General features: G+C 41.3%; 4 protein-coding genes across 5 annotated transcripts; 1 reads left to right on the forward strand and 3 right to left on the reverse strand.

Annotated features, from left to right (window-relative positions):
• The first annotated feature begins 16,413 nt into the window (after positions 1–16,413).
• On the forward strand, positions 16,414–42,153 carry LOC138596789 (solute carrier organic anion transporter family member 1C1-like). Its single transcript, XM_069668146.1, has 14 exons — positions 16,414–16,503; positions 24,656–24,797; positions 27,820–27,952; positions 28,401–28,522; positions 28,595–28,741; positions 30,263–30,361; positions 31,051–31,299; positions 32,937–33,101; positions 33,797–33,992; positions 34,829–34,994; positions 37,551–37,723; positions 39,487–39,551; positions 39,667–39,784; positions 40,261–42,153. Exons 1-14 carry the CDS (start codon positions 16,414–16,416, stop codon positions 40,496–40,498), a joined length of 2,103 nt encoding a protein of 700 aa, XP_069524247.1. The 3' UTR covers positions 40,499–42,153.
• A 76-nt stretch (positions 42,154–42,229) lies between these two features.
• On the reverse strand, positions 42,230–49,142 carry LOC138597489 (tRNA-dihydrouridine(20a/20b) synthase [NAD(P)+]-like). 2 transcript variants are annotated; one of them, XM_069669093.1, is made up of 13 exons: positions 48,830–49,142; positions 48,514–48,635; positions 48,193–48,310; positions 47,918–48,040; positions 47,271–47,497; positions 46,312–46,323; positions 45,262–45,355; positions 44,962–45,062; positions 44,621–44,768; positions 44,103–44,238; positions 43,839–43,941; positions 43,587–43,687; positions 42,230–43,395 (listed from the first exon to the last, which is right to left on the reverse strand). In XM_069669093.1, exons 1-13 carry the CDS (start codon positions 48,919–48,921, stop codon positions 43,360–43,362), a joined length of 1,413 nt encoding a protein of 470 aa, XP_069525194.1. In that variant the 5' UTR covers positions 48,922–49,142; the 3' UTR covers positions 42,230–43,359. The 2 variants fall into 2 exon arrangements, with proteins under 2 accessions (XP_069525194.1, XP_069525193.1); XM_069669092.1 differs by lacking the exons at positions 42,230–43,395; positions 43,587–43,687; positions 43,839–43,941; ... (3 more) ...; positions 45,262–45,355; positions 46,312–46,323 and adding an exon at positions 46,868–47,181.
• A 988-nt stretch (positions 49,143–50,130) lies between these two features.
• rflnb (refilin B) lies at positions 50,131–53,395 on the reverse strand. Its single transcript, XM_069668662.1, has 3 exons — positions 52,840–53,395; positions 52,292–52,386; positions 50,131–52,121 (listed from the first exon to the last, which is right to left on the reverse strand). The coding sequence occupies exons 1-3, from the start codon at positions 53,035–53,037 to the stop codon at positions 51,803–51,805; spliced, it is 612 nt and encodes a 203-aa protein (XP_069524763.1). The 5' UTR covers positions 53,038–53,395; the 3' UTR covers positions 50,131–51,802.
• Positions 53,396–53,652: 257 nt separating this feature from the next.
• Positions 53,653–82,362, reverse strand: vps53 (VPS53 subunit of GARP complex). Its single transcript, XM_069668471.1, has 22 exons — positions 82,248–82,362; positions 81,619–81,699; positions 80,738–80,787; positions 80,583–80,649; positions 74,013–74,099; positions 73,457–73,572; positions 72,902–73,021; positions 69,513–69,591; positions 69,229–69,372; positions 69,008–69,150; positions 68,381–68,522; positions 67,706–67,804; positions 66,132–66,226; positions 64,951–65,193; positions 61,801–61,948; positions 61,417–61,499; positions 61,250–61,328; positions 60,952–61,100; positions 60,791–60,860; positions 60,556–60,693; positions 55,916–56,020; positions 53,653–54,880 (listed from the first exon to the last, which is right to left on the reverse strand). The coding sequence occupies exons 1-22, from the start codon at positions 82,332–82,334 to the stop codon at positions 54,710–54,712; spliced, it is 2,496 nt and encodes an 831-aa protein (XP_069524572.1). The 5' UTR covers positions 82,335–82,362; the 3' UTR covers positions 53,653–54,709.
• Between the last annotated feature and the right edge of the window lie 61,817 nt (positions 82,363–144,179).

Genomic DNA, 144,179 nt, shown 5'->3' on the forward strand with positions numbered 1-144,179 from the left:
TAACAAAGAACCCTGTTGCTCTAAAAGCTTTATTCTCGCTCAAGGAAAAACATACAAAACAAGGTTTTGTTCGAGTCAAACAATGTCCGTCTTTAGTCGCAGATTCTCTCCCTGTCTTTTGTTACTCAAAGCCGGTGCAGCACAACTACACGTTTCCAGGCCACGTTACTCAGGAAGGTAGAAAACTGTAGAAAAAAAAAGGGACTTACAGTGTCCTTGTTCTTTCACTAAGCACTTGATTTTCTGTCTGTGCTGATTGAGACGCTGTGGCTCCCTTTGTGAAGGGAACCGCAAGGGAAACGAGTTTTTGATGACACTATACTGTATATCATACTTCTCTATCATTTCACCTGCTTTCCCATTGGTCCGCCTGCTATAACCCAGTACATTTTAGTGCTAATCACATGAAAACTAACTTACAGGACACAAAACTAGGTAATAAGGTCATGTGTTTTGTTAACTAAATACTTATTTCACTTACAGTATCTCCACCTTTTATCTTCCCAACTTGTTTGCTTAACAGTAATGAAGTTGCTTCTTTGCATCTCAACTATGGCCTGGTATGTAGGCCACATGTTTTAGAAAGTGAAATAATCCAGTAAGCCATAGTGAACCGGGCCAGTGCTGATTCACAGCTCCCAATCACACAAGAGGATTTACATCAATAAGACATTTTAAAAATTTACCCTTTGGAGCCTGTCACCGTCCAGGAAGTCCAAATCAGATCCAAATTGTGCAAATATTTTCATACTTTTTTCACCAAAAAGGCAGAAAAAGTAATCTGGACAAAATCATACCAACCATATGTGAGCCATGGAACCCAAAGACAAACAGTCTGCATACATGTATTTAGGGGGGAATTCATTAAGAATGAATTGCGGCCGCCAATAAATTGCACATAATTTGCACCCGATATCTGCTCCGTCCGCAAGTTCCGCAGATCTGTGTAGTTTGCTCTTGTTTTGTGTCTGATTGTGAAGAGAAGCTGTCTGCACCTCCACTCTCTGCTGCGCGCAACAGTAGCTCAGCCATATAATAATTCCCGTCATGCGTAACAGCTCCACACGTGGACAAAGTGTGCCTGTCAGCCGGGGTTGAGCCTCGCGCAGCCCCAGACTGATTGGTTGCCCAATTATAATAATAACGACAATATATTATTAACAGACTGTATTAACAATTAAAGTTTTTGGTCACACAAAAGGTGGAATTGTCGTCATGATCACTGTAAACTCTGAGCATGACAGCCCTTAGTTTGTAATACTGCGCCCCAGTTACCACCAACTCTCTGCAGGCGGTATATTTTCACTGTAGCTGCGCGGTGCTGTTAGCGCTGGTGTTTGTGAATTAGGTGCTTTTTGCCACGGGGCTCATTTGCATAGAAAGGGGCCAAATTTGCCTCGAATGTCTGCATGACTCATTTAAATATGAGCAAACGGCACCAGAGCACAGAAGTGGGTGCGTTTAACCCTCGTGTGCTTCGAGAATGAGGCGGAGTCTTTTTGCACAGGGTTTGCCGGGCCGATAAAGCTGCGCAATACTTTAGTGAATTTCCCCCATAGTGTATTATTTTAAGTACTAATAACTTAAGTGTAAAGTTAAACTGAAAACTGATCATAATCTCCTCGACTTTATCTTTTTTTGTCCATTTGTAGTCTTTACTGATGACTTAGCTTTCAGCTAACAGGTTGTGTCGTCGCTCTCCTTTGACGTCCTCCTGGATTCAGATTGGTGGTGATGAAGGAGAGCTTGGACAAGGAGAACAAGAAGTAGGAGGAGAGGAAGGAGGAGAGCAAAAAGCCTTTTTGCTTGACTTGCAGCTGCTGATGAAGGGTCAGAGGGATCTTTTTCATTCATTTCAGCAGATTCCTCTAGATGTAGCTCTTTGAAGATGAGCCAGTTTGGTCGGGTTCAGAATCATGTGATGGTTTCTGAGTATTACAGGGATATGCAGCACAGTGTAGTGGATCTGACGTCGGAACAGCAACAGGGGCGCTCTGGGGATTGAACGATGCTTTGTGTCTTTACTTACTGATCTGTAGCAGGTACTTTGTGTCCAAAGTGAACATTGGCACATTTTACAATTGAAAGACTTTCTTGGTTTCGTCAGCCCTTTTAGCCGCAGCTGTGACTTAAGCCCGTCTGAGAGGCGGGGGAGGCTGTGATAGGGAAATCAGAGGACAAATGTGTGTGGTAATATCTGCAGGTGCACTACTTATTCACAGGCATTGCTCCAGGACTGTGGAGGAAAAAACAAATTAAGGAGAGACGCTGCTTTGTAGCATGAAGTGTAAAATATAAATACAAACATCCACTAAGGATCCGAAACACATTTTGCAACTGTTCCATTTGGCAGTATTCACAAACGCAGGATGAAAACCGACTAAGCAATCTGTTTAACAGGTTTGTTTGCAGACACAAAGTTTTTTCTGGCAGAACTTGCCCTACAGTGACCCAATTTTCTTAACTCAATTAGAGTTTTGATAAGCCCTTACGCTGTCTAAATCCCCAACTGTATCCATTGCACTGTTATCAAAATGCCCATTGTGCAAAGGAGGGCTAAACCTTACAGCACTGACTGCTTATTCCCCCGTGCTTACAAAGGGTGCAGTGGTTGTTTTTACTGCCATGAATAAGAAAGTCTGTGCTAACCAAACCCTGAGCTTATTGTTCGTGTTCAGTTCAAGTTGAGAGCTTTTAATAGGTGTTCAAAGTCTGATTCTTTTTAACGGAATTGGATTTTGTTTTACCGTTATACAGCGTAATGTTTAAATAACAGGAGGCCCTGTAAAAAAAAGGAAAAAAAAAGTCCAATATAAAAGAGCTGATGTTGCTTGGCAGCAGTGAAAAAGAAACGGCAAAGTGATATCTGACCCCTGAAACAATGTGTGTTTTACTTTCCAGTGTATTTGTAGCATATGTTGCAAGACGCAGTCACCTCCGGGACCAAATGTCTTCCAATAGCATCTCCTTCCACTGGCTTATCATGGCTTTGTCTGTGGGTCATGTAAGGTATCGACTGGGGTCTTTATGTTGAGCATTTTGAAGCTCTGTACAAAAATGTAACTTTCAAACTGCAGTTATTCTAAAAATAACCACCACTGTAATTAACTCTGCAAGCCTCCTGTACACAACAGTTATTTGAGCACACATGAATGAGCTTGAACTCCATGCACTGTAAATACCCAATGCAAGTACAGTATAACCCTGCCTCATGACATGAAATCTAATGTGCATACAAATGCAATGGAAGATTTCCTTAAATCTCATGCTTGTAGCTTCTCCTCTATGTTAAAAAATCTCTCACTATCCTCACTGATTTGCTTGAGTTGAAGTTGAACCGAGCGCTCAAAGCTCACAGGGGATCACGTTAGTCAAAAGAGATGCTTCCCTCCTCTAATCTCCCCGGCCTCACTAACTGTGTGCTCAACAGTGCAGCAATCAAAGAGACTTAATCAAAGCTGTGATAGAATTTGGGGGTCGCTATTTTTGTCGCAAACAATCCAAATCTTTAGAGCGTCTGTGTGTTTGTTCAGCTATTTAGGAGGGTTTGAGTGAGACAAAAGGGAGCGGCTAGCTGGTCAGGTTTCCTTTAGTCTTTGAAGAACCAGGTTTCAGTTCTTTTTGCAATGAAATCAAAGGACAACACCAGGGTTTTTTGCTTCTTTACTACAAATCATGTATAATGTAATGGATAATGTAGGCTTTTCAGTTTTTAAGATCTTTTCCCCTGGCTAAGCCATCGGTTGTCTTCATTTCTCTTAATTATATCGGCACAGTTAATCACAGGGAACAGTTACCTGCATGAATTTGTGCTGTTATACAAATTTAGTTTATATTAATTTGAAAAATCTGAAGTACTTCACAACAACACTAGGAGTACACTAGTACGTCATTCACCATATTCACATGGCGGCCATTTTCCTCTGATGTCACGCTCAGGGTAGGAAGATCAATAGCTCTTATTATGTAGAACTACTGTGTGATAAATAATAGTCCTTTCACTGGTTCTTAATCGATGAGCCACTGAAAAGTCATGATAGTGAACATTTGGAGGGACATCAGGCAGTGTGTCAAAGTTAAAGAAGATATATGATAAGCAGTTAGCTACCGGTAAACAACAGCTAACATTAGCATGCAACCACATCCTAGCTAACAACACGTGTAGCAGGAGGTAAATTCCTAGCTAACACTACCAAACGGTAGGCTAATATTAGCTTTCAGCCACGTCCTAGCTTACGGTTATATTAGCTAGTAAGTGGCTGAATGCTAACATTAGCTTTTGTCTGAGCACAACATTTTAACTTGGCCAGATTGACTTCAGGATGTTAATTGTTTTTTTTTCAGTAATGATCACTTTAGATGTAGCTTAATGATATTGATTCATCAGATTCCCTAAATGTACTCGTATTAGCGCCAGGAACACAGCAGTACGCCATGCCTTAGCATTTGAGCTTCCCATTCTCAGTATTGCATCAGAGGAAAATGGCTGTTGTGTGAATGTGGTCAATTGCTGAAGGTTGAGAAGTCAAACCAACGAAAGTCAGCAAAAAACTACATTTAGGAGGGTGTGAAGTTGCTCCTACAGTTCATAAATGTCCACTTTTTGGTCCTATAAGTACTAACTATCAGCTGGCTCTTGATGACAGAAATGTTTGTGACAAAATAAATTAAATTAAATCCTACAAATATAAGGTAGTGATTCCTGGACACCTTAGCATAAAGGTTCAAGTCTTTTGTTTTGTTTCCAGTTAGCATTGCAGCGCAGGTCAGTGCTGTGTACCGGGAAATCATATGGCATTAATAAATCTTGTTTTCTAAGATTTTTGTGAATAAAATACAGGCAAGGAAACAATATAGAGTACAGGGTCAACAACTAAAACATGGTGATTTATTAAAGCCAGAATAAGCGGTTTCTTTTAAGCGATTAGAAGAAGGGGATCATGTTGCACACTGGTTTCACTTGTGCAAACCAAAGAAACTTTTTGAACTCTGTGTTTTTGTGATTTGCACAAAATAAACCCTAAAATGAGCATGTTTCTTACATTTTCTTATTTGTCAGTGTTATCCAGAACATGTGAAGGATGTCTGGATATGCATATACTTTGTAGCAGTTCTCATGTGAAGACAGAGCAGATTAAAGCAGCATAAAATCTGTTAGCATTCATGTACCAGACGGGAGTTTCTCACGTCTTTAGTGTCTGTTTTTATTTCAATGCCTTGTCAATAGGCCGCAGTAGCACTACAATGGATCTGACTAACTGTTCTGTTCTCAGACTGAAGCCCTTGTACTTTCTTTTGATGGTTTAAACCAAAAACATTCCTTTTTTGTATTGTTTGTTGTTTCAGCCATTTTTAAAAGGCAGGCTATGCTCCTGTGCCATACCATGTTCACATGTATGTATGTATACCGTACATTGTTCGAACGTTATATTCATCAGCTTTCCTTGTTCTCTACAAAAGAAACCAAAACAAACTTTTTTTCACCACCTTGAAAGCAAGCGAAACAAAGCTGGTATGTTTTTATCGACTATAGCAGACACAACACAGACTCTATTCTTTTCTTCTCTCCAGTATCTTGCACTTAACACATGTAGCAATACCTACAGGATGGGGAAATCGTGTGATTCACCAGTATTTGTTTAAGTGGAATATGACATTTTATTTCTAAATATTGTTTGACTTTGTATAAAAAAAATATATACTGTACAGATTCAAAAAGTATATTATGACAAAAAACTTTTAGAAAAATATTTATTTTTACTGTTTTGTAATTTAGACACAATACTGTAGCTCCTCTATTGCCAGACTTACTGGAAGTGCCTCTCGATAATGTATTACAAAGTAACTATACAATATATGGGATTATTAGAACATGTCACTAGCAGAGCAGTGTTGATGTTGTAATGTGAATATTGTTGAATAATAAGATTTATAAATGCTGTACACGTGTCTGCCTTGTTCTTTAGCTATTTCTCCAACTCACCTTCAGAGGATTTTCAATTATTTTTCTGAGGAATTATAAAATAACTAATTAGAAATTTTAATTAAACGCCACAGATTTTGATGTTTATATGAGTTATAGTTGTTTCAAAAACATTGAACATATGAACCATGTACACATATTCTTTAAACTTACTTTAATGACGCATCTTTTCCAGTTATAGACCAATAATATGTCACCATGATACACAATGTGGCCGAGCCTATCTAACATAAAGCATAGCTCTTTGCCTTTACGCTCATTAATCGCGGCTCTGAACGTATGTTCGGATCACTTGGGAATAACAAATGCTGTTAGATGTTCATGTATTTTCTGCTTTGCTGAATCTTGTGTTTACAATTAATCTTTTCACAGTATGTGTAATGGAAGTGCAACAAAGTGCAATACAGTAACACTATTCTAAATTAGGAAAGCTGTGAGTCAACTAAAACACATCCACCTGGCTAAGTCAGGGGACGGGGTACTGTCTGGGATGGGCTGTTTATCATATGATATCTACCTGACTTGCATGTGAGAGGGAAACCACAGCACAGAAAGATCATGTAAACTTCTCAAAGGAAGCAGCGGCAGCCTTTGTTGCTGTGTGAAAACCCTTGTTTTCACAGGTTCAGTCTGGAGGAGAACGGCAGACAGGGTGACACAAAGGATCTTTACCCTATAGACCTGATATCATGTGATATTTACAGTAAATGAAATTATTACAGTAAGATATTATTAAGACCTATGCTCTGATGGTTCAGCATCCAAAATATGCTACTTTCCGCCATTTTTCTCTACCCTGACTCCTATAGTTGAGTTATGAGCGTATAATCAGTATAAATATTAGCTAGTTAAAACAGTTCAATAAAATTAGTACACTTCACCAATTTAGCACAAAATCCCTAAAACATTGTTAGACCCACACTGGACAGTTAATAATAAAGATAAATTTATAATGCATGTTCTTTCTTAAAAATATGAGCGATTCGGGTGTGTTATGCTAATAGCGGCTAACGTAGCTCTAAACAGCTAGCCACAAGCACGGATCAGGGGGAGACTTCAGAGGCCAGGTAAGCTTACTTCTTCCTAACTCCACGCCTCAGATTTGAACACATTATTCATCAGTACTAACTTTTGGTAACTCAAACTTTAAGATATTTAAAAAGCTTCATTAAGCTCTCTCTGGATTCACAAAAGGGTTTATACAACTTTTTTGACACAACACAAACGCAGAAGTACTCAAAGTGATTTTGATGTGGAAAATCAGCAAAGTTCCTCTTTTATGTAACCATTCAATGGAGACTTAAACTGAAAACAAGAATCAACAGTGTGTTCTTTGGCTGTCCAAAAGATAATTTTATTAGGTCTCTATTTGACCATGTCAATATTGGCCTTCTCAAGAACAACTGCTATTTCTTCAGAAACTTGTGATCTTCTGTTTAATATCATGACATAATAGTAAAGGGGAACATTTACTGCTTCATCAAGAAAATTACTGTTATGGTGGAACCAAATCTGTTAGCTGTGGGCTAAATTAGGTTTATGAATCATTACCAAAAGTTACCCAAAGAAACTGGCATTAAATTATACTTCTTCACAGCTGCTTTAACATTTAAGATGTGACAATTGTAACACTTCAGTGGGTTCACTATACTTCATCGTGCTCATCCTGAGCAGGTTTTGTGTTTTATTGTAAGACCTCTTTTTAATAATTGATAAAAATGTATACTTACAATGACAATATTGTCAAATTAATAGTTTGAGATATTGAAGGTTAATTGTCTTTGGCCTTTCTGGTGTAGAAGATTTGATTAATTGATGCACGTTCTGTCTAGAACAGATCAAAGGTAATTCCTTTGGTAATCATGTCGTCATTGAAGCTGCATTCCACGATTTTACCTCAGCCATTGGAATTAACCAATGTGGGCGTGAAATAGCAAGAGACATCCTTTTGTGCCGTCCATGGTGTTGACTAAGAAAATAGATAGAGTCAGTGCTGGTTTTGTTCTTTGGTATTGACAATGTATGCTATGATATGTTCAGTCAAGTTTATACGTGATGTCTACAAATGTTTACATTTTATTACTGACTTGAACATGGTTCTATATTTGTTGGATAACGTGTCATACCAATTATTTGCCATGTGAAAGCTTTACCCTCCAGGCTTGCATCATAACATGACCTCAGACTGTAAATACACTTGAACCATTCAGTGCGTAGAGCAACTGAAAACTGCAGTGTACAGTGAGGTCATTCTGCCCCGGCACAAGACAATGATTATTTACATGAATATAAACTGGCAGTCTGTTCGTCATATGATATTAACAATGAGCAGTGGTCCATATCTAATTGTACGACTTTGTTATTTATATATAGACCAAATCCTCGGTCACACCATTAAATTCCACATCAGTTTTTTTATGTTGTACTGTTTTGCCCTGCATTATCCGAGCCCATGTCACCATGCAGAGAAACGTGATCTGTCTTGTATGTTTTCTTTTTCTGACATGGGAACTCAAATATTTTTGAAAATCGTAATCTATTGTTTGGCTTTCAACAGAAAAATTGAGCAAGAATACAGATTATGAAGATCCTTCAAATCTGCTTTTTTCAAGCCAAAACAATCACAGTGTGCACAGAAAATGTACATGGCATTATTACTGTATACATGTGTTTAATGGTTACCATGTGACTGTTGGGCCTGCCAATTCCTCAGATTCAGATAATACAAGAACATGGTGGAAATATGCCTTCACTTATTTTTCCACATGCCTCGCTAATATTGAGGTGTCCTTCGCCAGGTATCACATCTGGAGGAGGAGGTTAAGGTAAACATTGTTGTTAAGCAGAAAATTCTGTCGACTTCACAGAGGACAATCACAACACAAAGCTAAGTAACACAATGTAAAGGAGAACATGCATACAGGAGCTTTAAGCCCCCTCTTCCAATGAAAGGATTCAGGACTTAAATGAACTTTAAAGACAGGAAAAGCAATTTTTATGAAAGGGAACTTATCATCTGCTGAAGTCACAGCTTCTCTTGTTCAATATTCTACTATTCATAGAATACCCATCATCTAAGAATATGTCCTATATCCATCCATAACAATTTGGGAAAATGCTCTGGGAAAAACCACAACAGTAAGATCATAATCAGGACTAGCATCCACCACTTAGTCACGAAACAACAACAGGTATGCAGCATGTTACACCAGAAACGCCGTATCTGAGTTTCCCTGATGGCTGCCCTGCATGCCCTGCGGCTGTTTGGAGCGTCAGCTGTACACTACATCAAAAATAAAAGCTATTCAAGCACAAGATGCAGTATGCACATGAACAGTAGGGGCAGTGCAGAGGCAGAGGGGCTTTAACGGGGTCAACACAGCAGCAGAGACAACAATGGCAGAAAGTTTTGAAGACAACCAGAGAGACCAAGTCTAATATCCACATCTGTACGATTGCCTATGCACACCAACAAACATGCCTGTCAAAATAGCTAGCGACAGATATTTTCCACTTCCAAGTCCACATGGAAACCTGCAAAACTGAATTGAAACAAGTCTGGGACCGTTTCGTGTGCACGGAGGAAAATGTTGGAGAAACAGAGTAGGGACAGTGCCAACGTCGTCTTCTGTCCACCGAACACACAAAAACTGTTGCTTTTTCTGCTGTGTCTCAGAATAAACATAATAGTAACCTCCTCGAGTGTCACCATGTCTGTTGCTAACATCCTGCACATACAGTAGTTGCATACGGCCTGAGTTCTCTGGTATGCCCTCTAGAGGTATCCTCAAGTAACATGTGGTGGCAATGCCAAGTATGTGAATAATTAGCAAGGTTAAAAAGCAAGTCATTTGTTGGCGTGAACTGAAGGAGTAATTTCAATCAAACCAACATCCCACAAGGTTTATTTACTAAATAGTATCACTGTTTTCTTTCAATACATGACTATGACAAAATGAGGGAGAAAAGCTGCTAAAAAGTGGTGCCGCTTGCGTGGTGCACGTCGCTTGGTATCCCAGCATGCATTGAGCAGCCAATCAGCCTCTTGCAATACACAATGAAAGGGGGTGATGGGGGTTAGCCGCGTCAGTTTGCGTCCTGTGGACCTCTGTTACTACCTCTGCTGCTGGTTCAGCGGCAAATGACTTTTACACAGACGGCAAAGTGTAAATTATATGTGTTAAAAGTAAGCTATATGTACAGTGTATGGTTGGTAGGCTACTAATGTTATAACAATGTAAGAAGGTTGATTTTCTCATAAACTCACATACTGTAGAATTACATTCCTTTTTACATCCAGTGAGTAGCCCCATGCTGACCATTACTCCCATTGTCCCTGAAGGCAACTCGGATAATAACTTCAGTCATCGAAAAACACAGCATGTGCCTGGAAAGTCACTTTTGTGAACAAGGAAACAGCCTATCATTTCCAAATGAACCAAATCAGGAAATACAACTCATTAAGGTAGAATGAGTGACCATGACTCAGTGATTAAGAAGAGGCTCAGTGATGAAATTACGTAAAACCGAATCAAAGATGGGATCAGAAAAACATTTTAAAGAGTTTAGATTTTAAAAAAATCTCGTTTTCTGCTCCTGAAAGCGTGATGCTTTCAAATGACACCTGTTTATAGCTGACGAAGCTGAAGCTCAGTTTAATTGCACAGAAATAAGAGAGAGTGGAGGGAGGGAGAGAGAGAGAGGGACAGAGAGGGAGGAAAGAAAGGAGGCCGGGAGACAGAGGGGCGGGAGACAGAAAGAAAGAGAGAAGAAAGCGAGAGAGAGAGAGAGAGAGAGAGAGAGAGAGCGCTTCAGATTAAGACATACGTTTTCTGTGTGAGTTAATTGTGTTGAAGCTTATCTCTCTGCAGGGTCTGTTCTAGAATAGAGGCACCAGCAGGGTCACTTAAACGCACCACACCTCCAAGCGGCGTCTCTCTGATGTCCACCAACCGTTGAAGACATGTTTCAGGAGGTACAAATCCTGTCTTGATTTGGATTAGTCGGCCCCGGGAGTCACCGTGAAGTCGGCTGGAAATGAACTCTGAAGGTACACGTCGGTCTCGGAGCATTCAGGATAAGAGTCGGCGCTTCTCCTCCTTTCCCATCCACGTGAGAAGTTTGACCGGAGAAGGCTGAAAGGAGGCTACCTGTGTTTCCGATTGGCTGTTTAATCTTTGGAGCTCGAGCTATCGACGACTGTTTCACGAGACACGCAGGTAAGTGGTGAGTTATGTTTTTTTAACCGAATATGCTGATGCTTTGCTGAAGAACCGAGCTTTAATTATTGAGGATATCAAATTACTATGTGTGTTTTTAAAGGATGAAAGTCAACAAGCTTATTTTACGGTGTTTAAGAAGTGTTACGTCGTTAAAGAGCCTTTACACAAAATAGCCTATTACTTCTGGAATGTCTCAGCTGAACAACTAAATATCGCATTAAAGGCAATTTGAATTAGTTATTTTTCTTTGAACACATATGCTTGCTAAAATATACTCTATTATGAACTGTTAAACTCCATAAATCCGTTTAGTGAACAGAAATTCATGTAATAACTTAACGGAATAGTCATTCAGTAAGTCGCTTTTTGTGGCGGGTAGAGATCAGGTTGAATAAAAAGCTTAAAACGCTTGATGCAGCAATGTTACTTTCAAAATAAAAGCTCATGCTATTTCAATGTTAAAGGAAGGGTAAAGTAATGTGTATGAGTTGGATGCTCAACAGTTGATGTCGGGTCAGTAGACTTGATTTTAAATAAGTTACATTTACTGTTATTATAGAACATTTGATTAAGACAAATTAAAGATGCTCAGATGTATTATTTATATTAAAAAAATACACAATCTTTAACATTAATGCATAATGCTTGTTCTATTCCAGCGTAGGTATATTAATATCTTTAGGGATTACAAGAAGCCTTTAAAGGGCTAAAAAAACTAACCAATGTTTCTCATGTGATAAATTAGTTGTTTGACAGTTACACTAATTGAGAACCCAAATACAGACATAACAAGACGGCGACTTAGACTTTATTGTCTCCAGTGGGGACATTCTTTTTCACGGCCAAACATCATCAGCATCAGACAGCTACATCAAAAATAGCACATACAACCAAGCATCACACAACTGTTGTGTGCAATACCCAACAAACAGTGCCCACTCAGGGAGAGTTCGTTCTTCCATGCTAATGAACTGTTTAGTGTCTTCACCTGTCATAGTGTGTGCAGATGATGTTGCTGGTATTCTCTCTCTCTCTCTCTCTATCTCTGTCTCTACATGACATCAATCTACACACAGCCTTTCATCATCCTTAGATACAGTAACTATGTGGCTATTTTTAACATCAATTTGTCCGTCTCCATTCTTCAAAAGGTAATTCTATAGTAAGAAATTATGATGTCGCACCAGGACGGAACAGGTCCATTAAAGCGTGAAAATTGTTTCTTGACCTTTAAGAACATTAGATTGTTAAGATAAAAAGAGTACAACGGTTGTTTCAGAGCTTTGTGTGAAGTTCAAAGTTCAACTTTATTTGGATATTTTATTATCTATACTGAGTAAATAAGGCCATCTTTTTAACCTGATGTTCTAATGGCTGTAATAGCCACTTCCACTCTGCTGTGACAGTGTTCATTACCTGCTTTTACAGAACACTGACAGTTTAAATGGTATTTGATACAGAACAGTGACAGAAAGATGTTCTAATGAGTGGTCTTGGGCTTTTTTTTTCTTTGCAAAAGCTGCTGCTTTCATGGACCACTGCTCCATATCAGCCACTTAAAGCTGCCGTTGGTCTGATTCCCTAAAAGTAGGTCAAACCTGTTGCGATTAACCAGCTCCTTTGCTCTGCTCTACTCTTCAAAACAGAAAAAAAAAAAACATTCAGGGAGAAATGCGAACTTGTTACATGTGAGCCTAGCAGCAGTGTCAGTGACAGAAATGGTGATGATGTTGGTGTTTTTTTTCACTCCATAGCAATCGCTAAACCCAGCCCCCCCTGGAGCAATTACAGTCACTGTTTCACATGACTGCTGGAAATGAACCAAGGGGGGGAGGAGAGGGAAATATGTGAAATAAGCAAATCTAATGTGAGGGGCTAGGAAGAAAGAATCCTTAGAAAGGCACAGAAAGAGGTCAGGAAGATTGTAATGAAGTGAAAGGAGATGGTGTTGTTGTTGTTTGCCTTATGAGCATCATTTCACTCCTGTACAATGCTTTGTAAGGTGGTTAAATTGATCCGTCACAAGCAATTTCAAAATTGACCTCAACTTCTATTGGGGGCCGACCTCAGTGAGAAAGCTAACACGCTCTACAGCTGCTTCTCAGTATAAAAAACGATCCTGTTTTTAATGGGTATCATCAATTCTTTTGCCAGAACCCTTTTTTAAAGACCAGCTCCAGTCATGTTTTAAGACATATAAAATGCTCTGCTTGAAATGATAAATTGTGTCTGATATGTTTTTTTCTGCAAAATACATTTAATTACCTTGTAAAAATTCTCCCAAGGCATCTCCTCCGTCTCCCTCATTAAAAGTTCCTGAATCTGCATAGATCCCGCCCACTATGCAAACTTCCGACCAACCCCTCTGTCGCGAAAACAAAACACATCTCTGCCATCATTTAGTGGCAACTTGTTGAAACGTAGCGAGCTTGAAATGTAGAAAAAAATGTATGTAAAATTGATGATGGCGGTTACAGCTGGCTCACGCAACGTGGAAGTGGTTGCCATAGGTTGCACATAATGATATGCATAGCGTCACCCCGTCCATTAACAGGACTGGCTCCTTAGGTTTGTGACATCACAAACCCTGCCAGTCTGAAAACGTGTTGTTCAGCCTGTCCTTGGTGCACTGCAGTTTAAAAGCAGACAGGCCCAGCCATGGAGATGACTGCTGATGTTGTGCCTGATATGTCTTGTAGCACATGAGAAACACCACATGGAGATGTTCACAAGGTTAAACACTTGATTTTCACTGGAGGGGGTCTTTAAGACCACAGTGATTTACATTCACAGATTTGAATGAATGAAACAAACCAAAATACTATGTATATGGAGGGAAGCAAACTTACAACGGTAGGAGATAATTCGATGAAAACACCACTTTTAGGACTTTACAGTGAAGCAGCTGCTACCAAGAAGTGTCAGTTGTGCATCTGTAGAACATGTGATAACTAAACAATAAAGGGGATCAGGTTAAAAAAAACAGGGAGACTTCTCTCCTGGATTGAGTTCCACATAAGAATAAAACCAATTCAAGCAACAGTAACACCTTTTTTCTTTACACAGGAGCTATATGTACGTACTGAATGGTTAGCATATGTGAAGGTTTTATGTAATGCCTTTTTCCTTTTATTTCGAGCCACTCTGTCGACCATGATGTCAATATAGCACAGCTGAGGGAGGCTAAATCGTGCTTTACAACTGCATGGATACTGCATAGGTTGGCTCAGGAATGTCCTGCTACACATGCATGATGGAAGAGACTAGAAACACCTTAAGTTGATTTAAATAAAGTATGAGTTGAAAGGCCCAGAGGGCCTGCACACCATCCAACTGTTGTTACATTTTTCCAAACTTCTGCCCACAGTATGTGGCGAACAGTATCATTTTTTCCTTATGTATATATGGCTTTATATAATACCTTAATATTTATATCCCTCACACATGCTTGAGAGACAAAAATAGATGCAGAAAGTTAATGTAGTAAAGTTCTGTGCGCTTAGAGCATAGTTTTCTTGTAACATTGGTGGGGACAACAGTTTTTTAAAATGTAAAAAATTTCCAGCAAGATTTGAAAAATAATTATCATGTCATTGTGTCTCCTTGTAGTCTCAGAGTAGTTTAGTTGACACTCTCCCTGCCTTACGAAGGAATTATGAATTCACAAACAAATTATTGTTTCATCATTCCCTGAAACTGAAGAAGAAATTACTTAAGTATATGAACTCCAATCTCTGGGTCTTTATGTCCACTACAGTAACTGGTATTTGTAGCAGTAAATAGGTTTTATCCTTTATTTTATCAATTACTTATAATGGATAAACGCAATTTTTGATACCACATGCTTTGATGCTGTTTTCATTTCAAATGTCCCACTGTAACCAAAGACATTCAGGCAGCAATATTAATATTAGCACGTATAATATTTAAATGAACTGCACTCCCTCAGGGAGGGAGAGAGAGAGAGAGATAGCATATGGACAGCACGGACGCGGCGCAAAAAGTGGTCATTTGAGCATGAGCCGCGTTGTTCTGCTGTATAAAGTTCAGTTTAGTGAAGTGTATGAACTGAACTGTAGACTGGAGTCCTTGTTTACAGTGACAGACAGAGGCTCGACTCCTCCACAGGCTGAAACAGTTACGCGTATCATATATTAATTTTTGGACAAAATTATTGGTAGGGACAATTCAGTCATTTCTGTATATTGGTAGGCACATGTCCCTACCATCCCTACCCAATTCTACGCCCTTGCACTGATGGCAGAGGCTGCTATGCGAAGCACCAATCTCCAATCAGGAACTAACTACATTCATACACCAAAGGCTAGGCCTTCAAAATGTGTATTGGAACAGTCAGGGATCAAACCACCAACCTTCCAATTGGGAGATGGCCAACTCTACCATTGAGCCACAGCCAATCAATCAATCAATTTTAGCCGCCCCATGACAAGCCCCGCTGAGTTATACAGGACTGTGTTGGAACTTCTTTTGACCAACCTCAGCAGCGATCTAACTTCTTGCCTAACAAGCAGGTGTTAGAAAAGAGTGAAAAGTGGCTAAGTTCCAATATGTAAATTAAGAGAAACACCCACTTCCCTTTGAGGGTGTCTAAGAGCAGCACTTCTGTCAGAGTTGGTCACATTCACAAAACATTTTCACTCTGTATGCAACAACTTTTACACTGTTTCTGGTCTCAAAAGTAACTGAATTCAAGAAAGTAAATTTCCTCTGAAGTGGTTTAATATGTTCTTAGTGCATTGAGGCCTTTAAGCTGAAGATTATCCACTCACCACATTTCAAAACAGGGGTTTATCCTTCATTGTATTTGGTCACATGATATCAGTTACTGGCCTGAACTTAACAGTAAAGCATATAGCTGTTGTATGTAGGAATGTTTAGCTCAGAGATTTTAACACTGTGGCTTAAAATCATTATTTTTGTGTTATGAAAAAGTCCCTACATCACCTGCGCTTTTGGAATGTTGACTCCTGAAGTCTTAAGATCTCTTAAATAAATACAGTGTTTCTGTGTTTGTGTGTCAGTCCCCCCCTCTGCCGGCTGCTGCAGACATGTTTCGGTGTTTGCGCCGACGACGAGAAGTGGGTCACATGCTTAAATTATCCATTTGCAGGGTTGCATGCATCAGTGCCAAGAAATTGCATTACGTGGGAGACTTCTGCTAAGGAGACACAGAGACAATCCTGGAGGATGGGAGCTGAGCAAGGACGCACGCAGGGGAACGGACGCAGTGATGCCGCGGCCAGAGAACCACGCTCTAATGCCTGCACCAGCCTGAAGGTACAGAACTAACATGTCTGGGATGAAGATAAAGAAGAAGTGTGTGTGTATGTTTTGGAGTGGGGTCACATGCTCTCTTAATTTGTATGCTTGAACGCATTTGTGTGAGTAGCCTGCTAACTTGATAACCAAATTAAAGCTACAGTCCCACAAGTCTACAAGGAGGAAGATGATGTCAGTGAGGGATACTGCTCTATATTATTATCTTCAAAACTTTTTTTTAGTTGAAGGCCAACCATGCTTTCACTAGTGGTTGGGTGTCAGAGGTTGATTACATCCATATCTCAACATAAAAAGAGGTAGCCAGCTAACAAACACCGATTAATGTCACTGATCACATCGTCTTATAGAGGAGTTTCAGTAAAATGTACACAAATCGCAAAATTAAATGTTCAATATCCATAGAAGGAAACCATCCTGTGAGCTCAGATTGAAGAATAAGCGTATCTTGTCCAGTCATCTCGTCAGAGCTCTGGCAGCAGATGGTTTTTACACGTAAAGTACAGGAACAAAGGTCTGTGTTAAAGCTATGACTAATTATTTCAAATTGCTGACATTTCTGAGGCTCAATGATCAATGCCTCGGTGGTCAATTTGAGCTGAAAAATGTGTACACTGATTGCGGTGGATAGAAATGCATCACGTTTTAATTGTAGGAAAAGGGCAAACAAGTATGCTGAACCTTTTCATTACCCTGTGAGGCTGATTAATCCTGTTTTTACATGGTACTTACTGGACTAATCTGCCCTAATCGAACACACCTGCAATATACCGTACATCTTGTAGTCGATGGTCTACATTTTTAGTCACGTGCTGATGTTGTAATATGCAGAATGAGGGATTGTCTGTGGCTTTAGAACATATAAAAAAATCGACAGGGTTTCTCAGTAATTGCAACATCTGTCTTTATGTTGTGTGGATAAGCATTATTTTTACTACCATACCCTCCATTTCTCACCGGAATATTTGACACAATGGCGAGCCAAAGAAAACAGTCCGCTCTTCTTTATGGTTCTTTAGTAAAGATATAAAAAGTAGTTGCTTCTCCCAATCCTCCAACATGATTCATGACCTCAACACTTCGAGGACTTCTTATACACATTGGGTTAAACGTTAAGTTTCATGCAGCATTCTAGAACGTGGAAAATATAAAGGTTGATCTTCATTATTAGATTAGAGTCAATAAAATCCATTATTCCTGACAAAGACCTCCATCTTTCTTTTGATCAGTAGGTTCTTTCACATGAAACAGAACGTAGATTTTATGTAAAACACACGCAGGAAGTGGCGAGTAAGTATGAACAGTACATTTTATGCCTTAACAGTAGGCTACTGCAGCAAATGAACAGAGCTGAAAGGAAAATTACAGGGCTACTGCTGTGACATCGCCTTTTGAAGAATGATGAATAGTGATGAGCTGCTTTGAGTGAATGAACGTAGTGGAAACACTTGACTGACTCCTAAGAGCTTACATCTTCCCTTATCGGTTCTTTTTGTTATTTTTTAAGAGAAAAAAACGAAAAATTAAGATCAGAATTAAAATGTCTTTATTGTGTAAAATAAACAATTATTCACAGCAAAAGAAACAGCAATGTTTCCAACAGATCTTTATAGTTGTGATGATGGAAATAATCGCTCGTGTTTCCGCCCTTACAAGCAAAAGTGTTGTTGCACTTTTTTAGACACAGGTTGTCTTGTGTGTTCACACGTGACATGTGCATGTGTGTGTGCTGTAGCGTGTGTGAGAGAGCTGCCCCCTCGCACACAGGCTCCGCTAGAGAGATCTCTCTCCTGGATTGGAATATGCATCATAGACGAATGTCTTAATCTTTAAATCTATTTGGAAATTAGAAACGGTTGCTGAGATTAAATGTGCAAGAAAACGTTTTTGTATTTTCTTTATTTCTCCAGTACCGAAAGCAGAACCAATAACGTCGGAAGTTTATCAACACTGTGGTATTTCATAATTCAGCCCCTGGCCCGTTTAATACCAGGTACCCATCCCTAATCCCTGTTAGTGCTTGACAATTTTTGTTGGGCTTGGTTTCCCAACAAGAAATGTTTTGTTCTAAGAACGTTTTGATAACGTTACGTGCAATGTTCTGGTAATGTTTTGAGCGGGAAGTTTTTATTTGGTTCCCAGAATGTTCCTTTTAATAGTATGGAGAACTTTCTCTGAAAACATTTTCAGGAAGTCGCAGTGAGAATGTTCAAATCACATTTCAGGAACATTTCATAAATCACGTTCTGATAGTTCAGGCTGTACTAACATCCTGAAAAAATCCTCAGAATGTTGCAGTTAAAATGTTTTGTCTTAGTTTAAGTTTTAACGTTACAAGAACTTAATTTGAAATGAAAAACATCCTTAAAATGTTCTTTGAGTATTAGATCAAAACGTTTTCTTTTAAACCTAATTAGAACTTGGTTAAGGTAATGTTGGCCAGTGTTATGGGAACATTCCCTGCTAGCTGGGTTGATGTCAAAAGCAAGGCAATAAAGCTGACACTAGAGATAGAAAGCACAAGAAGGGGGCATATGTTACTTTTCCATACGTTACAGTATTCGCTCTACTTACGAGTATGTGTACTTTCACTTCTTTGTTATATAAAGCAGATAGTGGAGACAGGGTTCTTACCTGGCTGCCATAGCATTGCCTCATGTCTCAGGATGTGTACCCTGTGTTTGTGTCTTCAAAGTGCCACAAACACAAGAAGTTTTGTTAGGCCCAGAGGCAAGTAAACCTATAACACAGGTCATTCCATAGAGCAGTGGTTCTCAAAGTGGGGTCAGCGGCACCCCGCAAAATAATTATAATAAATTATGAAATTTTGCTGTATCATTAAAAGCTGCATGTCTACAGATGAAGACCATTTAGGACCACAATATTAATGCTGTCAAGTTAAATCCACAAGAATAAAATGACCCCTGTTTGTCGTTGATTTGTATAACGTGCGTCGATGCGTCGCAAAAACATGAGGGCTGAGTTTAGAGCTGGAACACAGTAAAGTTATGCGCGCAGAAATTGATCTAGTCGCTCATTGCTTTCGGTCTCACAGGGCGTCACGTTCTGGAGAGCGCTGGCTTGAGCCTCAAACGTCTGAATGAAGCCCCGGAACGATGTTCAATATCAGCCTAACTGTCTCTCTGCCGCTCTCTCGAGTACTTGCTTGACAAATGCGCACTCCAAGACACAAGTTACAACGAGAGGAGAGATGCGTTCAAGTCCAGTTGGAAAAAACTCAAACTCCATCTTTTAGGAGAGGGGAGGGTAAGAAGTAGACCTCTGAAGTAGCTTCTCAATAACAGTTGATTTATGTTTTAAGTAAGTAGCCTAGTACGTTCTGTTGTTTAATTAGCTCACCCTGCTCGTCTTAAGTAAGTACTTAGGTAAAAATACTGATTCTTCTGAAAATGAAAAAGAAAACTGATAGGCCTAGGCCCATAAGGCTTGCATTATACTGGCGGAAGGATTTCCTCATAATGTAGAACATCTATTTTCCGATTTCAACCTTATTTGTACAACTTGCAACGCCTCAAGGTTATTTATTTTGAAAAAAAAAAAAATATCAAGGACTTTTTGTTCTTGAAGGGTAGCAGTTTTTTAAAGACTGAGACCCTTGAATCAAGCACACTTGCAAGGAGGAAGATGATGTCAAGGCAAATGAAAAGTGTTACTCATGTTCTCTTGTTGCCACGGTGAAAATGTCATAATAATTATTGTCTCTGAGGAAAGATATATATAAGATATTGTAATGAATAGACAATCTCAGTCTTTTCTTCCAGCTCAAACAACCTTTAAAAAAAAAGCCCAATCGGCTGAAAGCATGTCTTCTACGAACAACATGAAAGTTGTTAAAGCCTTGAATGAGATCAGACACACTTGTTTCTTTTTTCCACATGAAAGTGATGCGAGACAATGGTGTTCAAGCAGCTTATCATAATACTGATCGCGATGGCAGGGCTGAATTTTGTGTTTTCTCAGAATTGTTTGGTTCCTCTACGGGCTGGGTGGGACATGGCACAGCCAGGTCGCCTCTAATCCTGTGCTCAATGTTATTCTCTGATTTTTGTTAATTCCACCAATAAGAGGAGAACATTGCTGCCACGATGTCCCCGTGTCTAATGTATTGCTTATCTCAGTACCATCTTAGAACTCCTTGAACACTTTCTAAACAGGTTGTGCATTGTAAGATCAGTTAGTTTCTGCTTTTCGACATTTCTCTCACAAATAATATAAAACAGTGTCTGTGTGTGGCTCCAGCCCAAGCGTATTAGGTCAGTGACATCAATGAGCTGAGAAACAAAAGCGGGTCACAGGTCAGAAAGAGGCTTTGTCAAATTTTCACACAGTCTAGATGCAAATCGCTTTTAGTGATCTTTAATCACAATGAGGCCACAGCTTATTTGGCACTTGTAAAAAAAAAAAAACAATTGAAAGTACAGAATGAAAATGTCAATGCAAGCCATTGTTACAAATCCCAAAATAAGCAGGACGTTATTCAGATAAAGTAATCCATTACTAAGCGAATTTATTGGGCCCCAGTCACCGACTGTTCTTAGAAAGAAATTATGTCTTGAAATCTACTTATAAAGTTTTGAAGAAAATCTAAACATTCACCAACTTTCGCTAGGATTATCTTCCTTTGATCTTTCTTTGTTAAAGTGATTTGCATGTACATGTACTAACATTGGTAGGCACATGTATGATGTTAAGACCTTCAAAAAAGTCTATTATATTCATAATGTTAACCCAACAGGAAGTCGGCCATTTTCTATTTATTTTGACATTTTGGGAAATTTTCTGTAATTTACAAGGTCAATACTTGAACAAAGTCCTAGAATAGATTAGATGTTTCATCCTATCCAGCTCAAAGTTGGTCATTGAAGAATCTTGAATTTCCACGACTGGCCATAAAAAGGAAGTTGTAGTAACTATTATAAACAATAATTAATTTGCTTCAGATTTCATGTTTGATACTAGTTCATGCCAGAACACATCTACATGCCAATATTCAGCTACAGAAATAGCGCCACCTGAAGGGAACTGGAAATGACATGTTTTAGACTGTGATGTACTCTTCTTAGCCTGTCAAACATAAAATGTGAACAAGGAGAAAAAGGTAAAGAACCAGAGTGGTTTATGTGGTTTTACTAGCAATGGTAGTATAGTCAGCTGCTTTCAATTAGCCTTCACTAAATTTTCAATACGTCAAACTGTATTTCTCCTCCTGGTCGTGGTTTTTAATAGACAGTGGTATGCCATTTGTGTGCTATGACTGCTGCTTATCTCATACCAGAACTGAATAGCCAGTAAGGGGATGGGATGCAGTACAAGAACCATGACCGAGGCTTAGAAACCAACCACTAATTTACAAGAAAATCTGAAGGACAGTACAGACACTTAGTGTATGGAGAACACAAAGGTTTTATTCTCCTTTGCTCAAAGAAGGGATCCCTCTTGTTGATTGTTTCACAAAGCCACTTTGAAAGAAAGGAGCATAAAGCACAAACGTACTTAGCCTAATATAATAATCGGGATTAGCTTGTTCAAGGTCTTGGGATGATGGTGTTATGTCAGGGTTGTTCCCATCCTTTTGAAAGCACTATGTCAGCAACGCCCTTGAGGGAATTTTGAGGATGAACTTTTCAGAATAGATCGGCCAAAGGTCATTGACACGTTATCTCTTAACATATATTTTGTCATAATGCTAGTTATGACACAATTTCATACAAATGTCTACCAGGATAAAATGAAGACATTTTTAACAAAAACGTTAAAGGACTACTTTGGTGTGATGTCAATGTCCCATTCTTGTGATCACAATGTCTAAGGAATTCCTGCAGGGCCAATCTTCAAATTAGACACAATCAGCCTCCTGGATTCAAGGATGGTGGTAAAAGGTCAAGGGCCCAGATGAAGCATTGCCATGCTTACAGTCATGTGCTTACAGTTTTGCAGACTGTATGCATTGCTTTGCTATTTTCCGCTGTTGGCTGCAAGCAAAACAAAACAACTAAGTACATCAAAAAAATATATAAAGATCCGCACACCAGGAAGCTCCCATAGAGGGTTTTATTCAGCACAACGTGACATTTCGAGCCAATAGCTCTTCCTCAGACTTATATCATGTATAAGTCTGAAATACTTGCTTGTGCTATGTTGCTTGTTTCCTGGATCATGTGTTTTCTTCTTTGTATTAATCTAATATTAACATAACCTTTTCCATGTTTGTGAAGTACTTGTGGCTAGATTGTAAAACCCTGCATAGGTTGACAGGGAGCAGCTTGTGTGGACTGGATTATTGTGGACACTGTACCGAAGGCATGGCCTGTCCCATGTTAGTCCAAAAATAGTGATGAAAAGAATATTTCTCAATACGTTTATTAGGCTACATATAATCTGTTTTTCTCATTTTTTCTCGTTTCATTTCAGATAAGGACATGACATATCCTACTCAGTGGAATAATAATAATAATAAATGTGGAAAATGTTGGTACTTCTCTGATGTCAATAATGAGATAACTGAATTTCTCTGGCATGATGGACCTCTATCATCAATTAATCTGTTTATTTAATATCTGTTGGCCATAAATCATTTTAACCTCATTATTGCACAAATACAAGATGAAATAAATATCCATGGGGATTCCTTGATGCGTGGTTTGACCAATTTTTTCCTCAGAGAAATTTGATAACTTTCTCTCTTTAATCATTAAATTCCCCCATTTGTTAACCTGTCTGTCTTCACTCAAAGGTAAGGCTGTTATTGCCTCATTGTTGTTAATATTTCATGCTATCTGACCTATACTTCAGCTCCATCCCTCTCCCTCCACTGTAAAACCTTTTCTGTAATCTTGCCTGTTATACCCGTGATGCTGGCCCTTGTTAATTAGTGAAGATCCTGAGTGAAAGCCGGTTAATGAAAAGGGTTTATGTATCTTAGCAACCACGGTGGTATCATGGTGCTTTTTTGTCCATTCTCAGTACTCAAAACACAAGTGTGAACATGACAAATCAATTAGATTACTATTCTTCATAACTAGGTTAAAAACTGTTTTTGTTCACATGTCAAAAGCTTTTGATACATTGCTTGTAAATTGTTTTATAATTACATGTCTGAGAGATGTCAGTGTGTCACAGCTTGAAATATCAAATCAGATTTTTTACCACTAACAAAAGGTGTTCCACAAGGATCAGTTACGGGCCCAGTTGTATTTACAACTTAGAGTGATAGATATCTCTTTGATAACTGACTAAAATATCAATTTTTATGTATCTACTATTCATTGTTTTGCTGACTCTGTACACTGTGGAGGAAATACAGCTTTCCATAAACCAAATTCATACTTTGTTCCAAAGTAAGATATTAATCAGAACATCCTACACCAATCCACACTAAATAGTGAATAGTAGCAAGATCGAAAGAGTTGTATGGTATATATTTCTTGGTATTTAACTTGATTAATTATTTGAAATTAAAAAATTAAACATAGTTATTGTTTGTTTTTGTTTTTGTACAGAAACAGATCCAGCTTCCCATTAAATTGTAGGAGAATATTTTGGCTTTCAGTTCTAGATGATGGTGATAGAATCTACAGACATGATGCTGCATCCATTCTCAAATCCCTAAACCCAGTTTATCAGTCTGCCCTCAGATTCATTACCACAGATCCTTATGACACTCACCATTGCAATCTGTATGACAAAGTTGGTTGATAAACACTTATCTTTCGTATCGTATCTTAATCCCTTAACGGATGCTAACAAGCCAATATAACATCCTACCTTACCAAAATTGGCCTTTAGTTTTTGTGCTGTGAACATGTGGAGTTATTTACAACACACTCTCGAGATCAACGCTCCGCTGGACAATTCTTTTGGACAAATCAAGGCAATGATCTAAAACCACTACACCTCAGTGTGCAGTTGTTTTCACTCAGTGTTGGGGTTATTGATTTGTTTATGTAGAATTTTCTGTGTCTCGACATCTTTGTCAATAAGGAAAACCTCAATGATTTTCTGAGCTTAAATAGGAGTATGAATGAATGAATATATAAATGAATGATTTTTTTTTTGCTTGTATTTTCATTTTCCTCTGCATATTAATGTGTTTCTTCCTCTCTCCTTCTCTCACCTCACGATCTTCTGCCAGATGTTTCTGGTGGCTTTGTCCTTTGCCTATTTTGCAAAGGCTCTGTCGGGGAGCTACATGAAGAGCACAATAACTCAGCTGGAGAGGCGCTTTGACATCCCCAGTTACCTAATAGGTGTCATTGACGGAAGCTTTGAGATAGGTGAGTAGGCTTGCAAGTCTCTGCTGTTATTTTGTTGTTCTGTTTGCAGCCTCTGTGTCATGGACTCCCCACCCTTCTCTCTTTCTGTCGGAAATATGAATGGGTCACAGAGGTATTCAAGCTGCAGATAAAGGATTCATCAGGTTTCTAAGAAGAGGACAGAGGGGTTTGTGTGTGTACATGTGTGAGTGTGGTGAATCATAGTGTCGAGTAGGGACATAACAGGCTTCAACCTGGTTTTTGCTGTGGACAGCCCGACTCTAGAATTTGTAAGGTTTTAGTTATGCAATAGCTTCTCTATACTATTAATTTAATATAAAGCCCTCCCCAGTTCTATATGGTAAATGGTAAATGGACTGTACTTATATAGCGCTTTTCTAGTCTTTGCAACCACTCAAACATGTCACATTCACCCATTCATACACTGATGGCAGAGGCTGCTACCTAAAAATAATTGTTGTCTCAAAAGAGCAACGCAAACTGCCTCGCTCTGTGCAGACATCTATCATATCTCATTTACCCTTATCTTGCCCAGTAGATCCAACTCATTTTTTTCACAGGGGGAGCGCAGGTTATCTTGAGGACACATTTTATTTTCAATACAAAACGAATAAGATGAGGACAAAAAGACTAAAATACACTTAAAACAGATAAAGGGACATTTTTTTCATAGGGCCCTTTTGATATTTTAGCATTGCCACTACTTTTAGTCAATTTTGACTTATAGAACTATAGTAACTTATTTTGTTTCTGGGCGTATGTTGGCCCATTGGTAACTTTAAAATGCTGCTTGAAAATGCCCAAAAGATATATGATTTTGTAGCAAGGTGAAAGGCCTCGACTCGACTGTACTTGAACGTTTGAAATGGGAACTCCACTGGATAAAACATGCTTGAAAAACTCCTGTACACAAGTACTGTACATCCTGTCTGTTGTTCCTCCTAACACTGAGGAGTTATTGTCCGCTGACCAGTTTGGAGGCCGGTTATGTAAGGCCAGTCCATTCAGCTGAAGTATCTATTGTAGGTTATAAAACATACATTAGCAGCAGAGCCAGATGAGACTCAAAAAAACATGATTCCTTCAAAATAAAAGTCCTGATTCAATATCAGCCGTACTACTTCTGTTTTTTTTGCTGTCAAGTAGCCAGTTAGGGATGACTCAAAATTACACAACAATCAATAATATCAGTGCAACCTACTGTTGCTCTAAAGTGGGGTTTGTATACACCGGATCTACTCTCTCCCTTCATCTTTCCATCTCTTGTGAAAGCTGCCTCTCTCGTGTGGCCAAGGCAACAAGCTTTTTCTATAGGACCGTTGCCAGGGTAACCTAGAGGCAGAGCAGGGCAGCGTGAAGAGGAAATTTAAATAAAAAAATAAATGGAAAGCAAAGTGTAAGAATGAGAGAAGAGTAAAGAAGAGGAAGACAAAGATGGGGAGAAATGAGAATAATAACGTAGTGGAAGGAGAGTAGAGAGATAGATGAGCGTAACAGAGATCACTTCAGCCGGATGAGCTCAGCTGATCGGCCCCAGGCAATGTTCTTGTACACATGATGAATTCATTATTCATGCAAGAACATACTCTAATACAAACATACAAATGATTTGGAAGAAGACACACTGAAATAAGTTTGGAAGTAAACAAGATCTCCTGGGAATTAACACAGCCGCCCTACTTACTTTGTAGTCACAACACTGTAATAACAATGTAATATGGTATGTTAATACAAGCTTCTGTAAATAAAACGCTATGCACACACATTTACTCATAGTTACTTGACATCTTGTCTCCATCTCTCTTTCTCTCTCTCTCTCTCGCACACACACACTTACACACGTCAAGAGCTGAGGGATTGTAGGAGGGTTTGACGTCATCCCTTCCAACGAACCTTTACAATAGTATAAGGTCAGGCAGCATGGCACTGGCTTATTATTCCTAGCCATTTTTCTACCTCTTCACAATTTATTTTCTACTGACCACAGGCAACCTGCACTAAAAGTTGACAACAGAGACATGATCATGTTCCAACCCAGCGATGTTTGATTTGTATGCCACTTAACACCTTTGCTGCTACTTCCTGCGAGAAAAGTCTCTCGGAGCATCGGGATGATGTATGTCGTGTGAGAACACAACCCCATCTGCCTTTCTGATTACATATGTACAGCCAAGCTTTCACATTTTTTGTGATACTTTTCACATGGATATATAATGATTCAGAATGTTTGGTTACACTATTATGGTATGTGGATATTATATTGTATAGGGCACACAAGGAAAAATACCATTTTGGATGATTGTTCTTTTTAAGTTTTTTCAATAACATTTCTGTATCTTATTTTGCTACAAAACGCAAGTAGAAGTTTTTTTAATTTAATATCAACTTTTAAAGCAAGAGCTCTGTCATTTCAATCAACAACATTTAAGTGTTGTCTAATAACATTATTGTTAAAAGCAGAAAGTGACCCTTGCTGCAAAGATCAGTTCCTTCTTAAAGGAGGTGTGTTATGCTATTTTTAAGCTTCATATTTCACTCTGTGATACCTGTGGAGTAGCTTCGCATAATTTACAGTAAAAAAAAACTCAACTATTTTTTCTCACACTGGTGCTCTGTACAGGCCCTCATACAGTCTCTGCCCGAAACGACTCAGTCAGCTCTGTCCCTTTAAGAAACCCCGCCCCTACAAGCCCACTTTCTTCTGACTGCTGAGGCTGCACTTTATGACGTCACAAAGTTCAGCGTGTAGAAAAAAACAGTGCGAAACCTGGCGTTCACAGCAGCCTTCAGACCGAGCTGAGAAGCCTGGGGATTACTCCAACATACTTTCACCTCCAGATTTGAAACTTCACCCACATTTAGTCTGGACATCCAACATTGTAACATTATATTTATGTTAAAATGTGAAACAGCATAATACCCCCTCTTTAATCTGAATACTTGTACTTACCCTTCTGTATCCAGTGTGGCTGTGTGTAGCATTCTAAATACCTGTTTTTTCATGCTGCCTCCATACTCCCAGGCAACCTGTTGGTGATAGCTTTCGTCAGTTACTTTGGGGCCAAGCTGCATCGTCCAAAGATCATCGCTGTGGGTTGTGTATTGATGTCCATTGGCACCTTCATCATCGCTCTGCCTCACTTCATCATCGGACGGTGAGTAAAAAGAGAGATTAGGCTTAATTGTTTTAAAAGAGAGTGACTTTGACTTGAACTATAGACCTAACCTAAGATACAAATGTATTTTTATAATGCATTTTAAAAAAACACTGGTGTTCATCATGACTCAGTAGATAAGATATACTGTATACACGACATATTTATTTATCCCCAGTGTGGGAACTCATGTGCTACCAAGTAATGCACAAGTACAACACATCAAAAACAGTTACACTAGAGCTACATATTTTGTTCAGTTACATCTCCATAAGCTGTGATAGTAACCAACTACATTATTTTTAATTTTTCTTCTCATATATATTTCATGTAGCTTAGCAGTATTGGCTAAGCCGTTTGTTACCTCCCAACAGGACCTTCCCAATAAACATGTTACTTATGAAATCTCCTTCCTTAAATTCACGTCACATTTGTGTGTTGTGCTCAGGTATGAATTTGAGACATCAGTGCGGTGGGTGGTTAACTCAACAATGAACCCCTCTCCTTGTCCCGTGGGCTCACCAGCAGACTTGACCCAAGGCGGTAAACTACCTGACGTGCCAGCCACAGGTGAGTATTTACACACATGCACACTGGTGTATTGAAGTAAAGATGTCTGATCACACTCACCTTTTCCTGCAGGTTGTGAAGGCGAGTCCAACCTGTCCATGTGGATCTATGTGCTCCTGGGAAATGTCCTGCGGGGGATCGGGGAGACACCTGTGCAGCCGCTTGGGATCTCTTATATAGATGATTTTGCTACTGAGGAGAATGCTGCGCTATATGTTGGTAAGAAAATTGATGACATGCATCCATGCAGAGACATGATCTGCAATAGGGACTGACATAATAAGTGCTGTATGTGGTCTGTGGCTATCCTGAAATAGGTCTGATTCCGTGTAAGCAAGGGCATCACATGTACAAACACAGGGATCAAACGCTGAAACTGTGCGTTGCTGTCTATAGTTCTGTAAGCCTTCTGTTTGGTTTGGTATTAGCTGTCCTCACCATTTGGACTGTTGATCCCCGCGTGGAACCAAACCAATGACAGCAGGCTGCTCAGCTGTTCCAGAGCTCATGTTGTCAGTCAATCAGCGCCGCAGTAAACTGGTGAAAGACGAAAGAAGGAACCCAAAAGAATGTTGGATTAGTCTCATCAACTGTTTTATTAGTCAGAGACAATTCTCGATCAAATATTACAAAAGAGGCCACATCCAACCTCAGTGCTGCCATAACCGTAAGCAAATGTGCTCTTTGGCGCTAACATCTCACATAGATGCTCTACAATCAGAACAAGGCTGCACTAAATTTACACCAACTACTCTGAGCATGGCTAACACCTAGCTAGGGCTTCATTTGATTGGCTAAATGGTGCGAATGCAGGGCCCATGAAGTCAGAGCTCCATCTGATAGGTCAAATGTTAGCATGCTGAGTGTGATGCATGGTGTGTGTAAATAAAGTTATTGTATTATTCATTGAATTTCGTACTGTTTTGGGGATTTTATTATTGTGCATGTTCATAGAGTGATGACAATGAAAATTTGTGGTTCTGCCAGAAACCATCCATCCATTATCTATACCGCTTATCCTGTTCAGGGTCGTGGGGGCTATCCCAGCTGTCATTGGGCGAGAGGCGGAGTACACTCTGGACTGATTTCCAGTCAATCACAGGGCTGACACATGATGACACGCTCAGACCCAAACCTGCAGGCAAACGAGCATGTCTTTGGACTGTGGGAGGAAGCCGGAGTACCCGGAGGGAATCCATGAATGCATGGGGAGAACATGCAAACTCCACAAAGGAAGGCCCACTTTGTCCGAAACGGGGTTTGAACTAGGAACCTTCTAGCGAGAGAGCGACAGCGCTAACCACTGCACCACTTTGCAGCCCACGGCCAGACTCAAAGCTGTTAAATAAAAGGATAATTCCAAAGCCAAATAGTAAATGGACTGTACTTATCAGTAATTCACACACCAATGGATATGCCACTGGGAGCAATTTGGCGAACAGTGTCTTGCCTAAGGACACTTGAAAACTGAGGGAGCTGGGGATCAAACCCCCAACCTTCCGATTGAAAGTCGGACGACAACCACTGAGCCACCGTCGCCCCCAAAGCAAACATGCTTTAAGAAATTGTAACTGTGGCAGGTGTATTGCTACATTCCCCACATGAAGCAGATTATGTGTCATCCAAGTTTTCCAAAACAAATAAGGCTTTAAACTGGTTTAAAAAATGTAAGTACAGTAATATGTACAGTGTCCTCAGAGTCCTAACTAATGTGTTTACTATGTGTTTCTCATATCCTAGGCTGTGTGCAGACCATTTCAGTGGTGGGACCTGTGTTTGGCTACCTGTTAGGCTCCATTTGTGCCAAAATCTACGTGGACATTGGGTTTGTGAAAATGGGTGAGTTTGAAACGAATTAATTTCTATCGTTACTGAAATTGCAGATTTGTCTGGAGTCATTAAAGGTTGCTCATCCTCGACTCGCAAAGAGGCTGTTTGAACGGAGGGGAAAACATTTGTATGTCATCACATATCTTTTTGAAGTGTTCTTAGAAAGCTTTTTAACTCTTGATAAAGCAATGGTTTGACTTTGTATCATATTTACCTTTGAAAGACACTGTTATATTAGTGCACAGAATGAGTTGGGGAAACCCTTTTGTATCTTTGTCATTTCCAACACCTGTCCTGGTCAGATTCAATCTCATTATGTCCGCTCTGAAAAAGGTCCTTTCATTCATAAAACTGAGTCGTGGTTTTATCAGATGGTTTACAAGCAGTTTGTGTTCATTTCCAAGACTCAGAACAGGTGCGCAGGATTAGCATCAGTTAGCTAATGAACAATGCATGACGAGGGAGCATCTAGCGATACTCTTCAATCAAATAGAGTGCAGCCGAGGGACAGAGAGGGAGAGGCAAGATGAAAAAAAGAAGGGCAGCAGAAGACAGGAGAAAAAAAGAAAAAAGTCAGAGAGACTGAGGAAAAGGGAGAGCAAGAAAGGTAACCAGGTGAAAAAAAACTGCCTATCATTATATACCTGAGGCATACATGAGCAGTGATTACATCTCACCGTCTGTACCCCCCAACACAGAAACTATCACCATCACCCCAGCAGACGCCCGCTGGGTGGGGGCCTGGTGGCTGGGATACCTGATAGCTGGAGTCATCACGCTGCTCTCTGCCATCCCATTTTGGTTCCTGCCACGCTCCCTGCCCATGTCGGGCCCCCGGGGCCCAGAGAAGTGCACACCGGAGCAGGCAAGTTTCATCAAAGACTCTCGCCTTCTGAAGCACAAGTACCCTGCAGACGACAACACGAGCTTCATAGAGATGGCCAAAGGTAAGGACGGATTTGGGAAATTTTCACACTTGCTAGAAATGTTAAACTATGTTTTCTGGAGGGCTTTCGGAATTCAGAACATTTATTCTCATAAGTGATTCAGATGGTTTTTCATATTTTATCAGGTCGCTGTAGTTGTTTTTTATAAATACTGATGTATTGAATATTTTATGAATGTAAAGCCCCTACGGCTGAAAGGAACACAACTGCATCATTTTTCACCAGGCTTGTCTTATATTCCAACACAAAAAGCATGTGATTGCAGTATTTAACATTATTGCTGTAATCACATCAGAAGTCTTCACATAGGGGCTTTCTTTATTTTAATTTTTTATCAGCCTAAGGGGGCTTTGTCGACTTTTTATTGTGAACAAAAACCAGTGTGTCTTACCAAAACGCCTTGAGCAGATCCTGTAGGTAGAACAAACATGTCCACTGAGAAACATTTTCCAAGTCAATTCTTTAAAAAATATTTTAACTTGTACATTGTTAACATACATTTCTTACATACTAGAAGTCTTCTTCGTGTCTTCTGTTGGTATGTTACTGTCACCAACAGTAAATCAATGGAAAGGTTCAAACCCAACAGCAGCATGCGGTGTTGCTGCTTACTGCTCATGGTGGATTCATGTTGGGTCTCTCTCTAAATAATATATATAAAAGAGCACAGTCTAGACTGCTCTTCTTGTAAAGTGTCTTGAGATAACTTTGGTTATGATTTGGTGCTAGATAAATAGAAATTGATTGATTTATGTTTGTACTGTGGCGGCACCAAAGTCTGACACTTTCAAATGTTTGACATAGTTGCTTTCATTTATTTTTTACTCCTCCACTTGTACTACATCTTCAAACTTTCTTTCATAAAAAAACGCAAAGACTGTTACAGTCAGAAGTATTCGTAGAGATATTGGCCCAATCCCAAATCTCCACCCTCAAGCCTAAGTACTGAACCCTCACTGACTTGAATGACGTATCAGGCGTGCAGCGCGTGAGTCTGTGAGTCCGTGACGGTTTGAGAACTGCATACAAATGAGGAATGGGACACACTATCATGGCATCACACGCTGACTGGAAACAAGAAGAATCAGAAAAAAAGCCAACCCCCAGCATGTAATTGTGTGTCTTACATGAAAGTGTTTACATCTATATAGCAAACGATCAAAAGTCAGAAAGCATAATTTTTTTAAATGAACTGAAAAACATAAACATCTCTAAAAACGTACTATAAATAACCAAATACGTAATTAAATGTTGTCACTTACAGTTAAACATATTTGCGGTTCCGTTCACCTCCACGCTTGCTTTGTTTACATTTAGTTTTTATTGTGCAAACTTTATTGAATACTCCTTCAATATACAAACATGTGTTTACATTTAGTGGGGGGCTGGGCAATCACGTTTGTATACGTCATCAAGTTCGCTATGAACTCTGGGTAACTAAGGTAACAGAATGCTGCAATTTCCGGTTAAAAAGTCCGCATCAGAGCCTTCACACACTTGGTGAGTTGACAGTGGGCCGACGCTAAGCACTCACACGCTTACCATGAGTCTGTGAGTGTAGAGATTGGGATTTGGCCATTGCATATTTAAGTATTTAAGACAGGTGTATTTCAACTCAGATCTTTATCTCTCAACAGACTTTATTCCAACCCTGCGGACTCTGCTAGGACACCCTGTGTATCTGATCTACCTGTGTGTGACAATCATCCAGCTGAACTCTCTCATCGGCATGGTCACCTACAAGCCAAAGTACATCGAGCAGCACTTCAGGCAGTCTGCGTCGAAGGCCAACTTTCTGATGGGTACGGCACAGACAGCATGATTACTGCTCTCTGTAACATACAGTGTTTGTGTATGACAACCTGAAAAATAAGCACAAAACAGACCAAGGATTACTTTCTATATTGTTTTAAAATTCTCAAGAGCTTTAGATTTGCTTTGTACGCATTTAATATGTTTATGCTTCTTCTATGTTACATCTCAGTGTCAGCATATTTCTCCCCAGTTCATTAAAAAGCTGGGTTAGTTATGTTTTAATTCAGCCCACTAAACATCACAGCTGCAGAAATAGGAGCTTTGTAAGTATGAAAAGTGCTTTGCATATGAAATTTAATATATGATGAACTTCATAAGATGAAAGTATGTACGTACAGTCGATCTCATCAGGGGAGCACAGAGCAGACTTGCTTTATATGAAAGAGAATGCATTATGAGGGAGCAGAGCTAATGACATGGGTATAGATAAAAGACTACGTCTGTGCATTAATGTTAAATGAAGCTATAAGAGAAGAGACTAAAAAGAGAAAAAAGCAGGGATGATTTTTGATCAAGGGAGCTTTTTTTCCCCTGAAAGATTCTTAGAAGTTTTACTCGGATGCAGAAAGAGTCACAAAGTTCTGTTACAATATTCCATCACATTGTCTTTGTGCAGCCTTTAAAGCATTATCTAATCCTAATCAATATATATCCTGTGTTTGGCTGTTTCTCTTATTCTTAGGTGTGATCAACATCCCGGCTGTAGCACTGGGGATGTTTTCTGGAGGTCTACTGATGAAGAGGATGAAGCTGAACATCATGGGAGCAGCCAGGTTTGCCTTTGGCACATCTCTCATCGGTTACATCCTGTCACTCTTCTTCTTCGCCATGAGCTGCGAGAACGCCAAAGTAGCAGGGGTGACTCTTTCCTACAACAGGTGAGTCAAAGATAATAACAGGGTGTGTTTGGATTACTGTAACTGTGTACATTCAAGTACATCTGGTTGCAAGTTACAATAAAATACCACTAACTATCTGAGTAAGGTTACACGTCTAATCGGCCCTTTAGAGATAATAAATCGCTTCATTTCTGATTTATTTGGACAAAATGAGGTCCAAGTAAGGTGGCAGCTAATACCTGAATCTATCCTCAAAAAAAGTGTGACAAAAGCTAATTAAGAGTGGGAATCTGGAGTAGTATCTAGGCAGGATTGCCACCAAATAGGCGCAGGGGGGCACAGTGTGACAGCTGCTAACAGAACAAGCAGCAGCGTGCAGACTGCTCCTAAACACCGAGGCAAACAGAAGGTGCTAACAAGTTTTAACCTCGCCAGAAATAACACACAGAGCAACTAAAAATCATCCTCTATGTATGAAAAATGCACCCCTGAAATTAATTGAAATGGCACTGCTGACAAAACAGATAAAAAGCAACCACATGCTAAGTGCTAATTAGTTTACAGTGATTGACCTGAAGCTGGCACAAACAATTAAAACCTAACACTTCTTGTGCTAAAAAAAAAAAAGAAATCCTTTCCTGATGTTGATTAGTCCTGAATGTACTTTCATCTTTTATTTCCACAAAATGCATTAAAATGTGCAAACAACACCTGCTAGTAATGCTGCTCTGGTGTACAGTATTTACTTTTCTAATGCACATGTATGCTTAAAGGTGTATTTATATCAAAGTACTCTAAAAAATAACCCATTATGTAATTGCATAGTAAATTATTACCTCTTATTTGTATTTTTTCTGTCCCTGTCTTCCTTTCAGCATTGAAACAATATCCTATGATCAGCACACGGTGTTAACAACCTGCAACTCCAACTGTGTCTGTTCAGCGAGCGAGTGGGACCCAGTCTGTGGAGAGGATGGCATCACGTATGTTTCTCCCTGTCTGGCTGGCTGCACCGGCTCTGCTGGCTCAGGAAAAAACACAGTAAGTTGAAAAGGTTGTAAAATATATATATATATGTACATGAAAAATTAACATCTCTGTATGGTCCATAATATTGATAGGTACCCAACATTATGTGTAGTTAAATACAATGTTATTGAAGTTGAAGTTATCCGCTGAATTGAGGTCATAGTTTCACAATATTTGTTTTAAAATGAAAAATCTGTTTAAATAGGGATCTCTAAATTTCTAATTAATGTCATCCCAAAATGTTTTAGTAGATCATGTGAATGCTATCCAAGGATCTACAAACTAATACTTTGAATTGATTTTTAGTGGTATCAGTTATCATTTAATCACTGTTGTGCCAAATCACAACAAAAGTTATCCCTTGACACTCAGAATATAGAGCATGTCTAGACCATTCTCCTACCTCTATAGAGAGAGACCCAACATTAATCCACCAATGAGCAAGCACTTGGCAACAGCAGCTGGGAAATACAGTAGGCCTACTTCCTTTTTAACAGGCAGAACCAGACTTATTAGTGAGCAGCCATCTGTCGCAACCGTATGGGCTGTGAAAGTGAGATAGTGAGAGACAGACAGAGACTGACAGCGAGAAAGTCTGGTAACAGATAATATGTAAGGGATAATGTATAATATATGATAATATGTAACGGAACCCCTTCAGGGTGAGACAAGACTGCTCACCTGCTCACCCTGTCCGAGTTCCATTCCGCGATAACAACTAAGCTAAGCTAGCTGTTATTACTCACATTAAAATGAGCTAAGCTAGCTGTTATTACTCACATTACAATGAGCTAAGGTAGCTGTTATTACTTACATTACATTGAGCTAACCTAGCTGTTATTACTTACATTACAATGAGCTAAGCTAGCTGTTATTACTTACATTACATTGAGCTAACCTAGCTGTTATTACTCACATTAAAATGAGCTAAGCTAGCTGTTATTACTTACATTACAATGAGCTAAGCTAGCTGTTACTACTCACATTACAATGAGCTAAGCTAGCTGTTATTACTCACATAAAAATGAGCTAAGCTAGCTGTTATTACTTACATTACAATGAGCTAACCTAGCTGTTATTACTCACATTCAAATGAGCTAAGCTAGCTGTTATTACTTACATTACATTGAGCTAACCTAGCTGTTATTACTCACATTAAAATGAGCTAAGCTAGCTGTTTTACTCACATTACATCACAATCTTGACCATGGCTTGACATCAACTTTTTTGCTCACCAGCCACTGTGGCTAGTGGTTTTCCAAAGTTACTAGCCACTCAACATTTTCACTAGCCACAATTTTTTTTTCTTCACCTTGTCACAGCCATACATCCTACAGTCAGCACAGCTACATTATTTTCTTTGTTGGATCATTAACAGCCAATCTCCACCTGACCTTTTGTTCTTTTCTTTTTCTTTGTCTCTTTTTCATTTTCTGTTTCATCAAGTTTTCTCTTCTGTGTTGTGTCCTCTCCGGGCTTTGTTACACTTATGTGCAGCCACATTATGATTCTTCATAGGGGCTTCATGTGGGGTCACTGGCGAGCAACCGTAAGGCAATACTGTGTGCAGGTAGTGCTCATGTCCCGCTCTGTATGCAAATGAACACAGAGCCACATTCACCTTAATAAGACTTGAAAAAACATATAACACAAAAAACTGTGATGCAGACTCACAGCACAGAGGGGGGGAGAGCTGCTGCGCAGGCGCACAGAGGGAGGGAGCGGGTGAGCACGGACTGAAGTGATGACGTGAAACTTTGTTTGATGGTGAAGCCTGACGCCTGTGTTCATCAGTGAAATATATGAAGTACACAGCATATGGACATATGACAGCATGTGGAGAGTTTATACTTTATAGTAGCCTACCTGTGTGCGGAAATACGGACAGATCGCGACGTTATTGAGCCGGGTACAAGACAGATCTGTGTCATATCTCCTCCTCCCTGCGCTGCATGATAACTGATAAACTAGGCGTGGATCACCTCGAGTTCATTGCATTCACAGCCTGTGGCCGTAGTTGCTTTATAAAGATGATTGTTCACGGAAATCCGGGGACAAAACGTGACCCGATTTGGTCAGGGGCAGAGTATGAGAACCACGCACAGATCGGTGTCATCACTGCGCTGCATGATTATAAACTGCTCACTGCTGGATCACATGATTATAAACTCTGATAAACTGATAATAGATAACACTCTGGATAATCTCTCTCCCTCTCATCGGTTCCGGATTGTCCCGTAATAAAAACTTTAAAGCAGTCTCCTTACTGAAGAAAATGGCACCCGCCAGAGTGGCTAGTGAGAGTGAGTGAGTCACCGGCCACTGCCCAATTCTACCCGCATTTGGCCGGTTGGCGGGTGTTAACGTCAAGCCCTGATTATGACTAACAGAAACAATAATTGATGATTAATTCCACCATTCGCTTTATAATGTGATCAGATTATGATCTTATCTCACCCATCTCCACAATAGTGTTTGTGGATATACAGAAGTGTGTTCATGTGTTTACATGTGTCTATGTCCTAATATACATGGTCACATTGTGTTGGTCTGTGCATGTCTCTCCAGGTCTTCTCTAACTGTAGCTGTGTCGGTGTGGCCGGTAACTTTACGGCCACTACAGGTCAGTGCCTTCACACGGATGACTGTGACAGGATGTTCCCATACTTCCTGGCTCTCTCTGTCATCACTTCCTTTATCATCTCCCTCGGGGGCACGCCAGGCTACATGCTGCTCATCAGGTCAGATTTACATTAAATAGATGAATGCAAAAGAAATCTTAATCGAGGTGTGTTAGCGTGGATTGTAGTTAGTTTTGGTTTTGTTACTTTCCAAGAAAAAAAAATCAATTTGAGGACCTTACATCCGACTGATCTGCTGATTTCCAGGAAATATGGAAAGTTTTTATTTAGCTTCCTTCGGGTTCAAAGCACTCAATGAATGGACATTTATAGCTGCCTTATGTTATTAGCCAGCCTGCGTGTTTGTGTGTGTCTTTGTGTATGTGTCACACATATAAACAGTGGCTTTGTTGGTTCAAACTGTTTAAAAATAATCTCTTTCCGATCATATGATATCTTGATGTTTAAATCCCTTGATATGATGTTTCTGGGTAGGAGGACACGGTCAATTATAATCACTTAGATCCGTGAAGGCCAACCTCCGATCCAAAGCTCAGGGAGACCTTTTGAGCTGCAGAGGGAAGAAAGCTACTCTTGTTTTTTTTGACACACTAATTTTGTAGTGAGAACAGACTTTCCAAGAATAACTGTCAAATATGATATGCACGTAAAAGAGTTTAGAATCTTAAAAAGCTGGATTAATATGTATCCGTAAAAAAAGAAGGCCCAGACGAATTGAAGCACGGTCAGAAAAAGGTTCCTTTGAGATCTCTTTACAAAACCGGCTGATTTTTAATGTTTGGCTGTGAGAAGCTGCTGCAGAATTCTTTCTCTACAGTAAATCTGTGATTGTGTCCGAATCCTTCCTCCATTCATGACTCTTCCGATGCAGAAGAAAGAGGTCGTGACAATCAAAGCTGTCTCATTTTTCTGAAGGAGACTCTGAGATGATTGGCTGATCTCTTGTGGTGCTTCTAGTAAAGGGTCAAGTATAAGAAACCACAGTAGCACGAAAGGGAATCAGATTATTTGCACTGCAAAATATGCGTGTAATGTCTTGTATGTGGGTCAGTGCTCAGAAGTGATGGAGAAACATGTTGGCCAGCTGACCAGAAACTGGCTGTTCTGTGTTGCTGGGAGCTATTAGTGAGTAGAAGTCGATTAATTCATGTGACTCATAGCCTGGAGCAGCTCTCTCTGGCTTATCGGCTCAATTAGCTCAAGTTTAACCTCACTGACTGGAGCTGCAAATGCATTTCAAGGCCTCTTGGATTCAAGCTTTCCTGACAGAAGATGAAGTGGAGAATGCACTACATGAACCAGATGTCATAAAGGAGGACTGGAGTTTTTCCTGCAAGCTACTGCACACCTGTGTTTGATTTGCAGGGGGACCTAGGCACACTAATATAATTGACTGTATTTTGTTTATCAAATACAATCAATAACAGATTTCACCATAGATATAAGATGGGAACTAGTAAGAAGAACTAGATGTATGGATTCCACAGCACCACAGCACCCACTGCTGGTAGAGACACATTTACTGATGACTCTTGCATAGATACAAGATCACACACTAATAACCTCCAAGATTTCACCGAAGAAGTCACTGTCTATCGCTGAATGAGGTAACACAATGGTGACTGAGCCTATGGCCCACTGATGAAAGCCTTTGCATTTGCAGTATATATTGTTATTATGGACTGGGTGTCTGGTGCGACATTCGCGGGGGGAAAAAAAAAGCATAGTGTGCTGAAATTGAGATTTCTACTCACAAATGGACCCTGAGTTAACTCTCCTTCAATGTTGCCATGCTGTAGAAGTAGCTGACATTTTCTAAAAAGAAATGTCTTGAAAAATTACTGTTAATTTTCTCCACTTAGATGCATCAAACCACAGCTGAAATCTTTGGCGCTGGGTTTCCACGCCCTGGCCACACGCACTCTTGGTAAGTCTCCTATAAATGCATTGTTCAAGTTGCTCAGGGCTAAAAAGCAAACTTGCCTGTGACTCGAACTACTGGATTCACTTGCTCTAAAATATATATATTTTTGGTCCTGCAGCAGGGATCCCCGCACCCATCTACTTTGGAGCTATTATTGACACCACATGTCTGAAATGGGGTCAGAAGAGGTGTGGAGGCATAGGAGCCTGTCGAATCTACAACACCACTGCATACAGGTACAACTCAAATTCCGACTGTAATACTGCTGCTGCAAAGCTGGCTCATATTAGTCCATCTGTTAAGGTCTGCCATATGGTTTTATATTGTTTGTGTGGTAGATTTAGTTACTGTGGTTTGTTGTTGCTAGGGTTATTTTCCTCAATCCACTTCGTGTTAGAGTAATTACATCGCAAAAGTTCTGATACTGAGGCTCGTGGCCCCCTCAGGGAGAGTGAAAGGGAAGGTGTGGAGGCTGAGATAGCAGATATGACTCAAAAGATACCGCAAGATGTGAAAGGGACAGCCGCTTGCCTGTGGTTTCAAACAGCAAGTGAGTGTCTGCAGATTAGCCTATTAGTGTGGCTGCTTGTCAACCGTTGGAGTAGCAGCAGCAGTGGCACACAGCTAATGGGTACCGTAAAGGTAAAGGTCTTTTGTCTTGTGTAAAGACACCACAATCTTCACGTTCTTTTTCTTCATCTGACCTCCTCAGGATAGCGTACCTGGGTCTGACTCTGAGCCTGAGGACTATCTCGTTCATCATTTGCATCCCGGGCTTCATCCTGCTCAGCCGGCAGCTGAAGACGGAGGAATTAAACGGCATCCGCGGAGCTCTGGCCAACGGGGGAGCGGAGCTGGAGGCGCTCAGGAAGGAAGAGTTTGTGATTTCTAATTCCGACCAATCACAACAAACATCAGACAACAGCACAGACAGGGAGACGCGGCTGTGACGGATCCAGCGGGACTCCTCGTCTCCTACACACACACACAAACACACACAAATGAGATTTGCAGGGAATCACATGTTGTATTTGATCATCTCATATAGAGCAGAAATTCTATATTTTTACTCCTGGACCTTTAAAAGCTTTGTGAATCTGACACAAATTTGATACAACTGATATATTTCTTGAATGTATATGCCGTTATTGTTTTCCTTATAAAGAAAAGTATAAGATTATTTTTCTGTTTTAACAGTGGCACAAGTGATTAGGCTGGGGAGTGTGCCTTGCACAGACTACTACAAAACTAGTTTTATTTTGAAAACCAGCTCTTATAAAGCTTTGGATTTGTCTTTCAAATTAAGTGTTTTGTCCTGCGAACATCACTGTTCTGAACACACTGTTCTGAGTGGCCTCATAGACCAGAGGCAAGGAGCTTAATGTTAACAGAATAAAGATATTAAAGATATAAAAAAAATAAGGCCAGCAAAGAGACAGGAAGTGTTTTTTTCTGTCAGGATTTGAAACAGAAAAGAATATATTTTTAAACATGTATTTCAGTAGCTTTTAGAGGGCTTGACGGTTGTTGATTTGACGTATGTGCCTCATTCACTCAACGGTTACCTCTAAATCATGTGTGTCATCCGCCTTGCTGATAATAGAGAGCAATTATGTAACATATTTAACACATATCTGAATACTCTCTCGTTTTACTTTGAAATGCCAGACTGAATTCAAGTCTTAAGTCAGGTCTGATTGTACTGCAGCTCGTGTTGTGTGCTTTCTGGATGTGATCTTTTGTTTCACGCTCACTGAAAGTGGAAGTTTGTAGAGGCTGCTCTGATTTTAACATCAATGCCGTCCACAGGGAGGCAGTAGTAGCATATCTTTGTAGTTTCAACCAGGGCTACTGACTCGCATCGTAATCTGTTATAAATAAGGAGATCAAATGTGATTTTGTCTCCTTTATATCTAGAACACTCCTTTCCTTTGTCACGTCACTGGTAATTGGAATTAGACGGCCATTTTTTAGTTAGAAACCGGTGGCTGAGGTGAAGCTTGCTCTTGTATCTGGTGGTTGCCATGTGATGTGGCTTGAAAGTGGCAGAATTAGCTCTTTTGCATCATTGATAAAAAAAAATTAATTAAAGCTATGTTGTCTTAGTCTATACGATTTGTTCACTGGTCAGTCTGTTTTTAAGTTGTGTTTGGGGTTTTTTAACTGTTTATGAACTCGTGTGCCAAAACCCACAAACAGCAACGTCACGGTCTAATCTCAGGTTTTTCTTATCGATCACGTTTATCGTCATTGCAAAATCACAGCTCCATTACCTTTAAATCTGTCCGAATAACTTGTCAAAATAAAACAAATCAACTAGCTACTGTATTTCAAGGCAATTATTTAAAAGATATATACTTGTCTTTGTAAACATACAGCATATTACAATTTTTTAAGACCATTGATAACTAACAGCATGTGGTGACTGCGCCCAGTCGCTGCGTTACAGACTCAGAGAGGAGAAGCCAGAGGGTCAGAGGAAGGAAGTCATTATCTCAGTAATGTAAGGCATTGACTTGCGTTAAAGAAATCAGAATGTACATAATTTTCTTGGATTATTTTTGTAAAACTACAAAGAATATCTTAAATGTAATACTAAAATAAAAACTTTTAATATCCAATCAAATCATGTGTTGGTGTTATTTATTGATTTCAATTAAAAAACAAGGCATGAAGAAATGTTTCTTTATTTAACAAAATGTACTAAATACACCCACAAGGCACTTTAATGTGGACTTTTTTATGACACGATTAACTACAGCGAACCAAACAACCTATTTATTTATCATAACGAGGGAACATGGAAGCCTCTGGTGATTACATTGTCCGCTCCTCGTTCACAGGGAAAGTCCTGAAAACAGAATTCAACACTCCACCCTTTCTCTTAACTCCAACAATATGTATTTATCAAAAACCCATGAATGAATGCTTTAAACACACAGTGCATCAAATACACAACGTGGAACACACATATCCTCTTTTAACTCCGAACTTTCACCTCAAATTTATATTAAATATGAATTAAGACTGTATGTGGTTGAAACTAATTACTATCCCTACAGATTTAATTTATATTTATAACTACAGATACTAAAAAAAACAACTATTAATTGATTGAAGTTGAAGTTGAAAGTTCAACCTAAGTATTCCCCACGACTACTTTGGTTAAAAAAGGACACATCTGCTGGAATACAACTAAAAACATGTGAGGATGATTTGTCGAAGTGCAACTGTACATGCAAACTATATTTGCACAGACTGAATTTACATGCTGTGGTTACGCTGGAAGGGGGTGCGGCAGCCTGTTCCTGCTACATCCAGGAATATAAAAGCAAGCGATAGTATAAAAATACATTCATTGCTGTTCTTCAAAGTAAGAGAGTACTTCAGCTTAAGACAAATCTTGCACTCTGCGCACATGGCTAAAACAAATGCCACAAACCATAAAACCTATCACACCTGCGTTTATATTGAACATGTGAAGTACTTTGTGATCAGACCTTGATCTGTTACCGACTGGATGCTCTCCAAGTAGCTTGCACAATTATTCTCCTAAATAGAGTGTCAACAAACTGACTGCAGGCAGACACAGGAAACCATCAATCCATTTAAGCAAGCCGATAAAAAAAATGCCTCCATGCTTTAAAACCTTTGCTAAATTAGCCCAAGTCTGAACCTCCAAATAGCCTGTCATAATGTGTGATGTGCTCCGTGACAAAAGGTGTTACATGAGGGTCAAGCAGTGGCTCTTTCGTGGTGGTGATAAATCGCTGTGTAAACACTTCAACCTTAGAAAGAACGTCATGCTCAACTAGTCGTCCTTTTTGTCTCTGCTGTCTTGGAGATTCTGAAAAGATAAAGAAAATAGAAAGAAAATGTTAGTTTGAATGGTAGTTTGTTTTTGTTTCTTTAGTTAGGATCATGGAATTTGATTTGTGCTCTTTGCAACATTTTTTTTCAGTGTATCAACATGTCTCTGAAACGGTTGGTATATCTAGGTATTAAAAGATCCATAATGGCATTATCCTGCAGGGTTACCTGGAGCTCCTGATGTTCTTTCAGCAGTCGTTCGTACTCTCTGGCGAGGCCCTCCATCTGCTTCTTCATCACATCCGCCTCTGACTCTGAGTTCTTCAGGGCTGAAGAGGAAACGAGAACATGTCAGCACATCACATCCACATAGTCGTTAACTATTAAAGGTGACAAGTATAGTTCAAAATATAAAAATAACGCTTCCATGAGTGTAAAACCAACAAAAAAATGGAGTGGGCATGTATATATCATACTAACCATCTCCTGAGCTCTTCACTTCTCCTTTGAGTTTCTCCACTTCTTTCCTCAGCAGCTCCATGCCCTCTGCGCTCGCCTTGTCGCCCTTCCCTTCCATCAGAGCCTACAATACATCAAATACATGAAATTCAAGTGGTTGTCATGACGATTTAATGGCCATTAAAAGACAAAATACGCTGGGTGATGCCACCTGAAACAACTCAAAAAGTGTTCAACCTCATATCTAAGTCTTAATGTAATCTTGACAAACCAGTGGAAGCCTACCTGCTTCAGCATCTCATTGTCCTCCATGTATTTCTTAGCAGTCTGATTAGCATTGTCAGCCTCCCCCTGAATAGCAGCCACATTAACAGACACTGTTGCCAATTGGTTAATCAGGGTGACCACTCGCTTCATAATCCTGCAAAAAGAAGAATTGAATTAAAGGCAGAAGAAACGGTTCGGAAGTAACATGTCTGGGAAAGTTCTCAGCCATCCAGCTCATGGTGACCTGAAGCTTAATCCAAAAGGCTACTGGACTTGGTGACGTCTCACCTCTCATTCGAAAGGCTTCTTCAGTTCTAACTGGCTGGTGGACGGAGCTAGAAATATAAGCCTCTGTAGATCATTAGTATGCTAACAGATGTGTAATCAAGAGAGTCGTTAACTTAGCTGTTGACCTAATAGCACAGAGAGTCGTTACCACCCTCTCTGGTGTCTGGGTTTGGAACCAAGTTATTACCATTAGTTATTAAACCTTTCTGGTGTCATTTGTGCAACAGTATTAGAGAGCAAAGACTCACAGCCAGAGGAAGACAGCAAAGCCCGAGATGTAGAGGTTCCTCTGGGCTCTGAACAGCTTCATGTGCAGGTGATCGAACATGTTGGGTTGTAGCTTGGCATCTGTGCCAAGTTCTTTAGCTGAATATTTCCTCACTTCGCGGACTGCGTCTAAAGAATAATATATACACAATGAGTTTTATCAACTTACCACCTATTATTATTGTAGCTTTCATTTTTAAATTTTGTCCTCAGTAACGTCACGTCTGAGTCTGTTACAAAATTACATCTTAGCTCACATCAACTCAAATGGTCCGTGAGCAGGTCACAATTACAAGACCTGAACAATTGATGTTTCACTCACCAAGGAAGAGAACAATAAGAATTATGATCATCGTGAGAAACACTTTGTTCCAGAACCTGGACATACAGTTCCAAATCCTCAGCTGGAAAACTCTCTGCCACCTGCAACAACACACACAGATACATCAACACATGCATTTATAGACTGGGGGTATGTGACTGCATGTTAATCAGTATGCACCACACGATCACATTTTTTTATGCACACCCCTTGCTCCATGTTGTCCTATTGATTTTCCAACCATGCTGTGGTAATACAAACATCACACACATGATAAGACTCTTCTCCAATGATATTTACCTCTTGGCAGAGATGAAGGGTATACAGAGGATGACAAGAATGCCGATCTCCACATAGAGAAAGAGGGCCACGGCAGTCCATTGAAGAGTCATCTCTGGTGAGGGTTCCTACAGAAAACCTGATAGACATATGAATGAAACCTTACACAACAACAAGTAAGAACTGGTTTCTGAGCAGCCTCTTTAAAACATTTACAAACTTAAAGCTCAATCAGGGAGGTTTAGTCATCGTTCTTTCACTTGGACAACAATACAGCTTCTGTTGAGAAAGCAAGCTTCTTACCCACTGTGTCCACAGGTCGCATACCTCAACGTTAACTCAAACAGGCCACGGCTAATTTGTCAAACTCATGCTATTTTTTATCTTTCTACTTCCATCACAACGCCACCACATGCAATGTGCTGCAACAGAGAAAGTGTTGGCGTGCCCTTTAAAGGGATTTATCCTTAACATAAGTTTTTTTTACATCATTTTTTCTTTTTCTTTTCATCTATTTTCTCAGTCAAAATCGTGAATATAATCCTCCCTTGACATCAAAGGAGGTAAATCAACGTCGAGCTGACCTCAAACTAACGACTAACTAAAAAGGCAAACAGTTTAGTCTCTTAGTTGATGTTACGATGCAGGTATAAAGAAACAACTTACCGATAAAACACTAAAATACTGGCAAAAATAAAAAATTGGTTAACTTCTGAAATCCGCCAGGGCAAAGTTTGTCTGCCTCCCTCTTCCGGTATCAGTGTCTCAGGCTAGAAGGACATAGCTTCCGGTCACAACTTTCAAAATAAAACCCGTTTCGCGTTTATGTCAGTGTCGCATATAAAAATTACTTTATACATTTTTGTAGCCATGTTTTTAAAATACATACATATGACTGGGAATGCGTCGCTGTTTGATAAATGAGTTAGTATTTACTATATAAGTAAGAAACAACAATGCCTGCTCAATGCTTTGTTAAGTACAGCCCTTCTCCTTTTCCCATGAATTCAGTACACAAGCAAGGTTTGATTTTAGTGTGAAGGTGTCCTTCCATTACTTCCGGTCTATTACTTTCAGGAACTCCTTATTGGCTAAGCAAAATATATACAGTATATTCAATTTACGTTGACTTATAATTTTTATTCATTCGGCAGATACAATTGTAACACAGCCAGATTTGTTGTTATTAAGACAATATAAATGACATTGCACCCCTGAAAGCTAGATGCTTTTCAAATGGTTGATTGTACTTTTTTTTTAGATTAGTTTTTACACTGCAACGTTTGAATGAAAAGATGCACCGTTCTTATTTTATAACTAGTTTCAGAATATTGCACTGAATGGATTTCTCATTAAAAGTTGATTAGTTGACTATTCTTGTTATCTTTGTGGGTGTGAAACTGCAATAGTATCTCCCATGTTATGTGTGCTAAATAATCAATGAGCAAAAAAAGCAGTATGCACTCAGATGTTTTCCTCACTATTTTCAACAAGCATGAATAACAACTTGACCTTCTGTTTAATTAGCAGTAGTATTACTTTTTAATTTGGAACTGACAGGTGAAACTATAGCTATAAAGAATAATTCTGTGGTTCAAGTATAGCTTTGCAGCTTTATTTGGCAGAAAAATAAAATACAAAATGCTAAAATCAATAATATCACATTTAAATATGATCATGTTTCCACATCATGCACTGACCCGTATGTGTTCTGGAGGTAATCTATTACAGCTGAGGTACTGGAAAGAGAATTAAACACTTTTCTCTCAGGCTGGGAGCTAACCCTCTCCAGCATGTAGATAAGATGATGGTGGAAGCAGGTGAAGGGAGTGCCCTGCTCTAAAGAGAAATCCACCCAGTCCCATATGCACTCAAGAGGAGTATCCTCATAGCCGGCGAACATGGCAGGGTTAGAGAGCAACCCCCGTGCAGCCATCACACCTAATAAACAAATCAAAACAAAAAAGAAATTTACAGATTTGGAAGGAACATTGTCGTTTATGATTGCAATGTTGAAGTAGCAAACCTACCATCAACACCAGTAAGCTGGTGAATGGACTCCACATCACGAAGGTATTTAATGTCCCCATTGGCAATGACAGGGACGGATACGCTGTCTTTGATTGTCTTGATGGCATCATAATGGACCGGCTGGTGGCGTTCTTCTGATGTGCGGCCGTGGACCGTTATCCACGACACACCGGCTGACTCAGCCTTCTGGCACAGATCCACAGTCTGCCGCAGGTCCTTGTGGATTCTGTGGGAGAAGTAAAACTCCCTCTCTTTAATATTTTTAGGTTCTGACCCCAAGTTCAGAACAGGAGGTCATAGGTACGAGTTAAAAATTAAATATCATGCATTTAAAAAAAAATATATATATATTATGCTTAAGGTACAGTATAACATATGGCCCACTCAATATGTGAATGACAACAACACTGATATAGATTTTTTTATCTTTTTATTTTAAAAAATATGGCAACAAAATATCAATACCTGTCAATACTCTCTGTTGGTCAAACTACTTCCTGGTCACATTGTTTCCAAATATCTTAAACCTAATTTGTAAGGCCTGCATATTTACAGATATATATATTCAGTATCTACACTATTATTATTCCTTGCAGATTTATTAGTATTGCTTTAGTATATTGTCACACTGATTCAGGTTTTTTACCTTATTTTGATGGACGCTGTGTAGTTTGGATTATCCACTTGGTTTCTGACAGTTCTGACCATGTCTTTCACAAGTTCAGGCTTGTTGATGAGGCATGCACCATACCCGGCTGACATAGCCCATCTGAAAACAAAACAACAAAGCTTGTCAATGACTTTCCATTCAAAGCAAAAAAAACTCTGCTTAAAATTCAAAAATAAAAATGCTGAAATTACACAGAAATAAAATGTGACCAGAAGCCAAACGGGATTAGGAACTACTATCAGTAGTTGTACCTTTGTGGACAGCCACAGTTTAGGTCAACTCCATCTGAAAAAGGTGCTACCACACAGGCCGCGTCAGCTAGAGACTGGGCATCATGGGCGGCAAACTGCACTATCAGGGGCCGGTCATCTGAGGCAGAGAAAGGGAAAATACACAGAGGTTATCAAAAGTGAGCCTCATCGTTTCTCAAGAATATTGCACAATATACAAATCTCCTCACTAGCACCACATCATCAAGTGGCAAGATATACATCTTTGTATTAAGATACTGTGCATTAGAAATGGGGGAATTAGTACACAGGCACAGCTCATATTGCAAAGTGGTCACTCACTCTCACTTGTGGTGAATTCACTGTCTCTGGCTTTTACAGATCGCATGAAGTCAGCAGCAACTATCATCGGGGTGAAGCAGATGTCACAGTCGTATTTCCTCACCAAGGACCTGAATGCAAGCCTGAAAAAGAAAAAAAACCTTTAATGCACGCGGTATCCAAAAACACATAAGGCAAAAGAGCACAGTATGAAGCATCACTTGGGAAATGAGTTCAACTCATTTCTGAATGTTTAATGCATTTTACCAGAACTGTTTCTCCTGAACTTCATACTAAAGGGAAAATTAATGATGCTATAACCAAAGATCCCACTTACTTTGAATATCGGACCATCGGGGCACATATTTTCAGGACTTTTCCCTTTTCAAACATGTCCATGATACTGGTGTTACCATTAGAAGTCTTCATTATTTACAAGTTGCACTGTTAGCCAGCTAGCATAACAAGCCAAAGAGCTCACTTTCCAAGAGCAGAGTCGTTTAAGGAAAGGTTCTGTCGTCTGGAATCTGTTTCACGGTTCAAGGAAAAGACCTAACAAGACATACAGCATAAACTCACACAATTTCGCAAACAGTTAAATAGAGATAGCTTTGTATTCTTCGGATCAACATTAAACAACGACGATTCAGTCCAACATGCGGGGGAAAAGTGGGCGTGTGTTTGAACTCTGAACTCATACGTCATACTTAGAAATGCATTTTATTTTTTCATTTTCTTATTAAAACCATAAAAATAATATATTCACATATATATTTACTATCAATGGTACAAGGAAATTATTTTCTTCATTGAAAAATCATTGGAAAAAAGTAAGAAATAGAGTTAAACGTCACAGCTATGGAAATACGTCATACGCATCGGTGCAGTGCTGCCTTCAATTTCTGTGGGAGAAAAGTGGCTCTCCAGTTTTTAAATCGTTTATGTGTAAAAAATGTGTCTGCAGTTTGAGGAATTAGAATGACTTTCTAAAAAGTGGGCTCATGACGTTACAGTGATGTGGGGACATAGAAAGAGGGCATAGCTGGATTTAAACGGTAATTGTTATTTTAATCATTTATTTTTACATTTTGAGAACTATTACATCCTGCAGATAATCATGCATTTTAACTATGAAATATGTAGGCAACATGTTGTATATTCTTGTAGACAGCAAAGGAAAATAAAGTTCAAAGATTTCAAGAGTTAATTTAGTGTCAATCATGATCTGCCTTTTTTCATTATTAAACTCAATACTTTGCAGGTTGTGAAAAGCAGCTTCATCAGTGCAACATATCCAGGCTGCGATATTGAAAGGACAAATGTAAATTAAGAGTCAGATTAATTAGGTGCAGTGAAAACACAATTAGTGAATAGTGATGGTGCAACAAGTTTCCCAATACCTGCTGTTCTGATAGTCAGGACTGCCAATGATGGAGGCATCTTCTGAGGTCACCCTTCTTGAACTGAAATTCTCAAGAGACATTGGACAAATGGAATAAGCGGCGATGCTGCAGTATCTTAACACACAAAAGCCAATTAAGAGAACAGAAGAAAATGTGTTTGGTGAAATGTTTCCTATACCTTTTTGTACCTTTAGTAGAAGATTTTTCCAACACTCCGTTTCAGTAAGATAATTTATTGAAACTAAGTACAGAAAAGTACAGAAATAATTCTGCCCTCCATTAAAAGTAAGTTCCCCAGTGTACATTCCCTCTCTGGCCACAGGAGGGCAGTAAAGCAGCACAAGTATGAAAAAGTCTCAACTCATGATGTGTCCTCAAAAGGTAAAATATTCACCCACAGTAAGAATATAAAATATTTTCCTACTTGGACAGATCGATAACACCTTAATCTATTCAGATTGCTTTAAATGGATTGTATTAAAAGGTGTCAATACATGAGCCAGCAGGACATCATCTGCTAAATGACACTTGACCTGCTGCACTCAAAGCATCAAGGAACCTCCAAAGGTTTGTCTTTTGAAGTGGAAATAAACATTAATGCTGATATTTCAGCCTTTTCTTGGTTTGATGGAGGAAAATAAAGCGTCATGGTCACGATCTTGAGTCTCTGCACATGCCATTCCTGTGGTGAAAGTTTTATATCGCGCATTCATGAAGAATTACCTCTTACTGCTGTCTTCTTTAACAAATCACCAAGGACTACTTCCTTATAAAGTACACAGTTGTTGAACTTCTGAACACTTTATTTCAAACTGGCACTATATAAGTGACATATAGATATATATATATATATAAAAAAGAGGCAACAACAGATACATCAAGGCACAAAGGGCATCACAAATATGTCCCCCTGAGGAGAGACCCGTTAATCAGCTGATAAAATCTCAGAACTTAATTATAAATACAATTTCAAACCAAGTCAAGCCAAAGAAAGTGTTAGCAGTGGAATGCAGCTTGTGATTTTCACTAGTAAGCCAGTGAGTGATATCAAAAACACTATCCACTTTTCATTAAAAACACTCAGGATCCATCTATACTACCTACTTTATCGATTTGTTAAAGCACCGCAATGAACAGAAACGTTCCCTTAATCTACTCACGTTACCATAAAACATTACGATCGCAGCCTTAGTGGCCAGAGAGAAGGCTTGGGAGAAGCTTAGCTTGTGCTAATGTTGTGCAGAAATACACAATACCCTGTGAGGAAACTAAACACGTGTAAGTATTTTCACCACTTCCCTTGTGCAGTGTGGATAAGTTAGCATGCATCTAAACTCCAGCTCCTAATTTATATTGCTTCTCTTCTCTCTTACACACTGAAACATATTATAAGTTAGCGGTTTTAAAAGCACTCATGGGTGATTTTAAACATCACTGAACTGAGGCAGGCCTCTTTGTTCATACTTAAAACTAATCTGTCTGCAAACTTGATAAACTTCATGTGGCACTTGGAGAGCGACTTCACTGAGGGCAATAAATATTCTCCTTTCTCTGTCCAAATGAGTCAACTCTATAGTCAATAAAAACTAATCAAATATGAGCATGTCTCTGGGAACCAACAAGCTGCATAATGAAGCACTTCATAAAATCACTGTTCCAACTGATAGATCCTCTGGCAGACATATAAACATATTAAAGACAATGATTGAATGGATATTTCACCAACTCTGTCCATGTCATCTCTGATATCTGTAAAGTCACAGCACATGTGCTTCCTGTACAGGCTAAAATAACAGGCTACATAAACTGTAAAAAGGCAACACAGCAGGTCGATGGCAGCCAGCCCTGAGGGAGCTACAGTGTAGGGGCCATGGGAAAAACCTCAGCCACCTGTCCCCCCCCCTCCCTCACTGAGGTATCTCTCTGCGGCCCGCCGCCTCCAGCTCCACGCTGGAGAGGAAACGTCTGGATATTCTGTGGCAGTCGTAGCTCAGCTCTGTTGTGTAGACGGAGCTGGTTTTCTTGGGGTAGATGATGGTGGTACTCTTGAAGTGCTGCAGCCGCTGGCGGGGCTGGAACTCCAGCTGCGTCTTGTAGTGGCGCCAGGTGCTGTTGGGCATGGCCATGATGGTCTGTCTGCAGTGCTCAAGACCCTGGCCTGTGGGCTGCAGGGCCACAGCCTGGATGAAGTGGCGGTCTGAGTCGTAGTGCACGGATGAGGTGTATCTGTGGAGGAGGCAAAGTATAATGTTTTTATTTTGTAAGAACTCGTCTGCCGCAATCATCTTACTCAAGATCTGTCCAAGTCCTCTGTTCCCTTATTCGTTTATGTTCACATCTTGCAGTTGTTGCAGGTCTAATGTTACACAGAACACGTCATATCAAAGCCAACCCACCTTATTTCCTTCGCCGGTAACGGATCAAGTGCAATGCCTTCCCCAAAGGATGATGGCTGTAGCTGCTGGAAAGGTCCAGTGGGTAAAACCGGACCCTGCAATGAAAAAAGAAAAACAGCACCAAAGTCAACAACACATAAAGCCAATACTGTAATAGGCCCAGCTCAGTGCTCCAGTGACCCACTTTTGTCAGCTGGACACAACATGCAGCAAGTTCTTACAGGGATGTCTCACGTGTTTACAAACATTAAGTTTATCTCATTAAAATGGCTCATGAGTCAGCAGGGTTCATGCATGACTTGCAGGAGAAACAACTTCCTGTGTGCAGCATTTGCACCTTTTTCAATGCAAGACAACCTGGGATTTGTAGGATAAATGAGGTTAAAATAAGTTACCTATGCACCTGTGGAAACATTCAATTCCTGACAGTGTCCATATTAAATGTAATGCACATTTAAAGACATTTAAAATACTAAATGTTCAGCTTGTTCAGTTTGTATTCATCTACCTTGCTTCAAATTAAGTCGATAGGAAGCTAAGTTACCTACCAGGGTGCACCTTCCATCGTCCTCGGACACCGGGCTCACACCCCCGGCTTTCTCCGCACACACAGGCAGCAACCAGCCGCTGGGGCTCGGACTCGGAGGTAACCCCGAGTCCGGGCTGTCGAGTCCTCTATCACTCCTGCAGCTCATATCCAGTGGATCTCCTTCACATACATTTGGCAGGTTCAATCTGCCAACCATTGCTAGCTGAAAAAAAAGTTGCGAAACTCCAACGCAGGTTACGAAAGAGAAATACTTCCAGGTTGCTGTTTCTTAAGCGTCTGTTTTGTTGCAAAGTCGCACGGTGTTACTGCAAACCTCTGCCCGGACAGGATGCACGTCTGCCCGCTGGAAAAATCATCAACCGGGAGGTAATTTAGTTCCCCGACAGCAACCGAACCACAGCTTTAACTCCACAATAGAAAAACTAAACCTTTCTTTAAAACATGTAAAATATTAAAGCACAACACAACTTCACTGTGAATGCAGAGTTGGAAAAGTTAGTCCGCTTCTGATCCGAGCAGAGAAAAGATGTGAAAATCCTGCTGCCCGCGGCTCGTCTTCAAACTTCCTCCCCCCTCAGAGGGGCCTTCACATCTACAAACAGAGGGAAAGAAACGCCTTTACAGGCATTTTCAGGCTCCTGATTGGACGGAAGATAAGAGGCAACCTAAGACGAGGATGGTCATGGGAACTTTTCCAGCCCCCCATTCAAAATTGGACCGAGTTTAAAAACCAGGTTGATATTTTTTCCTGGTATTGTGCATAATGTGCAAATGGAAGCAGCTACACCCATTTGATGAAGCACAAGGGGACAATGATGGCAATGTTTTAATCGTGTACAATAACTGCCTGTGAAGCGTACAATTCAGACAATACAAACTAGAAGCATTTTATGCCTGAAGGCAGGAATGTTTTCACTGATTCAGATACATTTGATCTACAAGGACTTGCTAAACTGAGAGGCACTAGCATCAACATCAGTGACCGTACCCAGGGTACTGACTTCAAATAACAGATTGCAGACACTGATGGCTGTATTTGACAAAAGTACAGGACATAAGGGAGAAGCTTCAGAGATGCGGATACCACTTTGCAAACAAAACCCTTTTGTTGTGTCTCGGTACAAAAGATTATTTTCCTAATTAAATAGTGGGAGTTTTAACGTGAAAACAAAGGAGACAGTAGATTAAATTAAGAATATTTCGGACTGATTGCACACATATACAGAAAATACCCCCTTATGCCCCCCTTTTGAAGCCCAAGTTAAAAGACTTCAGCGAGCTGGTTCGATTTTCCAAGTTAACATAGAGGGATTTAAAATGCCACAGATTCATTGGAATCCAGACACCTATGATCTATGTCCACCTTAACCCCATTTCCTTGATTTCAAATCAAAACTGTTGCCACTTTTTAAATATATTTTCTTCAGAAACATCAATTTAATTTAAGATCCGGCTGCCAGCAATCATCCTGGATTAGACGTGTCCCAGAGAGGCCGCTCAAGGCTCTCCAAGCAGAAAGGAGTTAACAGCACTACATTCGGTCTTCTGAGTGCAAATACACTGTGCGACATTGTACTAATGACACAAAGCTCAGACATTAGTGTCATGAAAAGAAAGGTTGGACGTGACAGACGGAAATGACATACGAAAAACATTAAGTAGCAGTTGAGGAAGTTTCTTCATAATCCAGCGTCAGCTTGAGTTCATTTTACTGTCAGTCAGAAATTCAGTCCACTTTTTGCTCTTTCTGTGATTCTCCACGATAACTGAATGGAGCAGATTAAAATATTAGAGATGAATAACTGAAAGAAAGGTGCAGGGCATCCTTGGAGCCTGCAGCTTTTTATTCTCAAGTTCTGTGTGTGTGTTCACAGTCTCTTCTTGATGAGTTTCTCTAGTTTGCGGATGCGGGACGACTCCTGCTCAGGTGTGGGGGCACAGAAGGACAGAGAGGGGCCCCCGTCTGCGCCAGAGGGTGGGGTGGGTAGCCTCTGCCTGAAGAGGTCAAGCATGCTGCTCTGTTCACTGCGCTTCAGACCCTACACACACAAGAACACACAAATCAAACAGTATTAAGAAACCTCTCCTGGGGAACAACAGTGTGTTGTTTCAAAGGATACAAAACAGATGCAGAACAGAATTTAGGAAAAACATGACAACAGCAATCACAAAGGCAACGTGAGAGAAAATGCAGAGTCACAATATAAAGCAAAAGTCAAATTTGGAATTTTAGAAGATAAACATCATCATAGGATTTACTTTACATGTTCAGTATAAAGATGGAGCAAGCGGCTAACTAACTTAGCTTAGCTAAAGGCTTAAAACAAAGTGAAACCACTAGCCTGGCTCAGTCTAAAGGTAACAAAATCAGCCTAGTAGCACCTCTGAACCTTGTTTATTATCCATACAAAAATGAAGAGAACAACTTGCAGTTTTAGGCAGTTGTTTCCAGAAGTGAGTGATTTTATTTTATCTCCAAACAGAGCCAGACTAGCTGTTTCCCCTGGGTCGCTAAACTAAGCTAACTAGCTGCTAGCTCCAGCTCCATCAAACACATAGATATGACGGTGGCATTCATCTTCCCATGTAACTTTCAACAAATCGGCATATAAGCAAATTTCCTTTAAAAAGGGGGTATTATGCTGTTTCACATTTTAAGACATATATATAATGTTACAATGTTGGATGTCCAGACTAAACGTGGGTGAAGTTTCAAATCTGTAGGTAAAAGTTTGTTGGAGTAACCCCAGGCTTCTCAGCTCAGTCTGCAAGGTACTGTGAACGCCAGGTTTCACAGTTTCTTCTACATGCTGCACTCTGTGACATCACAAAGTGCAGTCAGAGTTGCTGGCCAATCGGAAGAAAGTGAGCTTGTAGGGGTAGGGTTTCTTAAAGGGACAGAGCTGAGTCGTTTCAGGCAGAGGTTGTATGAGTGCCTGCACAGAGCACCAGTGTGAGAAAATGTTTCTTTTTTTTAACTGTAAATTATGCTAAGCTACTCCACAGGTATCACAGAGTGAAATATAAAGCTTGGAATTAGCATAATACTCCACCTTTATGTCAAACCAACTTACCTTCATGTCCAGAATCTTCTGGAAGGTCTCAGGATTCCCATCAGCCAGGAGCTTTATGTAGTTATCCACAAACACCACCGGCGGTTCATGTGGGGCCATCACCACCTGTGGAAAAGGAGAGTTTAATGTTGGTTTCACCCCTCCCTCCTTTCCTGTGAACCATCATAGGACGACCTAAGAGATCTTTAAATGATCCCACATGGGGCAGCCCGGACCCAAATGAGGAGAAGGGAAGGGGGGGCTACAACTGACAAAACCACGTAGTTTTAACTGCAAACAAAGTGGAGACTATGGGTCTATATTTAGGAGCCCAGTCCTCACTCTTTTCCTTCCTTTTACACACCAATTACTCCATGCATCAGTGGTCAAGAAGTGGTTTCACCGGTAATTATTTTTGGGCTATAATGAGTCTGGGCAAAAATCAGCATTAGTCAAGAACGGGCAGAAAAGTTTAATGGGGCATAAGTCATTCTTGTTTTTGTCAGCGATAGAGACTGGGTGGAAAACGTGGATCAGATAGCATTTCTTGCAGCCGCTACAAAGCAGGCCGACCAACACATGGCTGACAGACCCTCACCTCCCTTCTCATGCATATGCATGCCCACAGGAATCATCTCACAAAATGTTTCTCCTTTCCTTCACTTCAAAACAGACCCAATCTGTTATTTTAAGCATTTCTCTCTTTTAACTTAAACTAAATGAGAAGGTGAGCTAAAAGCACGAGAGAAAGAGAGGGAAGAGCAGGCATGAAAGGCTCAGGATTGTGAGGAATTCTTTGCTTTCTCACTGGCCCTGCTGACTGAGTGATTTACTTAGCAACTGTCCTGGAGCCAGGCCAAGGGAAAGGCCTGTAGGGACCTTGTAAAAAAAAAAGGGGGGAGAAGAAAGGGGGGAGAGGGAGTTTAAGAATGAAAACGGGCATACAAAGGGAGAGTGGGAGCAACAGAGTCAGGATGGGGGTAAAACATTCAGGCTCAACAAGGGTGGATTGTAGGGGGGTGGGGGGTGGGGGGGGTGTTGCCTTTTAAATTCTCCCCAGAAGAGAACTTCAGAGGTGGGAGAGAGAGCTGGAGCTACGGTGGGCTGGGCTGGATGAGCGTGGAAAACAGCCACGTCTCACAGGCGTCGAAGCGGCCAGGAAAGGCCGTCTCAGATAGACAGAAAGAATCTTATGTAGTTTGAACATAGCTGAGCGCCAGCTAACAAAACAGAGCAAATATATTCGCTTCAAAAAGATACTCTGACAGCTACAGAAAGATGAAAGGATTGGAATCTGAACAGGAAACTTAAGAGTGATTAAATGCAAGTCCACATGAAATTAGATTAAAGCTGCACTTAATCAATATTCTTCTATTAACAATGGATCGAACGGCTGTGTGTTATTTTGAGAGGGGCAGCTTGAAATCATTAAAGGGAAAGTTTGGCTATTATAAAGTGGCTAAAGTACTCTTAGCTTAGCTTAGCTTCAGTGTAGGTTCTCTGGCTGGCTTCTCCTAACAGGGGCCGTGCTGACTGTTATCTGCTGTGCGTTAGGGGTAAATACTGATACGGCAATATAGCGTTGTCCTGACTAGTGCAATAATATTATCGATATAATACAAATATCAATATTTAAATTTACAAATATATCGCGCTCTTAACAGATTTCCCTGTGACTTTGACTCATCGCGTTACTACTGAATGACTCCTCGCGGTGGCGCTAATGATATGAATGAAGGTAACGTTAATCAGATATCGTGATGTCGTGATTGTCTTGCAATAAATCAATTATCGCAGAATCGCTGTATCATGATATTATCGTTATCGTGGGCCACATATCGCGTATTGTATCATGAGTTACCCTGCGGATTCCCACCCCTACTGTGGGTAGTACACTTACTATTGATAGGGACTGAAGGCTATGGCATTCCAAAAAAATGTTTTACACTTTGTGCACTTCTTGTCGTTGTAGTCCAGCTGTGTACAACGGGAGAAAGACTGGCTTGCCGTAGTCATCCCTTGCTAGCAGCAGTCAGGAACAAACTGTTGCTTAGTGACATTAGATTTTTTACAACTACGGCAAGCCGATGGAATGTTTCACGGGCGCTGTAGCCTCCCTGATGAGCCGAAAAACCCGAACAATCCCTTTAAACCACAGAGAATGATCACCTCACTCTGTAATTCCCCCCAGCCTTTTGTGTTGTTTTAGCTGTTTGTAAGCTTATTATTTTGGTTTAACATGCAGAAATCTGTTGGTTCAGTATTTGTATATCTTCAGTGTGATTTGAGGGGACAGAAAACTAGCTCTGTTAGCGAGTGAACACTGTGAAGCATTAAGCAGCCAAAAAGAACGTTTTTCCCTTAGGAGTCAACACCACGAACTCCACGTTAATGCTAACGTTAGCCCATGTGTGCTGGATGTGAAAATGAGCAACTGATTGCTAACAACTTTATTAGGTGATAATGCCGATGTTGTTTTAACAGCTTGTTTAGCTGCTCCTGAGTGGGCAAAAAAAAGCTTCAACATCAACAAGTATGAAGAGGTCGTTTAATCAGCTTATAAGACATGAAAACACGACTTTCAATTGTCCCAATGAATCGCAGTCTCTTTGTGTGTGTGTGTGTGTGTGTGTGTGTGAGGGGTGGAGCCAGATTCAATGGCTGGTCAGTGTAATTTAAAACGATTGCCGAGGCCTGACAGAGGAACTCTTGTTGTGACGTTCTTTGATGGGTTTGTCTTTCAGAGGCTTCAGTCTAATTCCAAGGTGGAAGCAATTACCTGCGGGGAAGCTTGATGCTGAACAAAGCTAACGGCTTTCATCTTTTTCTTTCCAAGGCTAAACAGGTTTACAGAGGAAATCTTTGACTGGCTCTTTGAGATATTTTAGAGGGAGAGAACTCATCCTTTTATGCCTTGTTGCTACCAGGGGGGAAGATGCAATGCTTGATTGTCTTTTATTTATATCCTCTTGTGAAACATTAACTTCTTTTAGAAATGTTTCTATCAAAGTTTTAAAAACGACTTTCACATTTATTTGTTATCAGGGGGTTTTGATATTTCCTGCAGTATCAGTTTTCCTGCCTCCACAATGATCATTTTGTCTTCTGCTGTCACAGTAATGCACATGAATCACCCGAAGAACCACCATGCAGTATCAGCTACGTCTGTGAGAGTTATTCAGAACCTGTATAGATCACACTCCAGCTGAGGGGGAGCCGCTAGCAGCTGAATTCAGAAACAGCAGAGAGTAGCGGACTGATGTGCATGCGCTCTATACTTCTATAATATAAAAGCCCCTTTAATGTGTGGCAGATGAGTGGAAACTCATGTATATACACTCAGGGCACTTCTCCAGCGAACAAAGACAGGCTTTAAAGAGGCCATATGGAGCAGTGTGCATCCCAGTAGAAGAGGATATTAAATATGAAATGGTGAGAGGGGCGGGGGAGACGATGCCGTCTGATTTTGAGCCAATGTGTTTCACAGTGATGGCTGTCCCTGCACAATTAAAGCAGGTCGCATTAACTGCTATAAACATCAAGACAGTCCAACAACTTCAGGAAGGAAAGAAGGCCCCGCGGGACTGTGAGGGAAATCACAGGCCAGGCAGGCGACGACTCTGTGCGCATTTCTGTACACTCCAGGGACGGTTAATTAGGGTGGGGTTAATCTATGGCAGCCACGTATCAGAGTCCTCAAGGGTCACGTAAGGTAATTCTGTGCACGGCTAAGCGGCTGTATCCTTAGTTCACTCTCCTCACTGGAAAACAACATCCAGTGTGTTCTGCAGGATGCGTAATTGTGTGGTTTCGTGAGTAGACGCACAGTTGCATGTTTTTACTTATTAACTCACTCACACCTTTCCACTGGCTCAAGGTCAACCACATACTGTGTTAAAGAACATATATATGTGTGTGTGTTGTGTTGGCCCGTCTCTCACTCATTAAACCAGTCGTGCATGACCTCCATCTTCATGCGACGGGGGTTATTTTATGGAAACATGATCGTAAAGTGCTATTGTGAGTGGGGTTAAAGACACAATTAAAGGGTTATTCTGCCCCAAAATAACTCTAAGTAGATAGTCTGCTGCCTGTGTGACTCTAGCAAACATTTGAATGCTGGCTCGCCAGTCAGACCACAAACACTCGAGGGAGAAATGTTTGTTCAGTCTATTGTTGCTTCTAACGACGGAACCTCAATCGGTGGAAAAAGCAGTTTAGCTGTAGGTCGAGCCAGACTATTCTCGGTCAAGCGCTAGCGTCAACACCGAAGCTAATGTTTAACGGAAAATGTCACGGTTTGAACATTAAATCTGCACGATGGCAAACAAGAGATAAAGAAAACTCAATCAGACCTCAGAGCTCCGAGCCTTTAAAGGTCAGAAACAGACGCTTTGGTTGTAAAAACGTCCGGCATGAATTTAGCCACCTAAGTTCATTAAACCTGAAGTGTCTATAAAGATTTTGCGGTGTGTTTAATTTGACTTCAGGTTCCATTAAAATCCATCAGTTAAAGATTCTTAGTTTATACATGCAAGGTAAACTGTTTGAATGAATGTTGAGTGGTTTTCCAACGTTCCTCTGAAGTGGTTCAGGCCCACACTTAAGTCAAATTTATACCTGATAGCTGCCTAAAATGGAGCTGCTTCAGTGGATCTCACCTTCAGGATCATCTCTGCGCGTGTCATGCCTTTCACCACTATCTTGGTGTAGCTGGCAGGAGCCTTGCGGAGAACCTGGGAGCCTATGGAGGGCAGATCAAGCAGGACGGTCTTCAGGGAGTGAGTGTCCAGGAGGAGCTGTTGGGGCGGGATACAGGAGACAGATTGAACACGTAAACCGATGCACAAAGTACATTGACTGAGCTTCTGTGCTTATATTAATGAATGAACTTACTTGTTCTGCTCCCACCATGCTGATAGGCTTACATCTGAACAGGTGGTTGATAAATTTGGGAATGAAAGAACTAAGGAAAAACAGAAGTGACACATACATCAACTTTAGGAACCTCTAATTAGGGCTTATGATTTGTGTATGAATGCGAGCATGTATCGTACTTTGTGAACTTGATGCAGAACTGCGTGAAGTATTTGCGCGTGGAGGCCAGATTGTCTCTGATGATCGGAACGTTTTGCTTGATGTGCATGATGATCGACGTCACATAGGGACTCTGGTCGCCCACATGCTCCACGCTCTGCCACGGCATCTGAGGGAGGGAAGATTTAGCATCAGAGGCTGCACACAACAAGTGGGTAAATATTGTTCATCAATTCCCTTACATGCATAAGAGATTAAAACAAAGACAAAGCTTTGATAAGTTTCTGAATGATGAGTGTGTGTGTGCGCGTGTCTAACCTTGCTCATAGCAGTGAGAGCAGGGTCACAAGCAGCATCCAGATCTTGAACGAGTAGCTGGATACTGTTTGATATAACACTAAGGAAAACATGACAGTAAATTAATAACTCAATTAAAATAAACTCTTCTGGTTGTTAATCAGGAAAAAAATGTTGGCTTCACTTACGTGCTGAATGTATCCATCTCCCCAGTCAAGTTAATTCTCTCCACCAGGACTTTATCCACTTTCTCCTTCAGCTTCTCTTCCAACTGGAAAACAAACAAACAAAAACAAAGCTTTATTAATTAGATCCTTTCAAATGTATGTTGGACATATTTTTAATTACTGATTTAAAACAACTGTTGCAAAAAGACAGCATGAATGAAACCTTTCATGTTGTGTTGTAATCATAACTGCCACTTTGAGTTCCTTAAATCGCTAATGAAACACAGGTCACAGGAAGGCATCTTTTATCTCTCTTAGCTTATACAGTCACTGGTGAAACTCCAGTTCAGTTTAAGGCATGGATTCACTGTATTTGAGGTCTGTGTGCTTATTTGAGGTGCCTACCTGTTGTGTGGTAGCCAGGCAGTACTCTGCAGTGCTAAGGATGCTACAGATCAGGCAGAGCTCGTCCACGGTGAACTTTGCAGCTTCCGAGCCTTCTTTCTCCTTCAGCAGACTGCTGATGGTGAGACCCCCGCTGTTACTGCTGGATCTGGATAGAGAGATAGAAAACAGAAAAAGACTTATACCCCCTTTCCCACCAAATTTAGCGTGTTGACGCAGGTTTTTCAGACATGGAAAGTCCCATTAATAAATGCCGATTGGCTCTTTTCCCATTGCCAGTGGAGTATATTCCTTTCGGTCTCTTTTCTGCTGCGTCACCGTCTGACGTCACAAACGTGCCGGAAACAGGGTTAGTAAACAGTTGTTACGGTGGTTAGGTCTTTATTGTATCTATTACTCATTCAGTCTATTTATCAAATTTGGAACGATGTTCGAGCGCTGTTTGGACGGAGACGGGCGGAATTTGTAGCCGAGATAACAAGGAGTCGCAGAAGTTACCGACGAAGCATAGCATCGCGCCGGAAATGGGTCGGAGATAAGCGTGTTGCATACCCGGGTCTACTGCAGTTATTTGACCAGGGTCTGAATGTTGATTGTAGCCTTTCCCATTAAGCAAAACAGCCAGGTGTTAGTGGGTTTTTGACCAGTGGGAAAGGGGCTATGGAGACAGAGATGTAAAAATAAAGAAGGGAAAATGTTGTTTGACAGGAAGTTTATTTCACAAAGAGAAATGTCAGATTTAGCTGCTGTTATGTGTCAGAACTTGTTTAAAGACTTAAAGTCAATCAAATTTTGAGGGATAGCTGGTTTCGGTTTTGTGTGTTTTAGATTAAAGGGGGGCATTATGCTGAGGTACTGGTGCTCTGTGCAGGCCCTCATACAGCCTCTGCCTGAAATGACTCTGTCCCTTTAAGAAACCCCTCCCCTACCATCCCACTTTCTTCTGATTGGCCAGCTCTCCAAAGCCTGCTTAGGCTGCACTTTCTGACATCACAAAGTGCATTGTGTAAAAAAACACTGTGTGAAACCTGGCGCTCACAGCAGCCTGCAGACTTCACCCACGTTTAGTCTGGACATCCAACATTGTAACATTATACTGTATATATGTCTTTAAATGTGAAACAGCATAATACCCCCTCTTTAAATGTTTACTCAACATTTGAATCACAGATGACTCTTTGTCTTTACGTTACAGGATGGGTATGAGGGATGAGAGTTGAGAGAACCCCACAGATGTTTGTTTTTCAAAGACTGAATTATGCTAAAGAAGCTCTCTTTTTAGACCACAGGTAGAGACGACCATTTTTAGTAACCGACGCGCACCAGGCATAACTACAAGCAGACACAAGTGTCGGGATGCTGCGCCAATGAGGCTTCAACACCGACCCAGTCATTAATAAACGTCAAAGCAGAGACATGTGGGTTGAAACCACAACATAGCTCCTTTAGAGGGCCCCTTTCAAAACCTCGCAAAACCCAATTCCCAGCACACCACATCGGACGACCACGTCTGCGTGTCTTTAAGTGCACACACTTGCAAATGTTTCGAGTGCATCTTTGTATAGTGTTTGTCCACGGCTCAGAATATGGTATACATTAGCCTGCGAGTGCAAGTGTGTAATTAGCATGCATTCGTATCACTGAAAGAAACAGAGCACCCCTGTATGTATGAGTTTGTGTGTGTGCGCCGCAGCCAGCGATGAGTTCTAATGTGGCCAATGAGCCAGAGATGTTTTCTCTGGTAGAGTATTAGGCTTTGCCGCAATGTAACCAACTCCAGATCCCTCATAGCATGCCATCCCAATCCATCACACACAGCGGGGACTGAAGGCATTAAGTTTTCAAACTAAACTCCTAAACAGGCCAATCACCATACCAAAGGAATGAACAAGTGAGGGCGTGACATGCTTGTTTGTGAAAAGTTAATCCAAAATAAATCTGTGTTTGTGTTACTGCCCAGAAAATAAGTGATTCTCATGGAGGGGATTCCTGAAGCGCTAGAAAATACAGTGACTGAAAGCTAGCGAGCGTGTTTGTCAGCAGGATGGTGTATGTGGGAATGTAGTTAATCATCATGTCATGTAGGATCGAATAACTTCTACTTAAACATTTACTTCTGTTAGAATAATATTAAGATATGTCACAAGGTCCCAGGTTAGAGCAGCCAGAGAGTCTAACCTTTCGGAAACAAATGTAATGTTTTAAGAGGGAGGTTTGAGGGTTTTCTCTGTCACTTCAACTCAGTCAGTAAGGCTTCACTCGAGCCAGCAGCTACTGGCCATTACAGGAGGTTTTGAGCTAATTCCATCTTGGCTTCGGCAACTACCGAAGTGTTTAAGCCAATAAGGAAGTGGCTTAAAACTGAAAATGTTTGATTTGGCATCGTCAGGTACAAGAGTTGGTGTCAATTCAGCACCTTGTAATAGCAGCAGGCTAGTTCTTACCTAGTATTTTTACATATAAGTTTTAGTTATATGGGAGGAAGTTTACTGACTGAAAACCACGGGCTCCCTCAGTCCTTGTTAAAGGAGCAATTCACCCACTGTCAGTCAAAGCTGGTGTTCTCTGTAATCGATAGAAGCAATAATATTTGAAATTGGCGGCATAGCTGTGGAGAAAGTTGTACAAACAGCTCGTGGTTTCGATCATTCTACATTCCTACAACACCCAGCATGCATTGCGCCCCTCCCTCTGAGAGGAACGGCCCAGCGAGAGACGCTGGAGTGAAATACTACCGTTCTCCAGTCAAGGACATCGCTGCAAAATATACCGGTGGATCGTATGAAAAAATCGTAAGGTCTGCAGTCTACATTTCAAACCTGACGATTTTGAACGACACATGACATCGGACGCAGGCGTCCAAGATTGAGGAAGTGTAGTTTAGCAAGCTCCCTCGCCTCTGTCAGATGACGCGTTTTCCGTAGTCTGGCAGAGGTTTTCCAGGGTCCATTGGAGAAGCGGATAGTGTCCTCCAAAGGCACAGAGCCAAATTGCATTTTTTCCCTACCATAATGGCATTAGATCCCCATAAAAGCATGATAGGACTGAGGGTAAAAATCAGAGAACTGGCCCTTTAAGAGTATAACTCCTCCTATATAATAAAGGACAACTCTAATAAATTACTTCACGTGAAACCTGTGCCAGTCTTACTTGGGCAGGTTGCCAGAGAGGATCTTCCAAGCATACTCTCTCAGGAACTTCTGGAAGATGGTCGTGAGGGCGATCATCGGCTCTCCTGTGCTCAGCTGGGAGCACTGCACCATGCACTTCTTGTAGTACACGAAGAGGTCAGCACAGCTGGGCAGCACTGCTCCGCCCTCCTCCGTGCCCGCTTTGGGTGGGCCTTGCGCTCGGAAGTCGGCCACGAACCGATCGATCAGCTCGCCTAGGTTCCTGCAGATGACCAGAAGATGAAGACACACAAACACGAGTGGTTGGATTAGGGCCGTATTAAAGACATTAAATGAATCAAATAACAACATATGATTGCTTCCTAACCCTGATAGATATAGGGATAAAATAACAGGCAGGCAGTCAGAAAGCAAGATGAAAACATATCAAAATCCTTAGTACTGCAGTCAACAGGTCTACAGTTTGTTGGTGTGGCCCAATCCTACTGAATCCTGGAACTAAAGCCAATGACTAAACAAGCAGGCCACTGTTCTCTCCAGCTTTGTCCCGCTGGGGACTAGCTGATCTGGCCGCTGCCTGTTTCAGGCCTTTGGATTGAACTGAAATTAGCTCGTTGCTGCAGAATAGGTCGATCCTGCTCCCTTGGACGGACCAATAGCATTTAACGCTCCACAGAGCCAAGAGCCAGGGGCTGCATGCAAGAACAGCAGCCCCAGATCTGTGTTCAGTTTCAGGAGTGATCGCCATGCCTGGGAGAGGGGAGGGGCCAGGAATAGAAACAGAAGAGAGCAATAAAAAAATAAAAAAAGAGATTGAGATAAAGAAAAGAGGGATAAAATGAAAATTACATATTCAGAAAGAGACCAGAGAAGAAAAAAAATAAAGAGGTGGGAATGAAAATAGGCAGATCTGCTGTGGCAGCACTTCTTCAACCTCCCGCTCTCTTTCTCTCAGACTCTGTGGTCGTGCAGCTAATGGGAAACATTTCTGCCACAGTGGAGACAGAGGCTTGAACAGGAACAAGAGATGGAAAGACAGAAGAGGCAATGAAGTAGAATGGGAGGTGGGGGATCTGATTTATGAGTGGGCCTCGGAAAAAGGACGCATGTGCCAGCTTTACACACAACCTGCTCCCGAGTCTGGGTCTGTTTACCACAACACGTCCTGTTTGCTTGTATGTGTGTGTGTGTGCTGCTCACTTGTCTTGTGATTCTATGTAGACGTAGAGATGAGGTTCAAAGCACTTGGAGACAATGCCGTGGAAAGGGTTGTCTGGAGCTTTCGGCTTCCTGGGCTGAAAGGTTGAAGGAAGAATAAGAAATTAGGAAAATTGCAGGTTTAAGTTGAAGCTGCTCTGAGTTCAAATCTTCTATATTTTGCCTCTAACTCAGCATGAAAGGTAGCACAGCTATCATTTTCTTAGCTCCACCTAGCTATAACTCATGCAAACCAATACCTGCAAAACCGCCTACCTTTATAAGGGTTATAGCTATCAGTTTTTGTTGCAACTGCTTTAAAGAGGTGTTGATTCAACTTTATGGTTGCTTTGGAGACTGCAGATTGCCGTGTTAATGACCTGTGTTGTGATATACTGAGTGGTAACATCATTGTTGGGCTGTTATATTAGATTGGATTAGTTCTACCTACTTCTACCTAATAAGCCGGCAACATTATATCTAGTTAAGAAAATGGATTATATCTACATTAAATGTGCTCATGCTGAATGCTGTAAGCTATTTTGGCACTCGCTCATCATCCTGCACATTCCACCACATACAGCTCTTTCATTTCAGCTCTTAATGTACATATTTTTAATATAAAGCTGCTTTCCCACTGGTCAAAAAACCTGCTAACACCCGCTACTAGATATAAAGTTGCCCTGCTCCACTGGCAATGGGAAAAGAGACAATCGGCATCTATAAGCAGGTCTTCTCAGATCTGAAAAACCGGCGTCAACATGCTAATTTTGGTGGGAAAGGGGTATAATATAGTTTTTTACATTTTTTATTGTTTATTTTCCTATTTCAGATCCTTGGCAGCAGAAATACTGTTGTTTACTAGGTTTGTATTTTCTATTCTAATCGCACCAAAAGGACAAGACAAATTCCTTGTATGTGTAAACCTGATTCTGATTAAGTATATCTTTAAAGCTCGCTGCTTCCAAGCTTCGCTGGTTATGAAACAGACTGAAATTAATAATGATGCCTCTATATGACCTACAAAAGCAAACCAGACCATCAGCGACAAGACTGATTATTTCTATATAGTTATTTTTAATGCGTGAAACTGTTGGGGGGGGGGGTAGGTGTCAGATGAAGCGATTAACTGCATGCAGCCTTTGTTTACATTTTCCAGAGGAAAGATTAAAAGTGACTGATACATATGAAAGCAGGATGAGATTTGTTAAAAATCACCACTTAAGCATGTACAGGACAAAATCAGCAAAGAGATAAGAGGTACGGCTTTGTCCACAGGGGGCGCCAAAATCAACACAAACCAAAAGTTCCTCACAGGAGCTTTAAGGTTCTAAAATAATACCTTAGATGCAGATCGTTGTAGGCTAAAGACGACGTTTTCAATAACACAGCTGTTATGCTTGTTTTATTTCTCTATGCACAAATGATCGTGATATATTCCCTTATGAGACACTTAAATGAGAGAAAAAAAGGACATTTTTTCGCTTAAAGAAAGCTGCACATCGGAAGGAAGCAACATCTGGAAGCCGTTTTATGTTGAAGCACAGATTAAATGGGGGCATTTCAGGTCAGCTCACCTTAGCCAGATCCTCGTCCTTCTCCGTGCCCACATCCTCGCCTGGCTCATCGTCCAGGAAGGGGTTAGTGGGCTCCAGAGGACTCTCTGGCCTCTTTTTCTACAAAAACAAAGACACAATGTTGTTTTTCAACTGCTCAGTTATTCATCATCATAAAGAGTTTGACTGCAACTTCCCTGAAATCAAAACTCTTGACTGACAGAACTGTAAATCTGTAATTATTACAATTCTTGTCCACTGACCACTGTGTGGGAGGCTTTCATGAAACTGCTTCTCCAATTATGAAATTCCACTCAACCAAATCACTCATCAAATTACAGAAGCCACCAGGCATGGGTGTTAACTGACCAGGAGACAACAGGGCCTCTGACTAGCCTAAATATCATCAGGTCTGAAGAAGCCTGGCCTAGTTGCGCCCCAACAATATCATCACTTCCACCTCCACACGGCAACATGACCTGGATTAAAAGGTTGGCTTCAGGCTGTGACACAAAGAAGACTCTGTTTGTGTAGAACACAATAAGCTACACACCAAGTAAGTGTAATTGCGATACAAATAAAACCAACTTTAGAGACATATTTCGCCAACTAACTGCTCGATTAATCAGAGGCAGCTTCAGCTAATACTCAAAACACCTGTTTGTACAGTGTGTTTGTGTGTGTGCATTAACTCACTCCAGGTACGTCAGTCAAGGTGCATCCTGTGAATCGTTTGGCCAGAAGACCCTCGAAGTTTGTTGTCCTCTGAATAGCAAACAAGAGTAGCTTCACCTCGATCTCCTTCGCCCGCGTGCGCATCACTTTGGCCAGCTCCACCCTGACACACACACAAACAAACAAATGTTTCTAATGACCCCTGTAAGAACATAAACATCCATTTAGCAAAGTCACAGCAGGTTAATTTCTATTCATAAGTTTTCTCCAGATGTTTTTTTTTATTGTCAATTGCAGCTGAAAGTACGACAAACAGTGCCCACTCTGCCTGCTCTCGTGTAGCTGAGGGGTGAGCCCTGAGAAGTGAGGACACTAGGTCACTGCTCATGTAGGCCACCTACGTCAACTGCACTGAAAGTCGGCCAGGCACGCAATGCCAGTGTGGTTCACTTCATAACGCACAAAAGTCCCACAACATGTTTCTGCCTTTTTAATTTAATAACATTTAATGTTTTTTTTTCTCTTTTCTTGTGGCAGAAAATATTCATTAAATGGGCTGAAGCCACATACCATAAAATTCTTTAATAGTTTCCAATGCTGGTTCCTAAATGGGTTTTTGTACTGTATGTTGTATGTGTGTGTGGTTACCTGGTGATGTGGCAGAACTCCACAGCAATGCGCTCCGTCATGCACCACTCCTCAGGAAACATGCGTCCATACTTCTCCTCATAGTCTACCAGCTGCCGTTTGATCCAGGCGTAGCGCCGGTCTATCTTGTCTAACCATGCAACCTGAGCAACAGGAGATGTTTTCATTAATACCTTTAATACTTCTACCTTGTTTATATGATCATTCAAAGTCTCCCTCACATCTTGGTTTTCCTGGAATAAAACCAGGTACTCTGAAAGGTGCTGTCTGATGAACTTTTTGATGATCTCCTGTTTGATGCGCGGGTCCAGCACGTTGGCCACCAGACAGGCGTCCCTCAGCACGTTACTGGGACCACCTGGTCTCTGGATGGGTTGTGAAATGAAGGTTGGACATAAAGTTAAGTGCAGGAAGAAACTAGGCAAGAACATTGTAAAAACCATTTGACCAAACAAATGAAAATGATCCAAACACGACAATTCAGAGTCCCATGCAAAGTATTTACCTTGGAGCCCTGAGATGGGAAGGCTTCTTCGAAATCTGCCAGGATCTGAGTCCCCAACTCACTCTGTGCCGCCTTCACTCTAGTTAGGACATAAACCAATGAAACCTCAATAATTATTGTTTTCTCAAACAGTCAGACGTCAGACAGGAATAATGGTCATTTAATTTAGAAGCATCTAATAAACAAAACACTTCGGCCTCCTTTTATAGTATAGCCTTTGTGGCAAAGACCTTTTGTCGCTAACAACCAGTGAAAACATACTTACTTTATTTGTGTAAAATGATTCACACATTTCAAGCATTTTAAGGTATCATCTTTTTACAGTGATGTAATATTTCTGCCAAACTTTGCCAAAGAGTCTTAAGCCCCTTTTACACTTCCAGTTCACGGCAGGATTATCACGCCTCTGTTACATTCCGTCTTCTATTCAAAGTGCACGAATGGTGGGGTGAAGTTGTTCCGCATCGGAGTCGGCATCAGAGGTAGTAACAGAGGCTTAATGGAGGTGAAACGCCGTCTGTGTAAACAGTGGAGCCGTCAGGGCGGGACAGCACTGTGTGTGTGTGTGTGTGTGTGTGTGTGTGTGTATGAGGAGCATGCGCTATTTGTTTACACCTCGCATGCATTTTGCTTCCGCAACGCCAGAACGCTATGTAAAAACACGCACCGGGGCGGCTTTATGCCGGCGTGGCTTGGTCCAGTGTTACATTGCAAAGGTGGCATGGCGGCGGAGCTTCAATACGACGCAGTGGCGGAACCGCAGTGTAAAAAGGGCTTTACAGACCTTTAGAAGAGGAAGCAACGCCTCTAAAAACTGAGATACCCTTAGAACAAAGCACAAGCATGTTTTCTAGTTGATGAAATGGATGGTTGTAAAAAAATATTTTACTGCAAAAATTTTTTGGGGGGTTTTTTGGATCTTATCAAATAAGTTATCTTATCATAACAGTAGGCTATCTGACTTTTCAGATCACCCCTAACACAGCCCCCAACAGTGTAACTACTGATGGTTACCATTGCCTGTCAATTATTCCCCAACATTTAGTATGTGTTCCTCAGTCCTGATTTCAGTGCACATTGCTGAATGTGGATACACAGGTTTCTGGTCAGTAAAGCAACAATAATATGTGTGGTAGAGAAACATAAATGTGGTCTGTTTAACACAATCTGACTCTGTGGAGTCCTCAGAGAGGCTGTGTTTGGCTGAAGGTATCCAGGCTAGGTTACCCAAGGACAGCACATAAAGCCTGGACAGATATCCAGAATAAACAGGAGAGGGTGGAGAGATAGCCCCGCAGATGGATGCCAACTAAGCTGGTAGCCTTCTTTTAAAGCACCCGCTGCTGGCTAAAAACCCAACTCTCCACCTCGGTCGGCTCCTGTTTTATTCTCTTACTATTATTAACTATTGGTGAACGTGTTGCCTCTCTACTGCAAACACGTTTGAGTCTTGTGGTGGCAGACGTGTTAGTCTGATCCTCGTTTCTCACAGAGGTCTCGATACTTTCAGTTAACTGTTTGCTTCCAGCTGTCCCCCCTGTCTTCCCATCTTCCCCTTCCCTGCTTGTCTCCTATCATCTGTTTCTCCAGCAGAGTCACTTCTTCCACGCAGCTGTTATTTGGTATGAACACTGTCTGCCACACCTCAGTCAAAACAGAACACAAGGTCAGGCTTCTTTTAGTTTCGGCAGATCGCACTGCTTTGAACATGAACATCAACTCAGCTAATGTGTCCCAAATTGATTCTGGAAGGGAAAATGGAAACTAATTCTGTCGGAGCTGTGGGAAACGATAGCGTAACAATGCACTTTGTTTCGTGTTCGTGTCTGTGTCTACAAAAAAAAACAACAGACCACATCCAGAATCTCTCTCCAGAGCAAACAAACATTACCAATATAAAAATTAATTACAAGTTAGACTGTGAGATTGACAGACATGAAGCATGAAAAACAAATGGCAAGATCATATTGTTATAAATGCATCTTCCAGGCACGGAGATACAAACACGCCCTCAGAGAAGTATGCCCCTGATCTTGCACAACAGAAGCACAATAGTCAGAGGGTTTCCTTCCTGTAGGGAATTGTGCATGTATGCGTGTGTAGCATAAACAGGATGTAGTAGGCAAAATACCCCCACCCAAATACCGTAACCACTCCTCCTGGAATATTTCAGCTGTAAACTCTGAACTGGCTTCTTTCTTTACAGTTATGCTGCTCACCAAACACCAAAGGAGAGCTTGAGCAAGGCACTACACCCTGAGCATTCAAGAATTGAAGAGTGTATTCGAACACACTGGGTGAAAAACCTTGTGTGCAGGGATGGTGCTGAAACCCGGTATTAAACGGGCCCTGGGCTGAATTATTGATTAGCTGGAGAAATCAAGAAAATACATTTCCTGTTTATTATTGCTATAAAAACGTTATCTTGCACATTTAATCTCAGCAACCTTTTCTAATTTTGCAGTAATATTAAGACATTCATCTGTGATGAATCCAGAAGAGAGATCTCTCTCGCGGAGCCTGTGTGCAAGGGGCGGCTGCAGCTCTCTCTCACACATGCTACAGCACACACGCTCGCGCACGCACAAGAGAGAACTAAACGTTAAAAAGTGTAGTTACACTTCACCAGAGTCGATGACGACAATGCTCGTTGCCACAAGTGCAACAACACTTATGCTTGTAAGGGCGGAAACACGAGCGATCTGTCCTTAACATAGACTGTATAAAAAGATGGACGACATGACAGCTCCCTAAAAGTGAAGCCAAAACATTTTGAGCGCCCCCTGCTGACTGGCTGCAGTATAGGTCATAAAGCCCGCCTCCTCCATGTTAACAGATGGGACATGAGTCAAACTATAAAATCTAAATACACGCCAAATATGGTTCTCAAACATGGTTTCTGTCATTATAGTTAGTTCTTATCATGCTGATTTACATCCAAGTGTTCATTTTTCTGACAAGTTTATTTCTAATTAGTTATCTGATGCTGTAAAAAGGATGATTGACAGCTCTGTTGACTAATACGGCTCCTGCAGCCGATCTGTTCCAGATTAACAGAGTAGAGGAGGAACGGAGAGAGGAACTAAAACAATCACTACAGTCATTGAAGTTTCCCCACCTGTGAACGTTTGCTTCAGACCAACACAAAGAAGCTGTTCTGCTGTTAAACACGCCGGCGTGCGGGATACTTGCAGTTTTTTCGGTAGGTTAAGTGTGTGTTTTGGTTAGCGGAAGTGGGAAAAATGTAGTTTTTTGCTCTTAAAAATTAACAAATAGAACCGAGAAGAGTACCATTAAAGTACAGGATCCTTAAGCAGTATCGATAAGAGTAGTAATACCGTTAAAATAACGATACACATCCCTACTGTTTGAGCGTGCATCATAGTTACCTCTCAGACAGCTGTCTGATCTGGGGTATGCCCATGTACTTTTGGAAATGTTCCAGCACGTTGACCACTCCCTGCAGCAGGTTGGCCACCTCGCCATACTGCCTCTTTCTGGTCATGGCCCTGGAACACAAAACACATATCAATTACCTCAATAATAAACCAATAAACCAATATTTATTTTCTCATGCACCTCCGTTATCTTGGTTATTTATATAATTAGAGAATGAGTGAGTGTTAAATCTCTCACAAGTGTAAATTAATCAGGCTAAATGTGAGAAAACCACCCACTCCCAGGATTTGGATAAAAGAGAGGAGAGTGATTAAACCCCTTGTGGAGCCTGCACAGTATTCTTATTTGTATCCATGTGAAAGTCTATGGGCTTATTCAGTTAAATCAGATGTTGTATCAGAACATATTAGTTTCTTATTGAGCCTATTTTACAGCCCTCTTCTAGAAGCAACTAAACCTGTATCATAAAGTTAAGTGTATATCTCACAGCTCTCAACAGATGCTTTATAGTTTTGCTGTGATCTGTTAAATGCGATTGTACCCACTCTAAAGAGTCCACGCCCCCTGCCAGCATGTGCAGGTGGTTGAGGGTGGTGATGGACGTCGTGAGGTGGCGCTTGGCATGGTCCAGCTGCTTTATGTCCCTCGTAATCTCCTTCACCTGTGCAGGAAGAGAGATAAGTCGGATATGTTGGCCACATAATAACAGAAAGACAAAGGAGGTGAAAAGAGGTGAAAGTACAGCGATGAGAAGGGAAAAAAGAGAAGGCAGTGAGAGAGTGGTTCACTGGATGGGGAAACAGGAAACAGAGAAATACATCAAGATGAACGACACACCCACTTGTTTGAGAAACAATTGCTCCTACATGCCTCCTGAGGGAGGGTCTGCTCGCCCAGCCTACTGGCCTTCCTCTGACTCTTACTGACACACAAACACACCGCTTCTTGTAACAGACACATGGAAGGTGCATTACCACAACTTTAAATAACTTTCCCCTCTGTCCTCTATTCCAAAAGACAGAGGATACAGGCTGCATCTGCTCTGATCTGATCTAGGGTCATACCTTGGAGTGCGTGTGTGTGTGTTTGTGTTGTACACACCATTTGTTCAGACTTCTCCGCCTTGTCCTTGATGTCTTTAATTTTGCCAAAGAGCTGCCCGATGGCAATCTGGGCCTCCTCCAGAGCCTGCGGGCAAAACAAATAGGGCAACATGAAACATACAGAGAAGACACATTTTCAACTACTGTATTAAAACACACACACACACATACTGATCATGTTTGTGTGTCTGCACCATGGGGAGCGGAAAACACTTCAAATCAGTGGTCTGAACAGGCTTGAATATTTGGGCCGGGGGAATTGTAATGTTCATGTCTAGTTCAGCTCATCCGCAAGCAGAATAACACTTGAAGTTGGCAGTAGCTTTTTCCAAAAAGTTGCACTGCATGCCGAGGTGTTTTAAGGCTTTTATTTGCACACATGAGCCATCCAATGTGAGCCACTGGGACAAACACTCCAATCAAGCCATCTATTGGCTGAGCGAGCTGTTCCCTGCCGATCAAATTTCATGTCAAGAAAAAAAAAACTCATTTCCAACTGCACGTCCACATTAATGCTAACTTTACGTGCAAAGGAGAATCTACATGTTATTTTATTTAAAGTGATTATCTCAAATATTTTCATGTAAATAAATGTCTGTTAAGCCACTATCTATCGCTGAATGAGGTAACACAATGGTGATTGAGCCTATGGCCCACTGATGAAAGCCTTTGCATTTGCAGTATATAGTAATATTATGGACTGGGCGTCACAAGCGGCGCCCAGTTAGTGACGCATTTTCCATCACCCAGCAGTGGTTGGTCTGCCAGAGTGGGTAGGCGGAGCTAAGCGGCTGCTTCTCTGGTCTCTGCAAGTGTTGCGAGTAAACAGTAATCTACTATGGCTGAACAAACAAAGAAAAGATCGATGACGACAGATACAACTTCAACAATAAGTGAAAATCCAAAGAAAAAGAAACTAATTGACACTCAGATGAAGGCAAACGGTCTAAAAAGGAAACTCAGGAGTTACAACCGGAGCCAACTGTGGACGTCACACATGAAACACTGTCTGGATATCTGGGAAGTGTGCTCCCGCAATTACCGTTTCTCGCCATAGGTGCCGCCAAAGAGAATGAAACTGAGATCTTCGAGATTAACACTTTAAGCTGTTTTACTCTTTAGATCAGCTGCTGCAACAGTATAAACCATAGCTAATGTGTTATATACAAGATTGCAAAGAGGTAACTTCAGTGACATAAATGACTATCACACGCGGGGAGAAATAGGATGATCAGTCAAATTTGTTGAAAAATTGCGGCAAATAGCCAAACTTGCAAGGTTGAGAAAAAGTTGCAGCAGTTGGTTGAATTTGTATAAATTTGCAGGAATGCAACATCGCAACTTCCTGGAGGGAGTGTGTACTGTGCAAGTGAGTCACCTTACGAATAAACATTCTCTGTCTGTTGTCTACATTTCTTCACTCAACACATTTCTGAGCGAAGAACGTGCACACCCTACCAGCAACTTACGGTCAAATGCATTTATTTCTTCACAATGCATCCACCCAAACATTAAATATAAAGTTCATATTGTTGAAAAGCAGAGGCAGTGTGTGGAATAACTGTGAGCCGATGTGGTTTCCCAGTCTGGGTCAAATTTCCTGAGTTATGTTTTCATCCTCGCTCACCACCTCCTTAACATGTGAAAAATGAGCCTGTTCCCATTCCCAGAATGGAGGCGATGCCGAACAGCCTAATTGGCCGTCTAATTGACAACATATCTACATATGTGACATCGAGAGCTCATATTGACACATGAGCCATGAGGCTAATCTCCACATAAAGGCTGTCACTGTAAAGGCTGAAGAGATTATTAGCAGTTTTAACAGCCTATAAAGCCGGAGCGGATTACATCACATCAGACAGTTACAATTGTTAGATGGTTAACGTGCTGTTCTAATATTTCCCCATCATCTGACACGGCAGCTGTTCTTTGATGCTCCCAAACAGAGATTGTGCTCCGACATCTGATGCCAAGATAATTGGCTTCTCTTGGCCCGATGCTGCGCGACACAACTCTGACTCTCCGCAGACACAGTCACACAGACACATGCACACAAGGAATGCTAACAGCCGGCACCAGCTGTGCGAGGAATTTACCACTTTTACAAGCACCTCTAAGAGACAGCGAGCGAGCAGACGCACAAGAAGTGCGCACACACACACACACACACACATAAATAAAGCTCGCACTGACAGCAGAGGATTCATTTTCCTTCCTGTGTGTGGTCAGACAGCAGCGCTTGGGGACAGTGTCATGGAGACACAATCAAAGTCAAGACCGCACAATGTGACCAGGTCATAAAATCACAACAGAACCACGCTGACATTTAACCCTTAAACAGCATGTACTTTGTTTTAAATGGTCTGACTGAAGCTTGCATACATCCTCCTCGGTTGTTCGGTGATTGATAAATGAATTGGAAAACTGCAGGCGGCTTTAATGATGACGCTTTGATCTGAGAGTGAGGAGGAAAGGGAGTGCCACTGAATCTTGAAAGAGTTTCCCTGGAGGAGTCCTTGAGCAAACAAAGTGCACGCAGAAAGAGGCCAGAAGCTCCAAGGCTGCAATTGTCGCTCAGGCACACTCAGCTGAGTCAATCTGGCTCGCTTCCTAGCGCTCATTTCCTGCATTTAGCCTTGAGGAAAGCAGAGAGAGAGAGAGAGAGAGAGAGAGACCACTGCCCAGAAGGCGCCTCCATGCCCCGAGATGTTATCTGCTCTCACACACAAAACACACATGCACAGCAGTGTTTCTCTAACATGCAATACGGCACATGTTCTGTGGCGGCATTATAGAGTTAAAAAGGAGCGTCTTTTGGATGCACTTCACTCCTCCCTTTTGACTGACAGCTTCAACGGTGAGTTCAGGGCCAAATACAATAAATCAGATCAACCCAACAGCGCCTCATGTAAACATTTAGCAAGACAATTTCGAAAGAAGCTAAATCTAACAGAACATAATATCCAATGCATTGTGTCATAAATAGAAACATGCATCTCTGACTGTTTAATTTCGACTTTACAGTCGTGGAAAACAACACAAGCTTTTGGCTAAGTCGGTGCTGTCAGATGATGTGGCAGTCACATTTTATAGGCCTTTCTGTCACTGAGTCACTTAACATAACTGAGGCGCAGACTGATAGAATCTGCAGAGCGTGACCCAGATTTATTGAAACAAATAGAAATACAGAAACACTCGTAAAAGCTGTGAAGATGTAATTTAGGACACAAGAGAAAGAAAGTGACAAAAGCACGGAAACTAAAACAAGCTGTGAGCTACACTTTCTGCTTTAACGTTAAATATTTACATTAATGTCCATTCTATAGGGAGACCACCCAACACTGCAGCCCTCTTTAAAAGCACAGTCCCACACACACACACACACAAAACTATAAAATCACCTACACAGAAAGAATAAATGCCAGGTTGCCAATCATGCAAGCAGCAAGAACAGCCTTAATATTAGGTTGTAGGAGTGTGGGGAGCAGGTAGTAAGTGATAACAAATGTTTGGTCTTCTTAAAGGAGCAATGCACCCCTGGAAAAAGCCACTGTCAGTCAAAGCTGGTGTTCTCTGTAATCAATAGAAGCAATAATATTTGAAATTGGCGCAACAGCTGTGGAGAAAGTTGGACAAATACCTTGTGGTTTAGCCCGTTCTACATTCCTACAACACCCAAGGGCTTTTTTACACTGCCAGTTCAAGGCGGGATTATTACGCCTCTGTTACGCTCCGTCTTCTGGAGAACGCACGGAGGCGGAATGGTGGGGTGAAGTCGTTCCGCCTATGAGCCGGCTTCGGAGGAAGTAACAGAGGCGAAGCGGCGTCTGTTTAAACTGCAGAGCCGGCAGGGCGGAACAGCACCATGTGAAATATTGCATTGTGGACGAGTGAGTGTGTTGTTTTATACTGATTGTTTTTTTTTATGTGTTTCTTCTTTTTTATTATTTACAAGCTCTTTTGCACGACAAAGGATTGCACTTAATTTCGTTGAACCTGTTACAATGACAATAAAGATATTCTGATTCTGATTCTGTGTGTGTGTATTTGAAGCACGTTTGTTTACACCTCGCACACGTTTTGCTTCTGCAATGCCGGAACGCTTTTTAAAAACACACACTGGGGCGGCTTTATGCAGGCGTCCAATGTAAAATGACAAAGGTGGCATGAGGACGGTGCTTGGTTGAGGCGCTGAGGCGAAACCGCAGTGTAAAAAAGGCCCCAGCATGTATTGCGCCCCTCCCTCTGAAAGGAACGGCCCAGCAAGAGACTCTGCAGTGAAATACGACCGGTTTCGCTGCAATGGCTCAGAGCGGTACAGAATCTGAAAAACGACGAGAATATACCGGTGGAACGTCTAAAAAATCTTCAGGTCTGCAGTCTACATTTCAAACCTGACGATTTTGAACGAGGCATGACATTGGAGGCAGCGTCCTAGATTGAGGAAGTGTAGTTTAGCGAGCTCCCTGGCCTCCACCAGATGATGCGTTTTACGTAGTCTGGTTTTCCATGCCCCATTGGAGAAGCAGATTGCCTCCTCCAAAGGCCCAGAACGAAAAAAAAATTTCTGCCATAGTGGCATTAGCTCCCCATAATAACGTGATAGGACTGAGGTTGAAAATAAACGAACTGATCCTTTAATGAGATCATCATACTACCACAAATTGGTTCCAACCAAAATGCTTTCACGTCCTTCATTTTCATCACAAAAAGCAAAAAATATACGCAATATAACATTTTATTATCTGTATGATATTGAGCTCAGCTGCCTGTGGAGCAGGTGTTACCCACTAATAGTCTGCGAGTATGTGTGTAAAGCTGTGTCCAGTCAGGAGGAGACTCCAACACACTGCCCTCATCTTCAGTAGCGTTGTAGGAAACAGCGTGTGTAATATTTTGACCACATGAAATCATGTAAATTAAAAGCATTAACCCAGATTAGCCACATATGAGCTCTGTCATAATATCAGGTTAATAACAGAGTTCTTGCACCATGTATTACAGTCACTCATAGGGCTTGTAGGGCTATATGGGGATGCATTTGATGCCATGTCAGAGTTTCCTCAATTAACGTTTCAAAACGTCCACTAACTTTAATGTTCTAAAATCATCACATCATCCTGAAAATTCATTTGCTGTTTTTAATAAATGAAGCGAACATAAAGACATTTCTTGCCAAGTATCACAGCCATAGACACCCTGAATATAAGCTCCTTTAGCTGCCAGAGTCTGACCACTTAGACGGTCACATTTCCACACTCTCAGTCTGAGCAGGGAAATCATTCCCCAGACTTCCTCCACTCTCTCTCTCTCTCTCTCTCTCCTCCTCTCGCCATCCTTCTCCATAAATGTTACCATCTTGGGTTTCACCCTGAGGATTGCCTTTAACTCAGTGAGTGAGTTCAGTCAACAGCAGCAATGACCGTAATGCTGATCTTGTTGGGTTTACTCTATTGCTGTCTTTATGTTTCTGTCGCCATGTTGAGACGAACACCTCTCCGTCTTTCCGTCTGTAGAAAAGATTTTTCCCACTGGAAATGTTGGAACGCCACTGTGGGGTTGGAAAAACAAACTCAAATTATTGTGTGTGACTGTGTAATGTTATTGGTCTGGACGGGGCTTAGAGCGTTTCCTGCTACCAAACGGTAGCTAACTGGGAAAGACAGGGCCACCAGGCCAGACTCCCTGACGACAACGCACACCTAATCATGTCAACTGGTCAGAACATACACGGCTCACCCATCAGGTGTCACGTTCCCTTAAAGCCACAACTCCTTGACATGGCAAGGACCTGGATTAAATGAGCAGGGGCTGTTCTTTTCCGTCGAGCTCCAACAAGAGGAGGCAAAGACTCAAAAGCCTGGGTTCAGAAGAAATTTAAGTATTTACATACAGGGATCTATTTCCCAGACGTGCTTTCCGTAAAGAGCGGCAGTTTGAGCAGCGGGAATGGTTCTGAGTCATCTTGTCCTTTTCCATGGAAGCAGTGTGGAGGGAGGAAAGAGTAGGCGAGCGGGAAGAACGTGTTTTTCTGGGTTGGGAACAACCTATGGCATCGCTTTAACTACAGCAGGAGGATGCTGTTTTGAACATACCAAGTGATGAATATGCCAGGTGGGGTGAACTGGATGTACAATAACAAATAAAAAGAACTCAATGTCCAAGAATGTCCTCCAACATTTGCACTATGGCCCTGTTTACACCTGGTATTAACATGCATCTGCTCTTAATGTAAATAAACACATTCATTATTGTCATTATAATAGCATTAGTTGATGATAAATTGTTGCAGACTTGCAGCAGAGACAACTGAGATGAGAAGTACTAAATCAGGCTAGAATAACATGTGACTGATCTGCCATTCGACATCACTGTTGCCCTACAATGTGGTCAGGTCAACATTGCTAAAGAGATCATATGTGGCACAAATGACCTCCAAATGTGGTCTGAGCGATTGCTTCTCAATGCATCTTTAGTGTCCTCACAACTGTACTGTGCTAATAACAGGTGTGAATAACAGGTGTGAACAGGGCCTATGTCTCTGTGGACTTGAGGCTCAACTCACCTGTCTGCCATCCTGGCCCACATTGGTCTGACCTCTCACCACTGTCCTGATGTTGTCGTCCAGGCGCCTATAAAATGTGACAAGAAGGTGGCAGTTAGTTTAAATTTAAGGTAAAACACAAACAAGAAGCAGAAAAGTAATGGACATGAACTCACCGAATCTTCAGACGAATCTTGTTTACCACGTCATCAATATTAGCCAAAGACTGGGGAGAAATACAAAGACAGGGAATCAGTCGAACATGACTATGTTTGTGATACATCCTAAAGATCACAGTGTTTTACTGAAAGTATACAGTATATAAAAGTAATACCTTTTTTAAAATAACATTGTAGTATTTTTATCCTTCAGTTAATGTGTTGTGTGTATATTTTCCAAAAGCTCTAAACACAGCTTTATACTTTGGAGCTTTAAATGCATTATTGTTGCTGATGGTTTCGCATACAATCATCATACATATTCTACTAAACTTTTATTTCAGATGCAGGTCAGGTTTTAACACTGACCTATTTAATCATTACACATTAAAAATCAATTGGGTGAAAATGCATGCACTCACTCAGAGGCCTTCAACAGTACATAAGCAAAAACTATAAGGTAACACTGACCCCTTATGGACGTCTAGTATACAAAACATGTATTGCCATTTACCCAATTTTCAAAGATTCAGTTTCGATAAATAATACACAAAGGTTTTTTCTTTCAGTTGTTATTGTCTGATTCTGGTTTAATCATTTGTATGTTGTTGTTAGACCTTAGTTAGGGACTGCAAGCTAGACACCCTCATACATTACACTGCTTACTTTCTTTTTCCTCACCGAGAGCTCACTGAGACACTGAATAGATCATACAAGTAAAGTACAAGGAACACCTGCACTTTCCTACTGTGACAAGTGTAATTTTTATTGTGAAAAAGGTCCATTATTTTATGTAAACTGCAAATAATTATCAACTAACCAAAGAAAACCTATTAATCCACTTGTCATACAAAGCTATTTACTGGGCCAGATTACTATTAAAGGTCACTATGTTGTACCTGCTCGGTGGGGAACAGTGTGTTGATGTATTCCACGGCATTGAAGTCTGCTCTGTCCAGTGGGTCTTGGCTGGGGAAAACCTTGCACACAAAAGAGAAACGGCATTTAGTCAGAAAGTCATGTTGATAGTTGATGGTGTATTGTGATGTTTTTTACATGCTAAATGGTGATGCCTTTTAACTGTAAGGGTTTGTAGTTAAAGGTCTACTGTATATCAAAGCTCAACAAACCAAACTCCTATAAAGACTGTTGAAAGTTATCCAACAGTTTACTACAAAACCTCAAGCAAATCGTTACCGACAAGCTGCACATACGTTGAATGAGTGGAGTCTAATTACACCTGCAATGGTACCCTAACATTCACGACGAAAGTAATCAAAGGCGAAAAGGCTAAGACAGCTTCGTAAACTAATGACACGCATTAAGATGTAAACTATCACATAAAGTACTCTCTTAGCTTAACACTGTAAATAGCTGTCAAATGTTTAATAGATAGCAGTCGTCATACAGCAGTGTCACATTCAGTGTGTCCGCAGGATGGGTTAGCATGCTAACAGCTGGTCGTTTGTTAGCAAAACCAGCAACAAGGCTTAAAAAACCACCACAATATCAATATCACAATGGTTACCTGTTCAATGGCTAATTGCACCTCTGGGGTTAGATGCAAAATAGCCTCCAAATCCTCAGCAAATTCAAATTCTTCCTCCTCCATCATTGTCAAAATAAAACCAGAGATCTCTCCGGCATACCACTTCCTGGTGACAAGGCTTCTGGGATACCGGATGACGTTGGAGAAACGGTGCTTTCAGGCCAGTCGGAAATCAGAACTACATATCTCATGTTCTCTTTCCACCGAATCCCTTTCCTATCTGATATTTGGTGCAAACTTAACCCCGAAACAAATCATATCTGTAAAGTAAAAACATAAAATATTAAACAAAGTGGCAAATATATAAAATATATGGGTTTATATGAAATAAACTATTGTTTACCTACATGTTGCATTTAGAGACAGTGACTCAAAGTCATAACCTATTACGCCTATTAACATGTATTATTTAATTAAATAAATAAATAAAAAACTTCACAGCTGTTACCTTTTCTTCTACTATTAGTTTTACACATTTATCAAATCAATAAATTGGTAGGCCTTTCTACGATAGGCCTATATTTTTACTTCTGCTACAGGCTTAGAATATTAAGTGCAATATTATTTTTAAAACAGCCACCCATAGATGTAGCTATTGGGCTGTCACAATTTTTGGATTTGGAAAAACATCTTGTAAACAGGGAAGGAAGCATTTGTACACATAAAGCAATTACAACTGAAGTTGGGCATTAGGCTCAACAGGGTGCTGCCATGGTCTGAGTGTGAGGTTCAGAGGCATATGGGTAGAATTATATTTTTTAATAGATAAAACACAACAATTAGGCTACATGCAATAATCAAATTACGAAAATAAGAACTTTAATTTAAAGTTTTAAAAATAGGGTCGTCTTAGTTTTCTTACTTGCAACTTTTCTGAAAGATTAAAGAATCTGTATCTGTGGTGTAAAGATACATGTGAAGATCCTGTGAAGCTCATGTTGTGCAAATGTAGGCGTCACAACTCCACATCTCTGCCCCCTGACTACATTAGTGGCTTGTGTGTATTTAAACAGACTTTCAAAATAATGATTGATAGATAAAGTTCACTCAGTAAAACATGAACTTTTGAACTCTTTTTCCACCTCCGTCCCTTAAAGCCCTAAGTGAGCTGAGGTGGCTAAATCCCCTCTAAGAATATTTTAATACAATTTTTCACAGCCTTACAACTTCCTCCCACATTGTCTGTCTTCCAACATCCTTTAAATGTGTCCTTAAACATCATGGTCTGTCATGAGCTGCAACGTGGTTGTGGGTGCCTTCTACTGCAGTGAATTTTAAATATATAATAAAATTGTCTTCACAACACCTACTATCAATCAACAGCCTCCCACTACCTCAGTAACATATTGCTGTCAGCTGTGCCATTTAAAAAGCAGCAGTGCCCCCTGCTGTTACAGAAAAAGACATAAACCCATACACACACACTTGCTTCCATAGGTACAGCTTTATGAGCATTACACACAGTTCTGTTTAATTCCAAAGAGAGGTCTACAAACATATAACAAAGATTTAAGTACAGCATTTAAAGGACTAGAAAGAAAGGGATGAAGGGAAGAGAAAGCAGAGCAGTGGAGGAGTGATGATGAATGAGAAGATTATAAAATACAGGAGAGAGGAAAAGACGATGAGGAGGGGGGAGGAGAAAAAAAGAGGATGGAAAAGAGAGGAAAAGACAGAAAAGGCGGTATCAGGTTGAACTGTATATTATTAATAGGGATAAAGATCAATATGGTCCAGAGAAGGAGAAAAAGAAGGCATGATGTGATCTAGTGTCACAGGTCCTCAAATAGTCTCCATAAAGGCTCGTTTTTATACACTGAGCAAGACTTATAATTGAGGAGGCATGGAAATGCATGTATGACTCATAGGGCAAGGTTGCAAATGTCTTTGATAAAATCGCCTTAATTCATTAGCAAATAAGTTTGACATTTTTAAAGGAGGTGGGAGTGGACTAACGTGTAAAGGAGGGTGACATTGGATCGCAGAAGAGGTGAAAGAAAAGCAATGAGATAAGGAGGGCAGGACGAGAGAAGAGATGGCTTCAGTGTGATGTGACAGAGCAGCTGTCAGACAGCTGATATAAATCTCTCCAACAGAGGTAAAACAACATGTTTCACGACTCACAGGGGGTCACAACAAACACTGCAGACATGAGTGTGTATATATTATATCATTTCAATGTTTAAATACACTTTATGACTATTATAAAAAGGGGCATGTAATACTGTGTCATGGTTTGGAGATTAAGATGATACAAATGCTGCGAAAGACGCTATAAAGAGATTTGCTTAAAGACCCCCTCCAGTGAAAATCAATGTTTAACCTTGTAAACATCTCCATGTGGTGTTCTTCATGTGCTACAAGACATATCAGGGACAACATAAGCAGTCATCTCCATGGCTGGGCCTGTCTGCTTTTAAACTGCAGTGTACCAAGGACAGGCTGAACAACACGTTTTCAGATTGGCAGGTTTGAGACGTCACAAACCTGAGGAGCCAATCCAGTTAATGGACGGGGTGACGCATATCATTATGTGTAACCTATGGCAACCACTTCTGCGATGCGTGAGCCAGCTGTAACGTCATCGTAATTTTTGCAAACTCACTACTGACTACTAACGTTAACGTCACTACTACTAATTACTACATTTAAAGCTAGCTAAGTTTCAACAAGTTGCTGCTAAATGATGACAGACACGTGGACGGGGCCTATGCAGATTCAAGAATTTTTAATGAGGGAGAAGGAGGAGATGCCTTGAGAGGATTTTTACAAGGTAATTAAATGTAGAAGTGCAGAAAAACATGTCAGACACAATTTATTATTTCAAGCAGAGCATTTTATATGTCTTAAAACATGACTGGAGCTGGTCTTTAACAGATCCAAGATGGCTACCAAGCATCAGTGAACTTGTCTGAAGTAGATACTAGGCCAGCATATCCAACTCTATCTTGCAGATATGTAGATGAGAAGATCTAACCACATATACATCTGCAAGTTTAATATAAAGCTTGACCCAGTGGCCTGTGAGTTAGCTTAGCATTAGGGCAGGAGACAGGCTACCTTTGTCCTCCTTTTGTAAGTCTTTCTGTTTAGTAAATCGGCTGCTGGCTCCAACTAAATATTCAATGTACAGACAGACACAATATCAATCTTCTCATGTAATTCTGTGCAAGACATCAACAGAACTATCCAAAATGTTTCCTTTGAAGTACAAGTATGCATTCTGCAGAACGGGCTCCAATGGCCCCTGAATTTCTTAACATTGATGTGTCAATCAATAAGCAGCATTTTATGGTTAAAGCTGATTGAGATGGATTTTATGATTGACGAATGACAGCTCCGTCCCCTCTGCGACCCTGAGCAGGATAAGCGGTAGACAATGAATGCATGGATGGATGATTGAGACGGTGCTACATTTAACTACTTCATGTATTATCAGGTAGGTAAATCAAGGAGTTCCCAGTCTAGAGGTCTGGGCCTCCAAAGTGTCACCAGATAATTGAAGGGGTCATAAGATAAATGATGAGGGAGAAAACAAAGCTCTGCTTCACAAATTTGTATTCTTGTTTTTTTATCCTCTTTCAAATGAGACAATCAAAGGATTTTAGAGGAAAAATCCCGTTGGCCGATATTAACAAGCTTGCTTTTTTCAAAGTTGCCAAAAGAACAGAGATAATCCGCCTGTTTAATCTTTCACAATGCATATTAGCTTATCAAGTGCTCTTTCTATAAAATCGTAATCTGCGCAGTTACAAGTAAGTAGCTGTCAGATAAATGTGGTGGAGAAAAAAGCACAATGTCTGTCTGAAGAAGGAGAAAATGGACTCTTCGTACTTCCACCACTGGTACAAACACTTTCAGAGTCAGACTGGGAGAAGCTGTGCAGACAGACTGAGTAGATAACCACAGCCATGATAGCACCTAATTAGCCAGAAGGTTTTCTGATAGCTTTTGGAGAGCCATTTGCTGCTAATGCCGGGGCTGACTTTGCTGAACTGTTGTCACTGCACTCACAGCTTTTTTTGTTCCTGTTGGCCAGGAAACGATCAAGAAAGACTTTAGGTCAAGCAAAAGCAAGTGGTCCAGCAGGGCCAAGGATACTTGAGTGTCTGGAGAGGAAAAGAAAGGTGGATGAGATGAGTGCATGTCATGATGAAGTCATCAACGTCTTTCAGGTTCGTGAAGAGGTCAAAGTTATAACCACTTAAGAGTTGTTTCAAAGTCAGAGTTGATTCAAATTGGAACATGAGTTTTCAGTTTCTCTACAAACATCATAAGCATGCACATCCACACAGTGAATTTACCAATGGCTCCAAGGCAGTGTTGGGAGCTTTCCTCCTGAAATCAGCTGCTTGGAGCGTAATCTGCAACTGGAAAAGCACCGAAGATTTGGAAAGTGGATACAGCACTCTGTGCATAGAGTGTGGTCCAGGGGTTTAACTACTTCTGGAAGAAAAGGAGGGCGTGATGTAAGCAGAACCAAATTTCCCTCAACAGCCAGACAGAGAAGATTCTGCTTGAGCAGATTACCAAAGATTGCTGAATCAGTCAAACATCAGTGTCTCTGTTCTGAGCGATATCATTTCAGGATTAAAACGTTGTGTCATCTTTCAAGAAACAACACATTTGCCCATGTGCATCTTTGTGCTGGACTCTGTATACGAGCCAGACACTTTTTCCAGGCCACAGGTCATCAGGGACTTCCTATTGTTGGACCATTCTGTATAGCAATCAGAAAAGGCAACGCTTCAGGGCCTGTGTCCACTAACAGCATTTCTTTTGCACTGGCAGCACCCACGACCTCAATTTCAGAGCGGTTCTCACTGGTGCTTACTGTTGCTAGGATACAAAAGTTGTCTGGCGGTACTCCCGCTTCCCTTGGTAGTGATCGTTAAATCTTTTTTAAATTGCTCTGTATGCTTAATATTTGCTTTTATTCAAGGAAATTTTACAAAGACAACATAAAAACAATGGAAGGGAAACGTGTCCTAGCATTAGCAGCAGCTCTCGACCTGGAAATTGTAGCCTCCAAAAAACAAAATGATTAGCTTCTCCTCCGCCATTGTTGTTGACAAAGTTGATATCTGAAGTCCCACCCCTTCTTGATTTTGATTAGTCGTCGAGGGAGAAGTGACATTAACGAGGGTGGTGGTATTCCAGGATTTTTCATCTGAGAGCACTGTGAGCGCAGCACCAAAAAACAGCCGAAGGCAAGGGTGCTTTTGCGCTTAGGACGCTGAACTGCACTGGTATTGTATAGAAAATAGGCGCTGCCAGTGCAAAAAAACGCTGTTAGTGGACACAGGCCCTTAAGCTTCATTAATTAAGCTCCACCATCCTACCCCAACCAAAGTTTTATGTCAAAGAATACAGCAAAGCAACATCTTGCTCAGAGAACTTCAGCCATGCACTGTTTTTATGATCTGTCCAAAACTTGTCAGACCTCCAAAATACTGTTATTTATAAACAAGAATGCGCATTTACTCTGGCACGCAGCAAAGACTCTACAAAGATGTCTTTAAGAGTAGAAAAATAAATCAGTTAAAAAATGCCAGAGATTGGGGAATTAAAAAAAAATCTGTTAATTAAAGTTCCCCAAAACGCTTGGGAATTAATTGGCTAAGATCTCTGACTGGCTCTGAGGCAACATCGCATGAATAAAATACATTTATGGCATCTTCTCATGTTCTGTGCACTCTTTTGCCTTTTGGGAACAACCTCAGGGACAGTAAACATGCCATCTGCACAGATCTGAAGGGCACTATAAAGATGCTATCATAGAGTCATAAACAGGCATCCTGGACACAGATTTATATTGACCATTTCAAACGTTTTTTGCAGACTTTGTCCAAAGTGATATTTTGGACCAGGGTTCATGCAAGGCCTCTGCTGAAAGTTAGATGAAACGCTTCCAGTTCTCAGGATCTAAACAGCTTGTCTGACCACAATGCATGAAGAAGTGGAAAATGATATAAAAACAAACACTAAGCAAGTATTCCACAATCAGCATCACTGTAGGTAGAGAGCTGCTGCAATGGAGAAAAAAACTTTTAGCGGCACAGACCCAAGGCTGGCAGAAGTAGATGCTTTGCACTCCAGCCAGTCTTCAAGCAGCATCCAGACAGCTTTCTGTTCAAGCTTGAAAAAACTGATCAACTAAACACGCAGATATGAAGCTTCCCCCTCCCCCATCCCCATTTGGTCTCCAGCACTCCTCTAAAAATGTGTTTTAGAAGTTAGTACCAAAAATTAAGCAGAAGCAGTTCCTTCCTTCCTACGGCCATGCTGTGCATCCTGCTTAAGTATGATTAAGCTATGCTAAATGTGAACTTGAAATAGAACATTCAACCATTAGTCAGTCATATGTGGTACACTACCTACATGCTCTCTGTGACACTAGGCATAATAGGAGCGTACGATTTTAACCCTCCTTTTATCAGTTCAAATTAACATGCAAATTTAAATGTCAAGGTTGAATTTAATATGAAGACTTAACGAGCACCGCAATCATCTTATTTTGCCAAGATTATCTGTCATGGTGGATTTGGAGCCTTATTTGTAATGAAGCTGATGGAAAAAGAAAAGGGAAACAGAATGATGGTTAATTTTAACTCTTAGGTGATAACAGCCTCCGGGATTTCAGTGTGGTACTTATCACAGTGGCAGGTAAATTCTAAATGATTGCATTCATTTATTTACAGAAGAAAATGGCGCAGGAGGATGATTCACTCTGTGGTACAAATTATTTAATTACTCGTCCAAATTATGGGTTTAGCAGGAACAGAGGGATGGCAATGTACTTGCACATAATTACGGATGAACACTTTCTACTTTTACTCAGAACAGTTTTATCTGTATTCTTCACAAAGTAATTTCTGCTGGAGATATAGTGCCTTATTAGCGTCATGCTAACAACAGAATGGAAACAAAGCCGCAAGGCATCTGCGTAGCTAGTTGGAAATGTTAGCATGCTAGTTTTGGATGCTATAGAACGTTTGCTGTCAGCAGGAAGTCTTAAGTCCTACACCCACAGGTATTACACTTCATCATTTTAACACTGTCTATCATGTTAATTTTCAAATGAAACTGATTTGACATCTTGTAGAATTGGCGTACTGCAGCTACTCTCTCCAACAAGTGTGTGCTCATCTACTAGCTACAGCCCTTTTGGCGTATTTATACCATTCACTTGTAAAACAAACAGGTACACTGACCCCAACTGAACAACTTCCTCTTATGGGTCTGTGGTCAGTAATTTGTGCGTGCAACCACTTATAGAATGTGCATTTGCATTCATGCACGTGTCTTTACACATGTATGCATATGGTGCCAGTAAGGTGCAGGGTACTACATGTTCGTGTGTAGTGACAGATGGTCCATTTAATAACCGTGCTAACGTGGTCGCCTGTGGAGTTGGCATGCCCAAGACGTCGAGAGTGACCTTTTTTTTGACCACACTGGGAGAAATCTGTTATCGCTGGGACTGTGTACGTATATGTGTGTGAGTGGCATTACCATAAATTATAAGTAAAAGTTCAATTCAAAAGCTTTTTTTAAAGTGACTTGGATTTACAGGTTAAAGAAAAACAAATCTAGTAGTTGTTTCAGGCTAAAGGTCTTGGTAGACACAGAAAATAAGAAAATTAGAAATGGACACCAATCTCATATCTGCCCATTTAGGCTACGGTCAGCAGCTTGTCAGCTTAGCTTTGTGTTAGTACCAATGACTGTATATATAGATGGACGACTGTCTCCATCTGCTCTCATTGTACGAGTGAAGCCAAAATAGCCCCTGTGATAGACATGGCCATCTTGCGATGGTGACGTCATTTGGAGCCAGAGACTGCGCAGTGGAGATCGGCGGGTGGAGCCGTAGCCACTTCCGCTAACCAAAACACAGATTTATCTTACCGATAAAACAGAAAGGATCCCGCATGCCAGCGTATTTAACAGCAGAACAGCTTCTTTGTGTTGGTCTGAAGCAGAAGTTCACAGATACGGAAACTTCAGTGACTGTAGTGATTGTTTTTGTTACGTTTCCTCTCACCAGTCCTCCTCCACCCTGCTTAACCGGAACAGATCGGCTGCAGGAGCCGTATTTGTCAACAGAGCTGTCAATCATCCTTTTTACAGCATCAAATAACTAATTTAAAATAAACTGGTCAGAAAAATGAACACTTGGACATCAATCAGCATGATAAGAACTAACTATAATGACAGAAACAATGTTTGAGAAACATTAAATTGAGGTGTATTTTGATTTTATAGTTCATCTGTAAACATGGAGGAGGCGGGCTTTATGACCTATACTGCAGAGAGTCAGCAGGGGGCGCTCGAAATGTTTTGGCTTCACTTTAAGGGAGCTGTCATGTTGTCCATTTTTTTATACAGTCTATGGTTAGGACAGGGTGAAACTAGCTAGCTATGCCTAATCCCGCTGCATGGTACAGCTTGGCTAAGCTAGCTCTCTTTGGTCTTCCAGTGTCAAAAGTTATTATGGTGTAATATGGTTATTCGTGTTGAAGATGATGTCAGGCAGTAATCTAAGACTCAAGTCTATGTTGTAGGGGGGCTATATCCAAAGGAGCTGTAGCATGCGGGTGAAACATGATAACCCTGTCTGAAAGCTACAAAATCCACCTAGCAGCACGTCTACAGCTCACAAGTTACGTGTTTTATGTCATCCTTTTATGACCAGTAAGTAATGTGCTGGACTCCAGGAAGTAACTGCATCGGGTGAGACTTTTCTACATATCAAACAAACAAGAGTGTTCCACCACAGCGCCGTAACGAAGCTCCACGCCATTTTACATTGAACCAAGAAACGCCTGTGTAAAGCCGTTCCAGTGTGTGTTTTAACATTGCGTTCCAGCTTTGCAGAAGCAAAGGGCGCGCGCCATGTGAACAAACAGCGTGAGCTTCACGTACACCCACACGGCGCTGTTCTGCACTGCCAGCTCCATCTTTTACACAGACGCCATTACGCCTCTGTGACTATCTCCGAAGCCAGCTCAAGGGCCGTACGACTTCGCCCCACCATTCTGTATCCATGTGTTTCACATTAAAGACCAGGCGTATGTGTCTCCAGTCTTAGTGCAGAATATGCTAAAAGCTTACCACTTTCTTGGCACATTAACTAATAGAATTAAATACCTATCATCTGCACAAAACCTGAAGAAAAAATAAATGTAGGTCATAAATAACACTGCATTAACATTTACAGAGCAATGGTAAATTAGCTAGAGCAGGGACTTTGGAGGACATGTCATCCACACTTTGCTATTTAAACAGTGAGCGAGGGCCTCCTCACAACCTGTATGTGTGACATACAGTCAACAGGAAACAGAAGCTGTTTCCTTGAACATAGTGTGATGCAAAATGACAAAGAGCTGAAAATGAAAGTGAGAAAAGTGAATCATGAGCATATATCTTACTTCGGATAGACAAGAATTATGCTTCTTGCATAATAAAACAATTTCAGTTTCATTAAAATAAATCCTTTTAGGATCTTATTTCTCGCTAAGCTCACTCCTCCATCTGTCTGTATTTGTTTTCAGATTTACATTTCTCCCTTCTTTGTGTAATTTCCTCTTTTGTCCTTCTTAATTGGCTTTTTTTCCCCGTTTCATACGGCAGAGCTGAAAGGTGCTGTGACAAACTAGAGAATTACCGTGTGTGGGAGTGTTTCTGTGCATGCATGCAGGTGTGGGTGCAAATGACCGTGAAGGGGTGTGCGTATGATGGAGTGTGGGTCGCATGCTTGCGTGTTCCCAGGAGCTCGTGTGCATGAGAGTGTCTGTGAGTATCTGTGTTCCTTTTGTGCCAGGATGTGTAGGACTAATCAGAGCACGGAAGACCCTGTAGTGGCAAATGACAGTAGCAGAACACGGGACGTTCGAACACGACATTGACTTTCCATCTTGATCTCTCTCTCAGTCTTGATTTCAATGTCTGTCAGAGAAATCAACAGGATAATTACATGCACGACCCTGTTGCTCTCTTTCACGCTGTCTCCCTGGGTGTTTCTTTCTGTTCCGTCTTTTTTTAAATGTTCCCACTGTTTTCCTCCGTGTCTCTCGGGGTATTTTTGAGTGAGAGCGAGGCTTTGTGCCGATGTTCTTTTCATGGCGGAGAGGCGGAGAGGAGGAGGAGAGCGTGAGACAATGAACCACATGTGGAGGAAGTGAGGGAAACAAGAAAGAAATTGAGGAACTACATTAAAAGAAACGTGATGAGGAAGGTTTTCGTACGAACTTTCAAAAATTCTTGACATTGAGAGTTTCATCTCATTTCTTGCCCATGTTTAAAGTCACTTGAATTCTGCTTGGAGCTCTATCTTTCCCAAATTCAACCTCGCCTTTACGTAGAATATAATCAAGAAGTGAATTCAAGATGGGTTTCTTGCTTTGAGAGGCGTCACACATTAAGTGGAGTGTTCTCCAACCTCAAGACCTTTTTCTTTACCTCTAGTCCTAGAGGAGCCTCTTTAAAGCCTAATGAATGAGCTCCCCAAAGCCATGTTGTCATATCCTCCAAAACCAATGTTTAAAATACTGTGGATGAAAGACAGTCCTTCTTTTTCTCTTCTCCTCTTGGTTCAGGCGGAATCACTACCTGTTAAGACTGTGATTACCCCTAAATATTGATTAGTTACATTACAGCTGTGTAATTAGCTCGCTGGAGTCATCCATTTCCTTTGCCAGATAAATGCGCCCTCAAGCTATTGCATTAACGCTCTGATACACGGACACACGGGCGAACACACACTTCATCAGACCGGATTTCTGGGATCTTGAAGAAAATCCACTCCTTGAGTTAAAGGCAAATGGAAGCAGGAAAAATCGGCGACTTTTGTGATGGTCAGACGACTGGGTCAGAGCATCTCCATACCCATTGGCTATGCCACCAGGAGCAATTTGGGGTTCAGTCCCCAAGGGGACTTCGACATTAAGCTTGAGGGAGCTGGGGATTGAACCCCCAGCCTTCCCATTGAAGGACGACTGACTCTACCACTGAGCCACAGCCGCCCCTAGGAGGCTTGGTCTGATGACTCAGATTTTCTTTTACATCATGTGGATGGGCGGGCGCGTGTGCGTCGCTTACCTGGAGAAGACATGGCACCAGGATGCACTATGGGAAGAAGGCAAGCCTGCAGAGGCAGTGTGATGCCTTGGGCAATGTTCTGTTGGGAAACCTTGGGTCCTGCCGTTCATGTGGATGTTACTTTGACACATACCACCTACCTAAACATTGTTGCAGACCAAGTACACCCCTTCATGGAGGCAGTCTTCCTTAACGATGGTGGCCTCTTTCAGCAGGATAATGCGCCCTGCCACACTGCAGAAATGGTTCAGGAATGGTTTGAGGAACACAAATAGGAGTTCAAGGTGTTGATTTGGCCTCCAAATTGCCCAGATCTCAATCCAGTCGAGCATCTGTAGGATGTACTCTATAAACAAGTCCAATCCATGGAGGCCCCACCTCACAACTTACAGGACTTAAAAGATCTGCTGCTCACGTCTTGGTGCCAGATACCTCAGCACACCTTCGAAGGTCTAGTGGAGTCAATGCCTCGACGGGTCAGGGCTGTTTTGGTGGCAAAAGAGGGAACTACAAAATATGAGGCAGGTGGTCAAAATGTTAAGGCTGATCAGTGGACAGCTCACGGTAAGTTTGCCATGGGCCTTATACTCAATTTGCGTTAGCTGTGTAGCAAACAAAGAAAGACAATTGTTTTGTTGTGTAGTACCCTGTGCTGTAGCTTTTGAGGGCATGTACTTCCTGCTAGCTGCTGCTAATCATGCCTTCATAAAACGTGTTAATGCCCAGTGTTAATCAGGGCTTCTGCTGAATGTCTCTGTGCGAACACCAGGCTGCTAAATGTCAACTGTTACCGGATTATCTGCCGCCTGGAACCCCGTGATAATGATATATGCCCCATGCATGTCTGTGTGGGTGCTTCTCAAACCGCACATGCGCGCGTGTGTGTGATTGCAATGTGCAAGCGGTGATTAAGACAGGCTATTCCTATTTTTCTGGCTCCCCGAATGATTTCCTTTTGAGTGTAAACCCTTTATTCTGCCACTTTTATTAAATCAGAGGGAGACAGAGAGAAATGGCGACAGAGCAAGAAAGCGGGCATGAAAGGAAGAGGAAGCCAGAGAAACAGAAATAGAGGAAAAAAGCAAAAGGAGACGGTGGCATAAAGGCATAGAGGGACAGTTTTAGAGGGATGCATAATCCCTGTGGCGTTGGTCGTGGTTTCTGTCTGCAGTGTGGTAGAATTTTAACACTCCATAAAAAGCCTGGTTTGGTTTCAGCTGTCCCGACTCAGACAGGGGCAGCGTTCGCCACAAGTGCTTCATTCATTCATCTGTCATTGATGCAAAAAAATAAACAATAAATGCATGACATAAGAAGCAACGGAGACAAAGATTGAACAACTGAAAAACCATGCCCAGGTATCACGTCTCAATTCTACCTTGGAAACACACCAACATGCATACTAATAATCCGTGTGTCTCATTAAGTCAGGTTATTAGACCTCAGAGTTAATTGAGTCATTCTGCGAGATAATAAGGTCACCTTAATTTCCTCTTCCTTCTGCCTTCATTTTTAACCTCCTCTTAATCTTCTCTCTCCTTCTTCTTCACCCAACTTTTGTTTTCAGTCCGTTTTTACGCCTCCTCTTATGATGCCTCTCCATCCCTCACCTCTGGTCCTCCGTCTCCTTTCCCACACTCTCATCATCTTCCTCTTTTTCCACTCAACCGCGCCTCAATCTATCTTCCCCGCACCAACCCTGTTTGTTTTTCGCCCTCTATCCTTCCTTTACATTCTTCGCACCTTTCGCTACTCCACCTTTTTCTGGATTTTTTCTTTTTAGACTTTGTAACCCTTCTGCCATAGTTTATTTCGGTGTTGTGTTTGAGAGGCAGCGCACATAGAAGCCTGACCTCGATGCAGGTGAGTGTGTGCTGGATCAGGCTATGTATAGCCCGCCCTTTCACGCACAATTAAGTCAACACACACACTGGCTGCTTCACGTAAGGGCAGATCAAAAATGACCTGTAGCACACATTGGTTGTACAATAGACAGAATAAAAAGGCAAGGCTTAGTGCCAGTGTTGTAAAATTCTTGTGTCCACTTGGTTATTTAATCAGAGTATAACTCATTTATGAGGAAATGTGAGAACACTTTCCAAAGGACTGCAGAGAAGGATTTAATCAAGTTCATGGTAATTGTGATCATCTATTGAAAAAGAAAATGATGCTGTCCTCCAACATATTATCCAGAGTATAACTGTGGAGGGGAAAACACCGCTATTCAAGGATAAACTTCATAAACACAATTATTATTTCACTAGCACATTCAAATCAACTGACCATGGGTCATGCTCTTGTCAGGGACCACCAAATGTTTTATGATTTCACGGCCCTTTCTACAGTAGAGACCACGGACTGATTCACTTACTGGACAATCTCCCCTTGCTCTCTGTCTCTCCCATACCTGGAGCTAGAGGTCTTCACGAGTCCACCTGAGGACCCGGACGGGTTAGGGTCCACGTTTTAAACAGGTCTGAGTCGGGATTTGTTCTGTCGGTTCTGGGTCTGTTCAACATTATGTGTAATACCTGAGTGGATCGGGGGGGACGCGGCCATGATTAGAGAGGATGTGATAAAGTGCTGTGTGTATCTGTGTGTGTAATTTAACTGGCAACAATGTAGCCGAAGAAAGAGCAACAACGAGTTGAGTGACGTGTCATGTGACTGCAGTTTCAGAGAAAAGTTGCCGGTAAAGATGGATACCTTCCTTGCCGATGTGGACGAAAAAGCTAAAAGACAACGAATATAAAGAGGTAAAATTTGCAAATTGTGGACAAAGACAAGAAGAAAGTAAGCGTGTGTATGTGGCTTCTAAACGAGCTGTTCATTTGTAATCCGTCTGCATGACTGAAGAGGGTTGAAGATAGACAGGAAAAAAAATGAAAATAAACTGTTAAAGAATTGATCTGTTTCATGATGTGACAACACTATGGTTGCTTCAGTTGGATTAGGACACGAAAAGATTTGGGAAGGTTTCGGATAAAGGTTCAGGAGAAGGTTCAAGTATGATTGTGTGTCCATGAGTAAAAAACATCATTTCTTGTCTCTTAAGTAACCTATGTTAAGTTTCTCTTCAACTTCTACCATAATAACTGTGGTTGCTTGATGGTTTTGTCACTTCAAATTCAACAGATGTCTTTTGCTAAAATGATTGATGTTGTAATTCTTCCTTGGAGGACAGCCCGCCTAGAACTGGCTGAATTTGCTGCTCTGAATGTTTCTGATTTGACAAACTGAAGCCTAAATTGAGCACTTTAAGTTCTGATACTGAAATGAGTTTAGCTCTTGAGGTTGTTTTGTTCCTGTTAAAAGGCGAAGACTCACTGACATATCGAAGAGTTGATGGCTTCACACTAAGCTCCTGTCTGCCATCAACGATTGCTTTGCACACCATAATCATCCCTGGCAGTCGACATCCCCACTACACGCCACCGTATGATCATCAGCTGATAGAGTTTGACGTCATATTTGCCACCTCATCTGCTGCCGACAGTCCATGTAAAGGGCTGTCCCGCCCTTGAAACATGCAGCACACTGGCACAGCAAAATGGAGTGCAGCCACCAGAAAAGTGCTTCTAAATATGCTGAGTTACCATTGAGTAAATGATGAACAGCTGTACTGGCAGATGGCTGATCACAAGGACAACAGGGAATCAACAGAGGCAGGAGCTCACTGAGGGCCATCTAGTGTTCAGGTGTGGCATGACAGGTGATAATCTTGTACATGACTTGCAAATGTGATTTGTTTCATTCACTTTAAATAAGCATAATAATATTTTTTATGCAGGCATGTTGGTTTTGTCTAATCGTCATATATTGTCCTTGTTGTTATTTGTGTATTTAATAGATTTTAGTGTTTAGTTTAGTAACTATTCCTGTTTTATTTTGTCACTCACCCTTCCCTCTCGTGTATGTAGCGTAACTTCCTGACTTTGTGAGCTTTCCCGCCTCTCTGTGATTGTGTGCCCCGCCCCTCATTGCTTTCACCTGTGCCTGATTTGTCACACCTGTGTCTAATTACCATCAACTGTTCCTGTTTATGTCCTCAAACTTTGGTCTTTTTGACCTTCTTGGAGTTTGTTTTCTTTAACAAAATTCTTACCTGCTCCCAATGGTCTAAAATGTAAGCCTTTTTTTTTTTTTTGCCTTTTTGTGGTTTTAAATACATTGTAGTCTTTCTCTGTAGTAATACCAAACTTGATAAATATGAGTATTGAATAAAGTGGTGATTGCTATGCTATGGTCCGCCATGGACTTGGTCCGTTTCCAGTTGAACCACACTCAGTTAGATTCAGGTGACAGCATAATCAGACTTAAAGTAGGACCTAATATAGGAAGCATACCAAAAAAAACTGTGCATTGTGGGTTGTTAACAGATGTTGGTACTTGCAGGGACAGCCAGGCAGCAACATGAGTAGAGGACAGACGTGGGGGAACGACGAGGTGAGGGCTCATATTATGCGCTGATCAATGTTGTTGTTGAAACGCACAAGAATACGGAGGTATTCAAACCGAAGGATAATGGAATTGATTCAACTGATAGAGGAACAGAAGTGTGCTCTGTCTCTTTAAAAACTTTAGGGAGTTTTCCCACATGGAAATTTGGGTCCGCTGGTAAAAGCTGCCGTGTGAACACAAACAAAACTCAAGGCAAAATGCAACATTGTAACATTTTGGTCTTTGATTCGGATCAAACAAACGGACTTTAGGTGTGATGGAAGCTGTTTGAGGAAACTGCTAAGAAGCACTGGCTGAGCTATCAGATATAGTGATGGACTGTAGAGGGGCCTATTGAAACAGACATTGGAGGTTGTCAATTAGAAGCTAAATTGTCCATTCAGTTATCCCTCTATTTGAGCTATAGGTAGCAGTAAAACCTTTTACACAGTATAGTATTACAAAGTGGATATGTCTGTGAATACTATATTCAATTTATACCCGGAAAGCTTTAAGCTCTCATTTTGTCACAGGGAAAATTGAATGCAAGCAAAGTTTTTTTTTTTCAATATGAAAAGTAAACCAAGCCACCATTTATCTAGCCGTTACTTATTTATTTTTTAACATTTCTTTGCTATCAAACTTTTATGTCACCCATTTTCCTGCTTCCCCCGTACCATCAAAGCACAAAGACTCACATTCACAAATACACCATATCTAACAAATCAGCTTTCTTCTTGCATTCATCGAATCAATCGGCTCGTAGATGTTGAACTTTAAATGTCATTTTTGAATCTGTCAGAGTGCTGCGCATCCACCTTGTCCCCCGATTACCTCCAAGATAAGGTCTTTGAATTATATTGTAAGAATGGACAATGAAGGAGTTTCCATGTTTGAACAGTCTCTTCATCAGCACCAGTGCGTCGAGTCTTAGAACTATTGTTTTCTTTCTGGACAATTTTTCAAGGGCAGGGATTTTAGTAAGATATTTTAATAGAGTCTAATTACCATCTTAATTCAAAGTAAGCATTGACAGTCTGTATTTAATCCCCTCCTAGCTAAGATATCTAAGATGCAGGATAATAAAGTAAGCCTTTTCAAGGGGCACTAATTGTACATTCTCAGAAAACCTCTTTAAATTTCACAGAATTTTAAATAAATGACTTCATTAGCTTTAAAAAGGCCATAGATTAGCTACTAGTGCTGCAACCTTCTTTCTGATAGATGTTAGGGAATGCTTTGTTTTATAACACTTCACTAAAGCTACTGTCGAGGAACCCTGCAAAAGTTACATAGAATGAGTCAAACACTTATTGCCATATCTGAATAAATGGTAAATAGACTGTGTTTATAAAAGGCTTTTCTAGTCTTCCGACCACTCAAAGTGCTTTTACACTACATGTCACAGTCTCCCTTTGTTTACAGAACGTGTCAGACACCATTGTGAGCAGCACAGGGGAACCACAGGGGACGGTCCTGTCTCCCTTCCTGTTACATTTCAGGCTTCAGATTCCACTCACAGTCCTGTCAGTTCTCGAACCACTCTGCCATCGTGGGCTGTATCAGCAGGGATCAGGAGGCCGGGTACAGGGGTGTGGTAGACAGGTTTGTGGAGTGGTGTGGACTAAACCACCTTCAACTCAACGTCACAAAGACAAAGGAGTTGGTTGTGGACTTCAGGAAATGAAGTACCTGGGCATCAACGTAGACAATAAACTGGACTGGACTAAAAACACAGATGCGGTTTACAATAAAGGTCTGAGCCGCCTGTTCTTCCCCAGGAGACTCAGATCTTTCAACACCTGCAGAACCATGCTGTAGATCTCCCATCACTCGCTGGTGGCCAGCGTCATCTTCTACGCTGTAGTGTGCTGAAGACACAGGACGCTACCAGACACTGTAAGCTCATGAGGAAGGCTGGCTCTGTCCTGGATGTGGAACTAGAGTCTCTGGTGGAAGTGTCCGAGAGGAGGATGCAGAAGGACAACACCTCTCACCCCCTGCACGCCTACCAGAGTCCTACCAGAGCACCTTCAGCGGTAGACTGAGACCACTGAGAAGCGCCACACAACGCCACAGGAATCGTTCCTCTGCCGCTAACACACAGCTTTTTTGCTTAATGGGAAGGGCTACAATCAGTATTCAGACCCAGGTCAAATGACTCTGCAGACCTGGGTAATCGGCTGCGATCGGCATTGATGGGAACACAAAACCTGTGGCGACACGCTTATCTCCGTCCCCTGGTGGCACAATGCTTTGCACCGTTGGTAACTTCTGTGACTCCTTGTCACCTCAGCTACAAATTCCGCCCGTCTCCGTCCCAGCAGCGCTCGAACATCGTTCAAAATTTGTCAGTGCAGAAATAATAGACAGACTATAAAGACATAACCACCGTTACATGGGGATAGAGACAATCGGCATCTCGAAGCAGGTCTTCCCGGATGTGAAAAACCTGTGTCAACGTGCTGGGAAAACGGTATATAACTCTTTCTCCCATTCAGCAGGAGGAAAAATGGAACATGAAGGATCTTTTCATCACCACGTGCAACTTCTCCATTACAGCTATAATTCAACTTCTTATATCATATGCAATAACACTTTTTCAAAAGGCATTCATTGCAACTTGGGGTTCAGTGTCTTGCCCAAGGACACTTCAACATGTGACGTCAGCAGTCAGGGATTGAATTGAGAGACGACCGACTCTACCACTGAGCTACAGCCGCCTCTATACAAATCTATACTGAAGGATGTTGGAAAGCAATCTGGTAATACAAGGATGATCATATTAATTTCAAAAGGCCATGATTCCCCTATTAAAATAAATACATTTGAATGAGTGCAGTAATAAAACAAGATCTCAGTGCAGACAGAAACAGTGCTGTGTTCTTATAGGCTTTATGGTGCTGATGCCAATTTGAGCAACAATGTTGTTTATCTGATCCATAAAGATGACAAAAAAAAGAGTAATGTTGGCATTTTTACAACCTGGGCTGCATATCTGTATCTGTGTGTGTGTGTGTGTGTGTGTGTCGACAACAATGGCCTCATATTTCCTGTGCTGAGTGTGCTGAGAAAGTAGTTCTCTTTCTAGGCCAGAGATGCACCAAGCGATCTCAGTAAGTGCAGCATTATTTAGAGAGACTACGCCTCTCTCTCTTACACACACACACACACACACACACACACACACACACGCACACACACGCACACACACGCACACACAAACAAGCTTGAACACACATCTTGAAGCACAGACAGGAAGGTGCATTCACATATTTGTTCTATACCGTAGATTATTATTATCCAACTCCAAGGCCACAGTACAGTAAATAATCTTAAAGTGGTTCCATGTGCGCGCACATACACACAGAGATGCAGGAGTGTGTTCCCTTCCAAAAGTCGCACACATCTCTCTCTCCCTCACATACACACACACACACGCGCACAGTTAGAGCTGTTATTGACAAGAGCTCCCCGGTGTGATTTCCCCTCCGGCTCTGTCTCAGATAAAACACGTAGCCCTGCTCTCCTCTGGTGTGTCCTTGCCTGTTTTATTCTGGGCTGGGCTGGTCCTCACTCTGTCCTCTGCCTCCTCATGCTCTGTTCTGTTCTCCTTCATTTTGTCCTGGTTCATTTTGTGTCTGCTGTACTTGTGTTGTGGTGTGATCTGCTCTGGTTGTTCTGCTTTTGTATTCTCTGATCTGCTCTACAAACAGAACAAATGTTTACTCTGTCTTGTGTAGGGCTCATTGCATGCGAAGAATGAGTTCACACTCACAGAAATGCAAGTGTCAGCCAGCAATGGCTCTATTAAATACACAATACCATGTATAATAAAGGCATTTTAACTTTGCACAAATCTAACTGTGTGCCATGGATTCTTTTTTGAAGTTGCTGGTATTCTATATATTTTATTTAAACTATATTTTACCCATTCATTGAACCATTTAAAGGAGCAGGACCTGGAAAAAGCCCCAGTCAGTCAAAGCTGGTGTTCTCTGTAATTGATAGAAGCAATAATATTAGAACTTTGTGCCACAGCTGTGGAGAAAGTTGTACAAACAGCTTGTGGTTTCGCCCGTTCTACATTCCTACAACACCCAGCGTGCATTGCGCCCCTCCCTCTGAAAGGAACGGCCCAGCATACTATTGTTTTCGCTGCAGGTGATGGCTCAGAGCGGTACAGAATCCTGAAATACGACGAGAATATACCAGTGGATCATCTACAACATCTTCGGGTACGCAGTCTACATTTCAAACCTGACGATTTTGAACAAGACATGACTCAGTTATAAATGTGGAATATCTGGGAGGGAAAACAGGAGAGCAGGCAGCGTTTTAAAGCACCTCACAGAACAAATGATTACATTGCGCGGTATGTGTTTTTTTCAACTAAACACTGCATTTCATCGGAGGCGGGCGTCCTAGATTGAGGAAGTGTAGTTTAGCGAGCTCCGAGGCCTCTGCCAGATTATGCATTTTACGTAGTCTGGCAGAGGTTTTCCAGGCCCCATTGGAGAAGCGGATAGTGTCCTGCAAAGGCTCAGAGCGAAATTGCATTTTTTATTCTACCATAATGGCATTAGCTCCCCATAATAGGACTGAGGATGAAAATCGGTGAACTGGCCCTTTAAAGGATGGAATATCAGCACAGTACACCTGAAGGATCCAGAAGCATATGATCATGACAATGACCCCTCAGCGGGGATACAGAATATATGTTGTTTTGGATAATAGTGTTTTTTGTATTTAGTATTTCTACTGGGGCGTCTCTGGCTCAGTAGAGTGGGTAACCTTGTAGTCAGTATATTGGCATTATTAAATGTTGAACAAACTATTTGGAACCCAACTTAACCTTTGGGATCTTGAACATTCCTTTCTTACACTATTTCAGTTATAGACTGGGACTCGACGTAGAAAGTGTTTTTCCCCTTACAGAATCCTTCCTGACAAAGCTGTTTGTTTCGTCACACAATGTAAGAAGGAGTAACACAGGTTTAAAAAGAAGGATTTGGTCACACAAAAACACTCTTATGTTGGTGTTTGATATTTCTGCCAATAAATCTTCTAACAAATAGGCTAGCTAAAACGTCTAGCTGTGTTTTCAGAAGATAAAGTAAAAGAAGCTCTTCAAACACACTACTCACTGGTTCTCCAACAAGAAGCTTGTTGTAAACACTTCAAAGACAAACCCGTGCTGCTGTACATGTTCCTGTTACAAGGACACCTGTGCAAAGCCTTGGTAAAAATGTTTCTTTCATGGGACACTTCACAGAAAAAGGTAGGCTATTTAGAAAAGAACATCAGAACACAATGTACAATCCACAGCTTAATGTCCTAAAAGCCTTCACTGCCAGTTAAGTCGAACACGCGTGTTATTTCATGGCTCTACGCTCGACGGGTTCAGACGTTCTGAGCATTCATCAGAACAATGGAGCTTCAATATTAAACAGTACAGCTGTCTTCACCTGTCATGTTTCATTGGGTTCAAGCTTTTCACTGTAGCTTCACGTGTGTTTTAATACTTCATGTTTCACCCATAAAAAACAAAGGAAGTTAGTCGACAGTCTTTGATAGGCAGTCTGCACCCTACAGCCTGCTTTTGCATAGAAAGACAGCTGAACCTAGCAAAGCTAGCTAGCAGATTTTTGGCTAGGTAGCTAAGCTTAGTTTAGCTAGCTTACAACCCAAAGGCTACAAGGCTTCAAGGTTTGAATTCAATATTAATGTAATATAATTCTTTAAAAACACACCAGTCTACAAGACAAACTGACTTCAGTTTGTCACAGGGACTACTGCTGAAAGCTATTTACTGTCTTCTGTGGCTTGATCTAAAAATATAACCCTGATACTGTCATAAAGGTTGTCTATGGCTTGGCTTGGGACTTCAAATGTTTTCCACAAGGTCTGCATTTCAAAGTGGAGGAATAAGGTTTTGAAAGAAAATGGCATTAAGGAGGTAAGGGGGTCTAATGAAAGACACAATTGAGTGATATCATAGGAAATGTGGGGTCCATTGCTTTGAAGCATTTGAAGCTAAAAGTCAGTTTCCACGGCCTCTGCTGCTTCAGTTATCACCATTATTTCTTTGACCAGTCTCTTGTGAGTCTTCCAACTTTATTGAAGTGCTGTACATCCCATTCCCATAGTTTCTGTATATGTATACAGGGAATAGGGTGGTGCAATTGAAAGTCCGCAGAGCATATATTTTAACTAATTTAAAGCCCTAATGAGCATTTAGGCTTCACAATAAAATTCTGCTGGTTGTAGCTGCTACTCAGAAACAAGAGGTGGTACTCTGATCCATCTATTATTGGCATGCATTACTCAACATTTCCAATAATTTCAAACTTAAATATACCCCTGTGGATGTCAGTACCAGTGGACTTAATGTTAAACAGTGTTCTGAGTCCATCCCCTGTCTCCTACATCTTCCCTTCTTCTTTGGCAAGTCAGTTGGTCCTTTCCCTGAAGGCACAGTCGGTTTCTAAAGAAACGAAAGCAGACAAATTAAGCTGTATAATCAAACTAAAGACAGAAAGAGATCAACAGCGCTTATCCTGTGAGTGAAAAAGAGAGATAATTAAAATCAGAATATGCTGACAGATATCGAGAACAAGGAGGAACAGAAGGTGAAGGGAAGAGGAGCATATAGACTGTATGAAAGAATTGGACGTAGCCACCTTGACTTCCCCCCGTTGGTTTGTGAAAGTCTGGCACTAGGTCGCAGTGGTAGTATCCTGTTAATAGCAGTTGGCCACGCCCTAAAACATGTCTTGCTCCATTGACTACCTTTCTCAGAATAAGACCATCATTTACAAAACAAAATGAGACCATAAACTCGTCAGAAAAATGTTAATTTAGTTTTTAATAAAGCTAGAAGTAGGGTTTTCTTCTCATAGACCTCTTTTCAGTTGGATTTCTACTTGCGAGCAGGGAGACCCCCGTTGGCCGTTAGCAAGAATGCAGGTTTAAGCATTGTCCCCCCTATCACACCTGAGGCTATCCACTAAGTTTTGGATAACAGTAAAATATATATCGGGCATATTGAGGACATTAATCACCATGACTGGCTTGTAGGCTGACCTGAGCTGTTCTGACCATATAAAACATATTGGACATTTTAAATGTGGTCCCCTAATTTATCCAAAAACTGGAGCTAAAAAGAGTCAGAGAAGTTGAAAGTACGTCATATTGTGCACCTGCCTTTTGTCCCAGTGCTTAACATATCACATTAAAATGCACAACATGTAACAGTGAGAGATGTTGCATGAGTCACCAGATAAGTTCACATGTGCGATAACTGTTTGTTCCCTAATTGTTTTGAATGATCTTATTTAGGATTATGAGGCGATGCATAAAAATAAATGTGGTGTCATTTCTCTCATTCACAGCAGATGTTTCATTATCAATATTAATAATTCATAAAATATGTGTTTTAGTATTCAAAGCCTTAAACTACGCTGGCTTATTGGCTTACTAATTACTTCAAATGGTTGGCAAGGCACTGCTATCAGTAGATGTTTTTTTTTACTTGTTTGCATAAGCCTATTACTGTGAAACATTTCCCAGTCTCATTGATTGACTTTAAAAAACAGTTGTTTTTTAGGTTGAAATCATGACCTTAACTAGCTGTGGTCATAGTAAATACCGCACACATTTAAGTTGTTGGTTGGTAAAAGCTATAGCTACAGGCCGGGGCTATCTGAGTTAAACATTAACCACAAATATTAAGGTTAAGGCCATTTTTCATCCACCAGATAGCTTAGTCTACGTTTGACCTCCCTTTATATGTTATCATGCTGCTATCGTTAGCATGGCTTCTGTACAAAGAACAAAATATCAAAGTCTACGAGACCATTAGAGTCTTTCTCCCCGTCTGTCTGAAGTGTTCCTGCAATGAGTTTAACCTTTAGCATTTTTCTCCAGGCGTATGCTGCTGCAGAGTAAATAAATTCTACAGGGGTGGAAAGCGTCTTTATTAAAGCAAGGGAGTCATCTGTCAAGCAGCCATGTAATATGGTGTTACAGGATAGCTTGTTGATGGCAAGACTACATTAAAGATGGTTACAGTCCTAAATGACCCAAGTCAGAGAGCTTGAAGTTAACCCATAAGTTAGTCTGGCAACAGCTAATGCTAGCATTTAGCCAATTTCTAGCTACCGTTACCGTTAGCTAAGAAGTAGCTGAAAGCTCATAACACCATTTGGATGTATTGTATATGTAAAATCCTAGCCAAGGTAATGTTAGCTAGGAAGTAGTTAAAAGCTAGCATTAGCCGTTGTCTTAAGTTAGCTAACGGGTTATAAAATATGTTGTCTTAACTTGAAATATGGCCGGATGTCCCTCCGGATTTTCATCGTTTATTGTCTCTTCAGTTGCAAAGCGATAATTGAAACGCGACTAAATGATGATGATTGTCATTTAGCATGGAACATGAAACAACAGTTAAACACTGATACAGTAGCTTCCAACATTTATCACTTCAGAGAAAAGCATTCCTCATCATTCCATCACCTTTCATTTTAGGCTTGTGCAAGTAATATTGTTTCAAGTTTAGGGTAATATCAATATTCTGTGCTCAAACTCTGTACATCAAAATGTAAATCTCTGAACAACTGACTGACAAGCCTGAAGCAACACTCAAAAATCAGGTCTCATAACCCAAGTAATGTTTCATCTGGCAGGCCATTTATTAGTGCAACGTTGCAAGCCTAATTTAACAGTTATTATCTAAATTAAGGAACGGAACTTCAGGGTGACAAATTTCGTCCATCTACAGAACATCTATCATCTTTATTTTTTGGGCAGGCTGGGGATTGAATAAGTGCCACAAAATTAGGTGGAAAAAAAACATAATGAAAAAATCATTCTTTGCCGATTATAGTTGAGATGATAAGCATCTTAAAGTGTGTGTTCTTGAACTAAAACTGTTTTATGAGTATGTCAGTTTGTCAGTGTATGTGTGCGTGTAAGAAAGAGACATGTGTGTGCTTCACTGTGGAGAAAACAGGCCGTGTAGCTGAAGGTCACTCTGAATGGAGGCAGATAAATGAACTGGAGGCACCAACAAGCTTATTACTGTAGAGCGCGTGCACAAGAAGCAGACACACACACACTGGCGCACACAGCGGAGACTTATAACTGCTACTGTGGTGACAGGAATTGCTCCTCATCAGATTCCCTCGCGCTGCCTCCCTCTAAATCTCACTGTGATAACCTCAGTTGCTCAGACTTACAGCCGCTGATAGGACAGCCTGGAAACAATACTCGGAACACCTATACAATATAATGCAATCCAGTTCAAAGGCCTGCCAAGTACACTACTTTTCTGGCCAAAACGACAACTCCTGTGTTATATAAAAGTGTGATACCTTAAAGTTTTGCATGTGCAAATACACATTATAACATGGTCTGGGTGAATACTCGTTTCTGATTGGCTGCAGGGTGTGCATTTATTCCTGGTAATTAGACACCTATGAAATAATTCTGGTTAAACTGTCTGTTCACTGTTCCAAATTAATGCGCCGGCTACTTTTTAGCCCTTATCGTAAAGCTTCTGTTTACAATTGTGCAACTTGTAATCAAGCTAACATCTAAATACAACAATGAGGTACTTCAACATTTCTTTTAACCTATTTAAAGAATTTGAGAACTTTGGTGACTGGGATGCAGCTTAAGAGAGAAACTGATAAGTGAAGAGGGAAAAACTTTTGAATTTGTAGTCATTGCGTGCCTTATTCTTTGAACACCACAGGATGGAGCATTTCAAACAAAAGCTGCAAGAAGTTCACTGCCCTATGAACATACTTATACTTTGGATCATGCAAACGACTGTTCTACGTACCATTAGCTATTCAACACGCTACTTCAGGCTGCGACTGACATATGTGAAAATGTGTTATTTGTAAATATTGAGGTTCAATTGGGGACAGTACCATGGCTTGTTAACTAGCTAGTCTAGTTGTTAAACATACTGTCAAATAATGTAGCCTATATGTTTATACAGCATGGACTGAATCCTCTTGCATGTTGTTAGCTTATTGGCTAATAGCTGTGCCATAGCATTCCATAAGCTGCCTGGCTGACTGAAAATACTTCCCGTTGCTTAGCCATAGCTAACACTTGTTCTCTGTACTGAAGTAGTGAATGTTTCCATTGCATTATTTTTCTTCTTTTTTTTTACCCTTGTTAAAAACTTGATATTTTGTTTCCACATGCAAAAGCATTAAAACATAATTAATTGTTATAATTTATTTAATATATATAATAATAAGCCCATAATAAGGAATTTAGACTTAGACTTAGACTTAGACTCAACTTTATTGATCCCTTTGGGATGACTCCCTCTGGGAAATTCAGTCTCCAGCAGCTTATACAGTACAATACAATAGGAAAGAATCGGCACACAGAGGGTAAAAAATAAAATCAAAATATATATATCTATCGATATATATATATATATATAAAAAAGTACAAACTGCAGAAGCAACAGTTCTGGCTTCACTTTGTACATAAATTCTTGATAATGGACACCTCTCTGTGCATTATATTACATATTTTATACTTTTCACATTATGTGTAAATGAATGAATAAGACACATAGTCCTTTCTGGATTAAACACGTTATACATATATGATTTTTCATTACTCATATCCCCCCTGGGCTACTTGATACTACAGCCTAGTTCAAATTCCGACAAAACCAAGGGGGTACACTGTGCTGTCCTTTCACTAAGTGTGTTTGGGGTTAACGGTCTAAAGTGCTGCCAGGAGACTGCAGAGCCTGTGAAGCATGATGTCGTCTGACCCTGCTTCATGCTGGCAGAATGTCACTGCAGGCTTAACTACAGGACCCAGGTAGAAATGGCTGTTTGATGGCCAGCACATACGAAAGTACTCGCTCTCTGAACTATCACGCTTTTATTTTGATATTAACCAAAATGTGATGACACATGAAGAAGGGTGTAAAAACTGTTAACATGACAATGTGCCAGTTTGAGTTTTAGGGGGTAAAAATCCTCTTTCAAGATCTGAGCGAGTGCTCCACCACGGGCGATTGAAATTGACCCGTGTAGCCCTGGAGATCTGTCCGTTTACAGAGAGAATATGTCTGCTGTCAGTTTGACAGTTGTGAAGCAGGTGCAAGAAAGATGTCTCCTGTAGTTTGTGAATTCTATGAAGGAGACACACAGAGAGTGACAAGATAAAAAGTGACTGACTGGATTTAGAGTGTGAACTGTCTCAGTGTTCACACTTGTAATTGAAAACCTGATGGCTGCACTTGGGAGAAAATACAGCTCAGATAACAAAAGTTGAAAGTGTTTTAGTTTTTTGAACAGCTTGACCTCTACCTCTGTTGATATCAAAGTTAACGGTAAATTAAACTTTCCCATTTATTGCACAAACTAATAAGAAGACAGAAGGAACATCGGATATATGCTGACACTGCTCTATGAATTCACATGCTTTTAATTTTGCAGGGCTTTAGTCTGCAAGCTGTAGCTGTTTTTATGGTTTTTTGTGTATGTGTAGATGAGTGAAATGGGATGGTTACTGGCTGTTTTATGTGGGGTCCCTGTTGGGTTTCATAAAAAGAGAGATAGGCAGGAATCAGGATTGTTGGGAGTCTAGAGTTTGGTTTTATGTCTGTTTTTTGGCGTGTAAAAAGGTTGGGATGATCCAAAAATGTTTCAAGGTATCTAATAGATATATTGCTGTACTTAAAGGGACAGTTCAGATTTTTGGACACCAAGTTTCATGAAATACCTGCTAGTAGTGTAGTGTCCCTACTCGCCGAGTCCCTTGGTCGGATCTGGCCCGGTCCCGGATCAAAATGAAACCAAAAAGTTTTACCCTACAATAACGACACGCAAAATCATGTTCCTAGGATTTCATTTACTGCGCTGTTTTTTTTTGGCACTATTTTCTCTCTTGACAAATCCAGTATCACTATGCCTTAAACCCATCATGTTTACCTGGTTTCATAGTTTATTTATGAAAGTTTGGACTTAATGTTCTGTATTCTTTCTTTTCTATGGACAGAAAAGGAGATTAGTTTTACTCGTAGCACCGCCTTTCCTGACTTCAAAGTAAGAGTTGGTGATGTCTTTGGCGGATAATTTTTTCTTGGAAAAAACTTCTTTCTTTCAATATAACTGGCATCTAGCTAATAGACATGGGTAAATGTGACTGTGAAACATTTAAAGTAGTTTAAAATCAGTCCTAGACAGATTAACACCAGGACATATAAAATGTCCATTGATACTAGAGGGCAGAATGATTTAAATAAAGATTCTTCACCTGAGTATGTATGTAGGGGTCTCTTTTAGAGGAGTCTAGAAGTGCCAAGGGGTCACAATTTTAAGGGAACAGCTATTATTTGTCCACTTGAATGACAGCTTTCCTCCTTTGTTAAGTAGCTGCTCTCTAAAGGATTTTTCTTTTGCCTGTCAAGTAGGTCCCTAATGACACTGATAATTGAGTCCATGGTATGTTCCTTGAAGTTGTTTTCCCTGGTCTTTGTGTTTGAAATTGGCTTTGATTGGCCACAGACTTTCTCTCTGGATTTTTTTTCTTCTCGACAACGTCAGCCTGAAAGGGGATGTTATCGACAGTTATGGGTGGCATTTCCAGCTGGGTGACCATGAATTCCCCCATCGTTTTTTTTTTCTGGGTCATCTGAGGTTTTCTTTTAGGGAATACCAGACAGGAATGGATTTTTGTGGGGTTGTTTAATAATAGTACGAGAAAAATGATTGACAAGTAGACATATGAGACATGACAGGGACACAGAATAACAGCAACTACAGAAGGATATAAAAACAGATAAGGTTATTAATTCAAGGAGATACCTGATTAAAACGCAATACATATATTTAGATTTTGGCATTGTACTATTGTATTATTTACATAACTGTTCAGGTCATCCGGGTTGCTTGGTTGTGTGGGCCAAAAATTCAACTATTTTTTTCATTTCAGAAAAGACACGTGTTTACCAGTTGAGGTGGTTCGGGCATCTGATTAGGATGCCTCCTAGCGACTACCTTCGGAGGTTTTCTGTGTACATCCAACTGGGAGGAGACCCTGGGGAAGACCCAGAGCTCGCTGGAGGCATCATATATCCCGTCTGGCCTGGGAATAGGAATCCCCCAGGAGGAGAGGGAGGCCTGGGTCACCTTGCTTAGCCTGCTGCCACCGCAACCTTGTATAAGCGGAAGATAATGAATGGATGATCCTCGGTTTTTCACCTTATATCTCTTCATTGGAACACATCCAAAGTAGCTGCCCAGTAGCCCTCTGGGAGGGCTGCTACCATTGGCGCCACGAACAGGTAGTCAAATCAGTGGCAGAGGCCATCTCTAGCAATCACAGGCACAGACAACATCAGCAGCCAGACTGTTTACATCAGCGTTGGACTGGGAGACTCGAATGGACTTGGGCAGGCAGTTGAAGTTTCCAGACCATGTTATACCAACTCCATTGAGGCCAGATGTGGTGCTAACATCTGCCTCTTCCAAGCAGGTGCTCTTGACACAGCTGACAGTCCCTTGGGAGGACCACATGGAAGAGGCCAATGAGCGCAAGCGGCTCAACTACCAGGAGCTGGTAGAGCAGTGTCAGAGGAGAGGCTGGAAGGCTCGCTGTGAGCCCGTCAAGGTGGGGTGTATAGGCTTTGCTTGCCACTGTGCAAGGTTTAGCGCCTGCTTGGTATTAATGTAGCTGTCAAAAGGAGAGCCATCAAGTCCACCATAAAAGGCAGCAGAGAGGGCTTCAAAATCCACCACAGCTTTGGATCAGGAAAGGGCTTACAAAGCCACCTAGGCTTTGGATCAGGAGGTCTGAACCGTTGGCCAATGCAGCTGGGACGGGACACAAGCCAGGGCCTGATCAACCCTGGCCGGGTCGCCTAAGTGAGGGTCTCTGATGTGAGACTTGTAACACCCGAACACACCTCAAACATCACTGATGATGTGTCCCAGCGCATCCTCGGATGTTTCTTTAAACTTGATTCAATAGACACGCCTGCACATGTTTTACAAAGACAGGATTTTGGCTTTTCCTGAGCCCCCTTTTTGAAGAACCAAAAACTCTTTGAGCTGCCATTTACTTTGCTAGTCATATCTGCAAGGTAATCTTACTGAAATAAAACTACAAAAAAGAGACAGTCCGGGAGCGATTGTATGTTAGAGAAAAAGAACAAATATCCCACTCACTTTATAATTTCACATCTAGTTCACAGATTCTAAAAAAGGGCCTTTAGTTTTTTGGGAACATGATGATCTGGATTCTCTTGGCTCATCATTCAGCCTCATTGTGTCACATCTTGGCTTTCACACAACCCTTCATGGCCACGTCCCAACAACCAGATTACGGGAAAAGATTAAGCAACATCTCTGACAGTCCTAATGAAATCTGATAAGTGGATATGTTATGCTTATTTTCTGTTGTGGCTTGTTCGGGAATTGGGAACAGAAATAGAAACAAACGTGACATTTAATAAGGCGTATTTTTGTGACGACGGCAAAACACGTTGCTCTAAATTTACCTTAATGTATAAATGCTGTTTGAAGAGTATGCGCACAGTGTAAGTTAGTTGTGTGAAGTGGCAGAAGATGGATGTGTTTTGTTTTCTTTGTGCTAATGTGTGTTTGTCCGTGTGTGTGCGTGCAGAAAACAAGTAAATCCAAGGTATCCACATATGCGTCACTCCATCCTGAAAGCCTGGAGGGTCGTTTTTAGAAATAACAGACTGGCGAGTGTAGGAGTGCTCTCTCACTTTTCATTTTTCTTCCCCTCTCACATCTCTTTCTTCCTTACTTTCTCCGTCTCTTGTTCTGACCACAGGCCCTCCTCTCGCTTCCTCCCACTTGCATTTAAGAGGAAAAAGCATCTTAAGAGAGGCTGTCTTGCTTTTCAGACCCCTAATCCCTTGTCTATTCACCGTCTTTTCTCCCATCCTCTCTCTTTTCACCAGACACTGAAATGTCAAACACATGATTATCTGCCTTTCTTTCCCTTATCCCTCCCAGCTGCCCTTCTTTTCAGTCTTTCTATTCTCTTCATCATTTCTTGCATGTTCTTGTTAATATGTCTCTGGTGGTCTCTTAACCAATCCCATAAAAAGCAATGTTTGGTTTCTTAATAGAAATACATTTTGGAATAGACGAGGGTTAATTTCTCTTTGTCAAATAACACAGCAGAAACAGTTTCCAAGTGGGTGTTGAAAGCTAGGTCAGGGAATTATAAATGGTGCATTTGATTGATTCCAATCTTAATCCCTGAGAGGGAAAATACATTGATTTTGTAAACAAAGAAAACAGCAGATCCTTCATGTAAGTGGTCTTAAAAGTAATGAACTCCCTGCAATGACCTCTTGTGGGAAAAGCCATTGGCTAAACACAAATAGTGGATATGGAGTTGATTACTGAATTTGATTACTTCTGACTCACCCTAAAATCACAAAACACTCACAACTCAGGAGATCATGAAGCTGGATTCATCAAAGCACGAGGTCAATGAGCAAGTGCGTCAATAGCACCATCGCAGTGCCAGATGGAGGTTTTGTACCATTTCCTCGCTGTAGCTACGTATGTTCCTTTCTTTCACTTTAGAGTTGACTGTGGTGAGCAGAAAGTTTGCAGTGGAGATGGATCAGATTAGATTTTTTTTTTTAATACATCTGAAAAAATGGGATTGTCTTATAATCGGGGTCTAGACTTTTAAAGGCCAATATACGTTCACAACAGTAGAAGACACCACTTATCCGTAAAGTGAGTGTACCCCTAATGACTGAGGCCAGCCGTCACTCACAACTACAGTGCCAGGGGGATGAAAGATGAAGAGGCACGGTGATCGTCCAGAACAAAGTGGCTCAAAAGTAGGCCAAGTTAACCAACAACTGAGGTGGAGATATGATGACAATTTTAGGATCATAGTTATCAATGCAGCAGAGTCATCAAGCAACTGTCAAGCAGCCAAGACATATGGAGTCACAGAGTGTCATGTCCGAAGACGGCAAGCCCAAAAAGATTGTCTGACAAAGAACTGTCAGAGAAAATCTTACCTCGGTTGTCAAAGTGACCGCTTCCAAGAGAGTGACAGGAGAGTTTGTGACCAACCAGACCAATATGGGAAGTGTTCTGGATTACGTTTGTAGTACGTTTGTAGTGCACGTAGTATTAACCAATCTGACTTCCGTGTATGCAAAAAAAAAAAGTCCTCTTGAGGAGAGATCTGACAAAGTTTGTATTTTTACTTTTTACAAATCTGCATCATGATGTTATTTCGGAAAACATTTTAATCGCAGACTTTTAATTGCAAGTTAATACGTTTCTTTTTCAGGTTAATATCGCTGTAGTTGCTGAAGCCAGAGTGAACGAATGAACGACCCCTCATCAGCTTAAACAGACCATTTGTTGGTTTCCATGAGAGAAATCTCCCGTGTCTTTATTTTGCTGACATAACTGGAAGGGCGATTCTCGCTTCCCTTTTGATCCGAACACACGGTCACTTCTCCAAGTTGCTAGTCGAACTGTAAACAATGCATCGCATGGAAAAGAAAGTCTTAACTGAAAGTCCGTTATCGCTAACTGTTGGCTACATCAGAATGCCCGAAAAGCCGCTTTTTACCCTTTTCTGATTGCCTCAGTATATTTTCCACTCTTGTGTTTGCATAGCAGATAGATGTTTTTACATGTACTGGTGATATTAAAAACTAGACACCATTTTGGACGCTGTACATGTAAACACTTGAACATTTTTGAAAGGGCAAGTCCAGACAAAGTCGGGACAACCTCTGGGAGAAGTCCAGAGAGAATGTGAAAACAGTCTTACAAACGAAGTGCAGTACCAATGCTGTAACCCCTCGATGCACAGCTATGAACTTGGCTTCAGATTAAAATGCCATTTAGCCTTTGAGACGCCCCCATCAGTCAGTCTTCTCACAAAGTGTCCAAACAGTGTCAAACTGGGGTCTGTTAGAGGAAGCAATTCAAATAGTTTGACAGAACTGTTTGTCCTTCATGGAAGGCGAGGCAGCAGGGAGCCATGAGGGAGCGAAGCAGGAATGTCTACGCCTAAAAGAGATGAAAGTATTCTGCAGAGCTGCAGCAGTCCCACAAAGCTTTAGAGGGGGAGATAAAAGCTCTTGGCAACAAACTGAATGAAACTGATATTGGCACAGTAAATCCAACCCAGAACCCTTTGCAAGACAAGGTGCCTGAAGTGACTGTTCTGAGGAAGTTCGGCATTTGTTGAGGGAAGACAATGTGACAAGCTCACATAAACCCCCATGATGCAAGAGTCCTCTGTCTTTCCAAAACTCTTGGAAAGAAAGAGATCATCAAGACTGCGACAAGGGTGTCACTAGCTTTAATACTGTGAAAAAATAAATTACAAAGAAGATGAAACCGAGCAAAACTGATACAAAACAAATACTGACAATCTTCTCAAAGCTTCTTTGTCACGTCGATCCCGAAATTCTGTCTATCCCAACCTGAATCAACTTCCTGTTAAGGACTTAAACACACTCTAACATTACAGTAACCGAAGGTTTTAATGCTCCCCCGGGAACAATGCTGTCTCCATGAAAAATACGACTGTAATGTGTGCAACGGCTAATAAAGACGCATATTTCTGTTTTTAAAATAGGGTGGTGACCTCTAGTAGCCGTAGTATTTGCCACTGGAATAAAAAACAGTCCGAATAAAAGTCAGATGACTTATAAAGAACTAGAAAGTCTGTTTGGGGTGTCAAACGCAAGGCTTTCACAGAGGAGACTGGGGTTTGTGTCCAATGTCCAACCATGTCTTCGTTCTTCTTTCAAGTTATGTGCGTAACAACACTTTAAGTCAGTAACATCAAGTACGTCACATCCGTCACACACAAAACTTCACATACATAACCCTTCTCAGGACAGTATTTAACTGATGTGATTAGTGCTTTTTTTAATTCAGTCTTCAATCGTTATCCAAACTAAACCAAAAGTCTGAAACCCTAAGTCAACAATGACGTGCATAACGACATTCAAGTCCATAACAAAACGTGACGTGACGTAACGTAACGTAACGTGGCGGTCGTACGTAACTTCACGCATGTAACTTCACATCAACTCAGCTCAGGTACGTATCCACTGCTTACTTTAACCTAAACTACAATCTTTTTTCCAAAGTGCATTATGTAGTGTTGGTGCCTAAACCTGATCAAACTCTGACCCTTTCCCAATTTAAACATTTTATGTGTTTGTGCGGTTCCACATGTATACTTACGAAGACGTGTTGCCCACTGTTGGTCAAAGCACTTATTTAGGAATCACTCCTGTGGGTCACATAAGAGAGTTAAAACAATCCACCCATATGGTTGTACACAGAATCACAGGATGTGCTCACAATGCCATTTTTCAGAAGAACAGAAACTTTGACCTGCAAAACTTTTGACAACTGAATGAGAAAGAGGAGACCTGTTGCAAACTGAGAGCTAAGAGTCGTGCAGCTGTAGTCAAGAAGTTGAGGAAGCACAGAATTATCAGCACAGATGGCCACTTCCCCAGGAAGAACCAAACCAAATGGCAGCCTTTGCTTCCAGAGTTTCACCAGTCTCTCATTCCTAATGAGCTACATTAACTGAATGGGTCACTTGGGCACAGAAAGGCCATTAAAGTTGATTAGGGACTGTTTCTTTTGGCCACAGATGCTAAGAGATATAAAAGATTTTGTTACAAATGTGTGCAAGTGTCTCAAGAACAGAAGGCAAATGCAATAAGCATTGAAACAAAGTTTCACTTAGGTCTTCACATCTTTAAAAATTATTTTTGTTTACAAGAAGACACTGGTGATAATGAATTTGGTTTGTCTTAGCATATGCAAGTACAAGCTAATGAGCAAGAAATGCTGCATCTCATCTAGCAAAGGGATTTAAAGCGCTCTTAAGACTCTGCCGTCTTAGAGCAGCCCATATCCCTCTCAGGGGAGTATGCACAAAGAGAGGTTTAAATGGAATTGTTCTCTTTATGTTAAAACACTTACTGATGAGTGAGAACGGGAATTGACAATATACCCCACCCCAAGGTCATGGGTGCCTATAACTGCACGGCTAATGAGGCCACAGGCTACTCTCCATGCTTTGGCGGGCCATCCAGGCTCCCAGTAGACCTTCTGTTCGGAATTAGATAGGAAGACTGTCGAGGATACTTTAGCAGGACTATGCAGAGAGATGAAACTGTCCTGCACTTCAATTGGGAATGTCCTGATGAGATACAGTATGTTACTGAGAGGATGACAGAGTATAGAGTATGACAACAAAGACTAACAGCGACAGATACAAGAATGAGCATCAATACAAAGAACAATGGAAGTGATGATGTGGTTTTCCTGCAATGATAGCAACAGGTGCTGTTAAAACGACCAAACTAAATGCACATAAAACTATGTGAACAGCACATCCATTGATATTACTTTCAATGCATTCAAGTATTAGGAGGTACAATTCAGGACGAAGGTGTGGGAGACGGGCTTTTTTAAGACATTAAATTGACTGAATGTAAATTAAATGTTGATAAATTTTGTTCTGCATCTACATATTTATAATCCTTCAAGATTTATCATTCTATATTTCAAATCTTAGGTGCAAGGGATTATCCTTTTATACATATAAGGTGCAATTGCTACTGTCTGTATGACGGATGAAATGAAACCCAATGCATCTGAAATACCTTGTGTGCCACAGACTGCTTCAGGGATTAAAGACTAATCATAAACCCGAGGTGCACAGTTGACAATATGCTAAAATACATTCAAAGCTACAGGGCGACATAAAGAAAACTTACTACTCTCCACCTCTGTACTTTCCGACATGTGTCTGCCAGCTTGAGGGCGGAAATATCCATGTTTGGAAGCTTTTTCAGTTTCCACAGGTGTGATGTCACCCAGGAAAAGAGGTGCTTCTTTTGGCCAGGGCATATTTTACCTGAGCTGCCTCTCTGGTCAAGAGCAATACATTTGAGTACTGCTGTCCGAAGGCAAAATTTGAACGTTAAGGTTGGGGGTTCACAAAAAATAGACGAAACGCAATGCGAGGAAGAGTGATGAAATATTGCAAGAACTAGGCCTACCACAGAAACCGAGCCCTGAAACCTGATAGTAAAGCAGATACAGATCTTCAGCTGCGAGCATTTCTCCAGAGATGAGCCTTGCACGCTTCATAGACCGACCCTGTGACGTCTAATATAAACCTTATCATATACAGTATGTTAAAACACGGAGAGGTCTGTAGTGTTGTGGGATTGCTATGTTGCCAACCCACAGGTGCATGCAAGTTAAAGCTCCTGTGAGGAGTTCTTCACGGGTAATGAAACAGACTGAAATGAATTCTGATTCCTCTATGTGAGCTACAAAAGCAAACCAGACCATCAGCGACAAGATTGAAACCTCTGGCAGGGGGTAGGTGTCAGAAGTGTATTTTGTTTTTTGTGATATGACTGTTAAAGAAAGCAGGATGACTTTTTAAGCATGAACAGGACAAAATCAGCAAATGGATAAGAGGTACAGCTTTGTCCACAGGGGGCGCCAAAATCAACACAAAGCGAAAGTTCCTCACAGCAGCTTTAAGTGTGCCTCTGATGTTGTGATGCAGACAATTTACTCCAGTACCGCACACCTCTCTTCATTAGTATTTCTTCCCCACTTTCCCAAGAGAAATGGCAGAAGCAGAAACAAATATACCTGAGCCACGGATGATTATAGCAGAACGTAGAAAAGGCACGGTTAGTATTAACAAGAAGCAATGTTTTTCCCCTACATTGCTAGGGCATTGGAAATCATCCAGGGCATTGGAAATCATCCAGGCCATCCATGTTCTATGGCGTGGTGGCCAACTGGACAGGACCCGGTGCGGCTTCTGTGCTGTTACAATTAGCAGTGACAACGCCACCATAGTTAACATTAGCAACAGTTGCTGTGAAATTCTCACCAAAGCTGCTTGGCTCAGTCTCTGTAACTGTCTCTCTGGGCTGAGCTGGTGTTGTTTTGTAACAAAGAAACAGTGTTTATCCATTCATCATTGCTGACAGTCTTGAAATTACTCCAATCTAAGTGAACCGCCCCGAACTACGCCTAAGATTTCATCTGTTTGGTGCAACAGGTTTGTAGCTGGAAAGCCTGGTGGCATTTGAAGAGTTGGGAAATTGGTCCTCAAACCGGAGGCTAAGTTACCAGCTTTAAAGAACTTTTGTCGTGGCAGTGCCAAAGGATGACTGGCTTGTGAGAGAATTCTTACGCACTTTAGCCAACACTCATACTTGTAGTCTTTTATATTCCTGACTTATTGTTATGCCAAACCCATTTTCTTAAACTCCCATCTCTGGCTATGACTAATAGGGGGCCTTCAACGATTGAAGAAAGTGATTCATGACAAGCACATGAACCCAGGCATTGCACAAGAACGGTTTCTTCAAATTAAATTAATGATGAAATTCAAGCACATTCTTATTCTAAAGAACCCAAATGAATGCTGGGCCTATTCTGAGTTTTGTGATGGACCACGGGGACTGGTGGTACGTACAGATCTCTCTGTAGGACTGTCAGACAGCTAACTTAAGCCCGCTGTCAGCTTTTTGATAAGTAATAGTTCTCCGAGTTCTTTTTTAGCCTCATTCTGCATCTCTCCTCTCTCCCTCTCCTATGCCAGGCACCATTTTCCCTCAACGGCTTTGATGTTTCTCTCTTCCTCTCTTCCCTTCCGTCCTTTATTCTAATCCACTTAGTCTCCCCCGTTCTGTGTCCCTCTTTCCTCCCCGCCCCTCCCCCTTCTCTCCACCAATCCTTTCCTCCCAGAAAAACTCAGGTAAAACTTCGGAAAGTTAAGACGCTGCTCTTCGCCACTTCTGTCTTCCTATCAGTCTTTCCTCCCATGCTCGCTGATTAGCAGCTGCTCTTTCCACCTTTGTCCTTCTTTCTCGCCCCCGCCGCCGTGCTGAGGAAATGATCCTGACTTAGAGGAAGGCATTATTTCATATAACAGCAGAGCTGAGAGAAAAAAAATGAAGGTAGGGGCACAAAAAAGGGAAGAAGAGAAAGAAGTTATGAGGAACTGACTAAAAAAATCAAGCTGTGCAGACACTGACAAGGAAATTGACAGGAAGTTAAATGCAGACAAGTGATGAGACTGAAAGGAAGATAGTTACAAGGAGATGCAGACACATTAGCTATGGAACATGAAGAGCACTGGCTGACAGAGAATTAAGGAAGTGACAGAAAGACGTTGACATTGCTGATGGACTTGAAATAACTTCAATCTAAGAAAAAGCTCGCAAAAGTTTTGAAATGCGAATTAATAGACAAAGGTGAAGGTCGGTCGCAAGTAGCCAGGTAGACAGACAAGTGGCCATATTGTATTATGATTGGCAAATACATGCTCGAGAAGAGAGAGACGGGAACTGGCACAAAGTGAGAGAAGAGAGACACGGTCGCAGTCAGACAGACACATAGGTTTGGCAGACAGGCTCGGAGGTGTGCAAATATGCAAGCCTCTGGGCGGGCAGACATACAAACAAACAGAGAGGCGAGCAAACTTTGAAATGAAAAAGACAGATACACAGACAAGTGAGCAAACAGACACATGAAAGACAGACAGGCCGAGGGGAAGAGGGCCAGAGATGGGAGGAATATTCACTCAGCATCTTATGATGGTATTGCTCTACTTTACTTTTCTTTCTGTCATCAAACACACTCAATCTTTCCCTGACACACTTACACACACACACACACACACACACACACACACTGACAGACACAGGCATACAGCCAAGCAATCCAGTGCTTACCCAGGCATGGCAAGCTGAGTGCCATCAGGAGCCAGGGAGAAGCAGCATGCGGCTCTTGAGTGCTTACACACACACACACACACACACACACACACACACACACACACACACACACACACACACACACACACACACACAGAGAGCATTGACATCTGTTTCTGGGTCCTGTTCATGCAAATCTACTTACTAGAACAGAAATCACATATGTTTTTCCTATGATGTAAAACTATGGATTTCATATTCAACAACCTCCATGTTTCTAACTAGAGAAACCATGGAGAAAATATCCTCATTTCAGAAACTTTAATAGGTATTTAAAAATAACTCCTTGTAATTTAGGGTCTGGGAACATTTTTTTACCCTAGAGAAACACCTCCACCTGTAGCACAAGATGTTAGTTATGGTTGGTGAGCACATGTTTTGGAAAGAAGGTAAGGAACCTGGCAATCTCACTGAGAAGACTAGACTCAGGAATACAGAGCCTAGTCACTGCACCCAGTTTACCAAGTATTTTTTAGTTTGTGTATTTTTGAAACTAAGGGTGCTTTCAGACCTGGAAGCTTTGGTCCGGACTTTCGGAGTTCGTCTGCGCAGGTGAGAACGCGCATTCGAACTGGTGCGGTCCAAACCACCGGACCATGCTCCGCCAGAAAATACGGAACTCGGTCCGTTTCCAAACGAACCACAGTCCGGTTCAATTCAGGTGAGAACATAATCCGACTTAACGTAGGACCTATAATAGGAAGCAAACCATAAAACTGTGCATTGTGGGTTGTTAGCTGATGTCGACACTTGCAGAGACAGCCACATCCAGGCAGCAAGATTAGTAGAGGACAAACGTGGGGAAACGACGAGGTGAGGACTCTAATAGAAATATGGGCTGACCAAACAACTTCACAAATGCTTGTTGAAAAGCACAAAAATGTATGCTAAGCTAGGCTAAACACTGCCTCCAGCTGTGTACTTCACGCAGCACCATTTTTTTTGGTGAAATGACTGCGTGAAATGTGAATGATTATTCCTGAAGTGACAAACCCATACAGAATTATTACCCATCACTCCTGACGTCTCCTTTCAGTCATGTGCAGCATTCTTCTTTTAATTCACTGTTTTAGTTTCGCAACCCGAAGCTTTACTGGTTTGTATCACTCTCACTGCTCTTATCAACCTTGTAGCAGGTTGGCAGACAATTCAAGTCAAAAAAGCTCCGACAAACCAGCTCTGCACAACCTGGCAAAACAGTAAATGACAGAATAGATCGAAAGGAACACTTGTAGGACTTTATTTAGTTTAGAATGACCCCAATCTGGGATCCCATCGGCTAAAGTCTGAGACGATATAGCCTCTGGGGACATGGGTGAACGTGCCGGCTGCATTGTTACAGAAAGAGAAACAGTTTCCTTGTGATTGACTTGTTATTAACGGGTCTTGCCTTTGCTGAAATTTCTACATCACGATGCAGATTTGTAAGAAGTAAAAACTCAAGCTTTGTCAGGTCTGTTCTCAAGAGGAGAAGAAAACTTTTTTAGCTTGTTTGTTGAACGGAGGTCGGATTGATCTGATGCATTCGAGTAAGTCAGGAAATCTGAACGGCTTTCGTGACACAGCGTCACAGAATGTATTTCAAGTTAAATTTTAGATCTACAACGGCTTGTTGTTGTCAGATCACGCTGATGGGAGCCGGGATGTCATGCTTTTGCTCTCCTCACGGACTATATTTCTGACATACGCCGCAGCCTACTGATACGTGATTGGTCAATATTACTTGCCTTCCCAGAAATCCACGTCCCTGCCTACAGATTCTATATTTCTAGATAGAAATGTAGAATCTGTAAATAGAGAGTTTCTTTTCCAGATCCATTTAAAATAGGATTGCAACACAATTATATAAGAGTAAAACCTCCAAAATCAAAATTCAGAAGCTGAAAGAAATGAGTGGATCTATTTTGAACGTTCATCGTCCGCAGGAGTCCCCCTATATCCCTCACCATAAACTTACAATAAAGTTGTTCTTTATACGACAAGTGTAGCTGAAGTTTTGACCTTTTCCGATGTTGCTCTCTTCCACCTGCACCTTGGAAGTGTGTGAACAAAGAAATGACAGATAGACCAAATAAGCGAGTGGCTGTTGAACACAGAGGAGCAACAAAGCATCTAAAAAGTTCCAGGAGGAGTTGGTGAAGACAGAACGAGGGCTTCAACAGAGCAAATATTCAAACTACACTTTTTAAAGGCCAAAATCAACAACTTGTGTGCAACAACTTGGTGATAAGGTGAGGTAAGGTCATCGTTATCACTAAGCGGCGGCCTCCAGTGTTGAAAAAAGAAGCCAATGCGGAAATGCAACAAACTGTAGTTACTTGACTGTCCACTTGAGGCTGTACATATAGTCTGGCTTGCTTTGCTGTTGATGGCACTAACTGGCCGTCAAAGAAGTCTGTGCTCACGGTTACTCGGTGAGTTAAATCCTAGTATTTTTATATTGATATATTTGTAGCAGATATACTGCGCTGGCCATACCTGGCTTGTCCAGTATTTGTGATACATTCATTTATTCGTCGGCCAACGGATAAGAGTCAGGGTTGCTGTTGGCGAGATTACAGCAGACAGCAGTGATGAGAAGGCCGGTTATTTTAAGTTACCTGGTACATGTAATTTAGGGCAAGTGGGCAGCAAGTCTCCTGGATAGTAAAGTTCCCTTTTGTTTTTGTCCCCTATAGTTCAAGTCTTGTGTTTCCTGTTTTATCTCCATACTCACCTTGTGTCATGTTTGTCCACTTCCTGCCCACCTTCGTTTCCTGCCTGAGTGATTACCTGCCCCTTCCTAATGTGTTTCACCTGTGTCTAAGAGTTTTTAGTCTCTGTGTCATGTATTGTAATCCTTGTGACCTGACCTTTTGGTGGTTTTTGGACTTTGCCTTTTGCCTGACGTTTTGAATCCCTCTGCTTGTGTTTTGGATCTTCTGTTTGCCGAAACTTGTTCTGATTAAACAGACTTTGGTTTTTACTTCCTGCCTCAGAGTTTTGCTGTGGGTCCTTACTTTGGTTCAGTGTGATACTTCTTTAGGCAGATAAATATACAACTGCGGTCAACCACTACCACAAAAAGAATCTCTGTGTGGTTAACATGAGGCTAAAGTAGCTAATGAATCAGCCACAGACTGTTAAGCTTTGATCGTTAGCACACTCCTCGCTCCTCTCCAGCTCCACCCTCTCATCCAAATATGGTCACATCTGGCTCGAACATGGTGGCGACCAAATCCTGAACTCGAGGTTTCAATTACCCAGTCAAGAAAACAATGGGTTACGTCAAGGTGGCTAAGTCCATTATTTATACAGTCTGGTTATCACCTTGTTGCAGCCTGAGGTGCTGCCCCCTTGTGGCCAAAAAATACTGCTTTAAAGGAAAGACAGTTACAGCTCATCAATCCTGTGATCTCTCTTTCATAAAGAAAGCAAATAAGCAAGTATTGCCAAAGAGACAAACTGTTCCTTTGTTGATAAGCTTAGCATAAGGATCTGAGCGGAGCAGTGGCAGGATCTGTAATACTTATAACACCCAGGGTCTCATGAATTTCTCATTCTGCTGCTTTGGGAAAGAGTGCTCTTTGCGCCCAAGCTTAAATTTCATTTCAATGTATTACCTGAACATTATAGAGTGTATCTAGTATTTATAGAGCTCCCATATAGAGTACTATATAACATATTTTGTTGCTGCTGCAATGACCCAATTTTCCCCACAGGGATCATAAAAGTTTCATCTTATAAATTAGAGCTACATTTATGGATACTGGCGTGTGCTCAGAATAGAAAAATAACACCTGGTTAAGCTGCAGCAATCACTGCGCTTCATGCTCCAAAACTTATCATACACACATTTAAAAAAGCTGTCAAACTTAATATGCTGGACTCTTCCACACTGTGCCTGAACTTCTATCCTACTTTGCTGTTTTTTGTCGGGTTTAGCTTTAAATTTGTCTGTGAAAAGATAAGGGGAGACTGGAAAGTTTCTTACTGGAGTCATGCCTTCTTCTCTAATATCGCTCACTTAAAGCATCAAATCGCTCCCTCTCTTGTTCCCCTCTCTGTAATTTTGGTGTGAACTCCTACTTTTGCAGCCGCTATGTTCTGCCTCGCCTTTTTCTTTATGGACGTCTTCCTCTCTTTCTCCCTCTTATCCCCCCAGGAAGAGAGAATGATCCAACTTAAATTGAAAGTGTGACATTAAAATGAGCTACAGCGAGAGCAAACAGAGGGAGTAATGGAGAGAGAGGGTGGTAAGAGGCGAAAAAGACTGTGGGGAAAGGCTGATTAGGAGGAAAGGATGAAGTGAAATGAGAACATGGACTAAGGGTTAAAATTCAGGAGCATCAGCCCCAGCCTCATGATGTGCAATTACCTGTGCTACATTTGTGTGAATTAATCGTCAAGATTTAAACGTAGCTGATGAATTTAAGGCACTAGAGAGCAGCGGCGTGTTCAGACTTTTTTCAGTCCGGTGGCCCATGTGGGGAACTGATTAATGCAGGGGGGGCATGAAGTACACACACGTTCAAATAGCATTTATTTATCATTTTCTTACAGTTTCCTTCCTTCTTTCCTTTCTTCTTTCCTTCAGTCCTTACTTCTTTCCCTTTTTCCTTGTTTCCTTCCATCCTTCGCTGTTTCCTTTATTCCTACTATCTTTCCATGCTTCCTTCTTTCATTTACTCCTTTCTTTCCATGCTTCCTTCTTTCCTTTACTCATTTCTTTCCATGCTTCCTTCTTTCCTTTACTACTTTCTTTTCATTCTTCCTCCTTTCCTTTACTCCTTTCCTTTCATGCTTCCTTCTTTCCTGTACTCTTTTCCTGCCACGCTCTGCTTGCCTTCACTCCCTTCCTTCCATGCTTCCTTCTTTCCTTCACTCCTTTCCTTCTATGCTTACTTATTTCCTTTACTCCTTTCCTTCTATTCTTCCTTCTTTCCTTTACTCCTCTCCTTCCATGCTTCCTTCTTTCCTTTACTCTCTTTCTTTACATTCTTCCAAATTTCCTTTACTCCTTTCATTCTATTCTTCCTTCTTTACCTTATTCCTTCTGCCCTTCCTTATTTCCTTCCACCCTTCCTTCTTTCCTCTAATGCTTGTCTTTCCATCCTTCTTTTCTTCCTTCCCTGTTACTTTTATTTCTTTTTTCATTTCCTCCTCCCTTCTTCACTTTTTGTTCCTTGTCTTTCCAATCTTCCTTTTTAAGTTATCTTTTTACCTTCCTTTCTTCCTTCCTTCCTTGTTTCTTTTATTTCTTCTTTTATTCCATCCTTCCTTCTTTACTCTTTATTCTTTGTTTTTCCAACCTTCCTTTTTCAGTGACCTTGTTTCTTTCCTTTCTTCCTTCCTTCCTTGTTTCTTTTATTTCTTGTTCATAGCTTTGAAAGCTTGTTGACATGTATTTACACAAATAGAAAAAAATGGTTTTCATGGTTTTAACTGTAACAATAACATTGTCCTCTTTGTAACTAATGCTATCATCTCCTCTCAGCTCTTTGTGGTATTCACAGCTTCTCACATGTAAACAAACATAAACCCGAGGATCATGCTTGGTTGGAGAGATGTCAAATTCTCAAACATTCAGTAAGCCAAGAATGTTGTTTTGTTTTCAAAGCGACAGATTGTCCGTGGCCATCTTATGGGAAAAGAGAATTTCACGGGAAGTCTTTGAAGCTCTCACATACATCACATGTGCCATAGTGTGGGGGTGATTCTGGCGTACGGTTTCATGTGGCTTTCTTAGAATGAGCTCCTGCAATACATGCTATGGCATAGTCTTAAACTACTTTTATGGATGGAATAAAAGGCTTCTTTCAGTCCGATAAAGTTTGAGGAGCTTTGATCCAGTGTGTGGATACTTTCCATTTTCTCCTACTCAGAAACAAAGGCTCTGGAACAGTAAGCATGACTGTCTAAGGTGCCAAAAAGCTGCTGGACACACCGGCTCTTATGTTAAGTAAAAGCAGTCATAATGAATTTGTATTTACAGTGAATGAAAAATGTGTAGATAGGTGTCTGTCTTACCTTCTGTCTCTCTTCAGATGCTTTAAAAGGCGACCTGTGAGTTTTTCCTGGTTTCCTACAAAATAATGAAAAATAAATACATGATAAATATGAACATGTTTAACCTCAAAAAGGACTGTATGACACCTTTAGAGTCACTGTTGTTGTTTACTTTAAACTGATGCACAGGGACAGTGTTTGTTGTTTGTTAGTTTTGTATGTATATTTGCTCAGAATTGACTGGTTACAAAACCCCTCCCGCTAGCGTCAATTGGCCAAAAAGATCTCAGAAACTGCAACTACACATAGCATTAGTACTTCTCTGGATATGGATTCAGTGTATGGACTATACTATGTATTAATATTTTTATTATATATTATTACGTTTTCATTGCTCTTGACTACTTGCTTTCGTGCTTTACACTACTCCAGCCAACACTTGACACTGCCATTGGATTCCATATTCTAAATACAATATCCAGTCCAATAGCTAGCTGTTAGCAAGGACTGTTGCTAAAACACCGGGACTCAATCATTTGCATTGCGTCCACTGACTTTTGGCCATGTGGTGTGCGCCATCACCTGAAGAGGATTTTGCCTTTTTACCCCACAGATTTTGTCCTTATCTTTAGCACAATATCATGTACTTTATGAACCTTTTCCTTGTAAGCTAACGTTAGCTTAATCACCTTACTAGCTACAACTGCTAAAATCTACAAGTCATGGTAAATGGTGTTTAGTTACAGCCGACAATTGACAGCTTTTGTCATCCACTGTCTAAAGTCAAAGACTCATTTTTTTGTGACTCACTAAGAATGTTTTCTTGGTGATAGCCTACATACGAGCTACACGACAAAATACATGCTTGAAAGACATACAATCGCTAAGAGTTTGGGGCTTAGCGAATGGTCACTTAAAGATGTAGTTGCCCAAATCTCTTGATAAAAAACAGTGTCAGTGTCTTTAAAATGGTACTCAATTTGTTTCAGATGGGAAATATCAGAGACTTCACTGAGTCTATAGCTGCAGGGTAAAAGTGTACATTACATACAACACACAAATTAAGCTAATTCGTGTGTCATAGTGAGTAGGCTGACTTGGCAAGTGCAAAGAGGAAATCACTTAGCTTGAAGACTTTTAAAAGTATAATCCAGAGGGTTTTTTGTCAATGTTTCTTTTTCTGAATTTAGTACATATAATGTCTGACATCCTGATGATGTCTTGTTCCCTATGTATCTTCAATTAGCAATAGAGTTTCAACAGAATCTTTCAGTACTTTGTTTATATCTAGAAGCAGAGTGCACATTGAAAAGCATCTCCTTGAGGACAATGACATCTATGTGTAGCCTATATATAGACTTCATCCTCACTCAGACTGTAGATTCAGTGCAGGTGAGGGCACGTCCTGAAGTAGTAGAAGTGAAACAGAAAAAGAAGGCATGTAATTAGTGATATGAAGCAACCCGCTCTGTTCTGAAGTGACTCAAGTGGTGAGATCCTGACTCTCAGGCATGGCACATCTGCGCTGTACTAACCAAGTAAATTGGTGCAGCAATCAGGTTTCTAAAGGCTTTACCACTCTTCCTTGAGATATATCATCCGACATACTCTGTCTATTTGCTAAAGGGGTCCAACATGAGAGCATCCAATGAGGGCACTGATGGTGCCTGTATTCTTCAGGAACAACGGAGCTATAGTCAGGAGAATGAATGTAGCTTCTCCTCCTGCAGAAGTCAACAAGTCCTATAACCCATACGACCACAGGTGTTGTTTGTTCCAACCCTCTGATACACTCCAGCATTTCCTACTTTAGCGCTCCCACAGATTGAAAACACTCCTCATACCTTCCTTGTACATTTCGGTATTTGGAACACGTGATTTAAGTTTTAAAACAGTGGCAGTGGTTTTGTTTTGACACCAATACAGCCACAGCCCAGATTTTGGGTAATGCGATCTCTCTGGCCTGAAAAATGTTCTTAACAATGGCAGCCATCCAAGCACACTGAGGACCGAGGAGAAGGAACTTAAACTGATAAAACTAATAATAATAATTGAATATAAAGTAAAAACACTTTTGAGATGGTTTATTGCCGTGAAATTTGTCAGTGAGCAGTTTTGTATGAGATCATTTGAGCTAGCTTAAATTGCGGTCGTACTAGCTGTTGCAATGGTTTGCCGTAGTTGTGACTGGAACAGAGGAGTACAGAGAGACGTGTTGCCCATAGCCTTGTGTCTCGTCATGTTGCTAGTTGATGTTTACGTTGTCTGTTGATGTTGATGTAAAAGTTGATACGTCTATCACCACCTTCAGAAAAGAAGATAGCTGTTTGGGCAACCCAATCAGAACTCTGAACCCATCAGCTATTGTCTAACAATGATAGAGCAGCCTCTGGGTGTGAAGGCGAACTTTTTGGGCTTTCCGATTTAAGAGGCGGTTAGCGATAAACGACTTGCAGCCAAGACTTTCTTTTCCGTGCACTGCATTTTCAACAATCCATTTAGCAACTTGAGAAGCGACAGTGTGTTCAGATAAATTCATGAGGCATATTTGTAAAAAGTAAAAATGAAGCTTTGTTAGGTCTGTCCTCGAGAGGAGAAGAAAACAACTTTTAAGATGGTCCTTTGTTGAGCAGAGGTCAGATCGATCATTTCTGATGCATTTGAGGAAGTCCGGAAATCCGATCCCATCCGCCGATGGGAGCCAGGATTATTTAGCTAGGTCATTACAGCAGATTGCATTCCACCCCGTTTGCTCTCCACACAGACTGTTTTCCTTGCATATACCAAAGCTTGTGAAGTGATTGGTCAACACTGCTCGGACTACAAATGGACTACAAATGGAAACCAGCACACGTTTCACACTAAAACAGTTCCTTGGCTACAGATGATATTTTTTATGTAGAATCTGTAAACAGAGATTACTGGAAAATAAGTCCACACATGTTGCGATGTGTTATGTTACGATGATGATGATTATGTTTTGGGAGGGACATTACTTAAGTGCTTTGCATATGTAACTTCGAGGAGGTCAGCGTTACATTTGGTTGAATTGGAACTCAAACTCTGGTCTTTTTTTGACTGACTGCCGGGGTCAGCCCTACACACGGGTCTGCATGTGACTGAGTAACTGAGTGAGTGAGTAGAGAGAGAGAGTTGCGGCATCGCAATGGCGGATCATGGAGCATGTTGGACCTCCATTGACGCGACCCTCTGTCTATACGGCTCTGGAAACTTTGTTCGGGGGAGTAGGCGGGGCTGCTCGTCCGATGTCCTTGTCTGCAGCGCCCACCTGCTTTCAAACACGTTGTCAACGGCCTCATAAGAACAGTCCTTGTAACACATTGCAATTGTACACATTGTAATTGCTTGTAAGCTAATGCACACATGACCTAGTCCTGCAAAAATCTATGTGCTATTACCAGGCCGCACATTTCTCACAATGTGTTCTAACTCCAGAGCATTGCCTGTTTTGAAGGCCCTCAACAGCATGGCTGTTAAAAAAATGTTTTAACATCAAATACAAGAGCTATAAGCGAGACAGAACGTCGCTAAGACAACAATCTCAGGAACATGTGAGAAAAAGGAAACGGATGAGGCTAATCCGATAACCTTGACTGCAGAGACAAACTGACGCAGTCTCGGATTCCTGTGATCTCACCTCTCTGAGCCTGAAGGGCGAGATAAGAAAACAGAAGTTGGATTTTGGCTTTCACAGGGTTCAACTGACTGTCTACCCTCTTGGACTTGGAGAAAAAAAATGTGTCGAAGCAGAGCAAGATAATCCGTGTGACAAATTCTCCTCTTAGACAAAAGGAAAAAGAAAGTGCGATCCAACTTACTGCATAACTTTTGTCAGAGAGAGTTCCATATTTTTTATTTCTAATATACAATAGTGGCAAATGCAAATTAAGATCATAAAAGATGTCGGAGGAGTTATTATGTTAGAAACCTTTTATAATGCCCTCGAGAGGAAGAGCCCCCCTGCTATGTCCAAGAGCTGACCAAATAACTTTTCATTATGTTATTAAAATATCCAGAATATTGTGCATCGCCCTTGAAATCTTTCCTTTCTCATACTTCAGAGCAGACACTGAACATTAGTTAGCAATATCCTCTCGTCACAGCATAGCATCAGACACGGCATCATATTTTCAATCTATTTATTGGTTCCTCCTGAACCCAGCAAGTATCTTGTATAAGATTACATTCAGAGCATAACACAGTATAAAAAGTAAAAATGTTACACTTTTGCATAATTCACATATATTGGGTCTTGAAGGCTTTAAAATGTTGCTGCAAACTTTGGTTCTGAATGGGTATTTATACTGCAAGCTGTTGTGCACAGAGTTGGGTTACATTACTTTTAAAAGTACCTTGTTACATTCCTGCGTTACCTACTGAAAAAAGTAACACGTTAGATTACTTAAGTGTTAACAAAAATTAAATCCCCCGTTGCGACTCGTTGCGCATGTCGGTTATATAGTCAGGACGGCGTGTAGCCTACTGTAGGTCTACCTTTGAATGTATTGACTCTAATGTCATTGCATAACCTCATTTACAGCCCATTGTCTGTAACTCTGCAGCCTGATAACAAGAATGACGGACTCAACTTGACATTTACAGCTCTTAATAATGCTAACAATCTGACAGTGAACTGGGCAGAGGCATACATTATTAGGCACAGCTGTTTCAATGACGACAACACTGGCTCTTAGTCGCTACCGGTGTTGTGGAGCTGCGTTTAGCTTCCAGATGCTTCTTCATATTTGAAGTTGAGCTCTTCACAGCTGACAAACACTCATCCTCCAGGCACAACTTACATTTCACCGTTATGTTTTTGTCCCTTTCCCCAAAATAATGAAAATATTTCCTGAAGTAAATGCTAAATCCTCTCTGCCATCTTGCTAGTTGAGTTAGCTAGCTACACATGTGCACTGACACGGCTGTGTTTACCTTCTGCTGGTACGCAGCTTCCAATACCAGAAGTAGGAGAGAAACAGATACATGTTTCTGGTATTTTCTTCTTTTGTGGTGACAAAAGTGAAAGGGGAAATACGGCAGTTTTTTTTTTCCAGTAACGGAGAACTTTTTGTGAAAAAGTAACTTAACTACTCGTACTGAGTACTCTAACGGATTACTTTGCAATGCGTTACCCCCAACACTGGTTGAGCAAAACATGGCAAAGATGGGGCATGTGCAGAATAAAACCTCCATCCATGCTCCATCAGGTGACCATATAACAAGCAGCCAATCGCACATTTTCCCACAGGTTAAGGAAGCAGTGGTCTGGATTAACAGTTCTCCTCAATAGGCCTGTTTCTGTTGTGACTGATACCCTTCTATGTCACCATTCAGAACCACACATTCAGCTAATTAGCACTTAGCACATTTGCAATTAGTACGCTTTTAAAGAAGCCTATTAGCAGCAGAAAGACCGAGACCATCTTCTTGCATGCTTTCCTTCAGGCTATGCGCTTTATTGTTGGCATGAAGTGTGTTGCAATATGCCGTAACATACCGCAACATATGAGACATTAACTAAAATCTTAAATGGTTAAATACAGAGAGGATTATTCACTCACTTTTACCATGTTACCCATCAGACTACAGTTTATTGCATTTATTGGCACGTCTGTGAAATGTAAATCTCACACTGAAGAGGAAGCAATCATTTCCTCTCTCTGGTGAGGATCAGGAGGTTCATTGCAAGTGTTGTGTATTGAACCAGAGGGTAGCTGAGTGCATAAGGGGTGGCTGAGGTAAGCGAGAAAAAAAATGCACTTCTTATTTGTTTCCATCTCGGAGTTGAGACGTCGATAGGTATTATCTCCTCCTCTGCATGATTTCCTTGAAACTGCAATGTAAGAAATGCTGCCACCGACCTACTGAAAAAAATAATCTCCCTTTCATTTCAGCCTTACTTGGATATCAGCAGCCAACATCAGCCACTACAAGTAGCAAATTTAACCTTTTGCCACAAATTGTAGCCCTCGGTTTGCTATCTGTGCCCTTCAGCAACACATCATGGACCAGGGAGCGTGAGGGGAATTTTAAGTCGTGGTGGAGAAGAGTTTCTGCGTAGACAGCTGCTTTCGAGAGCCCGTTGTCATCCATTGGAGCCGAGCAGTTGGTAGACAGATTAAGAGATGAGATGTCCTTGTTACTGGTGGGTTTAAAATCCACCAGTGGTCTTGCAGTATGCATATGGTAGTATCTGGTGGTGACAAGATGGCCAAAATAGATGCAAACATCGTCCTTCCCCACAGGGAGAACCTTCTGTGTAGCACATTCATAAAGTAATTGAATTTCAATATTATCCCGTGGAACTAATTTCACCATTCTCTGCCGTGCCCTTCTCCGAAAAGTCACACATTTCTTGAATGAACAATAAAGACTGGGTCACATTTGTGTTTCTAATCAGTCCATGAATAATTACAATGTTATTGTGATGTTTTAATGAGCTCTGTTCCCGAGAACACACTGAAATATTCAATTTAAGTTTCAAGGATGAGAAAATGTTAGAATTTCTGCTGCTGCCATCCCAGCTCTTCTTTATTCCCTTTGGAATAAGATGCATACGAGAAAGCTTGACCTTATTTAGCTCCAATTAGTGCAACTTAAACAAATTTAAAAAGAGTGGGTAAAAAGTTCCATGAAAGAGCCACTAATGTGCGTTCTTATCTATAAATGTACTTTGACAGCTTGTTCTGCGCTTGGGGCTTGTTAAAGCTTAAGCCTGCATGTTTAATGGTACAGCAGTGACCAAACAGCTGTAAGAAACTTATGCTTAAAAGCCCCAGCTCAGGAACAGCTAACCTGAATCACAGGTGAGGCAGAGAGATTGGCAGCACAAATGTCAAGACAAATGGTAAATGGACTGTACTTATATAACACTTTTCTAGTCTTCCAACCACTCAAAGCTGCTTTTACACTACATGTCACATTAGCCCATTCACACACATTCATACACTGATGGCAAAGGCCAAAAGTGCCAATCTCGAATCAGATCTATGCCCATTCATACTGGCTATGCCACTGGGAGTGTCTTGCCCACGGACACTGTACATGTGACTGTAGCAGTCAGGGATCGAACCTCCACCTTCCGACGACCGACTCTACCACTGCGCCACAGCCGCCCAATCAAAGAGACATTCTGTAGAGCTTCTGCCTGGTTCAGACTATTACTCACCATTGTGTCTGCAAATGGTTTTCTTCCCTACAGGCTAGTTTTGGAGCAAAGTAAAGTACAGTTTAACTCAGTGGAATTTAGTGAATGTAGACAGATGGTTTAAGTCTTTTCTTGTGCAATGCTGCAACTGTACACTTTGAATGAAACTTCGGCCTTTCGAACTCTTTTCCCTGAAAAAAGAGATTTAAGTAAGTAGATATTTCAAAGAATTAATTTAAAAGCACAGTTTTGATAAAGCACAGTTCAAACTCACAGCTAGGGTTTCTAGTTCGAACGTAGGGGGCCTTTCTGTCTGGAGTTTGCATGTTCTCTTCGTGCAATGCTTGGGTTCCCTCCGGGTACTCCGGCTTCCTCCCCTCAGTCCAAAGAAATGCTCGTTAGGTTCATTGGTGACTCTAAAATCGCCCATAAGTGTGAGCGTGAATGGTTGTCTGTCTCTATGTGTCAGCCCTGTGATTGACTGGTGATCAGTCCAGGATGTAACCCCACCTCTAGCCCAATGACAGCTGGGATAGGCTCCAGCTGCCCCACGACCCTGTACAGGACAGGCGGTATAGATAATGGATGGTTGAATGTATGTAAAAGCAGTGTTATAGGGAAGAGATAATGTGAAATGCAGACAGTCAAATCCAGATAAACATTGCTATACTGTATGGATATATATATAAAAAAAGTCCTGCTTTTTCACAAAGCCTGTAATCATACGCTGCTACTGCTATACTGTATGCTGGCACCAGAAAGATGCTTAAAAATGTTGCCTTAAAAGATTTTCTGTATTATACAAATGCGGTAATACATGTACAGACTTCATGGAAACGTGAAGTTAGCAGTTAGGGCTAAATATATAGTGGAAGACTTATTTATGTTCTGTTTGGCCATGCTTGATGTCCAGCAGTGCTCAACTGCCTCCTTTAAGGATTCTGCAGGTTTGACCAGTAAGGTGAGTATAAATTGGTGGTAAAATACCTGTTCTGTCAACTCAGTGGTCTATAATGGTTCAAAATTGAGCAGTGACTATAACGGATGTCCAGGAGGAGGGATGAACTATTGAATACATGAACAAAATGACTGTGGTTCTGTTAAGAGCTTTGCTCAATCACTGAAATCATTCTGACTCATACGGACTCTGTAAAGTGGTGATGGAAAATGCTATCATCCTCTCGAGGTCTTGTTTGACCTCTGTCAGCAGTTTTTTATTACTTGCTCTGTCCATCTGAAATAGGGCAGCCACTTGTCAGGACGAAGGCCTTCTCTCTCTTTTTTTTTTTTACCTTTATCACCTGTTCTCAACTCGTATGGGTGTGAAAATTGCTTGACCTGGACTCCACACATGACTCATTGATTCATGCTGATTGAGAGAACTCTGACTAACATGATCTCCGGAGCTAGATCTGCGCTCCTAAGCTTCAAATCCTACTCTAGCATCAGTTAAACAAGCAATAATTCATATACAACATCAAGGTGGACTTCAAAATTTAGTAGGCACCCTAATAACAAGCAGGGGGGCTGGAGCCTATCCCAGCTTTCATTGGACGAGAGGCGGGGTACACCCTGGACTGATCGCCAGTGAATCACAGGGTTGACACATTGAGACAGACAACCATTCACTCTCACGTTGAGGTCTATGGGCAATTTTTACAGTCAGCACTTAACCTCACAGGCAGGTCTTTGGACTACCATGCAGAATGTAATTTCTACAAGTAACAAATAAAGATCAATATACTTCTAATATCCTTGCTAATAAGCATGTAGTTAACCTTTCAACCTTTCACGCTCTCTCTTACCAAACGGACAATTTTAGAGTCACCAATGTCTTTGGACTGTGGGAGGAAAGCGGAATACCCAGATGTACATGGAGAAACATGCAAACTCCCGAACCGGGATTCAAACCAGGAACCTTCTAGCTCTGAGGCGCCATCACTAACCTCTGTGGTGCAGCCCACAGTTTGGCTATGTTTAGGAAAAAGCATGGTTTGTTCTTTGTACATGTATCAGAATCAGTTTGTACTTAGCAACTACTTATGTAACTAAAACGTTACGTAACCAACTCACCATGTTTGACGTAGCTAACATACTTACCTTACGTAACTAACGTACGTCTGACCACCTGAGGTGCTTATTGAAACACTCTGCTTGCTTATACTTGTTATTTTAATGACCTGTTGTTCAGCTTGTTTTTTCTTCTTCTTTTGTCTTTTTTAAGATATTTTTTCTTGGCCTTTTATGCCTTTATGGAAGGAGAGAGGACAGTGTCGGAAACAGGGGGAAGAGAAAGTGGGGATGACATGTGGCAAAGGAGGACTAGAGTTGTTGCATGATGAAAAAACAGCTCCAAATGTGAGTAAACGACAGCTGAGGAGCAGAGGCGCTTGTCGACCGGAGTGGAGAAATGCGCGTCTGATGTGAACAGAAGTGCTCCGGCTTGCGCGCGATTTTTGTTGCGCAGCGCTTTGTGCACTTCCTCGTCCGGTGTGTCCCCGGCGTTACAATGCCTGCCCTAGAGCCACTCCCCTTTATGCCGAATTACCACAGGCAGCTTCTTTCAACTACAACTCCGCTATACTAGGTCACGTGGAGCGGAATCATGTCACCACAACATAGTGCAGATGGTGAGCGACATTATAACCCTTTGTAAAGTGTGTTGTTTTTTTGTTGACATCTCTGTAGTCACACAGAGTTGTATCATAAATTATTGGCAAATCAATGACGATTAATTGTTCCTACATTATTCTGCTTCTTTTCAAGTTTTAAAAGCGCAGAATTTTAAATATGCGTGTGTGTTGACACAAGAGAATATAGTGCAGGCACGTTGGAGCAGTGAGCTTTCATGCTCTTCATACGATGTCACCAACACACCTGAATTCAACAACACATTGTAACAATACGCTAGTTGACAGTGCCCAGAAATAACCCTAGAGGGATGCCAAGAGCGACACATTGCAAGCGTTTGGCCTCTGGACAAGCTGTGGTATTTTATGACTTGGAAGTGTGAGAACATGCTGCAAAAAGAAACACTTTGACTTATTTGGAGCTCATGTCTTTCAATTCAAACCTTAACCTGAACTCTAACAGTATGCCCTGATCATAAAAAGCCCAGTTAATATAGTAAATACCAACAAAATGTCCTAACAATTAAGCGGAATTCCTCTCCTCTCTATCCTTGACAGGACATTAGGTATTAGAACACACAAACACACGCGCACACGCACGCACAGACAGAAGGCAGCTTTCATGGTTTGAGAGGCATAGATAATTTGAGTTGAAATGAGCTTGTCTTCATTAATGACATTCAGTGCTAAACCGTTTATCTTCATATACCCAGGTTACTGTGCTAAAATGTCTCCCTCTGTGCAATTCCTACTAATAGCTCTCTTTAATGTCACAGAGAGAGCACAGCCCCAGAGGAGAGCGCTTCCTTTTTGTCTGCGGTGAATTTAAAATACACATGACGCACGCATGTGAAGACACGTTGTCAAAAAGGTAACATTAAAGCCCAGACACTTGTTTCTCTCCAGGTTTCGCTTGTCCCCACAGCTCATGTAATGTGATGACAGGTAGGAGCTAATTAATGTAATTGAGTCAGCTTGAGTGTGAATCGGAGGAGAAAGGGAACAAATGCTGGGAACAAAGTGAGCTTAGCATGGTCAGGCATGGTGGATCATCTTAAACTGCACACTTTATGAATAGGCGACTGCACACGGGCAACTCACCAAGAAATATATGTATTTGTGTGCTTGCTGTTTGGGAATGGCGCTACACAAATGCACAGTTCAATCAGCTTTTCATCCTTTCCCTCGTTCTAATGCATTATCCATTAGAAAAAAAGATAACAAGTGTCCAAGTAATGACCCATATTTCCTCTACAGCGGCGCTCTATTAGCATACTGTATTAACAGCACAGAGAGGTATTAGAGGACATATTAAAAAGAAAGATCTCAGTGTGGAGTCCTTTAATCTCTGTGGTATTGTTAACAGAAGTGCGGACAACAATGGGTCTCCAGTACAAGAGCCTAATCCTTGGAAAAGCAATATAGCTAAAGTGGAAGAATACTTCAACACTTGCCGGGCAGCTAGCTACTGCGACAATGCAGCTGATATTGTGGATTTCAATTGCACAGTGTCCTCAATAAACTGCAAAGGATTTGTTTGAGGTTGCACTCAAATAAGCAGGGTTTAAGGGCATAAGTCTTAATATGGAGTCTTCAAAAGTTGGCATTCTAACTTTTGGCTCGAGCTCAAAGAAGCATCAAATGTAAATGCGATCGTCACCTTAAAATAGACAGGGGAATAGAATTAGAATGAGTGCTGCATCAATAAACTAGACATGCAAGGATGGTTCTAGTCATGTATTGTAAGTAAACGTAGAGCAAGTATCAGGAAAGTATGTTCATACAGTTATTAATAACTTAATGGGTTTATACGTTTCTGGATCTTATCTTTTGGTTTCCTGAAAGAAGGCTTTTGTCTGTTGATGCTGCTTTTGTGCTCTGTTATCCATCCTGGATTTGGGACAAGGACACTGTATTAGTGTTATAGTGCTGCTCCTCTTGGGATTATGAAATTCTGTATGCTGTTAAAAGGGCAAACATGTCGATGTCCCCAAGGCTGACTGCCCCGGTGGTCATGGCAGGTTATTAATACTGCTTTGCTTCTGAATGGGTATTGCGGATGAAAAAATAGTCCCTGAGGTTTGCATTGTGAGTGTAAGTGCAAAATTAAGTGCAACTGGCTGCATTTGAATGGGATGGTATTTCATCCATATTGAGAAGTTAGTTAGTTATAGCAGTTTACAGAATTTGTCAGGTAACAGTCATTTCATAGTCTTTAGGGAAGTCTAGTCAGATTTGCAGCCGGGCTAGGATGGCAGTAGTTACAAGGAGCCAAAATCTAAGTGTAACTTTGTAAATGATGGTCACAAATACTATGAATTAATCTCTGTCTAAAGTTAACATTAGGTGTGAAGTCTCCTGTAGGTTTAACCTTGGGAATAAGGCAAAGATGAGGTTAATAACCGACTTTATATAGGAAGTAAAAAGTCAGAGGTGACCATGTTTGGATGACAGGGTGGAGCTGGAGAGGAGCGAGAGGTTGGTGAACGCTTGCCCAAAGCTAAAATCAATAGCAACCTTGGGAGGTGACTCAAAAGACCTTGTGGAATGTTGCTTGCTTGCATACACGTTATGGCCCGCCATCGATTCATCTGGAAAAAGTCTCCTGACTCCTATGCACTGGCCACCACAAATGGAAAGACGCGAGCTAGTTCAGGCAGGCAACATGAGCTGCATTGATTTCACACTTGTCATGCGTCACTCCCCACAATAACCTCACACTCCCTCAAAATTTGGCGGTCTATTTAAGCTGCAAGATTTCCGGTCTCTCCCTCTGTTCTGTCATTGCCACCGCTGCCCTGCACCTGTACTGCGCTCATACTTTCAGCCCCACCACCTCACCAGCATAAACCTCCAGGCTCCGGCTACAGGGGTTTAAGATAATAACTCACAACTCCACAAACTTCCGTGTTCCGAGTGTTGAGGTCGGAGTATAGACACCAAACACAAGATATGTAATTCTGCTGCAATAAACAATTCAAACTATTACAAACATGACTTGTCTGACTGAAAGCATAAAAAGCAGTACAGGAGCCAACAAGCTAGGTATGGTAAGTGCAGACACCAATACATGCTAATTGGTGCTAACATACAAAAAGCAGTCCCAGAATCCACTCACTGAATAAGCTTCAGCACAGACCTCACGGATGGTCAGTTAGTACAATGAACCACACAGCATAACCGATTATATGTAAGTAAATGCAGTGCAGACAGCTAGCACCACCATTTTTGGCACTTCGTGTTGGAAGCCCTTGAGGTCGCTTGGTCAATGACGAACTTCTTACTTTACAGTTTTGCTAACTTATCAAAAGGAAAAAAAAGTTTTCACGTTAAGGATTCACAACTTGAGTCAAACTACAGCCAAACACACACCAGTGCCCTCTGACATGCACCAAGACAGCCAACCCATAATAATAGCAGCACTTTTTCGAGACATGCTTCCTGGCTCGGCACATCCTAGTTATTGGACCATGACTTCTGCTCTTGTCAGGTGATAGCACGTCCTCTCCAGAGATCTGGAAGCTGTCACCATTAAGAAGAGGAGAAATTCATTGTTGAGTTGGAAAAAGACCAAGCCTCTGCCACCGACACTGTCGGATATTAAAAAAGACATTGCTCGGTGAGCCATAGCCGGAGAGGTTCTTCAGGTGAGTAATCAAGTCACATAACACACAACAACACTCCTGAATCCATGGCAGCACATCCACTTTTATTCATATGATGGATGTATAATATGCTGTGCACCGGCTGATATGCCATGTCCGCGATGCCTACCAGTGCAGAGTGCGTCACATGACGCTCTGCTGCACTGTGGCAGCAGTATGTTGTCAGCTTCACAGTCATGGTCTTTAATACCATGATTAGTGACAACTCTGAGGATGTCTTATGATGGGTTTGCACGGGATACCTAGGCTTACACAAAGAGAAGAAGGACTCTGGAGACAAAACGTAATGCAATGAAACGGTCCGATTAGTAAGTGAGCCGTCCAGGAGCAATTATTAAATACTGCAGGGAGAAGGCTAAAAGTGAAGTTACAAAACAGGCAGCTATAAGTAATACTAAAACAAGGAAAGACTACAAGGATGCTTGACATGAAAAGAAAAGACAACCAAGCATCAAAGAACAGAAACATATGGAGACAATACTCTGGGAAGTGAGGCTAAACAGACACAGGTGATACCATTTAAGGCGGAGTCAGACAATCAAACAGGTAGTAAACACACAAAGGCAGGAAGTGAAGTGTGAGAAATTAGGTTAGTACACAATATAAAGCAGGAAATTATTAAAAAAACTTAATGGATGTAAACACAAGATCTAATGCATAGGATGAGACATATCATACATGATATACAGCCGTAACATTATGACCACTGACAGGTGAAGTGAATAACATCGATTATCTTGTTACAATGATAAGCAAAAGAACATTTTGTCCTCGAAGTTGATGTGTTGTAATTAGGAAAAATGGGCAAGCGTAAGCATGTGAGCGACTTTCACAAGGACCAAAATTGTGATGGCTAGATGACTGGGTCAGAGCATCTCCAAAACTGCAGCTCTTGTGGGGTTTTTCCCAGTCTGCAGCGGTCAGTACCTATGAAAAGTGGTCTAAGGAAGGAAAACTTGTGAGCCAGCAATGGGGTCATGGGCAGCCAAGGGTTACAGATGCATGTGGGGAGCGATGGCTGTGTGGTCCGATCCAACAGAAGAGCTACCGTAGCGCAAATAGCTGAAAAAGTTGATAGAAAGGTGTCAGAACACACAGTGAACCGAATTTATTTTTTGCGTATGGGGCTGCTTGACTGCAGATCAACCAGGGTGCCATTGGTGACCCCTGTCCACTGCCAAAAGCTCCTATAATTGACATGTGAGCATCAGAACTGGACCACGGAGCAATGGAAGAAGGAGGCTTGTTCTGATGAAACACATTTTCTTTTACATCGTGTGGATGGCCGGGTGCGTGTGCGTCGCTTACCTGGGGAAGACATGTCACCAGGATGCACTATGGGAAGAAGGCAAGACGGCGGAGGCAGTGTGATGCTTTGGGCAATGTTCTGCTGTGAAACCTTGGTCCTGCCATTCATGTTGATGTTACTTTGACACATACCACCTACCAGACCAAGTTCACCCCTTCATGGAAATGGTATTCCCTAATGGCAGTGGCCTCTTTCAGCAGGATAATGCGCCCTGCCACACTGCAGAAATGGTTAAGGAATGGTTTGAGGAACACAACAACGAGGTCAAGATGTTGACTTGACCTCGAAGTTCCCCAGATCTCAATCCAATCGAGCATCAGTGGGATGTGCGAGAGAAACAAGTCCGATCCATGGAGGCCCCTAGCTCGCAACTTACAGGACTTAAAGGATCTGCTGCTAATGTCTTGGTGCCAGATACCTCAGCACACCTTCAGAGGAGTAGTGGAGTCCATTGCTTGGGTTTAAATTACTACTTCATCACGGTCCTTTGTTATCATAAATAACCACGTTGTTAAGATTGGGAAACAACCCCAACCAAGGCTTAGCGAAGCCTAGCATTGTGTCAAACCTGTCACTGGGCCTGTAAAGCTGATTTGCACATTGTATGTCTTATTAGGATATACAAACAGCCAATTTGCTGTAAGATTGAGCAATGGAAAGTAGTGTAGAAGATTCAATAATATATTCAAAATTTCAATAAACATTAGCTATCAAAGAATCAAATTCATTGTAAAAAGATTTTAACCACCTACCAAAGAAACAGCACTTTTAGTGATCGAGAACAGCACCATGTGGTATGTAAGACATGCAGTAGAGCAGCTTTTATTGATTTCAAAGGAAATCATTCTTTCATTAGATGACTGTAATGCCTGACACCTGCTGGCTGTAACAGAGCCTGGGGGGGATAAGGTTTGGGACCGCCATAGAAGACACATGGACAGGAAAATCCATCAAATGGTATAAATTATTCACAGTTTCAACTTGATCACAGCGTCCACACAGGAACAGAATGCCCTGCGGAAAAACCAGGCCTTGTTTTCCCTTAGCTGGCTTCGGATCTTGTCACTCACTCTGTATGGAAATACAGACGCTTAAGCAGCAAACCCCAAAATAAGCAATTAGCAGCATCAATCATCTCGCTCAGCAACAACTCGATTTACTCTGAGGGATTCTTACTATTGATGCTGAAATTGTCCTTGGTGGTGTTCCCTGTCTGTCCTCCCATGGGACTCTCCGTCTCTTTCCCCCGCTTGAGAGTTTTCCTTCTCCTTTCTCTTTCCTCTCCTCTCAAACACTTTTCCCTTTCCCCTGTTGGTCCTCACACCTTCCTCCTTCCCCCTCTTTTCTCATCTTCTCTCCCTCGTTTTGCATTTGCAGGTGTAGCCAGTTGTTCAGCAGTCTGCTCACATCCCTTCTCTCCATTACCTTGTCAGTACCGGCAGACAAGCACCTGCCTGCAGATGAGGAAAGGAGAGACGGTGACAGAGGAAAGGAAGGCAGGAGTTCAACAGCTGTGCATAATAGATATGGGTCAGGACGGGGACATTACAAGATACATGGGGATAAGAGGCTACATTAGCATATGAGGCACAGTCTGCAGTTTACATGTCAGAAGGCACATACACTGAACAAAAATATAAACGCAACACTTTTGTTTTTGCTTCCATTTTTCATGAGCTGAACTCAAAGATCTAAGACTTTTTCTATGTACACAAAAGGCCTATTTCTCTCAAGTATTGTTCACAAATTTGTCTAAATCTGTGTTAGTGAGCACTTCTCCTTTGCCGAGATAATCCATCCACCTCACAAGTGTGGCATATCAAGATGCTGATTAGACAGCATGATTATTGCACAGGTGTGCCTTAGGCTGGCCACAATAAAAGGCCACTCTAAAATGTGCAGTTTTATCACACAGCACAATGCCACAGATGTTGCAAGTTTTGAGGGAGCGTGCAATTGGCATGCTGACTGCAGGAATGTCCACCAGAGCTGTTGCCAGTGAATTGAATGTTCATTTCTCTACCGTAAGCCGTCTCCAAAGGCGTTTCAGGGAATTTGTCAGTACATCCAACTGGCCTCACAACCGCAGACCACGTGTAACCACACCAGCCCAGGACCTCCACATCCAGCATCTTCACCTCCAAGATCGTCTGAGACCAGCCACCCAGACAGCTGCTGCAACAATCGGTTGGCATAACCAAAGAATTTCTGCACAAACTGTCAGAAAAACGTCTCAGGGAAGCTCATCTGAATGCTTGTCGTCCTCATCGGGGTCTCGACCTGACTGCAGTTCTTCATCGTTACTGACTTGAGTGGGCAAATGCTCACATTCGATGGCGTCTGGCACTTAAGAGAGGTGTTCTCTTCACGAACGATGAATCCCGGTTTTCACTGTACAGGGCAGATGGCAGACAGCATGTATGGCGTCGTGTGGGTGAGCGGTGAGCTGATGTCAACGTTGTGAATCGAGTGGCCCATGGTGGCGGTGGGGTTAAGGTATGGGCAGGCGTATGTTAGGGACAACCAACACAGGTGCATTTTATTGATGGCATTCTGAATGCACAGAGATACTGTGACGAGATCCTGAGGCCCGTTGTTGTGCCATTCATCCACGACCATCACCTCATGTTGCAGCATGATAATGCACGGATCAAGTTCATCATGTTGCAAGGATCTTCAAAGGAATGCTGTCATTGGTCATTTGCAGGTTCTTATAAAAGCAGCTCTTCAGCCAGTCAGAGGTACAG

This window comes from Semicossyphus pulcher, unplaced genomic scaffold (assembly GCF_022749685.1).
Source record: "Semicossyphus pulcher isolate SPU_LCO1_2020_fin unplaced genomic scaffold, fSemPul1.0.p SCAF_19, whole genome shotgun sequence".
Lineage (NCBI taxonomy): Eukaryota > Metazoa > Chordata > Actinopteri > Labriformes > Labridae > Semicossyphus > Semicossyphus pulcher.

Bases quoted from the DNA above. Each gene is read 5' to 3' on its own strand.
- LOC138596789 (XM_069668146.1), top strand. From the start codon at position 16,414: ATGGGAGCTGAGCAAGGACGCACGCAGGGGAACGGACGCAGTGATGCC. The intron at 27,953-28,400 runs GTGAGTAAAAAG...TGTTGTGCTCAG, and splicing joins CCTCACTTCATCATCGGACG to GTATGAATTTGAGACATCAG. The intron at 30,362-31,050 runs GTGAGTTTGAAA...CCCCCAACACAG, and splicing joins CATTGGGTTTGTGAAAATGG to AAACTATCACCATCACCCCA.
- LOC138597489 (XM_069669093.1), bottom strand. From the start codon at position 48,921: ATGAAGACTTCTAATGGTAACACCAGTATCATGGACATGTTTGAAAAG. The intron at 43,942-44,102 runs GTAGGCTTCCAC...GATGTATTGTAG, and splicing joins ACAATGAGATGCTGAAGCAG to GCTCTGATGGAAGGGAAGGG. The intron at 43,688-43,838 runs GTTAGTATGATA...TTTCCTCTTCAG, and splicing joins AGTGAAGAGCTCAGGAGATG to CCCTGAAGAACTCAGAGTCA.
- vps53 (XM_069668471.1), bottom strand. From the start codon at position 82,334: ATGATGGAGGAGGAAGAATTTGAATTTGCTGAGGATTTGGAGGCTATT. The intron at 65,194-66,131 runs GTGAGCAGCACA...GGTCATCTGCAG, and splicing joins TACATAGAATCACAAGACAA to GAACCTAGGCGAGCTGATCG. The intron at 61,329-61,416 runs GTAAGTGAAGCC...TGTTTTCCTTAG, and splicing joins GAGATGGATACATTCAGCAC to TGTTATATCAAACAGTATCC.
- rflnb (XM_069668662.1), bottom strand. From the start codon at position 53,037: ATGGTTGGCAGATTGAACCTGCCAAATGTATGTGAAGGAGATCCACTG. The intron at 52,387-52,839 runs GTAGGTAACTTA...TTTTCATTGCAG, and splicing joins ACGATGGAAGGTGCACCCTG to GGTCCGGTTTTACCCACTGG. The intron at 52,122-52,291 runs GTGGGTTGGCTT...CCTCCTCCACAG, and splicing joins TTACCGGCGAAGGAAATAAG to ATACACCTCATCCGTGCACT.